The sequence below is a fragment of the Lygodium microphyllum genome, chromosome 18 (genome assembly GCF_053477565.2).
Source record: "Lygodium microphyllum isolate KBCC chromosome 18, Lygodium_microphyllum_v1.1.10, whole genome shotgun sequence".
NCBI lineage: Eukaryota > Viridiplantae > Streptophyta > Polypodiopsida > Schizaeales > Lygodiaceae > Lygodium > Lygodium microphyllum.
The window spans coordinates 67,755,874-67,900,052 of record NC_141152.1 but is presented as its reverse complement, the minus strand read 5'-3'; the positions used below and the strand labels follow the sequence as shown (position 1 = coordinate 67,900,052).

Genomic DNA, 144,179 nt, shown 5'->3' with positions numbered 1-144,179 from the left:
GTTTCTTGCAACTTTTCCAAGTTTTTATTTGATGTTGAGCAGTTTCAAACTGGTCAAGCTTTAGTGTGAAGTCACTTTTTTACTCAGCTTTTTGCTCAATCGAGTCATGCAATGCTAGTGATTTCACTGTTTCAATGGACTCTTGTCATGGATAAAGCACCTACTTCAACTAAAACACCATCCCCTCTTGATGTTGAGCCCATGCCTGGTGGCTCATTGCTTGCAAAGGAACGAGAATGCTGGAAACTAAAAGAATGCTAGGTAACATTACACGATGGCTTTATGATATAGCTTTAGAATGCTCATTGTGTGAGTCCTTTGTTTCTCATTTACTACCAACAAAAAATTTTGATCAAGGGTTTCATATCAACTAGGAAATGACTACTGAGAAGCAAAGTGTGGACCTTGGAAGCATTACAACAAATGCCCTCTCCTTGGTGGGCCACTGCTGGGTCTATTAATAGCACAAGACTGAAAAAAGGCTATTGCAACTAAAAATCAAAAAAGCAATGAAGGTATGGGTGCTAGTATTATCAAATATGGCACTGTCTTTTTCCTTGGAATCATAATGCCAAATGTGGTGGAAGCTTTTCAACTAGCTAACTTACCTATATCCATCATAGTGGCTCTAATGACAATTGTCAATTTCTTTCAGCAAGGCCCTTGATTCAAAAAATAAATTTTCCCATTTTACTTGCCATGTGAGCTATATTTGCATGCTTGGAAAGGGTTTGGAGCTATAGCTAGCGAGCAGATTATTGGTAGCTACCTGTGGAGAGAGCTTACTGTAACAGTCAAGTTTTTTGAGATCTACTAGAAGAAGGGACTACTATTGTAAAAACAAGGGGAGTCAATTGTATAATCTTAATAGCTTCTATAGGAGACATGCTGGTTGGATTGTTGATTAAAATGAAGACCTCAATAGGGGGTAAAAGTACGTACTCTACTAGTAGGAAGCACCCTTTGATGATCGTTTATAAAAAAAATCAGAAAGGCTTCCCAAAAGAGAGTAGCACTTCAGATGAACATTGAATGTTGTGTGAGTAAGGGCCTTGGGCTTTCAATGCAAGGAATTCAAGTTTTGTATCTAGCACTGGATGCATGGATGCCTTGTGGAACCCCCTTTAGCGACATTGTTGGGGTTTCTACAGGCCTATTATCAGTGACCAATTTTAGGTCACATAAAGAGCTCCAAGATGCATCTTAGTTGAGGAGAATGTCTAAGGGTGTGATGAATTCTATAGGAGGTCAAATAAACTCCTTAGTTGGAAACCCATCTTTGTCTTAGGCATTTATAGGAGTTTTCCAATCTCCTAGGCTAGGCATTTGTAGCACGGATGGTACTGCCTCCTCTTTGCACAACCAATATACCTCCATCTTTATTTACATGTGTTTCTTATCACTATCAGCTTGACATTTATAACAATCTTTTGTTTAAACCTTGTGCCAACAAGGCCATATGGCTTTCAATAACAAGCATAGGGGTAGCCTAGTCATATGTGGTCACATGCATTTGTTGATTAGGGAGAAACTGTAGATCTTAGTGAGCTCAAGCATGACCACAACCAGCTACCTCTGATCACCACGATGATCACTCATTCAATCATTTGTAGGACTTTTGGAAGATGACATTTAGAAAATGGTGAAGGATGTTGAATTGTATGATGTTACTTTCTAGGGTAGGAGATCCCTCAACTGTGGCAACAACATGGTCATAGTTGAGAGGTCAAAAGGAGGACTTGGATTAACAAAAGAAAAAGAGGAATCATATTCCTTTGTCTTTCAACTGCTTAAGAGGTTGGATGCACAACAACTATTCTTCTTTCTCACGACTCTTCTTTCTCAATCCCCCCTTCTCTCTTTGCACCATCATGAAAGCCAAAAATTTATGACTCTTCTTTCTCAATCCTCAAGGCCATGGTGTGAAACTATCAAGACATGGACACTATCTACTTTGCATGGTGACAGCTGCTGCAGGAGCAAGTTTCGGTGATGATGCCCAACCGAGCCAGTCGAGATGCTTCCTTGATTGGTGGGTAAACCTCTACCTTTGCATACAGTCGAGAATTGAGGGGAAGCGGTGGAATGAAAATACTTGTGTGCAATGGAGTGCTTGAGATGACAGGCCTCACTATTTATCTATGAATCGATGTTGGATTGTTACTCCCAAGAAATTAGAATTTCCATTCAGGATGAATTTGTACCTACAAATTTTAACGTAATCAAACAAATATGGCATTGTTACTCGCAAGAAATTAGAATTTCCATTTAGGATGAATTTGTACCTGCAAATTTGAACGTAATCAAACAAATATGGCATTATGAAAGACCAAGCAGAAAAGTACATATACAATATGCGCATGATTGTGGAAAGATACATAGCAGAGCCTAAAGAGAGTGAAACATACCTATATGAGAGTTGCTTTTGTATGAATGTGAGTATAAATTTTATTGGTTTCCTCTGTGTTGGAGTACATAAGAGATCATACTATTTTTCTCTTTTCATTTTGATTGAATCAAAAGAAGAGGACCATTAGTGAGAGGATAGATTAAGAAACGTACTCCTTAACTTATTACACTGGAAGCGATCTCTTACAGGTGTTGATGCCTATTTGTATGAATAGTAGTGGAGTGTAAGAGAAAGAGACTTGATCAATCACAAACAAAAAAAGATTTTCTTTATTGTAGACTAGAATAATTTGAAGATCTTCCCCTTTTAAGTGATATCAACTCTATTTTCATTCATGATTCCTATAATATGTGGATTGCAGAATCTATCATGGGCTTCGGCCAAAGATTGAAGCATTACCAAGAGATTTTTGGATAGTTGTTAGTAGGGGTCCTATCTTCTTACCTACCCATCAAGCTCTAAACTTGTAAAGAGGTTGATTCATTGTATTGATCGAAGTAATTGTATTATTTGTAGTGTGAGTTACTATAATTTTATTGATGCCTCATGTTTATCACATTTAGTTTTATTCGTGCTATATGATGTTAGTTGAATTTCACTAATCATTGATCTCAATGCTATCTCATGTTAAGCATGGAGAAGAAGGGACATGGACTGGGCCCATATATGCATGTAGGTACCAGATTACAGTTTGGTTTTGCCAACATTTTTATGCACCAAATATTGGAAACAACTAGCATGTGCTTGGCAAATCTAGTGGCACTTTTCAATTGAGATGATCATGTGCATATTCCCAGAGTGAAGTAGGGTACGTCCTTCATGAAAAATCACAGTCTATTAGTTGACTATAAAAAAATGCATTGCCATCATCATGATTGCATTTAACCATGCATAATACTTGTCATCAAGGGCAATGAGTGTGCATGGTGAAAATTTTATCCCTGAGATTATTATTGCACCATGTCACAAGCTGCAAAACATGTACCCTTGAGGCTTGAGTAGTATCCAAAATGCCTTCTTAAAACTATAGTATCTATGTTTTCATATCAGCATGAAATGTTTTTCCCATGACATTGGTTACTGGTTTTTTTGTACTGGGTGGAAATTTATGTACCTTTTTTTGGAAGGTTATTGCGGTGTTGAACAATATTGTTTGTGTAGGTTGTTCATATGAAGTTGCAAATGATGTTGAGGTATTTCTACATTGTTCTGAGCAAACAAGTCAAGCTGGCAAAGAAGACATTGTGATCCTCGTGTGTAGTCACATGCCAAAAGCTGCACTTGACCTACTTGAGCGTGAACTAGGATTCAAGTTTGAGAATATAGAACCTCCTGCTATGGAGAATGTAATAAAATGCTCAGTCGAGCAGGTAGTTTTTCAGATACTTGCATATCACATTTGAGCCTCAAGGCAAAGTATAAGCTTGATACCTACTCATGTGAGATTAAAGACCATGAAGTGGGGATCTGATTACAACCATACATTTGACCCAAAGCTACAGCTAGCACTCCTAGCCCTTATTTTGACAACAATTTCTCAACAACATCAAAAAGAAAAATGTCCTTCAACTTTGAAGCTACGTTTTTTTTTTAGATTCTGATGCTATTCCCTGTAGTTTTATACCTAACGCATAATTATTTTTTGTTAGGGATGGATGACACTAAAGATCAATTTTCGAGGACAGACTAATGTTATAATGGGGGCAAGTTTATCCTGCTTCCGCACTTAATGTTCAGAGAATTTCCCTGTTATGACAGATAGTGAGGTAAGGACCACATTGGCTTGAGGGTACTTTACTAGCTAGATGATTGCTTGTCCAATGCCCTTATTCTTTGATGTTCTTTGTTTGATATGATCTCCTAATGGACAAGTGCGAGGTGCACTTTTTGACCTGCTAGAGAGGGTTGCTAATGAACTGCTAGAGAGGGTTGCTGATGAACTTCTATCAAGAATATTAGATTCAATAGAAGCTATAAAGAAGGTTATTTACTTTTCCTTTTTCGGGTTTAATGTGCCATGATTTTCAAAGAACATTCTTTCCTGTTGCAGATAGCACATGCATGCAAATACATGAATGCCTTCTTGTCACCTGTGAATCTCATGTGTGCATAGTAATTATCTTACCCTATTTGTAAAGTTTATATTTGCACATATCTCAGTTGAAACTTTGCTACTTTTTTGGTTGGATATATCGTGGCATTTAATATGGGTATCTAAAATAACATGCTGTCTGAGAAAAAGATGGCTCACCTGAATTTGCAAGATTGACTAACTTGTACAGTTTTGTATTGTACTCTTTTATGGAGTACCTATAAATTCCTATTCATTGTCCTTCTTACCTAAACTCTGGGTATAAGACCCATCTTGTCTCGTAGCTGCGAAGACCATTCATGACACTTTGATTGAAACTTTTTCTCTGTATCACAACATTTTTTTTGGGTATATTTTGACCTTTGTGGTTCATGTTCTTAACATGGATCTTATTTTCAATGCAACTATCTAAGATAGTAAAAAATACTTTTGGTGCCAATAGTTTTGGTGGTATTTTCTTATCAAGGGGCTGATGGATTTAATTCTAGTGGTTTCTCTGGAGATGGTGCGTTTGGTATAAATATAAGTCAAACTACAGATAGTAGTTGGTCCAGCAGGTCCCAAACTGGTTACGGTGCTAGCACTAGGTTTAGTAGACCTCCTACCTATGGCAGTAACAATGATTTCACAAGTAGGTAGCCTTCAAATTATGGCAGCTCACTTTCAGTTGCTTTTGGTAGCAGCAATTCTCCACTAGCTTTGGGTCTGGCAGGCCCTCTAGTTTGGGAGAACTTCACCTGCTTTTGGTATCTCAAGTGGCTATGGAAGAAATAATTGGTCAAGCAAGCCTTCAACTAGTTACGGAAACAGTTCTAATGTACCAACTGGCGGTAATGCACCTAGTTCAGCTGGCTTTGGGAGCAATAATTGGTCAAGCAATTCTGCAACCACAACTTCAATTGGTTTTGATAGTGTTCCAACTAGTTCTGGGATTGCAAGTTTGATTGGTTTTGGCACAGGTTGATATATACTAGATTGGTAGATGTATTATTGTAGGATTACATGGAAGCATTGCCCTTCATTGTGTTACTATTGCTGGCTGGAAAAAAATCTCTAGTGCTTTTGACATAGCCAAATGCTATTAGGTCTAGAGCTCATAACAATGTAGAACAACACTATATCTTCCGTGTTATCTCCTTGCACTTAGTAGACTAGCGTGATCCACCCTCAGATCCCCTTCGATCCCTCCATGGCTTTCCATGTCAACATGACTATGGCTCCCCAGAACTGGGGCGGAGGGGAGTACACATAGGAGCTATGGCAAGCCTGCGCAGGGCCACTTATGTTTGTTCAAAAGAGAGGCCAATGCATGTGGTACTTCCCACGGCCATCTGGAGTAGGTTGCAGCGTCCACCTAGGCGACATAGCATTGATCAATAAATGCCTCAGTATTACAAGCTGTGATCTTAGATCCTGTGCACAATTGTGAATGTGATTCTGAGTGCCAAGCCTGAGATGATCGACAAAGTGTGTGCTCAGCTCTCTCTCCTTCCTAAGGTCAATCAAACTTCTGACCTTGCCCAAGAGAAGGAAGAACCTCCCCCTCCACCTAAGGCTCCTATCCGGATGTTCACCAAGATCCTCACTACCTCTGATACCAGCACCCATGGTGACTTCTATGTGCCAAGGAAGCATGCCCCAAAGAATGCCTCCTCCCCCCCCTTGGACATGGTTATATGATGATAGCTGTGATTGATTCAAGCAAAGAGATCAATAGGGGAAACATTTTCTTTGAAGTAGAATAGAAGCAAAAGTTAGAAAGTTGAAGTTTTTAATCTCTATTTAATGCTAACAATTAAGAAGGGAGAGAAGGGAATGCTAAGTTTGTTTTAGTATAGGAGAAGTAAAAGAATTTTTTAAATGGGAAGAACAACAATCATGCGAGTTATCGACTTCTAACATTTTTAGCAATCTTCATGATAAAGGGTCTAGAGTTGGTGATAGTGTAGAATAACATCACACCTCCCATGTTATGCCCTTGTAGTTAACAGATTGTCCTAGCAATTAGTTTTACATTGAGACTAGAAGTGAGTTAGGCCAAATGTTGTCCTGCCTAGTAGGATCATGAAGAAGGTAGAAAATTAATCTCATATACAGATACAAATTTGGTTTTGTGCTACTTTAGGTTCTAGTGTGGCACTAGAGTGGAGCTTTGGAAATCCAATGGCTATTGAATTTGTTGTATGTGGATAAAAGGTGCATTGTTTGGTTTGTCCTTCAGGGTTCCATTTAATATGATCAATTTTAGCACCTTCATGGTATTTTCATGTCACTAGTGTCCCTTTGGTAGTTAGAGATTTACCTTCATTAAAGAAAAACACATGCAACACTTCCACTGATTTAGAGTGAGTAGATGGAGGAAAAGAGACCATCATGTTGTATAGTATCAGAACTTCTAGTAAAATGAGAATATGGTAATGTGGCCCTTCTTGATTAAAATCTCATATGTACATATGTAGAGGTGGTGATTTGACACCCAAAAGGAATAGCAAATGATAGGGATGACTGCTAGTTTTGATGATGGTGCGTACAAATGAATTAAGGGGGCACCTATATCTTACAAGTGCATTCAATAGCAAGCATGTGCTAAGGGGAACCTTAGAAAATGGGAAAGAAAGTTGAGCTAAAGCTAAATAGGCTATGGACAAGGATAAAGCATGTCATTGAAGCTAAAGGGGATACAATCTTAGAAAATGGGGAAGCAAGTAAACATGCCACTTTGAAAATGGAAAAGCAGGTGGATGTTGAGTAGGCCATGGACAGGGATAAAGCATTTCATGGAAGCTAACGGGGGTACACTCCCTTCAGTTTACTAGGTGGGCTAATTGATTTGATCCCTCCTAAATTGGCACTTATCTCATCTCTTTGATGTTTGCCTCGATCAATGGTATGGCCCTCCAATTAGTAAGCTCCAGTTATAAAGCCTACTATTCATGTGCAAATGTGAGTGAATAACATGCAATTTTGGTCACCTTCCATCTTGAGACTTGCTCTATAGTCTAAGAAACAAACCCAATCTAGGGTAGAGATTTATTTACAAGTGGTGATTTGTTATGGTTTGCAAGTGTAGAATCACACATATGTGAGGGCCATAAGGGTTAGGGCTGGAACCACTTTAGAATGGAAAGACATGTGTTGGTTCAATATGACTCGGAAACTTTACCTCTGATCTTCCTTAGTTTCAACTTGGTGCCTATTGGGATAGTCCCTTGCCATGTGTCCCTCTCGTTCACATGTAAAGCATGCATTTGCAGCCATTAACTCCTTGCATTGTGAAAGTGTTTTCCATGTTTTTCTATGCTAGGTCATATTTTTAGATTTTCTCCTCTTTTAAGCATTTGATCCTTTCCCCTTTTAGAACACTAAAAACCCTATTTTATTATAGATACATAGAAGTATTGCAGCTAGGGATGGCAGCTTCTTGAAGACCACACAAGCTATGGAAGGAAACTTGGACACGTCTAGAGGCAAGGGGACAAAAATGGTAGCTCATTTTCAACCCCTACTCAAAATTTAGAGGTAAACTTGCGAAGGACTCTTGAGAGTTACTGACAACCTAAAAATCTATTACTTTTTGAAAGGAAGTCTTTTCTCTTTGTTCTTGCCAAGATTTTTCTCAAGATTTTTCTCAGAGAGCCATGGAGGACAGTCTTCCAACTTCTTTATTGCTCTTTGTGCTCAAGATTTGCCTATGCAACCTTGGGGCAAGTATCCCCTAGACCTTACTAAGCACATAGACTACCATATCTACCATTTTCAAATAGAGATTTGGGCCACGAGATCAATTTGTTTTGCTTTACAAGGTTAACCTAAGAGTTTCACACTAGGCTTCAAGCTCAAGCAAATGGGGCACTGAATAGGATGAGAAGTAAAGCTAGACTGGCAACAAGATCTATGGTCCAACTATTGGGGATTAAGATGCCCAAGAGCTGTCGAACGTTAATAGGGTTGATGTCTAATTTGGGTGTGAGCTCAACAAGATAGGGCTAAGACGTTGAACTTCCAACTTGTGAAGTCACTAGAACTACTAAGAGATTTTTATGAACCCTTGGGAGTTTCTTTATGGTCAATTCTATATTGTAGTATCTTGTATCTATTACATAGGGATCTATTAAATTATTTACTTAATAAAATAAACTTATAGTAAGGAATTTATAAATATTGCTAAAAAGTCACATAAGGGTAAAGAAAATTTTACAAAATAGGTTACATAGGGATATATAAAACATGCCTTGAACGCACGTGATGCCTAGGGTTTATACATAGCAACTTACCCGAGCACAATGTAAGAAGTTGAGTGCAGACTGAACGGGTTCACGCCATCCATAGCAAGACCGAACCAAAGATTCCTTGTCTCTCGAGCAAAGCCTAGAAAGGTAGAGTCAATGTGGCTCCATGCGCACAAATCCACTGATATTCATTGGACTCCATTTATGGATCTATTTTGCACATGCCAAATTGTCAAGCTTGCTATGCCAGATGTACGAAACATGTGATGTATATGAGGGATAAGCAGAAAGTGTCTAAGAAAATTTTTAGGGATGGTTTGTCCTTGCAAGTCCTATCAATATCTATGAGCACCACACTTTGGACATGTCTCCACAGTCTCGTATTCTCCTCGAAACAGTACGCAATAGTTGACACATGCATGGATGCTGTTGTAGTCCATGCCAAGCTTTCGTAAAACATGTCGCACATCATCACAAGACTCATGCATGGTATTTGCAAGTGGTAATATATGATACTTTAGTAACCTGAAAGAAAATCATAAAACACCTAAGCACAATTGTTTTTTATGATGGTGCCAAAAAGAAATCAATGAAGCGTGCATACAATATACTTGAACAACTCTATCACACTCGCATCACTCCACCCGTATTTTGCTTGCACACTTAGGAGTGCAAGCAATGCCTTCAGGTGAGATACTCAACACCATCATATAATGGTATGGATGCTTCCTATCTCAGTGGATTAGATATCTCAACATCCATGGGCATCAATGCATCAATCATTGCCTCCATCTCAGGCTCCAAGATTGTAGGAAATTCTGAAAGGCTACCTATCTCTTCTAGTATTGACGGTATAGATTGGGTAGTATCTTCCAAGTGGTGGATTGGCTCAGGCACTCCATCCATCACACGCCCACAAACTCTTCTAACTGGCCCCAAAGGGTGCGCTCGTCCTTGGGATGAGACGTCACCTCCCTGTAATAAATTTTATGCCCACATCCAATGTTTTTATATATGATATTCAATTAGCTTGCGAATAGAATGCATGATTAATATACACTTTTCTTACCATTTTCTCAAATTCTGATATCGCCTGATCAATGATCTCTGATTGAAACTCACCAAAGCATCGTATGTGTTCCATAGACAATCGACGTTTTCGTCTAATTTCCAACTTACATTGAGAGCAAGGACATGGGACATACTGATTAAGATACGCCTCATGATCTTGAAATTAGAGCCTTCATCGTTTTCCATTTGGTCTACATTACGATAAATAATTTTTTCTTGTTATCGTTCTTTTTTTCTTTCTTAAATTGTTTGAGAAGGGATTTCTTCTCTTGTAACTTAACAAAATTAACGTATGTAAAGTCTCCAGCTACCTATGGACAGCCTACAGTATGTAAAGTCTAATATGCTATGCATGGGGATGAGGGAGTAGCTACCCTATGTCGGAGTGTTTCCCATCCCGTGGTATTGCACCAGACTACTACTACTACTAGTACTCGCCTTCTCAAGCACACCAATGGTGCACCTTTAATAAAACCTCTCTCTCTCTCTCTCTCTCTCTCTCTCTCTACTACAAAAAAAAAAGAAGAAGAAGAAGAAGAAGAAGAAATTAAAGAACTACCACTACCACTACAACAACAACAAAAAACAAGAAAAGAAGAAATTAAAGAACTACTACTACTACTACTACTACTACTATAAACAAGAAAAGAAGAAATTAAAGAACTATTACCACTACTACTGCTACTACTACTAAAAACAAGAAAAGAAGAAATTAAAGACCTCCTACTACTACTACAACAAACAAGAAAAGAAGAAATTAAAGAACAAGATCTTACCCTCTCTTTGTATTTTATCCAATCATTCTCCTCTCTCCCTCCCTCTATCTCTCTTTCTTTATTATGTTTCATGTTTATTCCCTCTTTCTCTGGTTCCTTCTTTCTTTTTCTCTCTTCCTCTCCCTCTCTCATTTCCTCTCCCTTGCTCATTTTCTCTCTTTCTCTATCAGTATACATCATTTTTAATAAAAACAAGAAAACGAAAAAGAGAAAAAACAAAAATAAACCAAGAGGGAGAAATGTACTCACCGCAAATGTCCGAGGTTGGATTCGGCGGCTCCTCTTTGTGATGGTGGCTCCTCTTCGCCCTTCCTCCTCTTCTTCCCAAAACGGTGGTGGCAGCGGTAAGAAGCTCTCCTTCTCCCTCTTTCTCTCTTTCTCTTTGTCTCCCTCTCAAACGCACCATGCAATTTGCTCTCTCTTTCGCTCTTTCGCACAAAATGCCGCACTCGAGTTTCCCCAAATTTTTTCGTCTGAGGACAGTCGCTATTTGTGTCCCTATTTGCATCGCAATTTGCAATGTAAATAGCGACACCACTAATTTGCATCGAAAATGGTTGTCGCTATTCTCCTATATCCTTGTAGTGTCTAATCTTCTTGAACTCTACATAAAACCATTCAACTCTCTTTGTCTACGTACTTAAGTATTTACCAAAATGCAACCCTTCACTTATATAGAGATCGTCTAAAAATACCTAAACTAAAGAGGCATGACATATGTGATGAATCATAGTGAAATCTTAGCCTATCCCCATCATTTGCAGTAAGTGTATCATCATTCTCAAATATGACTCTAGATAGCATACCGACAACCAAATTTTGTTTCTCTATATGCCTAAGTTCTAGATTCATGGACTTTATATATACTATCCATTAAAGCATAGCAATGTTAGCTGTAATGCAACTATTGATCATTCCCAATAAAGTCAAACAATGAATCTCAACCACAACAAAAGAATCATTAAAATATTCTTTATTGCACTTAAGAGAAGTAATGACTCCCCAAAGCTCTCTTTTAATCTTTGGGTACATTTTCTACTACTCCACATTCAAGACATTTGTTCCAGAGTATATAGCATATGTGTGACCCTCCTCATTCTTTGTAATAGCCCAACCAATACCAATAGGAATAGTATAAATTATTGTAATCACAATAGGACTCCAAGAAGTATAGTTCCCCTTTTTGAGAGTTGGACCAGACTATAATAACCTCTTCAGCTTCCTTCTAGCTTTAGTGCATTTCTCATCCCAAAATAACTTGTAGCTCTTTCAAAGAAATTGACACAACTTATTTACAATATGAGCAAAGTGTGGAATCCAAAATCATATAGAAGACACATGCCCAAGTAACCTCCTCATTTTTTATATTGAAGAGCAAGTCCCCACAACCTTCATTGTGGCATCTACCTTAGTAGGTGAAGGTTTCTTGCCATAGTAGCCACACATATGTCCAACAATTACTTTTTCCATCCTAAAAATTGATTTTAGCCCTAATAGCATCAAGTTCACCTCTTCTACCCTAGTCAAAATCTTATCATAATCCATAATATGATCTACCACAAACTTTCTGCAACCATGAACATCCAATGTCTCATTCTTCTCCTCTTCTAAACAACCCTTAATAGGGCGATCATCCAATAATCTCATTGTAAGCTAAAAATATAATCATGTAGGACCTTATTCATAACATTCATCATATACACTATAGAATTTGTTGTCCCCTCATAATAAAGTGCACATCCTAACAAGATCCAATAGAGTTCTCATAGTAATCAAATCTATATTCTCCAAGGCAAGTTGAAATTGATCATAACCTAAATAAATATTACCAAGGGAATGAATAGCTCATGCTACAAATGCTTTAGCAATCTCATCCACAACTAGCCTTGTAGTAACATTTTTGATAGCTACTATATTCACTGGTTACAGATCCTATATAAACTTTAGAGATCCATTCTTTGTAAGCACTACGAACCACCAATTTGAACAAGGTTCTAAAGATGGCTCAAGAATCCCCATCCTAATCTTCTCATTTAACAAGTCAATCAATTTTAACAGATGAGCTCTAGGCAAGCACTAGAATAGGATATAGATTCCAAGGTCTATGAGCAATAGTGAATACCACCATCAATATTATAATCTTTGGATGCACCCACCTAATCTCATGCAGACAAAATGCAAATGATCTACCATGTCTCTCCAACATCTCCATGAAACATTGTCTTTTAGCACAACAAGAAGTAACAACTCCCCATTCCCAATATTCAATTCTACCAATGTCTTTTATAAAAGCTTATGACCAACATTTGCATGATTTCTCAAGTGTGGCGGCTTTGTAGCTCTCTTGATCTACTTATTATTATCAAGAGCTAATGGTCCTACAAGAGGTTTCCCTGTTTTGTCCACAGTTTTGTACTTAGTTTACACCCTGCTTGCATTCTTTTTCGGTGTAGCATTAAATAGTTTTTTTTTAAAGCTTAGTTATTTGTGTAACTATTAGTTTTGTTGTTTTGTAGTAGCTGAACTTTTTGTGTTTGTCTAGAGTAGGAATTGTTTTTGACAGTATTCTAGATTTGTTGAGCTTGAAAACTTGATAGCCTTGGTCGAGATTGGTGTTTTTTTGGATAGATTAGAGCAGGAATTTGATCGTAGCTATTGAACATTCTATAATAGGTATAATTTCTTTCTGATATGTTTGCACATCATGGGGATTATGGGTTCACAGGCACTTCACATTACACACATTGAATGCACTAAGCTCGGGGATATTCTCATGATTTCTTCAACTAATTCATGCCATGGGTTGGATTGATGCACTCTTTGCACCATCATTATGCACTAGCATGATATGATTCATGATGCAGCTATATGTAGTAAATCCTAGGTGCACTTGAGAAAACACTTTTCATTGTGCATGCACAGTTCTTTGTATGCATGAGATTGGGATGTTTATCACTAAATTAGGAACCATTAGATGAGTGGGAAATGTATTTGGGTGAGTTTGAGGGTCGTGAAGGATGCCTATAGTTGTGAGATGGCTTTTCTATTCAGTCAACATCATAAGGACCATTATTTCCTCAAGAGCTTGTGAGATTTGGGTGAGTGGAGTGGAGTGAAAAAAATGTTCTTTCTGCAGTGAGTGATGAGAAGTAAAATTAAGGATTTTAATTTAACCAAGAAACTTTGTTTGCATATTTCATGACACACGGACACTTATAGATAGGCTAGGTACTAATCCTATTAGTGCATTCATTTTTTCTTGTGTATTGCATCAATCGTGTGATTGCATTGCATGGGTTCCAGATTTGCACTTCTTTTCAAATCATGTGTGACTAAGCAAGGAGTTAATTTTTAAAGCATATTTTTTGCTAGAACACATTGCATGGTATCAAAGAACGTACATCTGGAAAAAAATATTAATTTTTGAAGACTTAGGAGGTGTGTATACCACATTGGGATTTTTTGAAAAATGATTTTGGAGAATCGTGATGGAAGATGTGCCTATATACAAGAAAAAGGAAATAACTACAAGTTAAGAAAAAGATAAAGAGTGTAGATCTGGAAGAAGGTTTACATGATGATTGTTCTTTGATGGATTTGCTGTCATTCATCAATGGTAAAGAAGAAGACCACAAAAGTATGAATTTTGGCAAGTGCAAAAAAAGAAGAAAAATAGAAGGAAAAAGATGCATCTGAGAGTCAGATAAAAAATTAGATGGTCGTTTACAAGAGGCAACTAAAGGTGCACACCTATCATTTGATGTAGATTGACATCAATTGTGCCATCCATCTAGGGAGAAGGGCTCTTGTTTTGAAATGGGACAAGATGTAGGTGTTGAACTTAACCCCTCAATATTCGTCAATATGGTGTTAATGGGAGTATGTAGCATTTGTGCAAATTTAAAAGCTCAAAAAAAGAATGCAAGAGATGACAAGAAGCGTGTGATGGCAAAGGAAGCACTACAAATTCATCAGGAGGAACAATCAATAGAGATAAAAAAGGCCATGCACCATAGGTGTAAGTGTTTTTCTATACCAAGAAGATATATTGGACTTGTCATTGTTGGTATGGACTAGAAGAACTCATGCTGATGCCAGGAGGCATATTCCACGGTGGATTCCGTGCCACGGTGGATTCCGTGAGGTTTTACGGTGGATTCCGTAAACTTAGATGACTGGGGCACAAAGTGGATTCTTTGTGCGAGAAGTTGATGGGGACGCCTGTCCTTTTCGGGCGTTTCATTAATTTAGTGTGTACATGGGTGATTCCATAGCGGGTGATTTCGCAAAATACATATTAAATTAATAAACGTTTATGAGTTTAGAGTGCGCACTCGTAATAAATTAAGGTTAGGATTTATTTCTAACCAGTTGATTTATTTATGTAGGTGAAGACTGTTAGGTATTCACTTTTGTCGGTTTAATTGTATTATTTTACTAACGATTGTGAATGCTTCAGTTGATGTGTAGAGATAGCAACAGTGGCGGAGGAAAGCATTGGAGTCTAGCGAGTATTCGACCTATGGATTATATTTTGATAGGCGCCACACCTATATTTTGCCATGTCTATTGAGGCATCGATTATTTATTATTATTTTGTATGCGCCTACGCGCATGGATATGTTATTTCTATTTGGAACATTGTGTTGGGCGTGCCAGACTCCATGGGCACCGTCCATTAGCTTTATTTCCTATTTTTGTAAAAAGCAAAATCAAAAGCTAAAAGCTTGTCATATTTTTGTAAATTAGGCTATTATTGAGCATGAAGATGGAAATATACATAAAATACATGCTTTGTGAAGCGCTCACACAAGGCATGAGGGGAGATTGAACCCAATTGGTCTCTTGCTCTTGTCGTTCATGCTTTTTACATTGTTTTTTGTGCAAAAAGGTAGAGTTCATTGTTCTTGGGGACCTTCCGGGATTCACTACGTGAGCATACTGCGACCGATCTGCGCACCAGTGGTATCAGAGCGGAGCTGAGATTAAGAGCTTCCAATCGCTACCCATCTCGTGCGAAGGTGGATCTCCTAGAACGATCGGGCTCTACGGTCAATCTCGTCGTGAACCGTCGATACAGGCAGATTTCTGGCGATCAAGAACCCCTGTTTCTACTCTCAGATCGCGAAAGACCAGGCTATACACGCGGAGGACCACGCATTCATCTCCATCATCAAGTCATCAAAACAGAGAGATAAGCTTTCTTAATACCATAGTTAATTCCTTCAAAAAGCTTAAGACTAAGCTTAGAAGCTTTAAAGAAGCTTCAAAGCTTTGATTTTTCGTCGTGGTACAAGAAGATCTGTCCGCTTTTTTCGCCGCTAGTGAAAAACGCCCCCCCCAACGAAAATTCAACGATTAAACCCAAGGCTTAATCCACTAAAGTTAAGCTTACTTACCTAAGTCAGACAAGACAAATCTCCACTCTGCAAGTCAGCAACTCCAGGTCCTGCACTCCAGAAATCAAGTCCTGCAAGTCAACTGTGATCAAGTTCTGCAAGTTCACTAAGTCGGCTAAGTCTGCAACTCTGCAAGTCGGCTAATTCTACAACTCTGCAAGTCAGACTAGTCAACTGAAGTCAGAACTGACTAGTGCTCAAAACTCCTAGAAGGGTTGTTCCTGCGCAGAAACTCCGAACTGCAAAGTTGTTCGTGGCAAGGTATTCTACCCATACGCAGGTTTGCTGAAGTATTTTCAGTATACGAAGAAGGAAATATCGCAGATTTTTTGAAAATTGAGAAAGAAATACCCAAAAAACACATAGCCTTGCAACCCCGAATTTGAGCTACGCTCATCCCGCTAACCTGATTTTAAGTGAGAAAGGTCTTTTGAGTTTTACAGGATGACGACACCACATATGGATGATTCTATGGCTGAAGACAACCTACCTGAGCCTACCATGAAACAAAAGCTGGACCTAATCATGATGCAATTGGAAGAAGAACGAAGGGCTAGGCAAGCATTGCAAGCGCAATTAACAAAATTACAAAGAGCATCTACCGACAAAGAAGAACCTCAAGCTGAAGATTTGATTCGACGTACCATCGACGCCACTCTTGAAGCTCAAACCATTCGCAAGGAATCAAAGATAAGTAAACGAAGTTTCAAATTTCACACTTTCAATGGCATATGAGAAGGAAAGACTGTTTTATCATTCATTAGCCATTTTGATGACTATTTCCATGAGGAAACCTATCCAGAAAAAGATAAAATCAAGTGTGTTACTAATCATTTGGTAGACAGAGCATCACTTTGGTGGACTGTACTACGCAAGAGCATAGAATGTCCTGCTACTTGGGAAGATTTCAAGAAGAAGTTCATGCAGAATTTCCTTCCACCGCAATTTCATGAGAAGGCTATCAAGCAATGGGATCTACTTCAACAACGGGATCGTGAGCCGATTCCTCAATATACAGGGCGTTTTTGGAATGCACTCCTACAACTACGCATGCTTGAAGACATACCAGAGACGACACATAAGCGGAAGTATATATCTGGACTTCTTGGACATTACTACGCTGAAGTGAACATGTTCAAGCTTGCTACCCTTGAAGACGCCATCTCACTAGCTCACGACACTGAAGATAAGTTACGCGGTAGAGACAGACGACCACATCAATTCCAAGCCAATGGTAATTATGGATCTAAACAATTCAATTGCAATTTTAGAAGATTTAATCCAGGTCGTTTCTCTTCACCATCTTTCCGCAAGAATTGGGCTAAACCACATGCATTACCATCCAATGTCAATCCAAATCCTAAGCCTATTCCACAAGCAAATCCAAATGTACCTAGACTTCCAGCCCTTGCAAATAATGTAACCAAAGCCAAGCCAATAGTATGCTATAAATGTCACCAGCCTGGACATCTCGCAGCAAATTGTCATTCAAAGAAGCCACTAGCTCATATCAACTATCTTGGAGCCATGGACGAAGATGAGCATGAGGATATGCCTGATTTCACTAAAGATGATGATGACACTACTACTACTTCCGACACTTTACCAGGTATGCCTACTCCACATTCATTATTGACTATGAAATGTTTGGTGTATGGAAAGGAAAAGACTATTTTGCATGATGATGGTAGTACTCATGATTTTATTTCAGCAAAATTGGTAAAGGAATTGAAATTATAGACTGTACCTACGCATTATCGCATAAAAGCTGCATTTTTTGGCACTAGGTATAATGGTACACAATAAGTACAAGATTTAGAGATTCAAATTGGTTCATACACTGAAAGAAGAAATTTATTAGTTGTTCCATTACAATCGAGTGACATTATTTGAGGAATTCCTTGGTGACACCAGCATAACCCAGATATAGATTATTCCACACACACTATGAATATTAATTTTCAAGGAAGATCTATTACATTATATGGTTTGCATGCATCTAATATTTTTCCACTGCTTTCGCATACTCAAGCAAAATGTGCATTACGCAAGAGTAGTAAATCATATCTCATTTGGGTGAATGAATTGCAAGCAAAGGAAAATCATATGCACCCTAGGCATAAGGAATTTCTTGCATATTTTAAGGATTGTTTTGCAGAAGACCTACCACCAGGTTTACCTCCTTTACGTCCAGAAGACCATAAGATTGATTTGATCCCTGGCACACAACCACCTTACAAAGCACCATATAGGCACAATCAGATAGAGCAAAAAGAAATCCAGAGTCAAGTTTAAGAATTACTAAATAGAGGTTTGATTAGACCTAGCAGTTCTCCATTCGGTGCACCTGTACTCTTAGTCAAGAAAAAGAATAATACCTATCGTATGTGTATTGACTACCGAGCTTTAAATAAGGTCACTGTAAAGAATAGGTATCCTATACCTAGAGTTGAGGACCTTATGGACAAACTGCAAGGATCTTCTATATTTAGTAAAATTGACCTTAAGTCTGGTTATCATCAGGTGAGGCTAGATAAATCTGACATATTTAAGACTGCATTCAGAACACAGTTTGGCCATTATGAATTCTTAGTCATGCCATTCGGATTGACTAATGCACCTGCCACTTTCAGTAGAATGATGAACCATATCTTTCTGAAATATCAGTACTATGTGATTGTTTTCTTTGATGATATTTTGGTGTTTAGTCAAAATGAGAAAGAGCATTATGAGCATTTGTCATTAGTTTTTCAATTATTGAAAGAAAATCAATTGTTTGCAAATCCTGAAAAGAGTGAATTCTTTAAGACAGAAATTGAGTATTTAGGTCATATTGTATCATCTGAAGGAATTAAAGTTGATCCTAAGAAAATTGATGCAATATTGCATTGGCCTATTCCTAAAAACGTGCATGAGTTACGCTCATTCCTTGGTCTTGCTAGTTTCTATAGGAAGTTTGTACGTAATTTTTCATTACTTGCTTTACCATTAACAAAACTTCTCAAGAAAGGAATTGTTTATCAATGGACCAAAAATCAACAGAAATCCTTTGACTTACTGAAACATGCATTAACCAATGCCCCTGTTTTACAGTTGCCTGACTTTAATAGACCATTCTTTCTAGTTGTGACTTATGCTAGCGGATCAGGAATAGGAGCCGTACTAATGCAAGACAATCATCCTATAGCATATTCTAGTTCTAAGCTGAAACCCTCTGAGCTGAAATATTCCACCTATGACAAAGAACTATTAGCAGTTGTACAAGCATTAAGACAGTGGAAACACTACTTAATGGGTTCAGAATTCATGATAAAGACCGACCAGCAAAGCATTAGACATTTACTTAGCCAACCCCAAATCTCTGACCGTCATATCAAATGGGCTTCCTTCATTCAAAGTTTTCATCCTATCATTCAATACCAACCTGGCAAAGAAAATGTAGTAGCTGATGCATTGAGTAGAAGACCTGCAATTCATAATATTTCTATCATATCTTTTGATTCTTTGATTGCTATGAAAGATACATATCACCAGGATATTACTTTTCATGCTGATTGGAATAAATTAGTTCAAAATAATTTCATTCCTGTTGATTCATTGTCATATAATGATGGATTTATGTTTTATGAAAAGAGACTGTGTGTTACTATTCCATTCCGATCTTTTGTTTTGAATGAAATTCATTGTCCCCCATATCAAGGTCATAGAGGTATCATATCTACATTACGTATGTTAACTGAAGATTTTTATTGGCCGCATATGGATGCAGATGTATCTAATTTCGTTTCTGAATGTTTGATTTGTCAAAGAGTTAAGAGACATCATGGTAAACAGTATGGATTACTAATGCCTTTGTGTATTCCATCTAAACCTTGGGAACAAATTTCTATGGATTTCATTACTGGTTTACCAAATACTAAATCTAACCATGACATGATTTGGACAGTTGTAGATAGATTTAGTAAGCAAGCATACTTCATTCCATGTAAGAAAACTTTAACAGCATCACAAGCAGCACAGTTATTTTTGAAAACTGTTTTTACTAACCATGGATTGCCAAAAGTGATTATTTCAGATCGTGATTCTAGATTTTGTAACAATTTTTGGATTACTCTCTTTGCTAATCTAGGCACAAAGATTGATTTCTCATCTGCATTTCATCCAGAAACAAATGGACAAACAGAAGCCACAAATAGCACCATTCTAGATCTTTTACGTGCATATACTATCTCTAAACCTCAGACATGGGACACTCATTTTCATTTATTACAGTTTGCATATAACAATACACCGCACACATCTACAAAGAAAGTACATTTTGAAGTCATTTATGGATATAGATTATCTACACCTGTTGCATCTTTGTCTAATAGAATTCAAAGTGCTGATGATATTGCTAGTATGCATAACAATATTTTTGATGAGGTTAAGGATATGATTGCTAAAGCCCAGCAATCATATACCAAACAAGCCAACAAGAAAAGACAAGCCATGAATTTCAAAGTTGATGATTATGTTTGGCTGAGAATAGAAAAACGTAGACTGCAAAGTGTAGATAGACATCCAGTTGTCAAATTAGCTCCTAGATACTATGGACCATTTAGAATCATTCATAAAATTAATGATAATGCATTCAAGTTAAAATTACCATCTCATTGGAAAATACACAATACATTTCACATTAGCTTATTGAGACCATTTAGAGGCCAATTACCTGTCCACCCTGTTTATGAAAATCCACCTTTATTAGAGGAAGAGACTAAAATACTTGAACCAGAAGCTATCATAGACACTGACTTTATGACCACTAGAACTGGCCGAAGGTATTCTAGATATCTAGTAAAATTTAAGAACCATCCTGTAGAGGAAGCACAATGGATGCACGCTAGAGACTTAAATGCTTTCCCCACTCTGTTAGCTCCACATTGAGCTAATAGTAATTGAGGTCAATTGCTATCCCACCCCGGGGGTATGATGCCAGGAGGCATATTCCACGGTGGATTCCGTGCCACGGTGGATTCCCTGAGGTTTTATGGTGGATTCCATAAACTTAGATGACCGGGGCTCATACACAAAGTGGATTCTTTGTGCGAGAAGTTGATGGGGACGCCTGTCCTTTTCGGGCGTTTCATTAATTTAGTGTGTACATGGGTGATTCCATAGCGGGTGATTTCGCAAAATACATATTAAATTAATAAACGTTTATGAGTTTAGAGTGTGCACTCGTAATAAATTAAGGTTAGGATTTATTTCTAACCAGTTGATTTATTTATGTAGCTGAAGACTGCTAGGTATTCACTTTTGTCGGTTTAATTGTATTATTTTACTAACGATTGTGAATGCTTCAGTTGATGTGTAGAGATAGCAACAGTGGCGGAGGAAAGCATTGGAGTCTAGCGAGTATTCGACCTATGGATTATATTTTGATAGGCGCCACGCCTATATTTTGTCATGTCTATTGAGGCATCGATTATTTATTATTATTTTGTATGCGCCTATGCGTGTGAAGAACCATGAAAAGGGGTCAAAAATCTGGGAAGGGGATATTGTGAAAATCCTCCGCGAGTAGGGCTCGTTTTTACACGGGAAAAAGGGCTAAAGGGGGGGAGCCTTAGGAGGAATTTATAGAGAAAAAACTATAAGATAAAAGCTTTTTGAGGGGGTGGAAAAAGGGCCTAAGGGGCCCTTAGGAGGAATTCCAGGGGGTGGACTTAAGGCTATAAGAAAAAGGGCCTAAGGGGGGGAATTTAAAACACGGGAGGGGAATTAAGACCTTTAAGGTCAACTTTTATTAGGGGGAGAAAGAGGGCTTGTGAAGCCTAAGGGGGAATTTTAGGGGGGGTACTTTCAAAGCCCAGGGGAAGGGGGCTTAAGAGAGATTTAAACACGGTGGGGGGGGGGGTGTTGGTTCCAAAGCCCACACGAAGGGGGCTTAAGAGAGCTTTAAACATGGGGGGGGGGGGTTGGGTTCCAAAGCCCAAAGGAACCATGGGAAGGGCTAAGGGGGAAAAGGGGGCTTATGAGGCCCCTTAGAAGCTTCCCCCCAGGAAGCTTCTGAAGCTTCAATGCCACGTGGGAGGGGGAAAGCAAACAATGCCGGTCGATGGCGTTACGATGGCTGGGGGCGGGTTTGTGACGGCAGAGGGCGTCGAGGGCCTGGTATTCGGTGACAGTCAGCGCCTCACCTCTCCCTTCCTCACAGCGTCTATGGTGAATTCTCTCCTCGCAGATCAGCAGGCGGCAGCACCTCCCCTACCTCACAATGCCCAGCATTGATTTATATAAGGGGAGGGAGAGGTTCCTCCCTCTCCTACGTGGCAGCACACATGGCCTTGGCTCATTCATGAGCCCCAGCGTGCTGCTTATTCAGCATGACTTACCTCCCTCTCCTCCAACGCGACGTTGGCTGGGGGAGGAGGGGATAATTAATTTAAGAAAAGAAAAATTCCCCTTATCCGTTTGGCCATATTACATATAACTCCTTTACCCCCTATTTGCACTACAGAAGGAGAGCTACATTGTATGTGCGAAACCCATTAATAGAAATTTTCTTTTGTGCAACTCTCTTCCTTGTGTGTCGTGCACTTCTACTTAGGCATGAGAGGGGTTTTCTTGATGTTAAGTTCTAGATTTAAAGATTCAAAAATTTCAAAAGAGAAATATGCATTTTAATATCTTACAAAGTGAAGTTATCTTGTGAATTCCATAATCAATCATATGATGCAAATGTCAAATTTATAGTAATTTTAACAATGCAATGGATGTAAATTTTCTCTTTCTTCACATGTTTCAAAGTTGATAAAGCTTGCACCCTCCTATTCCATGGTGTCGTGATGCCATGCGCCCATCATTGTGAAGCCACTTTGGAGTGTCCCAATTCTATCAGTTTTCTTATGTGCTAAAAAGTTGTTGGTGTTACAAAGATTTAGAGACATGCCATCTTTTACTTGCTGAAACAATCAAACATGGTTCGGAAAGAGAGCTTTTTATGGCCAGCACACTTGTGGATATGTATGGCAAATGTGGTTCTATTGTAGAAGGAGGGGATGTGTTTGGCATGCTGCAAGCCCAAGGTGTTGTGCCTAGGACTGCAATGATTGAAGCATATTTGCGAGCCAAGAAGATTTTAATTGATTATGATGAGCCTCAGTAGATAGATAAAACCTATTCTTCCTATCTTGAGCTAGACCTTGGAGCAATAGTGCCTTCTATTTCTAGACCTAAACATCCTTACGATTGTGTTGCACTCAAAGAAGACATGAAAGTTGATTGGCGTAAATGTCTAGATAATAAGGTTGACTTCAAAGGGCTTTGCCATGAAAGCCCTAGATCGCAAACCCCGTAACATTCCGTAGGAGTGCTAGGCGGAGCTTTCTAGACATCCTTTCTGATGGACTACTAAGACATGTCCTGAAGATATAAGTGGACAAGTTACAGTTGGTATCAGAGCTGACCAACAACGGAATTATTTTTATGAAATATTAATAAGAAGAAGTAAAGAAAATGTTGATGTTCCAAACATTTCCTTACCTTCAATGCTGTCTTGCAGAATTACGAAGCGTGGAACAAGTTCTTGGTATTTCGAGTCATGTTTATGACTGCAATGCATTCTCCGCATTATCGACAAAGGGCTGAGATGATGAACATCCTAGAGCAAATCTATAGTCCATCAACTTTGTACATGGAACGAAGATGGACGGGTGCTTCAGGAATATGCTATATAGCTGCTCACCGGTTTGCTTATCTACAAACCAACCTAAAGAGGATCAAGTGGTTGGAAGACCTGCAAGTCATGAAGTTGTTTATTTTTGTGGAAGCTCACGTAAACTCAACTTTACATATTCGAGGTCGGATGGTTGAGATGAACTCATATGTATATGAGGAAGTAACCCGTGTAATCCCCACCAACAGGATTAAAGTGTTGGGCCACCATAAGAAGAATGGATTCCAACGGAATGGATACCCTAAACTTCCAATGACTTACCAATTCCTGAAGATCCATGACCCGAAACCATACTATTATACAGTTCCTGTAGATAAATGTAATACAACGTTGTTCTCGCCAAATTAAATGTAACAGTTGGCTTATCATCGCAAGAAATGTGGTATTCCGAAAGGGCTATGCCCATATAAATACAAATAAGACTTCTTTTTATCAATGTCTGACTATGCTTGAGAATTGATAAAAAGTTAAGTAGTTACATTGCTTACGTGATAGTAGAATTTAAGATGTAATATAATCAATAATGATTATCGTATAATAACGTTAAGAAACCTTTATCCAAGTACAACCCCGGGTACAAGTTCCTAGTTCGCCTCCTACATCAAGTACTGCTGTAATCCAGGAGAAGAAGTTTCTTCTCAAGCAGATCAAGCCGCCCGAGTTTGACGGGAGAGGCAGGTCCGTCCAAGCTGATGCTGAAATTTGGATTGAATCCATGGAAGATTACTTCGAAGCAGCCGGTACTGCACCCACCAATCAGGCTATGCTCACCAAGCTAAAGCTCACTGGCGAAGTCAGGCTTTGGTGGAAGCAATGGTGTAGGGATCAAGGGATCGCGGAGGGATCAGTTACCTGGGAAAAGCTAAAGAAAGCCGTGCAGGGAAGATACTTGCCACTTGCATATCGCATGCAGAAAATGAATGAGTTCTACGAGCTAAAATAGCTTGGGCTCACACTTGACGCATACTATTCTAAATTTGTCTCACTTCTTAAGTATGCACCACAGATGGACATGACACAGCAGGTATCCAAATTTTGTGCGGGTTTAAATCCACCAGTAAATACCCGTCTCAAATCTATGCGTCCATCAGATCTTCAGGACGCACTCACTCGAGCGGCACCTATAATTCAGGAGGTGCAGTCTAGACCAAGGGGTAACAAAGCTTGGTCTTATAATGACCCGAACAGAGGAGCATTCAGACCTCAAATGAAGAGAGTTCAAGGTCATAATCAGGGGCAAAGAAAGAAAGCAAGGACTAACAATGTCAACAACTTTGTTCCTAGTCAAAGTAATGGCCGAAATCTCCGTTGTTTCCACTGCAACGAGCCCGGTCATTTCAAGAGGCAATGTCCCAAACTTGGTGGAGGACATCACCAAGCACCTTTCCAAGGAACGAGTCGTGGTCAAGGAGCTGCTACCTGAGGCAGAGGAAGAACCGCTTGCATTGCCAATAGGCAAATGTGGGAAGAAGAAGATCTGACCATGGAAGCAGAGTTTGACAGGGCGACAGTCCATGCTGCTCTACACAAGAAAGGCCCGAATTGCCAATTCTCGGTGATTCAGACACCGTCGGACTATCAAGGTAAAAGTTTCAAGACCTTGATTGATTGTGACAGTACACATTCCTTTATCTTACTAGCATGTGCAAAAAGATTAGGAATAGCCACAGTAGAAGCACCTACCTTGCTTGTGGAATTGGCAAATGGTCGTGAGGTTACTTGTACTAGGCAAACTGCTAAGGTGGAATTCTTTATGGGAGGAAAGAAGACTTTGGTCAAATTCAGAGTCATGAATTTAGGTATCCATGAGTGTCTACTCTGAATGGATTGGCTTAAGCCTAATGACGCCCACATTCATTTTGGAAAGGGTCAAGTTTCCTTTCGAAACTCTGAAAAGGAATTAGTCACAATCCAAGGTGAGGCTCGAGTGCCAAGAATCCAATTGGCCAAAGTATCTCGGATCATAAAAGGAGTCAGGAAAGGATTACATGTCTACTTGATTAAACTCAACAAGTTAGATCAGAAGCAAGAGTCTAGTGAAGGACCTTCATGGCTAAAGGAATACATGGACATATTCCCTGAAGAGTTGACAGAACTCCCGCCTCAAAGAGAAGTGGATCATGAGATTAAGTTAGTACCAGGAGCTGCGCCAATCGCAAAGAGACCTTATAGAATGTCCATACTAGAAGCAATTGAGCTGAAGGAACAACTAAAGCAACTATTAGATCAGGGCTACATCTGGCCTAACAGTTCATCATGGGGAGCTCCAGTACTATTCCAGAAAAAGAAAGATGGGACACTTCGACTATGTATTGATTACTGAGGGTTGAATCAAGCAATGGTCAAGAATAAGTATCCTATTCCTAGAATAGATGAGCTTCTTGATCGTCTTCAGGGTGCAAAGATCATCTCCAAGATTGATCTTAAGTCCGGTTACTATCAAATAAGGATCAAGGAAGAAGATATCCCCAAGACGGCCTTCAATACAAGATATGGGCACTTTGAGTTCCTAGTTATGTCATTTGGACTTACGAATGCACCTGCCACCTTCAACACGTTAATGTAGGATATCTTTAGGCCATATCTTGATGATTTCGTGCTTGTCTTCTTCGACGACACTTTAGTCTATTCTAAACATGAAGAAGATCATGAACCCCAACTTTGGATTGTCCTTGAGACAATGAGGGCGCATAAGTTGTATGCTAAGATGAAGAACTGTGCATTCTTCAAGCGTCAGATTGAATATCTGGGATTCATAGTATCAGCAGAAGGAATCTCAGTGGACTTGGTCAAGGTCAGAGATGTGCTAGAATGGCCAATACCAACATCTGTCAAAGAGATACACAGCTTTCTTGAATTGACAGGATGGTATAGGGTCTTCATTAAAAACTATGCTTTGATTGTAGCACCTCTAACGGACTTACTGAAGAAGAGAACTTCCATTGCATGGTCAACTCCCAAACAAAATAGCTTCGACAGATTGAAGCAAAGTTTGGTATCAGCACCTATTCTAAATTTTCCAGACCTCAATAAAGAGTTCAAGTAGTAATTGATGCTAGCATACTTGCCTTGGGATGTGTGCTAATGCAAGAAGGTCATCCAATAGCATACTCTTTAAGGAAATTGAAGAGTCATGAAAAGAATTATGCTACGCATGATCTGGAATTGCTAGCTATCATCCATGCTCTAAAGCTTTGGAGACACTACCTGTTGGGTAACAAGTTTACGCTAGTAACTGACCATACGAGTCTCAAATGGATCTTTACCTAGAATGAGCTCAACATGAGGCAACATCGGTGGATTGAAGTGTTGGAGGAGTATGACTTTGAAATCAAGTACCGACCAGGGAAAGAAAATGTAGTTGCCGATGCACTTAGTCGCAAGGCATTCCTTAATTCCCTAATCTTGCAGAATCCATCAACAGCCAGATCTCTAGCTACAAAAGTATCTATGCCAAACAACCCAATACTTGAGTTAGCTAGAGAGGATGCATGCCATGATCCGGCCTACCAAACAATGCTAAGGGAGATCTCTATCAAAATTCAAAACCAAAATCTGCAGGCTAAGTATCATGAATTTTCTATTAATAGTGGACTTGTCTACTATAGAACAAGGCTGTGTATACTAGCAAGCCAGTCACTTAAGCAGAAGATATTGTGGGAAGCTCATGATTCCCCTTTGGCAGGACATCCTGGCTATACCAAAACTCCTAATGCGGTTAGGAAGAGCTACCATTGGGAGAGGCTTAAAGGTGACATTCTCAAATATGTCATCGAGTGTTTGTCTTGTCAACGTATCAAAGCCGAATATGTCAAGATGCCAGGAAAGCTGCAGCTGCTTGACATCCCCCAAATAAAATGGGAATTCATCAGTATGGATTTTGTTGTAGGCCTACCCCAAGTCCAGGGAGGATACAACTCCATCGTGGTTGTGGTTGACATGCTTACTAAGGTTGCACACCTTATTCCAGTAAAGACAAACTATAAAGCCTCAGACATTGCAAGATTGTTTATCAAGGAGATATTCAAGATACATGGGTTACCCAGAAGAATCATTAGTGATCATGATTCTCTCTTCACATCACACTTGTGGAGAGCTATCTTTGAAGCCATTGGGACTCAATGCTGCTTTAGCACCACTTACCATCCCCAAATGGATGGCCAAACAAAGTGAGTAAATCAAGTCATCGAGGATATGCTTAGGGCATACTGCTGTTGTGAGCCGAAGAGGTGGATTCAATACTTGCCTTTAGTTGAATTTGTCTACAATGCTTCTTATCAACAAAGCATTCAGATGACCCCTTTCCAAGCATTGTATGGTCATGACTGTCGAAGTCCCCTAAACTTCTCAGATCCAACCTTAAGGGTTGAAGCTTCAAGGCAGATGTTGGAAGAGATGGATGACCAAATAAAGTCAATAAGACAAGACATCCAAGCGGCCAAGGATAGACAGAAGGCATACGCAGATTTGAAACATCAAGATAGAGTCTTCGAAGAAGGAGACATGGTCTTCATTCGCGTACGCCCTAGAAAGATTTCCCTATCTTTAGGAGATTGCAAGAAGCTAAGTCCAAGGTATTGTGGACCCTACAAGATCCTCAAGTGCCTAGGACCTAATGCTTATAAATTGTAACTCCCTAAGAACCTAAAGGTTCATAATGTATTCCATATCAGCCTATTGAAAAAGTATGTACCTAATCCTAACCATGTACTTGATGACCAACAAGTTGTAATGCCTAGTTAAGGAGTCCTTGAACTAAGGCCTGATAGGATCTTAGATAATAGGGAGACCTCATCCGGTGGAAAGATTATCCCGAAGAGGATGCCACTTGGATAGATGAAGGCACACTCAACCATCAATATCCCCAGTTTATCTCGAGATGAGGACATCTTGATTCCTCCAAGGGGGAGAGAATGTAACAAATCTGAAATTCGAAAGGCCTATATGAAAGCCCTCATAGGGTTAACATTTTTAAAGCAATTTTTTAAAAAAATTAATTCCCCTCTCCTCCAGCCGACTATCGAGCTGGAGGAGGAAGGGAATAGCAAGAGAGGCAAGCTCCTTGCTGGAGCTTGCCAGGGCAATGATACATGCCCGTCGACACGTAAGGGGGGGAGGATCTTATCTTCTCCCCTATATAACTGAGGGGGGCCGCAGGTTGAAAAAAGGGGGAAGGAAGAGATCGTGAAGAAAAGATGCCGTGCGCCGTCACATTGCAGAGAGGGAGAGAGTGAGTCTCTTTGCTCGACTCATAAGGGTGCAAGCTGTTGGCCTGCCTGTCATTGCCAGAGCTTGGGGAAGGAGCACGAGGTGGAGCCGAGCGCTTGTGCTGCTTGAGGGAGAGAGGAGGGTTGCCTGAGCCGAGGAGGAGCTGCAGAGCCGCCAGTCATCGTTTGAGCTTCCCCCTCCCACGTGGCAGAAGCTTTAGAAGCTTCTTGGGGGGGAAGCTTCTAAAGGGCTTGATAAGCCCCCTTACACTCCCTGTGTTTTAACCCCCTATAAGCCCCCTTTTCCTTGGGCTTTAAAACCTTTCACCCCCCCCCCCCCCCCCCCCCCCGCCTGTGTTTAAACCCTCATAAGCCCTCTTTTCTCCTCTTAGCCCCTTTCCCATGGATGTTGGAAACCCCCCCCCCCCCCCCATGTTTTAAAATTTTCTTTTAGCTCCCTTCCCTTGTGCCATTTTGGAACCCCTCATGTTTTAACCCTTAAATCCCTTCACTTTGGGCTTGAAACCCCCCCTCGTGTTTAAATCTCATAAGCCCCCTTTTTCCCCTTAGCCCTTCCCATGCTTCCCGTAGCCTCTTGAAACCCTTTCATACAAATTTGCCTAAGGGTCCTTATACTCTTACCTATAACCTTTAAGGTTACTATTTCCCTTGGAGTTTCCCCCTTAGGGTTTTCCCCCCCCATAAAAGGTTACTCCAAATGACCTTTCCTTTTTCCCCGTGTGTTCTCTAGAAAAAAACCCCTTAGGCCCATAGCCTTTAAGGCCACTCTTTCCCCTTGAAGTTCTCCCTTAAGATTCTATAGGGCCCATTTTCCCCAAGAAAAATTTTACCTTAGCCCTTTCCTTGCCCATCCAAGAATACCCCTTGGAACTCTCCCGCACCTTGTTTCTTTTCCCACACATAAAAGAAAGAGGAATGTTGAGGGTCGTTTGACACCTCCCTTTCCCACTCAAAAACCCTCGTAAGGGATTCCACATTTTATTTATTCCCCATTTGTGCGAGTCATTATAAGGCCATTAAGCCCCTCCCATGGCTTTAATGGGTCTTATCCGCAAAAGATTTTGAAACACCCCTTCTTTTGAAATCCCTACTTCAAGGAGGGAGCCTTCTAAAACTACTTTCGACGGACGGTGCAAGGGAGCGACGATGGAATTCCAAAGAGGAGTTGTAAAGCTACTTCCACGTCCGAAAGACTACAATTGCGATGCCTCCTAAGAAAGTCCAAGGCGTAGCCGCAGGAGGGTCGTCTCCCAGCATCCACGTGGATATCTCACCCCAAGCCCAGGTTTTCCTTCCTAATTTTTATTTGATATTGTTGTAATTCAATCATGCAAGGTTAATTGTTAGAAATAGGATATATTTTTGTCCTAGATGCTCACAACAGAGGAACTTAGTCATCAATACTTTAAAATGAAACATGCAAATTAAAGAAAGCATAAACACATTTCTAGCAAATAGCTTTATGCATTGAAATGAATTATAAACTAGATTATTGTCCATTAAAATAGTATACTTCATTTAAGCCTAGATGTATAAACTACGTATCGTTCTATTAACCCATATTCTCTTCACAATGAATCATCATGGAAAGTGCAAGCATGAAATGATTCTTACGATGCATAAAATCTAGAAAAATATCGTTATCAAGTAAAAGGTTGCTTGTTTAGCATGAATTTTGTTCGCAAAGTATAGGAAGATTAGTTGGAATTAACCTAACCTATGCCTGACCTTAAATCGATAAGTTAAGGTTGAAAAATTAATTTACGCATACACAACGAGTCATGTGAAAATGATCATGTAATTATTTTCTAGAGTTAACCAAATTGGTATGAACCTAAAACACCTAAACCGCGGAGTACTCGTTTAGAAAGAGTTGAATTCCAAGAAATTCACTAGGAAATTAACACGTGACCTAATCGTTACGTATCGCTAAAACTGAAACTCCTATACCTTAAATACTTTCCCACATTCACTAAATGTAGGGGATAGTGAAATGAAATTGAAAAGTGAGCTAGGGTTTGTCCCTAAGAATCTTACAAGATGAAACTTGGAAACCCTAGGTCTAACAACGTCAGCCTAGTAACCTGAAACAGATTGTTTTGTGACTCCATTGTCTCATAGTTCGATGCAACACTTGCTCAACAAGTGCGGAGTCATATGATCTTGTGATTGGATCACAAGGGAATGGCCAAGTTCTCGCAGTGAAGTTGGCATGTCCTTACACAAGTTATCTTGCAAGAGGATGAATAATCATCCTAATTTAGTGGTCTTTCTTGAGTAAAGAAGATTGATTGGAAACTAAAGACCAGCCGATAAACTGAAGTAACCAATAAACTTAAGGTTTGACCAAGTGGGGTTAATAGGGTATGCCCTAACCCAGGACATAGGGATCTTGCCAAGTTGCAAGTCATCTCGGATCGAGTGCTAGATGCATTCGAAAGGAAGGATTCATTTCCTTAGCAGTTTGCAAACAAAAATGATCAATGGAAATGTTTGTGCTTGCTACAGATTTTAGAGCACAGTTTGGCTTTATTTGATCAATGAATTAAAAGACAAATGGATATCTATACTTCAGGGTTGAAGTCCTGAAGGAAGAGGTAGTTTCAGTTACCCTCGACTGCTTGGCTGACCCTAATCAAGGGGGTTGTTAACCACGCCGGGCATGTGGACCGAACCCGCTGCGAGAGGTCCCTCCGTTGAGCGCTACTTGGAGCAGGAGGACGCTTGGGTGCCAGAGGGGGATCTGGCCGTAAATCCCTCGCCTTCCGGGCCTTGCACAAGAGGCTAACGCGACTCAGGATTGGATCTCGAGGCCCGCATACTAGTCTGCGGGCGGAAACTTGGATTAGTGATCTCTGTGGATTTCAGGATAGCCTTCGGGCGGATTGTGGATAAGCCTACGGGCTGGACTTCTTTATATTTCAAAGATAAATATGATAACCTGTTAATAAGGAACTTGTCTGATATTGTTTTTCTATGTCAAGTGATAAAATTACGTGAAGGAACCAGTGCCTAACGGGTTAATTAAAGAAGCTGGTTGTTACATGTCCAACTAATCTGTTAGGTAATTAAATAACTAAAACAACCCGAGGAAAGTGCGAAGGATAGGCCATAGGTCCATCCTACAGATGGGTGGTCCCGGTTGGCTGGGAACTTTTCTCAAATCATGTTGGACAACAGGAAGATCATCTAAGAACACGAACAACAAAAGCGTTGACCTAGAGTTATGATTGAATCCGATTTACGTTGTTTTAGGGGAATGGAATGGGACTATGACTTATGGCAGAGAGGTTGAGCTTTGCATCCCTCTCGTTTCCCATTCTCCTTGAACCAAGTGCAGTGTGAATCCGCTTCGGACCTAGCGTTTCTGCGTGAAGTAGTTTTCTTGGGTCTAATGCTAGTTGCCGTTAGGAAATGACCAATAAGGAGAACCCTAATTCAGGTTGATCCTAAGTGGGAACGGCCGGAATACTTTTGCTACGTGGCATATGTGGAAAGCCCTAGATCGCAAACCCCGTAACATTCCGTGGGAGTGCCGGGCAGAGCTTTCTAGACATCCTTTCCGATGGACTGCTAAGATGTGTCCTGAAGATATAAATGGACACGTTACACAAATTGAAATTCATTGCTCTCTATAGGATCAGAGGCTCTCTCTTTACTCTTGGACTAGCTACATATTGCATTAGCATGACATTTAGACCTTCAATATTTAATGGATTAGATTTTCTAGGTAGTGCCTATTATTAGCCAATTGTCATCAGTGTCCTCAACCAAAACATGTGCCCTTGATACACCCAAAACTTTATCATCCTACATTATGGCTAATTGGTGACTTGAAAGTGTATACAAAAAGGTGATAATGAATGGATTAACCTTGTTAATTCTAAGTACTTTGGGTGCTCAGCAACCCACATAATGAATAGATTGGTGCCTTTCAATATTGTGGATCCCATTCTTGATCCATTCAACCTTGCTACTTTTTTTTTCTTCCTAAAGAACAAGTCATCCTCATCCAATGTAGCCTCGTATAACTCCCCCACAAAAGAAAGAGAGAGCTCTCTTCTAAAACAATGATCACCTCTACTAGTTGCCAAGGAAAAACTACCCAGTTCAGGTCTTTCTCCTACCCTTACTCTAGGAGCATCCTTGTTGTGCTCCAAACTTAGGTGGACCACATTTGTTGCTCAAAATCAGTCCCCTAACGAATCAAAAAATACATAGTGCCCTTGTGCTGATATTTCTTTGTTCCTCTCCTTTGAAATAGAGAGTACATAATATTCCTTGAATTATTGAGGTTCTTTAATACATGTAGAAAACCTGCACATCATATAATGCTACAAAATAAAGAAAAATTCTTGACATTACTTATATGCATGTGTTTCATAACATCCATGATAAAATAAGCTCACATATGGCCTTAACCTTGTACTTCAAGCTTTAACTACCTTGCTGTGCTCTTCATCGCTAATTGTTTTTTTTTTTAACTTTATTCTAGAAAATGCAAAAATCATAAATGAAAATTTTCTTTCATTTTTTAGAAATCAAATTATATTACTACGTACCTATTTAATGCACATCTAATATATATTTTCCTATAGAATTTAATGTTGATTTAATACATTGATTATTTTATAATATTATCTAAATAATTTTCTATAAATTATTATAAAATTTATATGTTTTTGTTTATCATTAGCAAAATTAAATAGAGATAGTAACTTTTAGGAAAAAAGCATAAAATATTCCCTTCCCTAACAACGCCTACCATTTTTTTGTTATTTTGATCACATGCGTCATTAATGATATAACAATAAATATCACAAAATAAATCATAATTAAAATATTTTCTTAATGAAAAGCATATAATCCTTTTCTGTAATATATTAAATATATAAAAACAAAAAAATTTACGCCTTCATGGCGGCGCATCGTGCTGGAGTATCGAGGGGGGGTAGAGGGGGGCCAGCAAGCTCCTCGTCGCTGGAGCTTGCTGAAGCCCCTCACCATGCAAGCTGATAGGCAAGGGGGGGAGGATTCCCTCCCTCCCCTATTTAAAGAGGGAGGGCCGCACGGTTGAAGGCAGAGGAAGAAGAGAAGAAGATACGCCACCGCCTTGCTCGATTGCTGCCACCTGATGCTGCCGCCGCTGCTGCCTATCACCTCCAGCTTCTCTCCCCACAGTGCCATCGTCAGCCACCGTCAGACTTCTCATCCCCCGCCAGATTGTCCCCCCCTCCTGCCACGTGGATAAAGGAAGCTTCCTTGTAGAAGCTTCCTAAGGGGGGGGCTAATCAAGCCCCCATTCACCCTCTCATATCCCTTCCACTCCATAAATTTTTTTCCCTACCCCGGGTTTTTTTAAAACCCTCAAGCCCCCTTCCCGTTCTTTTTCCCTTTCACCCCCCATATCCCTTTTTACACCAAAACCCCCTCCCCAGTTTTTCTTAGAACCCTTTTTACCCCCTCCCGGTTTTTACCCCTTAAAAGTCCTTTCACCCTGCCCAGTCTTAAATCCCTTAACCTTTTTCCATGGGCCATTAAACTTCCACATCCCTTGGCCTCGTAAAACCACAAATTTCCTTTTCCCCCCGTGCCTAAATCTATAAGTCCCCTCTTGTGAGCCCTTATTTCACCCTATATTCCTTTTAATACACCCCCTAAGCCCTTTCTAACCCCGTGTTCCCTTTTCCCTCTCCTCCCTACTATAAACCTTTCCCTCCCTGAAGAAGCTAAGAACCTAAAGGTTTTATTATCCCTTCTCGAGGTCAATCATTTAAACAGCTCCTTGAATCGAAAGAGAGATGGTGGAAATCCGAAAAGGAGAGGAAAAGATGCCTTCACATCCGAAGGGTTACAATTGCAATGCCACCTAAGAAAGTCCAAGGAGTAGCTGCGGGAGGGTTGTCTCCCGGTATCCATGTGGATATTTCACCCCAAAACCAGGTTTTTCCTTCTTGGTTTTTATCGATTTTAAGTCAATCATGCAAAGATGAATTGTTAGGGATAGGATATATTTTTTCGAGTTATTTACAATGAAGGAATTTAGTTTAATTGAACAAACGATAATGTATAGAACATAGTTTCCTTCGAATAGCATCATACATTATAGCAAATTACGAACCAGATTATCTACTTACTACAGTAGTATATTTCAGTTAAATACTAAAGGTATAAAAACTACATCTTGCACCATTAACCCTATTCTTTTTTACTGTAACGTGACCGCTAGTATCATCTAGGACACGTCTTAGCAGTCCATTGGAAAGGATGTCTAGAAAGCTCAGCCCGGCACTCCCATGGAATGATACGGGACTTGCAATCTAGGTCTTCCCGCGTCTGCCATGTAGCGGAAGTATCCCGGCCGTTCCCACTTAGGATCGATCGGAATTAGGGTTTTCTTGATTGGTCATTACCTAACAGCAACTAGCGTTGGACCCAAGCGAACTACTTTACGTAGAAATGCGAGGTCTGAAGCGGATTCACGCTGCACTTGGTTCAAGGAGAATGGGAAATGAGAGGGATGCAAAGCTCAACCTCTCTGCCATAAGGCATAGTCCCATTCCATTCCCCTAAAACAGCATAGATCGGGTAAGACATAACTCTAGGTCATCGCTTTCGTTATTCGTTTTGACGATCATCTCGCTGTTCTTCGAGATTTTTGAGAAAAGTTCTCAGCTAACCAGGATCACCCAACCGTAGGATGGACCCATGGCCCATCCTCCGCACTTTCCTCAGTTTGTTTTCAGTTATGTAATTATCTAACACATTAATTTGGACATGTAACAACCAGCTTCTTTAATTAAACCGTTAAGCACTAGTTCCTTCACGTAATCTTATCACGTGACATAGAAAAACAATATCAAATAAGTTCTTTATTACATAACATTATTTTTATCTTTGAAATACAAGGAGTTCCGCCCGTAGGCTTGTCCATAATCCACCCGAAGGCCATCCAGTAATCCACAGGGATCACTAATCCAAGCTTTTGCACGTAGACTAGTATGCGGGCCTCGAGATCCAATAGTTTGTCTTTACTGGAATCAGGTGTGCAACCTTGGTAAGCATGTCAACCATAACCATAATGGAATTATATCCTCCTTGGACTTGGGGTAAGCCTACAACAAAATCCATACTGATGAATTCCCATTTCGTTTGGGGAATGTCAAGTGGTTGCGGTTTCCCTGGCATCATGACATGTTCGGCTTTGATACGTTGGCAAGACAAACACTCAGTGATATATTTGAGAATGTCACCTTTAAGCCTCTCCCAATGCTAGCTCTTCCTAACTGCATTAAGAGCTTAGCATAGCCAAGATGTCCTGCGAAAGGGGAATCATGAGCTTCCCACATTATCTTCTGCTTAAGTGACTGGCTTGCTGGTATACACAGCCTGGTTCTATAGTAGACAAGTCCATTATCAATGGAAAATTCCTGATACTTAGCTTGCAACTTTTGATTCTACTCCTTGGTAGATATTTCCTTTAGCATTGTTTGGTAGGCCAAATCATGGCATGCTTCCTCTCTAGCTAATTCAAGTATAGGGTTGTTTGGCATAGATACTTTTGTAGCTAGAGATCTGGCCGTTGATGGATTCTGCAAGATTAGGGAATTTAGGATGCCTTGCGAATAAGTGCATCAACAACTACATTCTCTTTCCCTAGTCGATACTTGATTTCAAAATCATATTCCTCCAACACTTCAATCCACCAACATTGCCTCATGTTGAGCTCGTTCTGGGTAAAGATCCATTTGAGACTCTTGTGGTCGGTTACTAGAGTAAATTTGTTACCCAACAAGTAGTGTCTCCAAATCTTTAGAGCATGGATGACAGCTAGTAATTCCAGATCATGCGTGGCATAATTCTTTTCATGACTCTTCAATTTCCTTGAAGAGTATGCTACTGGATGACCTTCCTACATAAGTACACACCCCAAGGCAAGAATGCTAACATCAGTTATTACCTCGAACTCTTTATTGAGGTCATGAAGTTTTAAAATAGGTGTTGATACCAAACTTTGCTTCAATTTGTCGAAGCTATTTTGTTTGGGAGTTGACCATGTAATAGAAGTTTGCTTCTTCAGTAAATCCGTCAGAGGTGCTGTAATCAAAGCATAGTTTTTTATGAAGACCCTATACCATCCTATCAATCCAAGAAAGCTACGTATCTCTTTGACATATACTAGTATTGGCCATTCAAGCACATCTCTGACCTTGGCTAGTTCTACTGATATTCCTTCTGATGATACTATGAATCCCAGATATTCAATCTGACGCTTGAAGAATGCACACTTTTTCATTTTTGCATACAGTTTATGTGACCTCATTGTCTCAAGGACAATCCGAAGTTGAGGTTCATGATCTTCTTCCTGTTTAGAATAGACTAAAGTGTCATCAAAGAAGACAAGCACGAAATCATCAAGATATGGCCTAAAAATGTCCTGCATTAATCTATTGAAGGTAGCAGGTGCATTCGTAAGCCCGAATGACATAACCAGGAACTCAAAGTGCCCATATCTTGTATTGAATGCCGTCTTTGGGATATCTTCTTCCTTGATCCTTATCTGATAGTAACCTGGCCTGAGATCAATCTTGGAAAAGATCTTTGCACCTTGAAGACGATCAAGAAGCTCATCTATTCTAGGAATAGGATACTTGTTCTTGATTGTTGATTGATTCAACCCTCGGTAATCAATACATAGACGAAGTGTCCCATCTTTCTTTTTCTGAAATAGTACTGGAGCTCCCCACGGTGAATTGCTAGGCCGGATGTAGCCCTGATATTACAATTGTTTGAGTTGTTCCTTTAGCTCAATTGCTTCTGGTATGGACATTCTATAAGGTCTCTTTGCAATTGGTGCAACTCCAGGCACTAACCTAATCTCATGATCTACTCTTTGAGGTGGAAGTTCGGTCAATTCTTCAGGGAATACATCATTGTATTCCTTTAGCCAAGAAGGTCCTTAATGAGACTCTTGCTTTTGATCTAACTTGTTGAGTTTGATCAAGTAAACAAGTAATCCTTTTCTGACTCCTTTTATGATCTGAGATACTTTGGCCAATTGGATTCTTGGCACTCCTGCCTCACCTTGAGTTGTGACAATTTCCCTTTCAGTGTTTCGAAAGGAAACTTGACCCTTTCCACAGTGAATGTGGGCATCGTTGGGCTTAAGCCAATCCATTCCGAGTAAACACTCATGGATACCTAAATTCATAACTCTGAATTTAACTGAAGTCTTCTTTTCTCCCAGAAAGAATTTCACCTTGGCAGTTTGCCTGGTACAAGTTACCTCACGACCATTTGCCAATTCCACAAGGAGGGTAGGTGCTTCTACTGTGGCTATTCCTAATATTTTTGCACATGCTCGTGAGATAAAGGAATGTGTACTGCCACAATAAATCAAGGTTTTGAAACCTTTACCTTGATAGTCTGACAGTGTCTGAATCATCGAGAACTGGCAATTTGGCCCTTTCTTGTGTAAAGTGGCATGGACTGTCGCTCTTTCGAATTTTGCTTCCATGGTCGGATCTTTCTCTTCTTCTTCTTCGCATCTTTGCCTATTAGCTATGCAAGCGGTTCTTCCTCTTCCTCGGGTAGCGGCTCCTTGACCATGGCCTGCTCCTTGGAAAGGTGCTTGGCGATGTCCTCCGCTGAGCTTGGGACATTGCCCCTTGAAGTGACCGGGTTCGTTGCAGTGGAAACAACGAAGGTTTCAGCCATTACTTTGAGTAGGAACAAAGTTGTTGACGTTATTTGTCCTTGCTTTCTTTCTTTGTCCCTGATTATGACCTTGAACTCTCTTCATTTGAGGTTTGAATGCTCCTCTATTTGGGTCATTATAAGACCAAGTTTTGTTACCCCTTGGTCTAGCTTGCACCTCCTGAATTATAGGCGCCACTCGAATGAGTGCATCCTGAAGATCTGATGGACGCATAGATTCGAGAAGGGTATTTACTGGTGGATTTAAGCCCGCACAAAATTTGGACACCTGCTGTGTCATGTCCATCTGTGGCGCATACTTTAAAAGTGAAACGAATTTAGAGTAGTATACATCAAGAGTGGGTCCTAGCTGTTTTAGCTCGTAGAACTCGTTTATTTTCTGTGTGCGATATGCAGGTGGTAAGTATCTTCCCTGCACGGCTCTCTTCAGCTTCTCCCAGGTAACGGATCCCTTTGTGATCCCTTGATCCCTGCACCATTGCTTCCACCAAAGTCTAGCTTCGCCGATGAGCTTTAACTTGGCGAGCATAGCCTGATTGGTAGGTGCAGTACGGGTTGCTTTGAAGTAATCCTCCATGGATTTAATCCAAATTTCAGCATCAACCTAGACGAATCTACCTCTCCCATCAAACTCGGGTGGCTTTATCTTCTTGAGGAGGAACTTCTTCTCCTGGATCACAACAGTACTTGATGTAGGAGGCGAATTTGGAATCTGTACCTGGGGTTGTGTCTGAATAAAGGTTTTTTAAATGTTATTATATGATAATCGACGTTAGCTTATCTTTTATTTTTAGTTCAGCTATCTCGTAAACAATGTAGCTACTTAACTTTTTAACAACTCTTATGCACAGCCAGATATTGATAAAAAGAAGTCTTTATTTGTATTTACATGGGCATAGCCCTTTCGAATACAATGTTTCATATGATGATAAGCCAATCATTACATTCAGTTTGGGGAGAACAACGTTGTATTGCATTTGTCTACAAGAACTGTGTAATAGTAGGGTTTTGGGTCATGAATCTTCAGGAATTGATAAGTCATTGGAAGTTCAAGATATTCTTTCCGTTGGAATCCATACTTCTCATGGCGGCCCAACACTTTAATCCTGTCGACTGGGATTACACGGGTTACTTCCTCATGTACATATGAGTTCATCTCAACCCTCCGACCTTGGATATGTAAAGTCGAATTTACGTGAGCTTTCACAAAAATGAACAGCTTCACGACTTTCAAGTCTTCCAACCACTTGATCCTCTTTAGATTGGTCTGTAGATAAGCAAACCGGTGGGTGACTATATAGAAGATTCCTGAAGACCCCGTCCATCTTCGTTCTATGTATAAAGGTGATGGATTATAAATCTGCTCGAGGATGTTCATCATCCCAATTCTTTGTCTATAAAGCGGAGAATGCATTGCAGTCATAAACATGACCCGAAATACCAAAAACTTGTTCCACGCTTCGTAACTCTGCAAGACAGCATTAAAGGTAAGGAAATGTTTGGACATCAACAATTTCTTTACTTCATTTAATTGAGATTTTATAAAAACAATTCCGTTATTGGTCGGCTCTGATACCAACTGTAACGTGACCGCTACTATCATCCAGGACACGTCTTAGCAGTCCATCGGAAAGGATGTCTAGAAAGCTCAGCCCGGCACTCCCATGGAATGATATGGGACCTGCGATCTAGGTCTTCCCGCATCTACCACGTAGCGGAAGTATCCTGGCCATTCCCACTTAGGATCAACCGGAATTAGGGTTTTCTTGATTGGTCATTACCTAACAGCAACTAGCGTCGGACCCAAGCGAACTACTTTACGCAGAAACGCCAGGTTCGAAGCGGATTCACGCTGCACTTGGTTCAAGGAGAATGGAAAACGAGAGGGATGCAAAGCTCAACCTCTCTGCCATAAGGCATAGTCCCATTCCGTTCCCCTAAAACAACGTAGATTGGGTAAGACATAACTCTAGGTCATCGCTTTCGTTATTCATTTTAACGATCATCCCATTGTTCTTCGAGGGACCACCAAACCGTAGGACGGACCCATGGCCCATCCTCCACACTTTCCTCAGTTTTTTTTTAGTTATGTAATTATCTAACACATTAATTTGGACATGTAACAACCAGCTTCTTTAATTAAACCGTTAAGTACTAATTCCTTCACGTAATCTTATCACGTGACATAGAAAAACAATATCAAACAAGTTCTTTATTACATAATATTATTTTTATCTTTGAAATACAAGGAGTTCCGCCCGTAGGCTTGTCCATAATCCACCCAAAGGCCATCTAGTAATCCACAGGGATCACTAATCCAAGCTTCTGCCCGTAGACTAGTATGCGGGCCTCGAGATCCAGTCCCGAGTCACGTTAGCCTCTTGTGCAGGACCCGAAAGGCGAGGGGTTTACGGCCAGAGCCCCCCTTGGCACCCAAGCGTCCTCTTGCTCCAAGTAGAGCTCAACGAAGAGACCTCTCGCGGCGGGTTCGGCCCATGTTCCCGGCCCGGTCAACAACCCTCTTGGTTAGGGTCAGGCAGGCAGTCAGGGGTAACTGAAACTGCCTCTCCCTTCAGGCCCTCAACCTGAAGTATAGATATTCATTTAATTTGTAATTCATAAATCAAATAGTGCTCTAAAATCTCTAGCAATCACAAACATTTCCATTAATCGAGCTTGTTGTTTGGCAAACTGCTAAGGAATGATTCTTTCCTTTTGAAAGCATCAGCACTCGTTCCAAGGTGTCTTGCAACTTGGCAAGATCCCTTATATTCTGGGTTAGGGCGTACCTTTTTAACCCAACTTGGTCAACCCTAAAGTTCATTGGATACTTTAGTTTCCGGTTTTTAACTTTCCTTAATTAGAAGGATATCAAAGAATACATCCTTTTGCAAGATAACTTGCGTAAGGATCCACCATCCTTGTTGAGGGCATTTAACCTTTCTTCTTGTGAATCAATCACAAGACTATATGACTTCGTACTTGTTGCGCAAGTCCTGTGATGAAATAATCTGTTTTAGATTCTTTAAGCTGACGTATGTCGGACCTAGGGTCTCTTTTCAGAACCTCAAGGACAACCCTAGTTCTTTTACCTTACGAATTTATCGACCCTACAATCAGGAAAGGTAGTCAAGTGCTTAAGGTATAAACGTTTCTTTGGTCTTTAAATCATTCCCAAGGCATATTTTGCAACATGGTATTTCTAAGTTTAGATTGATTTGGCTATCTTTTGGAAGGTAATATTGAGATCACCTCGGCATGATTTGTTATCCTTGTGACAATTGATTTTTCAGTCCTAAACTTTATTGCTTTGAGGTAGGTAAATTCAATTTAATCTTGCTTTTTCCTTGCAAATGAAACTCATGCCAAATAACAAGTTTTTCCTTGCTAAGATATGCAATTTGCAAAGATAACTTCCTAGTAATTCGAGCAACGTAAAAAAAAAACCTTTCATGAATTTCATGATAATTCGTTGCAAAAAAAAAAAGAATAGGGTTAATGGTGCAAGATGCAGTTTTTATACCTTCAGTATTTAACTGAAATATACTACTATAGTAAGTAGATAATCTGGTTCGTAATTCGCTATAATGCATGATGCTATTCGAAGGAAACTATGTTCTATACATTATCATTTGTTCAATTAAACTAAACTCCTTCATTGTAAATAACTCGAAAAAATATATCCTATCCCTAACAATTCATCTTTGCATGATTGACTTAAAATCAATAAAAACCAAGAAGGAAAAACCTGGTTTTGGGGTGAAATATCCACATGGATACCGGGAGATGACCCTCCCACAGCTACTCCTTGGACTTTCTTAGGCGACATCGCAATTGTAACCCGTTAGATGTGAAGGTAGCTTTTACTCTCCTTTTTGGATTTCCATCGTCTCTCTTTCGAGGCAAGGAGCAGTTTAAATGATTGACCTTGAGAAGGGATAATAAAACCTTTAGGTTCTTAGCTTCTTCGGAGAGGAAAAGGCTTATAGTAGGGAGGAGAGGGAAAAGGGAACACGGGGTTAGAAAGGGCTTAGGGGGTGTATTACAAGGAATATAGGGTGAAATACGGGCTCACAAGAGGGGACTTATAGATTTAGGCACAGGGGGAAAAGGAAATTTGTGGTTTTACGAGGCCAAGGGATGTGGAAGTTTAATGGCCCATGGAAAAAGGTTAAGGGATTTAAGACAGGGCGGGGTGAAAGGACTTTTAAGGGGTAAAAACTGGGAGGGGATAAAAAGGGTTCTAAGAGAAACCGGGGAGGGGGTTTTGGTGTAAAAGGGGATATGGGGGGTGAAAGGGAAAAAGCACGGGAAGGGGGCTTGAGGGTTTTAAAAAAACCCGGGGTAGGGAAAAAAAATTATGGAGTGGAAGGGATATGAGAGGGTGAATGGGGGCTTGATTAGCCCCCCCCTTAGGAAGCTTCTACAAGGAAGATTCCTTTATCCACATGGCAGGAGGGGGGGGACAATCTGGCGGGGGATGAGAAGTCTAACGATGGCCGACGATGGCACTGTGGGGAGAGAAGCTGGAGGTGATAGGCGGCAGCGGCGGCTGGTGGCGGCAACATCAGGTGGCAGCATCGAGCAGGGCGGCGGCGTATCTTCTTCTCTTCTTCCTCTGCCTTCAACCATGCGGCCCTCCCTCTTTAAATAGGGGAGGGGAGGGAATCCTCCCCCCCTTGCCTGTCAGCTTGCGTGGCGAGGGGCCTGAGTAAGCTCCAGCAAGGAGCTTGCTGGCCCCCCTCTATCCCCCCTCGATGCTCCAGCACGATGCGCCGCCATGAAGGCGTAATTTTTTTTTTGTTTTTATATATTTAATATATTACATTTTCAAAGTGAAACAGTATTTTCACTGAATAGCTAATTATTATATTACTTAGGTTATTTTCCTAAGAGACAATTCATATGCATTTTCTTTAGAATGCATTTTCTTTAGTGATAAGCTTATATAACATTAATTTTTTCCAAACTGACAAGATGATACCTCTCAGGTTTGCTATAACATGGATTTCACCAATTCCTATCACACCATTATCTCCATTGACCATGTTTCTTGTTTCCCTTGCTTCAAATGGTCTTTTTGAATTTTTACGACCTTACAGAGCCAGCGGATGTGGGATAAAATTGACATGGTAGTTCAACGAGAGTTGATGATTTTCCAAAAAACATTTGCCAACTTTTCACTTAGCGGTATGGTCGTATAGGGTGAAGGCATGACAGGGGGTAGAGAAAATGAAAATGAGGTAGAAGTTTAGCAAGAGGGTATCAAAATGGCATCTACCCCTGATGTTTGAGAAGGCCTATCTCTCTCCCACAATCTCTTACTCTCCAATTTCCACAATATGATGGCCTATGATTTCTTCTATGTACGCTTTATTGATTTCTTTTTGGCACCATTATAAAAAATAGTTGTGCCTTTTCAAGGTGTTTTATTATTTCTTTTCAAGTTGCTAAAGTATTATAAATTGCCACTTGGAAATACCATGCCTAAGTCTCATGATGATGTGCAATATGTTTTACGAAAGCTTGGCATGGACTGCAATAGCATCCATGCATGTGTCAATGATTGCGTGCTGTTTCGAGGAGAGTACAAGACTATGCAGACATGTCCAAAGTGTTGTGCTCATAGGTATCAACAAGACTCGCAAGGGCGAACCATCCCTCAGAAAGTTCTTAGACACTTTCCACTTATCCCCCATATACGTCACATGTTTCGTACATCAGGCATGCCGAGCTTGACAACGTGGCATGTGCAGAATAGATCTATAGATGGAGTCCAATGAATATCAGTGGGTTCACACACATGGAGCTACATTAACTCTGCCTTTCCAGGCCTTGCACGAGAGCCAAGGAATCTTCAGCCTGGTCTTGCTATGGATAGCGTGAACCCGTTCAGTCTGTTGAGATATCGAGCTCCACTCGTGATATGCCAGGGTGACCATTGTGCATTTATGTCACCAACGTGTCAGTTTGCAGATGCGGTTGGTACACCGCCCATGAATAATAGCTAGATGACAGCTATCCTTATCTACTCTAGTTCGTGGCTCAGTTAGTATGCCACCTTAGTTATTTGAGTTTGGTTTGAGACCCATATATAGGGTTCTTCTATTTCTTTGTATGAGAGTTCTTTTGGCTGACACAAACTATGAAGAGGAAAACTGTTTTCAGCCTCCACCTCTGTGTGTATTCCCCCATTGTGCAAGCAAGAAAGCTACAAGTGAGACTCCTTCCTTCTCTCCCACAATCTTGACATGGTATCAAAGCCTTGTTCGTGGTAAGGAGCTCAAGAAAGCAAGCCAAGCTCGCGGTGTTCTGGTAAGAGGAGTAGTGTTGCTTTCATTTTCTGTCTTGGGAGCAGATCTCTGTAAGTAGCACAGCCGGAAATTGCAAGAGTGCATTGTCTCAGGTTGAGACGCCCTTCGCGGTGAAGCAATAGGGCAGTATATGCTACGGTAAGGGCTTTAGCCCTTGGCGACCCTGTTTTTTTTAATTTGAGGCCATTTCGGGGCCTGTTTTGGAGGCGAAAGTTTTCTGCACGCACTCAGGAAAAGGCCCAGTTTTATGCTGTGCAGCCACTATTCTACAGGTCAGTGAAAAGTTACTGTAGAAATTGCATCGTATGCCTGTGTGCAGAGACATTGGGAGTTACAGAAACATCCTTGTTGCCTGTTGATGAAAAATCGTCACTAGGAAGTGACTGTGTGGTCAAATACCACTTTCGTCAGTTTTGCAGATTAGCCCTTGTGAGGCTGAAGCTGCGTTCTTTGCAGTGAAGAACTTTTTGCAGTGTTCTGTAATGGCGTCTGATTCTCTCTCACAGATTGTCACTGAAAAGCTTGACAAGAACAACTTCCAAGCATGGAAGTTTAGAATGACGAATTTCCTTATGGGAAAAGGATATTGGGAATTTGTTGCAAGAAGTGAAGAAGAACCAGTTCTTCCTGATGTTCCCAATCAATAGCAAATGCAGGCATTTAAAGCATGGCATGAGAGAGCCAGGAAAGTTATGTACTGGCTGTCTATCAGTATTTCAGACTCTATGATTGTGCATATTCAGGATGCAAGTACGCCAAAGGAGGCATGGGATACTTTGTCAGAAATGTATAGCACAAATACGCAAGCCAGGAAAATGCAGCTCAAGCAAGAGTTGCATAATGTGCAAAGAGAAAATATGAGCATCAATGACTATCACATGAAGGTGAAGAAGATTGCAGATGCACTTGCTTCCATTGGGTCGCCAGTGGAAGATGATGATTTAGTTTCTGTGACCTTGAATGGTCTAGGAAAGGATTATGCACAGTTTCGGATATCCATTTCAGTTCGTGAAAGATTTCCTGATTTTGAGGAGTTGGTTGCTCTTCTAATTTCTGAGGAGCAGAGAAATGGTGGTGCATCTTCTTCAGGAGGAACCTCAAAAGAAGCTATCTTCTACTCAAATGTTGGAAGAGGTAGAGGCAGAGGTAGAGGAGGCCGATCTGGAGGCCGTGGTAGAAATCAGAATATGCAGCAAACTCAAGAAAACCAGTCCTATGGAGGAGGACGTGGTAACTCTAGAGGCAAGGGGAGCCAAAGAGGTCGTGGTGGATGGCAAAGAGGCCAAAATGCAAACAGTAATGTTGAATGCTACTACTGTGGTAAAATGGGTCATATGGCTAAAGACTGCTATAAAAAGCAGAATGACATCATGAATGGAAAACTGCAATAAGGGAATTATGCATCTTCTAGTAGACAGGGTGATGACAGAAATGAGCATTTGTTTATGGTGTAGCACATGAACATTTCTGTGACAAGTGCGGAAGAAAGCAATGATGTATGGTATGTTGACTCAGGTGCATCAAACCACATGATAGGTCATGCAGAATGGATGGAGGATGCAAGGAAAATGGAAAAACCAGGATTAGTGGAGACTGGTGATGATACTGCACATCCTATTGTGCAGATTGGAAAATTTCCTTTGTCTATGCAGGATGGGAAAAAGAAATACCTGTCCGATGTATTTCATGTCCCGAATATCACCAAGAATCTGGTTTCTGTTGGTCAAATGGTTGTGCAAGGCTTGCAGGTCAGATTTAATCCTCATGGATGCTTTGTTGAGGATATGAAAAATAAAGGTCACTTGATAGCAAAAGGAAAGAAGAAGGGCAGAATGTTTACGTTGAATGCAGACATGCTTGAATTGAGTGCAGCAATGTTTGCACATGGGACCGGTGTAGTTGCAGATATTGATATCTGGCATAAACGCATTGGTCATGTTAATGTACAACGACTTAAATCAATGCAGGCCCAAAATATTGTTGCAGGATTGCCTAAATTCAAGGTTGCAGAAATGCATAAGGTATGTGAAGCCTGTCAATTTGGAAAACAGGCAAGGAAACCATTTCCTAGACATGTTCAAGAGAGTAAGAAGCCATTGGAATTAATCCACTTTGATGTGTGGACTACTAAAGTTGCATCTCTTGGAGGCTATCATTATTTTGTTACTTTTATTGATGACTATAGCAGAAAAGTTTGGGTGTATTTTATGAAAAAGAAAAGTGAAGTTTTTGGGCATTTCAAAACTCTTAAAGCTATAGCTGAAAAAGAAACATGTATGCAAATAAAATGCCTAAGGTCAGATGGAGGGGGAGAGTACCTCTCAAATGAGTTTGCAAGGTTCCTGCAGGAGCATGGTATAAAGCAGCAATATTCATGCAGTCATACCCCACAGCAAAATGGAATTGCAGAAAGAAAAAACAGGCATATTGGAGAGGTATCTCGTGCCATGCTCAATGAAAAAGACCTGCCAGATTTTTATTGGGCTGAAGTAGTTGCTACAGCAGTCTACATAATGAACAGGACTCCCACTGCAGCAATACATGGAATGACTCTAGAGGAGAGGTATACTGGTAGGAAACCAGATATTTCTCATTTGAAAATCTTTGGTTGCATTGCCTATGTTCATATGCCAGATGAGTTGAGATCCAAGTTGGATCCAAAAGTTGAGAAGTGCATCTTTATTGGTTACTCTCTGCAGAGCAGAAAGGGTATAGATGCTATAACCCTTCTACTCGTAAGTTTACAGTGAGCAGAGATGTTGTTTTTGATGAGATGAGTAGCTGGTATAAACCAGTAAATGTGATTGATGATGTAGATGCACAAAATGGTAATGCTGCACAGAATTCACAGCATCAGTCACAAAATATTAGTGGACCTGGAGTGTTCTCTAGCAGTGGTTCACATTCTTCGCCATGGACATGCAGATTGAGATCAGGAGAATCTTCTCAAAGCAATGCAGATAGTGGTATGCAGGTTTCACGAAAAGGAAAAGAGAAGGTAGATTAGCCCATGTTTGATGTAAATGCAGGTCACTCTTATGTGGATAATGAATCTAGTGGCTCAGAACAAAGCATTGATGACGAGTTGGGTATCCCCTCTATTGTTACACCTGGAGTAAGGAAGACCAGGGATGTTTTGAGAGCACGTGGAAGTGAGCCTACTTTGCGTAGGTCTACCAGAGCCAGGTATCCTGTGGATAGGCTGAAATATGATGGATTTACAACCATCCACTATGCATATATGGTCAAAGTGATACAGGAACCAGAACCCACTTCTTTTGAGCAAGCCATGGGAAAAGAAAAATGGGAGAAAGCCATGGATGAAGAAATGGATGCCTTGGAAGCAAATGCTACATGGGAATTGGTACCTTTGCCTAAAGATAAGAATGCAATTGGCTGTAAGTGGGTTTATAAGGTGAAGCACAATGCAGATGGTTCTGTGAACAGATACAAGGCAAGATTAGTAGTCAAGGGGTATGCACAAACATATGGCATTGACTATGAAGAAACATTCAGTCCGGTTGCAAGGATGGCAATCGTAAGAGCAGCCATTGCTATGGCTGCATCAAAGGGATGGTCTTTACATCAGATGGATGTAAAGAATGCCTTCTTGCATGGTGATTTGCAAGAAGAGGTCTATATGGAGCAACCACCAGGTTATGTGCATGATGTTCATCCTGAGTTTGTTTGCAGGTTGAAGAAAGACTTGTATGGCTTGAAGCAAGCACCTAGAGCATGGTCTGACAAGATAGGATAGTATCTTGTCACTATTGGCTTTCAGATTTCCAAGGCAGATCTCTCACTTTATGTGAGAAAAACAGAGAAAGGTATTATGCTACTTGTCATTTATGTTGATGATTTGATTATGACAGGTGACAGTGATGAAGATATCCTTCATGTGAAAATGCTATTGAAGTAAAATTTTGAGATGAAGGATTTGGGAGAGCTGCGTTATTTCTTGGGCATTGAGGTGATTAGATCACCAAGTGGGATACAGCTCTTGCAGAGGCAGTATGGATTGGACATGCTGTCCAAATATGGGATGATAGGCTGTAAGCCTATTTCAGTTCCTTTGGAGCAGAATGTGAAGCTGAGCGCAGATGCAGGTGAGCTTCTGGAAGACCCTACTATGTACAGACGCATAGTAGGAAGTTTGATTTATATGACTATTACCAGGCCAGATTTGAGCTATGTTGTTGGATTGGTAAGTCAGTTTATGTAGGCTCCAAGGAAATCGCATTTGGATGCGGCTAGACGCATACTCAGGTATGTGAAGTCCACATTGCAGTATGGACTATTTTATGAGACTCGGGTTCAGATACAGTTGCATGGATACACTGATGCTGATTGGGCTGGTAGTATTTCTGATAGACGATCTACCAGTGGGTATGTGTTCTCTTTTGGGAGTGCTGCAGTCACTTGGAGCAACAAGAAACAGCCTACAGTTGCCTTGTCGAGCACAGAGGCGGAGTACAGGGATGCAGCAATGGCTGCATGTGAGGTAGCTTGGTTGCATAAGCTACTTTATGATATGCATCAGTCTATAGATGGGCCAGTTGTCATTTATTGTGACAACATGAGTAGTATACACTTGGCAAATAACCCAGTCTATCATCCTAGAACAAAGCACATTGAGGTGCATTATCACTATGTGCGGGAGAGGGTTTTACTAGGTCTTATTGATCTAGTTTATGTCAGCACAGGATCAGGTAGCTGACATATTTACAAAGGCATTGGGTGTAGAGAAGCTGCGCAAGTTCAGAGACCTGCTTGGTGTGCAGGAATTGGGATTGAGCTCGAGGGGGAGTGTTGAGATATCGAGCTCCACTCGTGATATGCCAGGGTGACCATTGTGCATTTATATCACCAACGTGTCAGTTGCAGATGCGGTTGGTACACCGCCCATGAATAATAGCTAGATGACAGCTATCCTTATCTACTCTAGTTCGTGGCTTAGTTAGTATGCCAGCTTAGTTATTTGAGTTTGGTTTGAGACCCATATATAGGGTTCTTCTATTTCTTTGTATGAGAGTTCTTTTGGCTTACACAAACTAAGAAGAGGAAAACTGTTTTCAGCCTCCACCTCTGTGTGTATTCCCCCATTGTGCAAGCAGGAAAGCTACAAGTGAGACTCCTTCCTTCTCTCCCACAATCTTGACACAGTCTCCGTTCAACTTCTTACAATGTGTGACTTGTAGTCCTTGTTGACTACAATATCGTGCCATGGATTTCTACAAAGAAAGTGTTGAGAATAGCAAATGATGCTTAACATGAAAGCCCATAAAGGTTGTATGTGTGCCCAAAAGAGGCTTGCCTATAAGTGGCTTTGTATGAGAGAGAGACAATGATGTATGCTCCAAGAAGAGATGTCTAGAATCCCATAAGCATAGAGAGGAAAAGTGGTACTATCCAAAAAGCTATAAAGGCATGTACTCGACACTCATTCAATGTAATTGTACTATCAATTGAGTCACTCAAGACAGTGTTGATGAGTCAAAGCTAATCTATCTTGGAACCTAATTCACTTGATTTACAATTCCTTATTTTGATAATGTATCATGTGTTTGACTTGCATCCACCATAGCCATTATAGGTCAGTGTTTCTCAACATGGTATCACAGCCATGGCTGAGCTAGATAGCTAGTGGATGCATCTTACTTCTTCCTTGCATACTTTAAATCCTTCCTATTTCAATTTTTCTCCTTGTACATGCCATCAAAATCCTATTTCCATCTCAATTTCCTTAAGCCATCCACACATCCATTGTCTTGTAAGAGCTGAAGGAGCTCAAGGAAGGAGGTGCTGCTCAAGAAACTTGGTTTGAGGAGGTTCTAAGTAAGGGGTTAGCTTATCAACCTACTTGTGAAAGAAGTTGGGAGATAGCTTAGTCCAGTAAGCAGAGGAAAAAGACAAGCAAGAGATGAAGGCCCTCTCAAAAGTCAGAGGAAAAGATTGATCAGATCGATCACTTCTCAAAGAGGACAGGCTGGAAAATGAGAACCATGGAGAGATAGTTGTTGCTTTGAGGTTTTCTAATCATAATGATCGCTCAAAGATTACAGACTCCAAGGTGCTAAGAAGGCTTACTCAGAACTGGGAAGTTGCTCGTAAAAATCATCTAAGAAGAAAACCTATGTCCAACAACTAGAATCAAGCCGAGTGAAGCTAGATCAGATTGAATAGCGGGCTAGACAACAGGGAGTTTATATTTATGGATATGCATCTAGATATGTGGATAGATCCATGAATTTAGGGCTGCTGCATTCAATATGGATTGTGCAAGGTGGATAGAGGAGCAGAACAGGCAACTCTTGGAGCTAAGATCTAGATTGAGGGCACATGTGAGTGACACCAACTTGCGCTTGCTCATTGATAATGGTATGAGTCACTATGATGACCTATTCTGCCTCAAGGGGCTCTCAAGGCAGATGTATTTCATATTATGTTTGGAATATGAAAGAATCCTGCAGAGAGATGCTTCATGTGGATGGGCGATTTTCACCCATCTTAGCTTTTGAAGAATTTGATTCCTCAACCAAAGCCACTCATTTAACAACAACTTCTGACTGTATGAAATTTGCAACAATCCTCTCAGTAGGTAGAGGATGCATGGTCTCAAGGCATGGAAGCGCTTCAACAAAATCTTGTAGATGCAATGTCAACAAGATCTTTTGGAACCCCTAATCTTGCAAAGTTGCATGGAATCCCCAAATCTATGTATCCCCTAGTTTATGTCATGTCAAGCTACATGAATGTACCTGTTTGTATCCATCTCAAACTCACTGAGAAAGAAGGCCAAAAGGACCTCACAAAGAAGACTAGAGCACAAGATAATGAAGAACAAGTCAAAGATGAAGAACAAAAGACCAAGAAGATTGAGTACATCATTAAAAGAAGCCAGAGGAAGATAAAGAAGATACTTTCCAGTGTTGACAACAAAGAATTTTTCCCATAATGGATCTTGTTTTCCATAGTGGATGTAAAAACCCTACCAAGATATAAATTTTCAAGCCTTAACTTGACTAGGCTAGTAAAGAGCTAGTCTCTTGGTCCATGATTGCATGCACGAGGGGCAAAAGTCAACAAGGGTAGGAACTCATCATTTGAGGGGGGTGTTGAGAATAGAAAATGATGCTTAGCATGAATGCCCATAGAGGTTGGATGTGTGCCCAAAAGAGTCTTGCCTATAAGTGGCTTTGTATGAGAAAGAGACAATGATATATGCTCTAGGAGAGGAGATGTCTAAAATCTCGTAAGCATAGAGAGGAAAAGTGGTACTATCCAAAAAGCTATAAAGGCATGTACTTGACACTCATTTGAATGTAATGGTACTATAAATTGAGTCACTCAAGATTGTGTTTATGAGTCCAATCTAATCTATCTTGGAACCTAACTCACTTGAGTTACAATCCCTTATTCTGATAATGTATCTTGTGTTTGACTTGCGTCCACCATAGCCAATCTAGTTATAGGTCTATGTTTCTCAACAAAAATTACACATGATCATTCGCTTGCTCGTTCCTAGCCGCTACAAAGTCAAGAATATGGATGTCTATCTCCGTCCATTAGTTGATGAGCTCCAGATTTTGTGGAAGGAGGGGGTTGCCGTGGAAGATATGAGCAAGCTTAATGGTCGATGGTCTGCCAATATACGAGCCATTCTCATGTGGACCATGCATGGCTTTCAGAGATTCTAGCAATGCTCAGGTAAGTAGACTTCCATTCTCATTGGTCATATCTATCATAGCTAGTTTAAGTTTGTGTTCACTAAATAGAGGTATTGGGATAGATCTAGTTACCTCAGGTTATCATGCATGTCCATTGTGTGGGCCACAGTTAGATTCCCAAAAGTCACGAATCATGAAGAAGATGGTATATCAAGGATGCACCTCTTTCTTACTGCAGTTTTTCTTGGACAACCTCTAGCAGGAATGAATGCCCAAAGCTTGTACGAGTTGAAATTGGTCCACACAGAGTCGCATCCACATGGAATGTGACAGTTCTCAATTTCTTACAAGCTGTCCTATTGGACCCACTTACAGATCAACCACTTGTTGGATTCTATGCATATTTTCAAGAATGTGGGCAACTTACTATGGGACCACATCATAGGAAAGAGAGACACTACAGGGGCATGAATGGATTTCAAGGATCTAGGCAAGATGGAAGTGCTTTGGCCATAGTCGAGTGTTGATGGTTGCTTGCAACTACCTTGCACTCCTTGGGTATTGTCCACTAAAGAAGATCACCTTGTGAAGTAAATTATCACGTCTATTCGCACTCCAACATGTATGATATGTTCTCTCAGATTTGATTTTTGCATAAAATATGTCAGGTCTATCCCATGATTGGCATAAGATATGTCAGGTTTGTATTACGAATGGATTGTAAGTGGCCTGCATATGTTGCTATTTGGATTCTAGTCAGTGTTCATAAGGCTTCTTCATTTGTGGCACTTTATACTACCGATCGTGATCGCAGGATACCTCACTCCAGAAATACACGAGCCAATTTACAAGTTATCAAATATAGTGCAATGGATATCACAGAAGGAGATCAAGACATCCTCTATTGAATCTACAAGGGGGGGAGTAGTGGAGATGGTTTGTCTCTTTGAGAAGTACCTACCCATTAGCATGCTCACAATACAAACCAACCTCGTGGTGCATCTTTGTAGATAAAGTTGAGGTTGAGGGACCTGTCCATATGCGATGGATGTTCTTCTTGGAGCGCTTCATGAAAACCTTGAAAGGCTTTGTTCGACAATGAGCTTGGCCAGAAGGTATCATGGCTAAAGGTTGGTTGGTTTCTGAGGTGTTAGTGCATATTTCACAGTGGCTAACAACGAAAGATTCAAAAAATAGTATGCTATGGTTGCTGAAGGACGATGATCGAATGACTAGAGATTTGGTGGTTGGAAATGGGATAGAAAAAATGATGGATGCAACAATGGAGGAGGAAGTAAATCATTTTTGTATGTTGCACTATGCATCCATGGAGATGTGGCTCATTAGGTATGAGCAAGACAGAAAAGATCAGGAACAAGTGCGATTAGAATTTCAACGTAGTATGCACCATTGACCGATTTGATATCTTGAGGGCATGAAGGAGATGTTGTGCTTTATATCTATATGCAATGGTTACATGGAGCTTTGATCACAGCCTCTGATGTAGGGCTGGAGATCTCTACTAAGGAGTGAAAATTCTCGAGGAGATATAGTCCAAAGGTGATGACATGTTTCATAAGATGTCGTATCTAGATTTTATATGTGACAACTAATCTAACTATTTCAATGTACAATACAAAATATACAGTGTGGTGCGGTTGTGTGGGCAATATTTCTGCGTCAAGCACATCGACAAAATGCATTGCAAAATAGATTGTGGTGTCATGGCAAAATTCAAGCAAGAGAGCCGACGATGAGCCACGAATCCAAACACCGTTATAGATGAGACGGAGTATTTTCGAAACTTGCAAAGTATTATCACGGTGGATTATTGTAGCTTCTCCATTATTATATTCGATGTGTAGTGGTTCAAAGTGGTACTGGAAGGAGTCGGGGAAACTGTTTGACGAGGTCCATCTAGATTTATTGAAATAGATTCCAAAAAAACATGGATGGATCTCTGCGACATGTTTGTCTTGTCGGTTGATTATGAAAATGTACATGAACTATTTTTCAAAATTTTATTATGACATGGTATATTGAATTTCGCTCGTATGCAAATATTGAATTTCTATTGTATGTAATTTTGAACATGTAATTTTCTATCCAAACCCCCAACAACCTCGAAGGTGGTATCTTGTATTTTCAACTCCCCCAAGTGCAAGAGTGTATAATGAAAGCAATGTTTCTAGGTATAGACGAGAACATTATATAGATGAAGGGTCAATATTGCAAGGGGTGGAGGTCGAAGATGGCTTGGAGCATGTAGAGGAGGCAGAATCAGGTAACGATGAAGAAAAGACAAAAGGCCAAGAATTATTTGAGAATGAGGTGGACTCATCCTTTTGTGGTGACTTGTCTATCGACCTTCCAGTCTATGTGGAGTTGTGCCAGGAGATTGACATGGGTGTAACATTTTCGATTTCTAAACCCGCATTCTTCACAAGAGCCTCCTCTTAATAGGAGGTCATGAGGATAATAATTTGAAATTATGGCAATTTTTTTTAAAAAAGTATCCCCTCCTTCCCCCAGCCAACTGTCATGCTGGAGGAGAGGGAGGGAAGGCGCTATGACCTAGCTCCTTGCTAGAGCTCGTTGGAGGAGTGAAGGCCATGCAAATGGCCGCATGGAGGGAGGGAGGTACCTCTCCCTCTGGCTATAAAAACGAGGGCTATGGAGAGGGGGAGCTAGAGGAGAGAGCCTTGACACTACTGATTGGGGATAGTCGTGACGCTGCTGTAGGGAGGAGATAGGACGAGATGTTGCCCAGGCCAAGGAAGAAAGAGATTGAAGAGGGCGTAACGCTAACTGATTGAGGGGAGAGAGAATGAAAGGAGGAGCCATAACGCCGCCAGAGGGAATAGAGCTAACGCAGCTCTGGTGCGCCGTGAAGGACGAAGAGCCACCGAAGCCGTCATTTCAGCCTACCCACCAATTGCCGCCATTTAACTATCTTCTCTCCCTCCACGTGTTGTAAGCACATTTGCAGAAGCTTCCAAGAAGCTTCTTGGAAGCTTCTAAGGGAAGGGATCTAAGCCCCCCTTCCTGTGGCTTTCTTAAGCCTTCCTCTTGAAGGTTTTTTAATCCCTTTTTCCACCCCCCTCGGGATTTAACCCCTCACAGGCAGTCCTTTACACCCTCTTTTTCCCCTTTGATATATAAGTCCTTGCCACCTTTAAACCCCTTTCCTATTGCCTCTTAGGTAGCTTTTTATAACCTCAAACCCCCCCCCCCCCCCCCCCCCCCCCCGCCCCCAAGATTAAAGCCTTTCCAAGCTTTTTCTTTTCCTTTTTTTTTTCCCCCACAAAATTCCTTAAAAGTCATTATAGCCCCCTTCCTATGAGGCTTTCATAAGGCCCTTTCCTTGTGTTTTTCTGTATATATAACCCCCCAAGAATTAAGCCCCTTTTCCCCCTTTTTCATTCCATTAGCCAGGTTTTAAACCCCCTTTCCGTGTACCCTTTTTCCTTTACCCCTACAAGCGGGTTTTACAAACCAAGGCCTGAAGCATCCCTTCACCTTGCATTCTCGAAAATTGAGAGGAAACCTATAAATCCTTCTAAAGTTGATTCCGAAAGATGGTGCAAACGGTCACAAAGGGAGTTTTGCGTTTGAAGGAGACGGGCCAAGATCATAAGTCCGCAACCAAGGCGAGAAGGTGGAAATCTCGATGGCTCCTAAGAAGGCACAAGGCGCAACCGCAGGAGGATTATCTCCTAACATCCATGTGGACATTTCACCACAAGTCCAGGTTTTTCTTCCTAATTTTGTTTAACGTCGTAATATTTCAATTGTGCATATATCATTTATGGAATTAGGATGCACTTTTTCGATTGAAATACTTTGGCTAAATTAAAGGAAAGAACTTCGATCAAAGAATCAGTCATTTGCATTAAACGAATGAAATAGAAGAGCATAAGATCTCTATGCATTCCTAGCAAGTGGTTTTTATGCATTGCAAAATAACGAACTTAGATTAACTAATGCCCATCTTTACAAGTCAAAATAATGATAGTACACTTCAACTATGCATGGAAGGAATAAATCGCATGTCGCATTATTGAACATCTTTCCTTCGAAATGATTCATTAAAAGAAGGTTGCTAATAATCTGTATGGAAATGGTTCTTGAGCTACATGAAGTAGATTAAACTCTAGTCGATTGGCTTAAATCTCAATCAAATACGTAAATAGTTATGAAAGCTTGTGTAATGGTCATTCAGCGTACGAAAATCTCATTCAAAAAAGAAGTTAGAAAAAGTTGCATGGTTCAATCATAAAACCCTAAAGTTTAGTAGCATGAATCTTGAGTGCATGTTATAAAAAGATCGATTGGAATTATGCTATAACTGAACATATGCTTTGATCTTAACCAAAAAAGTTAGGAGTTGTAAATCAACTTATACATAGGCAATGAATCATGTGGTTGCGAAAGTGGTAGCGTAATTATCTTCAAGAATAGACAAGTAAAATTGGTTTAACCTAAACACCTAAATCGCAAGGGACTCGTTTACGAATGGTTAAATCAATGCAACATATCTCAAGTGCTAACTAGGATTTTAGCACGTTGAGGACGTGACCTAGTCGCTCTTATTGCCAAAGCTGAAACTCTTACACCCTAAAGACTTGGCCACATTCATGGAATGTAGGGACAATAGGACATACTTGCGAGAAACGATCTAGGGTTTTTACCCTAAGGTTTACTCGGTAAAAGGTTGAAACTCAATTTGGAATTGGAACCCTAGGTCCGACAATATCGACCTAGTGCAATCACGAACGGATTGTTATGAAGATACCCTAACCCTATTTCCTATCTAATCATGATTTCGTGATTAGAAGACGCCATTCGATGGGTAAAATAATCCCATGGGTTTTGATGCGACACTTGTGCAACAGGTTGCAGAATCGCGTGATCTTGTGATTTGATCACAAGGGAATAGCCAATTGCTCGGAATGAGATTGGCAGATTCTTACGCAAGTTTATCTTGCAAGAGGATGAAAAATCGTCCTGATATAGTACCCTTCTTGGGTAAAGTAACCAAGATACGAGGGTTAGATATTTGCTTGGAAGCAAAGGACCAATCAATAAATTGGAGCAACAGACTTACTGTTAATAGAACTTAAGGTGGGTTAGCAAGGTACCACCCTAATCCAAGGATATAAGGGTTAACAAACTAACCCTTGGGGATCTTGCCAAGTCGCAATGGATCCCGAATAGAGTGCTGGATTCATTTCGGAAAGAAGGATTCACTCCTTAGCAGTTGGCCAAATAACGGCCACTAGAAATCATTGTGCTTGTAACAAGTGTATAGAGCACTATTTGCTTTGTTTGCTGAAGGAATTAAAGGATGAAAAGATATCTAATGCTTCAAGTTGAAGGCGTGAAGGAAGAGGCAGCTTCAGTTACCCCCAACTGCTTGCCTGACCCTAACGAAGGGGGTTGTTAACCGAACCGGGAAGGTGGACTAAACCCGCTGCGAGAGGTCTCTCTGTTGAGCGCTACTTGGAGCAGGAGGACGCTTGGGTGACAGGGGGGCTCTGGTCGTAAATCCCTCACCTTTCGGGCCCTGCACAAGAGGCCAATGTGACTCAGGATTGGATCTCGAGCCCCCCATACTAGTCTACGGGCGGAATCCTGGATTAGTAATCCCTGTGGATTGGTGGATAGCATTTGGGTGGATTATGGATAGGCCTAGGGGCTAGACTTTATAAATGTATTTCAAAGATAAATATGATAAGCTGTTGAAAAGGAACTTGTTTGATATATTTTTTTAAATGTGAAGTGCTATGATTACATGAAGGAACCAGTGCCTAACGGACTAATTAAGGAAGCTTTTTGACTCATGTCCAACTAAACGTGGTAGGTAATTAGAAAACTAAAACAACCTGAGGAAAGTGCGGTGGATGTGGCCATGGGTCCGTCCTACGGATGGGTAGTCCCGGTTGGTCGGGAACTTTTCTCAATCATGATGGACAGCAAGAAGATTGTTCAAAGGACACTAACAGCAAGGGCACTGACCTAGAGTCTAAGCTAAAAAAATCCCGATTTACATTATTTTAGGGGAATGGAATGGGACTATGCCTTATGGCAGAGAGGTCGAGCCTTGCATCCCTCTCGTTTCCCATTCTCCTTGAACCAAGTGTAGCGTGAATCCACGTAAAGTAGTTCTCTTGGGGTTCAACGCTAGTTGCCGTTTAGGAAATGACCATTAGGGAAAACCCTGATTTAGGTCGGTCCTAAGTGGGAACGGCTAGAATACTTCCGCTACATGGCAGGCACGGAAAGTCCTAAATTGCAAACCCCGTAACATTCCATAGGAGTGCCGGGTGGAGCTTTCTAGACATCATTTTTGATGGACTGCTAAGACGTGTCCTGAAGATAATAGGTGGGCACGTTACAATGGGACCATAGACTACGTCATACTTGCAGCAGCCACCTACACAATTCGTTGATGAATCACTTATAAGGGTACTCTAGAATATGTATATTAAGTAACATCATTTTTTTCAGAGTTATATTACCTTGCTTTTCTTGAATCTTTATAGACTATGCTAACATCACTTTTTGTCTATGCAAGTGATCTTTGACGTTATTTTGGAAGGCACCATGAGTCGAGGAACGAGCAACGAGGAGTTGCAAGAAATATTTACACATATGTCTTTAGATTAGATGGCTTGGTTTAGAGATATGGCGAATTTGAAGCTGTCTCTGTAATATTTCCGCCCAAAAATATTATAGGACTTGATCACTGCATGCCCGCGTAAAAACTGTGCAAAATCATCTCCCACATCGATTAATGACGGTGGCTAAGTGGTTACCCCGCGCACGCAATAAAAATTCCTATCTGCATTGTGCAATGGAGGCCAGGGTTCAAAACCGCAAAGCTGCATGAGAACACCCTTATTGGAAGAAGGGGAAAGGGACAATGATGAAAATTTAGGCAATTTTTTTAAACTAATTATCCCTTCCCCCAGCCAATGCATGGCTAGAGGAGAGGGAGTGTGAGAAGAGGTAAGTGAGGTGTATGGGGAGCTTGTAGAGGTGGAGTGCATGGGGAGAAGAGAGAAGCATGAGGGCTCCACGTGTGTGGAGTCTCTCCCCCCCTTGCATTATATAATCTCCCCCTTGGGCATTGGGGGGAGGCATGATCAGAGAGGGAGATCGAATGCTGCCGTGCTGAAGGACGCTGCCTGCCGTGAGAGCGCCGCCGAATCCGTCGCTAGGCTGCCATTGCAACCGCTGCCACGACCATCCTCGCCATCAACATCATACTTTTTGCCTTCTTTCATCGTCATAACTCTCCCAATAATCACTCCCCCTTTCTCCCATGTGGTTCTGGGAGACAGAAGCTCTTTAGAAGGTTCTTAGAAGCTTCTAAAGACAAGGGCCTTAAGCCTTGTGCATGCGGTCCTTACCTGGGTCTTAAAAACCCACACCTTGTAAAGGGTATTCTTGCGTAAGGAAGAAGTGGATAGTTTTTGAGGTTGTCTACCAAGATTGGAGGGAATTCGTAGACCGCGTAAGGGCGGAGGAAAACCCTGAGTCCAAACACACTACGTCTACGATGGCTCCCAAGAATATGCAAGGCACACCCGCAGGAGGTTCTTCCTCGAACATACACGTGGACATTCCCACGAGCCCTCAAGCCCAGGTTCCACGAGTTTTAATTCCACGTAAAAAAAATGCATTAAGCACGATAACTTTCATGGAAAGGAAGCACTTATGCATGTTTTTCACCTAGCCTAGTTAAAATGCATTTGGGAAAATTGCCTACCCAAGCGATTTACTAGAATTAATGAATGACATACAATTGGTTTATTTGCATTTCCAATGTTATGAATGTAAATTACATATCCATCTTACAAGCTTAGTAGCATGTTTCATTTCCATGCGTTTCAAAGTGACAAGCCTAAACGCATTGTTAAGTGCATTTTTGATTGGCCATGGAAAGAATAAAGTGTATGTTGCTTTTAGGCAATAACTTCCTTGTTGTGATTCGCATGAGGAGAAATCATTATCATCTATTAGTTATTATCCGAAAAATTGCATAGCATGGGATTGGAACCACGGACTTGCAAGTTTCATGCAAAAGATGCTTGGAAATGGATTAAGTCAACACTAGTCTTAGTCTTGCATGAACTTCATTAACGAGGTTGTATCTAAGGGTCGCATGTTACATATTCATCATGCGTGAATTTCATTTCATCGAGTTGCATTTAGAAAAGATTGCATGGCTTATCAAAGCATGAAATTCTAAAGCTTAGACAAAAGGTTGTAGGCATAATTCCTTGATGTAAATCCTAGTAGGTCCTATGTAAGTTATTCTCTAACTTATCATGCGTAATGACTTTAGCAAGAAAAGATAGGGTTATTGCAAACCTTAAGGTGTGTAGAGGTAATGAATCGCGTAAAATGTGATGTCTTGCAACTATTTTTCACGTTTAGAACAAGTTTATCATCTCTAGGAAAGGATCGTTCTTGTCGCAAGACAAGTAGACTAATTTGGCTAGAACACTTGTAATATTATAAACCGTTAGGGATTCGTATAAGCATATCTAGTGGTACAACAAACACCTCAAGTACTAGCTAGGGCTTGGCATGTTAGAAATGCAGCCTAGTATCGTACTTGGATGCCAAGTCAAAACCCTCAAATCCAAAGGTCCTACCCACATTCACGGAATGTTTGGGTCAATTGGACGCCCATGCAAACAACGATCTAGGGTTCTACCCTAAGGATTGACTAACCTAATGTCAAAACTCGGATTGAGTTTGGAAACCCTAGGACCGAACATTGTCGGCCTAGTACAACTAGGGTTGGGTTGACACCCTAAACCTTGCATCTTGTCTAAACAAAATTCCTTGAACATGAAATGTTGTTCAATGGGTGAAATGATCCCATGAGATAGATGTGACACTTGTGCAACAAGTTGCAACGTCGCATGGCCTTGTGGTTTATTCACAAGATAGATTTTCCATTCCTTGGAATGAGGTTGGCAAGTTCTAGCACAAGTCTAACTTGCAAGAGGATGAGCAGACATCCTGTTACATCACCTTTCTCTGATTTGCAAAGTTAAGGAAAGTTATGCATTGCTTAATAAGCAAAAGATCAATCAAGTTAGAGTGACATGGTCGCCAGGATTTACTGTCTTAACTTAAGAAGCCTAAGGTGTTGGTTAACTTGGGTTGATAGGGTATGATCCTAACCCAAGGATAAAAGGGGTAAACAAACAAACCCTTGGGGATCTTGCCAAGTTGCAATTGATCCCGGATCGAATTGTTGGATGCATTCGGAGAGAAGGATTCACTCCTTAGTAGTTGACCAATTAAACGACCACTGGTTTGATTGTGTTTGTAACAGTTTAGGAGCACTGTTTGCATTGTTTGCTCAAGGAACTAAAGATAAAAAGATAATTAATGCTTCAGGTTGAAGGCCTGAAGGGAGGAGGCAACATCAGTTACCCCCAACTGTCTGCCTGACCCTAACTAAGGGGGTTGTTAGCCGCACCGGGAACATGAACCGAACCCACCACGAGAGGTCTCTCCGTTGGGCACTACTTGGAGCAGGAGACGCTTGGGTGCCAAGGGGGGCTCTGGCCGTAAATCCCTTGCTTTCCGGGACCTGCACAAGAGGCCAACGTGACTCATGATTGGATCTCGAGGCCCGCATACTAGTCTACGGGTGGAATCTTGGATTAGTAATCCCTATGGATTGTTGGATAGCCTTCGGGCGGACTATGGATTGCCTTCGGGCGGATTATGGATTAGCCTACGGGCTGGATTATATGGACGTATTCCAAAGATAAATAAGATAACCTATTGAAAAGGAACTATTTTGACACTATTTTTCTATGTCAAGTGCTAAGATTATGTGAAGGAATCAGTGGCTAAAAGGCTAATTAAGGAAGTTTTGTTATACGTGTCCAACTAAATATGGTAGGTAATTAGACAACTAAAGCAACCCTGAGGAAACTGCGGTGGATGTGGCCATGGGTCCGTCCTATGGATGGGTGGTCCTGGTTGGCCGGGAACTTTTCTCAAGCGAAATGGATAGCAGGGAACTTTTCTCGAAGGAAATGAATAGCAGGCAACGCTGACCTAGAGTCTAGGATACTGAACCCCGATTTATGTTGTTTTAGGGGAATGAAATGGGACTATGCCTTATGGGCAGAGAGGTCGAGCTTTGATTCCCTCTCGTTTCCCATTCTCCTTGAACCAAGTGCAGCATGAATCCGCTTTGACCCTGACGTTTCTACGTAAAGTAACTTGCCTGGGGTTCAACGCTAGCTGCCGTTTTAGAAATTTGATCATTAGGGAAACCCTGATTCAGGTCAGTCCTAAGTGGTAACAGTCGGAATACTTCCGCTACGTGGCAGACTCGGGAAGACCTAGTTTGTAAACCTTGTAACATTCCATGGGAGTGCCAGGCAGAGCTTTCTAGACTCTCTTCCCGATGGGTTGCTAAGACGAGTCCTGCGAATGAACACGCAGACATATTACAGTCTTAGATACCATCAAGCCGTTCCATTAGATCTACATCAGCATGCTCTAATGCTTCAATTTCCAATAGACCAGGTTGACACTTTAGGGAACGAGGGAGTCGTTCTAAGGGATGCTATGGAGACATGAATGTGGTGAACCTGTGGTTGGCTCGAGATGTAGGTACTACTCCTCGCTCTCATTCAGGCTCGAGAGAGGGTGGATCAAGTGGTTTTCTTTGCAGCACTCCATTACAAACCGTGATCCCAGTGGTCTAGCGACTTGATATGTAGAGAGACATAGTCTTATTGCATTGATCGATAGATTGTATGCACGTAGCACCCAGCGGCCCTATAAGTCACTCATCTTTCTTGTCCATAGTTACTATTTTTATTAAAATGCATTATGTATGGTGGATTGATGTGTACTTTTTTTTTCAGAGTCGGTTTGATGCTCCTTTGCATTGGGACAAGCTTTCGAATTGTGAGGATCTATAGCTCACAATTGGATTCATGGAGAGCACACATTCTCTTCCTTTCTCGTCCTGTGATTTATATAGGTAGTTCTTTGTAACCATGATTATTTTTATCTCAAATTTATTGCACGTGATGCTATTGTCGTCGCAATGTGCATTGCAAACCATCATTATTTGCACCATCGATGCAAATAACAACGCAGATAGCGACACCAATAGCGACAACAATAGTGTAATGAATCTAAATCTTATTACATGTGAATAGGGCTTTTGGTTTTTTTTTAATAGAATTAAGGCATTTTTTTTTTACTCCCTCCTTCCCCCAGCTGACTGTCGAGCTGGGGGAGAGGGAGGGAAGTATGGGACACCAAGCTCCTTGCTGGAGCTTGGATCAAGGAAGCATCCATGCGAATTGACACATAGCAGGGGGGAGGATTCCCTCCCCTCCCCTATATAAATGTGGGAGTATTGTGAGGGGAACGGGGACAGTGCTGGGGTATCATGAGAGGACGGGTAAGACGCTGCTGCCGCCTGACATCCGTCTAGCTACCGTGACGAGGAGGATGCCGCCTGATTGCTGTCGAGCTGCCGCTGCCACTTGCCGTCTCCATCCTCTCGTGCACCATCATCACCACCTGCAAATTATCCCCCCCCAGTTGTCGCGTCAAGTTTCCCCCCCACGTGGCTCCTAACCCCCCCACAGAAGCTTCAAGAAGCTTCTAAGGGGGGGCTCCTTAAGCCCCCCTTCCTATACTTTCATAAATCCATTCACCCCCCTCCCAGTTTTACCCTTAGAAATCCTTTCACCCCACCCCGGTCTTAAGGCCTTAACCCCTTCCCGTGGGCCGTTAAACCCCCACACCCCTTGGCCTCATAACCCACAAATCCCTTCCCCGTGCCTAAATTTGTAAAGTCCCTTCTTGTGTTTCTTTGAAACCGTGTTACACCCCCTCATATTCTTTTTTTTTTTTACACTTCCCCCCTAAACCCCTTAGCTCGTGTTCCCTTTTCCTTACATACCCTTTTCCTCCCGCGTACTATAAGCCTTCACCCTTCACCTTTCCCTTTCACCCCGGTTTTAATCCCTAAAGCCTTTGCTACTCCGTGTCCTAAAACCTCTCTAAAAATCCCCCTTCCTATACTATTTACCCCAAGCCCAAAGTTCTCCTGAGGTTCATATGGTTGTGAAGCCACACTCGCCCATAACCTTTTTGTCATGTATATACCCTATAGGGCCTTCTGAGGCTTTATAAACCTTTCCCTCTCTGAAGAAGCTAGGACCTTAAAGGTCTTATTACCCTTCTCGTGGTCAATCCTTTAAACAGCTCCTTGCCTCGAAAGTGAGACGGTGGAAATCCAAAAGGGAGGGTAAAAGCTGCCTTCATGTTCGAAGGATTACAACTACGATGCCGCCTAAGAAAGTCCAAGGAGTAGCTGCGGGAGGGTCATATCTCGGTATCCATGTGGATATCTCACCTCGAAACTAGGTTTTTCCTTGGTTTTTTTATACCGGTTCTAATTCAATCATGCAAGAGGAATTGTTAGGATAAGATATAGTTGTCCTAGTTATTTACGATGAAGGAATTTAGTTTAATTAAACATGCAAAATGGATAATGTATAAAACATAGTTTTCCTTCAAATAGCATTATGCATTGAAACGAATTATGAGCAAGATTATTTACCACTAAAGTAGTATATTTCGGCTAAATCTTGAAGGTATAAAAACTGCACCTTGCACCATTAACCCCTATTCTTGTTTACAACGAATCATCATAGAAGGTGAAATTCATGAAAGGTTTCTTACGTTGCTTGAACTCTAGGAAGTTATCATTGCTAACTGCATATCTTAGCAAGGAAAAGATTGTTATTTTGCATGAGTTTCGTTCGCAAGGAAAAAGGAAGTTTAATTGAAAAAGTTTAGGACTGAAAAATCAATTGTCACAAGGATAACAAATCATGCCGAGGTGATCTCAATATTACCTTCTAAAAGTTAACCGAATTAATGTAAACCTAGAAATACCTATGCTGTGAAATATGTCTTGGGGAATGATTTAAAAACCAAGAAACGTTTATACCTTAAACACTTGACTACCTTCCCTAATTGTAGGGTCAATAAATCATAAATAAATAAAGAACTAGGGTTTGTCCCTAAGGTTCTTAAAAAGAGATCATAGGTCTGACAAACATTAGCTTAAAGAAACTAAAACGGATTGTTTCGTCGTATATTACGATGCAGGACTTGCACAGCAAGTACGAAGTCATATGGTCTTGTGATTGATTCACAAGAAGAAAGGCTAAATTCCCACAACAAGGATGGCGGATCCTTACGCAAGTTATCTTGCAAGAGGATATATACTTTAATATCCTTCTAAGGAAGGTTAAAAACCGGAACTGAAGTATCCAATGAACTTTAGGGTTTGACCAAGTTGGGTTAATAGGGTATGCCCAAACCTAGAATATAAGGGATCTTGCCAAGTTGCAAGACACCCTGGAACGAGTGATGATGCATTCAAAAGGAAAGGATCATTCCTTAGTAGTTTGCCAACAACAAGATCAGTTAATGGAAATGTTTGTACTTGCTAGAGATTTTAGAGCACTGTTTGATTTATGAATTACAAGTTAAATGAATATCTATACTTCAAGTTGAAGGCCTGAAGGGAGAGGCAGCTTCAGTTACCCCTGACTACCTGCCTGACCCTAACCAAGGGGGTTGTTGACCGTGCCGGGAACGTGGACCAAACCCGCCGCGAGAGGTCTCTCCGTTGAGCTCTACTTGGAGTAGGAGGACGCTTGGGTGCCAGGGGGGATCTGGCCATAAATCCCTCACCTTCCAGGTCCTGCACAAGAGACTAATGTAACTCGGGATTGGATCTCAAGGCCCGCATACTAGTCTATGGGTGGAAGCTTGGAATAGTGATCCATGTGGATTGCTGGATAGCCTTTGGGTGGATTATGGACAAGCCTATAGGCGGAAATCTGTAATATTTCCGTTGTAAATATTTCCAACCCGTATGATACTCATGCAAGGGAATGACGGCATTGAATATTTGGACAGTGAAATTGTACAATCTCCATTGGCATGAACAAGACCAAAGTCAAGGAAACCCGCTTATGCTTGTGTGAACCCCCTCTTGGAAAGAAATCAAGATGAAATTTTTGATTTATGGTTATAAAAACAAATCCAGCCAACGATCGTGCTAGAGGAGAGAGAGGGGAGCTGCTATGAATCAGCATCTAACTGGAGCTCATAAGGGAATGTAGGCATGCATGATGCCGCGTGGGGGAGGGAGGACCCTCCCCCTCACTTATTTAAGTAGTATGGGAAGGAGGGGCTGTGAGGAGGCGACCGTGATGGAGGGGCCGTGAGGAGGCGACCGTGATGGAGGGGCCGTGAGGAGGCTGCCGGTGAAGGAGGGGCCGTGAGGAAGCTTCCGGGAAGGAGGAGAGCGTGAGGAAAGAATATTGTGCCATACTATGCTTGAGTGGAGGAAGGGAATAGAATGACCTGCTGTGCTGTGTACGGGAGGAGCCACCGCCTGAAAATTGAGGCCGCCGCTGCCTGAAAATTGAGGCCGCCGTTGCCATCGCCAGAAGCCGCTACAATCCGTGGAGCCGCCAGCTGACAGAATCGCTGCCACCTGGCTCATTTGGCCGCCGCCCTGTAGGTCTCCACGTCGTCACACCACGTGCTGAAGCTTCTTAGAAGCTTCTCTAGGAAGCTTCTAAGGGGGCTTCCATAAGCCCTTCCCCACGTTGGATCCTTCACAAGCAGTTTTTACCACCCCCCCGAGATTTAAAGCCCTTTTCCCTTGCATTCCCTGGGAATTAAGCCCTTTTCCCATTGAATCTCCTTTAAAGTCCACTCTACCCTCCGAATTTAAAGCCCTCCTTCCCATTGTAACTCCCACAAGCCATTTTACCCCGGGTTGTTCTTAAGCCCGCTTTCCGTGAAGGCCATTTTATTCCCAGAATTTAAAGCCTTCATATTGATCTCCGTAAGTTCATTCCAATCCCAAAATTTTCAAGTCCCCTTTCCATAGCATCCACCACAAGCAAATCTTTACCCCCAATTTTAAAGCCCTTTCCATTAGTTTCTCAATAAGCCCATCCCTCCCGGCTTTGAAGCAAAGGAAGCTACTAAAGCCCTAGCCCGATTCTTGTAAGAAGAAGAGGGGTTTCTCTAAACCCTTCCCACTCGATTTCCCCCATAAACCCATCTCTAAATTTTCCCCCCACACTCCCTCTCCACAAAGATCTTTATCCCCGGAACTTCTATGAAAGGAAGGAGAAGTTCATAAGTCCCCATTCCCACAAAGCACATAAAACCATTCCTAGCCGGAATTTCAAGGAGAAGAATCTCTCAAGCCTCTGTTTCCGCAAGGCTTTCGCAAGAACCCTCTCACGAATCCCTCTTTTCCGAAAGAAAGAAGGCCCAAGCTCCGAACCATAAGACCTTCCAAATCCAAATTCCACAAGTCAAGGAGCCATACCTCAAAGGGACTTGCGCGTACAAGGGAGAAGGCCAAAAATCATAAGATTGCGAGCCAAGGCAAGAAGTTCGAATTCCCGAAGGCAAAACCAGAGGTCGAGTTCACGATGGCCCCTAAAAAGGTACAAGGTGCATTCGCAGGAGGATCATCTCCGAATATTCATGTGGATATTTTTACCGAACCCACAAGTCCAGGTTTTCTTCCTATGTTTGATTCACGTCAAAGTATTGCAATTATGCATGGTTAATTTATGGAACTAGGATGCACTTTTGCGATTGAAATACTTTGGCTATTTTAAAGGAAGTAACACATGATCGAAGATCGGTCATTTGTATGTTTCAATGGAATGAATGAAAGATGTCTATAGCAAGTTGCTTCAGTGCATTGCAAAGTAACGAATCTAGAACAACTAATGACTATCATTACAAAGTCGAGATTGCGTAATGCTCAATCAGTGCGTTCGAATATTTCATTAAAAAAAAAATGAATGAAGTTAGGGAAAGGCTGCATGGTTTGTTTAACATAAAAACTTAAAAGCTTAGTAGCATGAGTCGTGAACACATGCCCTAGTAGGACCAATGGAAGTTATGCGAATTTTATCATGTGCTTGGTCTTAACAAGAAAAATTAGGGATTGCAAATCTAGAGAAAATGAATCGCGTGCATACGTGAGTTATGACGTAATGCAACTAGTTTTTCCCCTCTTAGATCAAGACAATATCTTTATGAATGGCTCGTCCTTGTCGTAAGACAAGTAAATTGATTTACCCAAAACACCTAAACCGCAAAGGACTCATTTAGATGGTTAAATCGATACAATATGCTCCAAGTGCTAGCTAGGGTTTAGCACATTAAGGATTTGACCTAGTTTCACGCACTTGTTACCAAGACGAACCCTTAAACCAAAGGTCCTACCCACATTCACAGAATGTAGGGACAATTGGACGCTCATGCATAAAACGATCTAAGGTTCTACCCTAAGGATCACTCGTTCAAATGATGAAACTCGGATTGAGTTGGAATTCCTAGGACCAAACGTTGTCGGCCTAGTGTAATTAGGAATAGGTTGGGTAAGAAGACACCCTAAACCCTGCTTCTCGTCTGGAGATAATTCCGTGACCAGAAAACGCCATTCAATGGGTGAAACGATCCCATGGAATAGATGCGACACTTGTGCAAAAAGTTGCAACGTCGCATAGACTTGTGATTTGTTCACAAGAGAGTTTTGCCATTTCTTGAAATGGGGTTGGCAAGCTCTTGTGCAAGTTTAACTTGCAAGAGAATGAGTAATCATCCTGTTACATCACCTTTCTTGGGGAAAATTTGCCAAGTAAAGGAAAGTTAGGTATTTGCTTGGAAGCAAAAGATCAATCAATAAATTGGAGCGACATGGTCGCCAGGATTTACTATTAATAAAACTTAAGGTATTGGTTAAGTTGGGTTAACAGGGTATGTCCCTAACCCAAGGACAAAAGGGTGAATAAACAAACCCTTGGGGATCTTGCCAAGTCAAATTGATCCCAAATCGAATGCTGGATGCATTCGGAGAGAAGGATTCACTCCTTAACAATGGGCAAATTAAACGACCACTGGAATTGATTGTGCTTGTAACAGTTTAGGAAGCACTGTTTGCATTGTTTGCTCAAAGAACTAAAGGATGAAAAGATATCTAAATGCTTCAGGTTGAAGGCCTGAAGGGAGGGGCAGCTTCAGTTACCCCCGACTGCCTGCCTGACCCTAACTAAGGGGGTTGTTGACCGCGCCGGGAACGTGGACCGAACCCGCCGCGAGAGGTCTTTCCGTTGAGCTCTACTTGGAGCAGGAGGACGCTTGGGTGCCAGGGGGGCTCTGGCTGTAAATCCCTCGCCTTCCGGGTCCTGCACAAGAGGCTAACGTGACTCGGGATTGGATCTCGAGGCCCGCATACTAGTCTACAGGCAGAAGCTTGGAATAGTGATCCCTGGCGGATTACTGGATAGCCTTCGGGCGGATTATGGACAAGCCTACGGGCGGAACTCCTTGTATTTCAAAGATAAAATGATGAAATGATAATAAAGAATTTGGTTGATATTGTTTTTCTATGTCACGTGATAAGATTACGTGAAGGAACCAGTGCTTAACAGGAGTAATTAAAGAAGCTGATTGTTATATGTCAAATTAATGTGTTAGATAATTACATAACTAAAACAAACTGAGGAAAGTGCGGAGGATGGGCCATGGGTCCGTCCTACGGTTGGGTGGTCCCGGTTAGCCGGGAACTTTTCTCAAAAGTCTCAAAGAACAGCAGGATGATCATCATTATCAAAGCAAATAATGAGAGCGATAACCTAGAGTTACTCGATTTACGCTGTTTTAGGGGAACGGAATGGGACTATGCCTTATGGCAGAGAGGTTGAACCTTGCATCCCTCTCGTTTCCCATTCTCCTTGAACCAAGTGCAGCGTGAATCCGCTCCGGACCGGGCGTTTCTGCGTAAAGTAGTTCACTTGGGTCTGACGCTAGTTGCTGTTAGTTAATGACCAAACAGGAAAACCCAGATTCCGGTCGATTCTAAGTGGGAAACGGCCAGGATACTTCCGCTACGTGGCAGACACGGGAAGACCTAGATTGCAAAACCCGTAACATTCCATGGGAGTGCCGGGCGGAGTTTTCTAGACATCCTTTCCGATGGACTGCTAAGACGTGTCCTGGATGATTCTAGTGGACACGTTACAAAATCCTTGTATTTCAAAGACAAGTATGATAATATGTTAATAAAGAACTTGTTTGATATTGTTTTTCTATGTCACGTGATAAGATTACGTGAAGGAACTAGTGCCTAACGGTTTAATTAAAGAAGCTGGTTGTTACATGTCCAAATTAATGTGTTAGATAATTACATAACTAAAACAAACCGAGGAAAGTGCGGAGGATGGGCCATGGGTCCGTCCTACGGTTGGGTGGTCCCAGTTGGCCGAGAACTTTTCTCAAATCTCGAAGAACAGCGGAATGATTGTCAAAGGACACGAACAACGAAAGCGATGACCTAGAGTTATGTCTTAGCCGATTTACACTATTTTAGGGGACCGGAATGGGACTATGCCTTATGGCAGAGAGGTTGAGCTTTGCATCCCTCTCCTTTCCCATTCTTCTTGAACCAAGTGCAGCATGAATCCACTTCGGACCTGGCGTTTCTGCGTAAAGTAGTTCGCTTGGGTCCGACGCTAGTTGCTGTTAGGTAATGACCAATCAGGAAAACCCTAATTCTGGTCAATCCTAAGTGGGAACGGCGAGGATACTTCCGCTACGTGGCAGACGTGGGGAGACCTAGATTGCAAATCCCGTAACATTCCATGGGAGTGCCGGCAGAGCTTTCTAGATATCCTTCCCGATGGACTGCTAAGACGTGTCCTGGATGATACTAGTGGACACGTTACAAATAATGATGGTTCTATGGAGATTGTAATACCGATGTGTCTAATGATGATAGTGGCAAATTTTTTTGTGAACATTTTCATCGCTTTGAACGTCCGTATGAGGCCTGTATCTTCTAGTGATTGTCATGTGATATATTTACCCCATCTGATTTTATGTAAAGACTATATGGTATTTATAAATCTAGTGAGTCATATGCTTGGGAAAAAGAGGGTAAAAGAAAGGTATTTAAGAAGCATGTTAGTTAGAACTCTCTATTAAATACATTCTTGAAAATACTAAGCTCTTTGCTCTAGGTGGTTGAAGACTGAGATAGATCTAAAAATAAGGAATGTAAGGAGTTGTTCACTCGTACTCGTTGCCATATTGTAATAGTTGGTGAGGTAAGTTGGGGCAAAGAGTACATATAGCACTAGGTCTTAGAGCTAAGTGAAAATTACAATAGAATAGTTTCAATAAGCAAAATACCAAATGTATGTTGTTACCTTAATAAATGCAATGTACAAATTGACATGACTGAAGGAAAATGTAAAAAAGGGCCACCCTAAGGCCTTGCAAGAAGAGGGAGAGAAATTTGAAAGCCTAAATCAAAGAAGATGTTCTTTGACTTCACATTAATGCATTTTGACTATATAGTTTTGAGTGAGGAGTATAACATTCTAAGAGTGTTGAGGGTATCTCTGTAGAATCACCTAAAGGATTTCTAAGTGTAGATGAAAGGGTCATGGAATGTTTGCATGGTCTTTTTGTTTTTTGGAAGGAATATGCCTTAGGGCTATGACTCAAGAAGCTCTCATCTTAAAAGTGGATACTCAATCATTCTAAGAGGTAGAAATATCAAAGTAGAAGGTAAAAAGAAGTTTATCAAGGGAAGTTTTTGCTAGGCTAGGGTTCTTAACGTAGAGTGCTTAACAAAGAGAGTTAGTTATTAGTGGCTTAGTCATCTTATAGCCCTTTGATCCCTAGTATATCTTCCCTCAATAGCTTGCTTGATGTTTTGATCTTGTTAGAGAAAGTCCACCTCAATTTTTGGTGCCCCCGTTGAGGATCATTTTTAGTTTTGGGGTTGAATGCTCACTCCAAACTAAGCTTAAGACGGCTTTGTTTGAATGTGTAGAGTTTCGTAGACTTGAGGGAGATTGAATGTGTAGAGTTTCGTAGACTTTGTTTGATCCCTAGTAAATTCCTTAGGAAAGTAAAGGTTATAAACCATCTCAATGATAGGGACATTGATGTGGATAGATTGATGATGAGGGGATTGATTATGGTTGGTCAAGATAGAGATTAGTGCACTCTTCAGAGTTTAGTTTTCCATCCTTCTCAAAAATTGCACTGTAGTCTATTGGTTATTGCACTATTTCTAATGATGAATACTTTTAAGAAGTTGATCCATTGCCCTAATTGGCCACGCAAAGTTGCTATTTTGATAAGCTAATATGCCACCTTCTCCTAGTAATTATAATGGTAATTCGGTTACGTGCACCATGTTCAAGATTCCCCATGTTAAACAAAGCTCTCGACCCATCTTGAAATTGTACTTGTCTTCCACAGTAGCCACCTTGTTCGAGGACCTCTATCTACAATTAGTACTAGCTCTATGAAGAAACAAATATTTCGCATAAAGGGATAAAGATTGTCTAGTTTGGTGATGTTAATCTTTCAAATTTCATAGAAAGGATGTAGCTATGAGGCATCAACTTCATGCAATCAACTCTCCCTCTTTATTAGTTTTACCACCGAGATCTCTTCTCTCCTCTTCTTCTATGATCTAGCAAAACAACATCCCAATCACTATTGTATTCTCCTATTAAGACTTCATGATTACAAAAACAAAGATACTCACTCTCCAATTGCCATCATGTTTTATACATGGAATATGTAGGTCAGTATTCAAACCACACTCACACAAAAGCCTCTCCCCTAGAATTATCATCTTTTTTACAAAAAAGCAGAAGCTTTCCTTTATGATTTCCCTCCAATCACATGCTTATCCACCCTCCTTATCCTCTTCTCCCAACAAACCAAAAGCACTGCCCTCATTCTTCTATTATCTTCTCTTCATCCCCAAAATTTTTATTCCATCTCTTTCTCTCCCCCTACCTCCTCATTCCCCCCAACACACATAAGATGATTAACCTTGCTGCATCCATTATTAATTACATCACATAAGATATTTGTTTATCTCTCTTAATGCAAGTGTGTTTTCATCATTCCACATTGTCATTCAAGTAGAAATAGCAATGTAGCATCTTCTTCATAACTCAAGTCTTCCGTCCATTCATCTCAATATATATGTCTTGCAAGGTGATTGCCAAACCCTAATATCATAGTCGTATAAGTTACTCATGAATATATGCATGCATCATGTGGGTTCAAAATAAGGTATTTTTAAAATGCTATTTTTATACATTTTTTACATACAAAATGGTGTGATATAAAGGGGTTATTTACAGATTGAATAGAAAAGGGTTCAGTAAAAATTCATAGATAATGATATTTAGAAAAAGGCCTTGAACACACATGATGTAGAGGATATATATATAGTAACTTCCTTGAGATATCACGTGGTTATCTTGAACATGAACACCAATCATTGAGAACTTTCCTAGATAATATACACCCTTCTTGACAACTTGCCCCCCACCCCTTTTGCCTTCATCCTTAGGAGAAGGATCTTGAAAACATTGCCGACAAGCACATGTAGCCACACTTAATGTCCTCTTCACTCATCTAGTACTAGCTATATCACCAGCAAGAGTATTGAATCTTTCATATAAATTTTAGAATCCTTGCCATAGCATTGAACAATCCCCATCTCTTACCATTATTCACCTAACATAGGGGAAATAAAATAGGTGAAGATAATACGTACAAGCTACAATACTCAACAATCCAAAACATTTGGTAGTACCATTGACTTTCATAACTCTAATGATGGCCATCCTCCAAGCCTTTTCATGATTAGATGCATAGCATTAAGACACCTAACTAGTATAATAGTGTGTCCTCTGAGAGAGTTGTGTCTCTATATGGTACCCGCCTACACTTTATATACTAGTTTTGGGGAGGGATTGATCTTAACATTTACAACTTACATCATTGATAAAAACACTATTTGATTTGAGAGTTTTTCAAGAGATTTTATTTAAACTTGAAAGTATTTATGTTTTTATAAATTTAGGAGTCCAAAAGATTTGAAAATCTGCCATTTCATCCTTTCATGTAGCTTGCGTATAAAGTTTCATGCACACTAGACAAAATTTAAAATGGTCACATCACTAAAGTAAATGTCCAAAGTCTAGATACATCCAATAGAGCTCAAATTGAAAATAAATAAGAGGGGATAAGGTGAAGCACCCAAGAGCACACACAAAAAAAAATGGAGACTTGAGAACAGAGAGAGATAGAGATGAAATCTTCTTCTTCTTCTTTCACATGAAATAACTAATCCTAGAACATGATAGAAGACTAATATGAAAGTATTATAACATATTTACATGCAATCACTAAGTGTGATACTATTAGGAAAAAAGAAGTGGCACAATGAATGTGCCATTACCAAGGATGGACTATGGGGTGTAGTCCAGCTGGTTGTAGAATCACTAGCGTATCCTCATGTCAGTCACCTAACATGCTATAGGAGGGGTTTTTGTCAAAAGGTCAAATCCACCGAGAATCAGAAGTAGAAGGAAGTAGAGATAGGAGATGGAAGAGAAGATAGAGAATACCCAAGTGGTAAACACGACAAAAACAAGTCACAATGAATTGATTCAATATGTATTGAAAGAACTTGGAATCTTTGCACTATTCAGACGCAATCTTCAGGCATCAGTTCTCCTAGAGCTCCTTTGTAGACCAAAAACGTGGATCAGAAAAATCGGCTCTTTCTGTGCTGTCCGAAACCCAAATCTGATGGCTCCTTGCCTCCTAAAGGGGGGTAAAACCCAAGGACACCTGGTTACAGATCTCCCAGATCACTCATTCTTCTTCTTTCAGTTTAATCTGTAGTTTTCAACCTGTTTACAGTAATCGTGACATGCATGATTTCGCCAATCTATCTTTTTTATGAAAAATCTCCTAATTGGCTGAAAAAGCAACTAGCGTTTTGAATGCCATCCTAATCTAGAAGCTTTTTCTAACTTTTTCATATTTTTACCATAAATAATATAAAAAATAGACTAAAATTATCCAAAAATCTAGTATTTTCGGATAATCCATGCAACTCACACTAGTACTAATGGCTCAGATCACATTGACTCTCTAGATCAATAGAGAAGTCGGATGATGATGCATTCCATACTTTTTCACACTGTATCCTCATAACATCACGACATCCACCCCCTCTGAACCTGCACATCCTCCGATATGTGCCAAAATCCTATTTGTCATCGGATTTTGAGTCCTCCTCATCCTCTGCAACTTTATCCTTTACTTCTTCATCTTCCATATCTTCCTGACTAGCCCCTATATCATGGCCACTATTTTCTTCCAATTCTGGCAACTCATAGGCAGTAGATTTCCACCTTTTAAATAATTTGATTCTTTTCCCTGCTACTGGAAGTTTTATGGCTGTCCCATCCAGCTCATTCAATGCATAAGTAGCATTATCAAACACTTGTCTTACCACATAGGGTCCAAACTATTTTTTGGAAACTTTACGCATGGCACTATGCTTGCTATCTAAACTGCTATCATAAACCAATACCTAATCCCCATCTTGTATGGTTCTTGGTCTCAGTCTATGTCTTTTGTCAAACTGTTTCTTGTTCTATATCCTTGCTTCCCTTAACTTTGCAGTTGTTGCCTCTATGTCTTCTGACTTTCTTTCCAACTGTCTAATGCGTAAGGCCAACAACTCCTCTCGATTCAACTCCTCCTCCCAAGGTAACACATTCCATGTGAGAGTCATCTCTTCTATCAGCATGATAGGTTTTTGACCATACATCAATTCTGCAGGCATATATCCTATAACAACACTATGAGTTATTTTGTCAGCCCACAAAGCATAAGGGAGCAATTGCGGCCACTCCTTTACCTTCTCTCCCATGCTTTTGCCCATGCCTTCACAATAGGTGGATGACCTCTTTCACTTTTTCCATTTCCTTCAGGGTTATAGGCTGAAGTTAAAGCAAGCTTTATCCCCAACCGTGCAAAGAAATCATGAGCTTCATCTACATCCAACTCACCCCTATCTACTGAAATTTTTCCCACATAGCCATATCAACAAAAGATCTCTTCTAAGAGAAAAGTACATACATCATTTGTTGTCTTAGTACGTAGAGCTCTCCCTTCCACTTGATTAGTCAAGTCTTCACGAGCAAGCAAAAGATACTTCATTTGCCAAAGACCTGTAGGCATTGTGACCAAATCCACCACCCACTAAAAATGAAGAGACAATGGATATGTGGGTTGCAATCCATCCCGATGTCTCACAGTTGAATACATTTGACATGTCATACATGTTTCCACAAAGTAAGCAACATCCTTATACATTCCCTGCCACTAATATCTTAATTTGATTTTTGTAAAAGTACCCCAAACACCTCTATGACTAGCCCATAAGCTTCCATGAAATTCTTGCATTACTTTCACTTGTGAAGCTCTGTCACCCAAAACTCGCAATGGCATACCCTGTTTCTTTTTAGCATTTTTCCATAAGTATCCATCTTTTAAGAAAAATCCATAGGCTTTCCTCGTCGTGGTCGTGGTCGTAGTCGTAGTGGTATTCGTAGTCATGGTCATGGTGGTCGTGGTCATGGTCATGGTCGTGGTCGTGGTCGTGGTCGTGGTCGTGGTCGTGGTCGTGGTCGTGGTCATGGTCATAGTTGTGGTCGTAGTCGTGGTCATGGTCGTGGTCATGGTCATAGTTGTGGTCGTAGTCGTGGTCATGGTCATTGTAGTCGTGGTCGTGGTCGTGGGTCATGGTTGTGGTCATCGTACTCGTAGTCGTGGGTCGTGGTTGTGGTCGTTGTAGTCGTAGTCATGGTCGTGGTCATGGTTGTGGCCATGGTCCTAGTCGTAGTTGTAATCGTGGTCGTAGTCGTAGTCGTAGTCGTAGTTGTAGTCGTGGTCGTGGTCGTGGTGGTCGTGGTCATGGTCGTGGTCATAGTCGTAGCCGTGGTCGTAGTCATGGTGGTCGTGGTCGTGGTCATAGTCGTAGTCGTAGTCGTCATCGTGGTCATGGTAGTTGTGGTCATGGTCATGGTCGTAGTCGTGGTCGTGGTCGTCGTTGTAGTCGTGATCGTGGTCGTGGTCATGGTCGACGTCGTAACGTAGAAAAATAGAGAGAGATGGAAGGAGAGGATAACAATTTAAGAAAGAAAAAAAAAGAGAGAGATGGAAGGAGAGGATAACAATTTAAGAAAAAAAAGAATGATAACAAAAACAAATTGTTTGTTGTAACGTAGACAAAATGGAAAACGATGAAGGCTCTAATGTTCAAGATCGCGAGGCGTATCTTAATCAGCATGTCCCATGTCCTTGCTCTCAATGCAAGCTGGCAATTAGACGAAAACGTCAACTGTCTATAGAACACGTACGATGATTTGGCGAGTTTCAATCTGAGATCATTGATCAGGCGATTGTGGATTTTCAGCAAATGGTAAGAAAAGTTAATATCAATCATGCATTGTACTCATAAGCTAATTGAATACCATATACAATAAGATTGGGTCTGGCTGGCAAATTTTCTATCCAGGGAGGTGATGTCTCGTCCCAAGGAGTAGTGCACCCTTTGCGGCCAATTATAAGAGTTCATGGGCGTGCAATGGATGGAGTGCATGAGCCAATCCACCACTTGCAAGGCCAATGTATACCGTCAATGCTAGAGGAGACAGGCAACCTTCCAGACCTATCTACAATCTTGGAGCTAGAGATGGAGGCAATGATCAATGCATTGATTCCCATGGATGTCGAGACTTCTGATCCTCTTAGAGAGGAAGCATCCATACCATTATATGATGGGTGTCGAGTATCTCACCTGAAGACACTGATTTCACTCTTAAGTGTGCAAGCAAAATACGGATGGAGCGATGCGAGTGTGACCGATTTGTTCATGTACCTTGTACATACGCTTCATTGATTTTTTTTTCAGCACTATTATTTAAAAAAATTGTGTTTTTTCAAGGTGTTTATGATTTTTTTCAGGTTATTGAAATATCATTTATTACCATCTGCAAATACCATGCCTGAGTCTCGTGATAATGCACGACATGTTTTACGAAAGCTTGGCATGGACTACAACAACATCCATGCATGTATCAACGATTACATACTGTTTTGAGAAGAATACAAGACTATGGAGACATGTCCAAAGTGTGGTACTCATAGGTATCGACAGGACTTGCAAGGGCAAACCATCCCTCAAAAAGTTCTCAGACACTTTCCACTTATCCCCCGCATAAACCACATGTTTCATACATCCGGCATGGCGAGCTTGACAACGTGACATCCACAAAATAGGTCCATGGATGGATTTCAACGAATATCAACAGATTCACGCACATGGAACCACATTGAATCTACCTTCCCAGGCTTTGCCCGCGAGCCAAGGAATCTTTGGCTCGATCTTGCAATGGATGGCGTGAACCCATTTGGTCTGCGCTTAACTTCTTAAAGTGTGTGGCCTATAGTCCTTGTCAACTACAATATCCCTCCATGGCTTTCAATGAGAAAAGGACATCTCATCCTTAGCTTACTCGTCCCCGACCACTACAAAGTCAAAAATATGGACATGTATCTTCATCCATTAGTCGATGAGCTTAAGATTTTGTGGGAGGAGGGGGCCATCGTGCAAGATATGAGCAAGTGCGATGGTTGGCAGTCTGCCAATATTCGAGCCATTCTCATGTGGATGATGCATGACTTTTCGGGATTCAAAGAGTGCTCAAGCCTCCGTTCTTGTTGGTAATATCTATATCTTATCTCGTTCAAGCTTGTATTCACTGGGTCATGGTGTTGGAACATGTGTGGTTACCTCAGTTTATCATGCACGTCCATTGTGCAGGCCACAGTTAGACTCCCGAAGGTCACGAACCATGAAGAAGATGGTATATCAAGGACATGCCACTTTCTTGCCAGAGAATCATGAACTTAGAGAAGGTTTTCTTGGAGGACCTCCAACACGTATGAACGTCGCAAGCTAGTACGAGCTGAAAATGGGTCACATCCAAACAGAATGCGGCGGTTCTCAGTTTTCTACGAGTTGCCATATTGGACCCACTTAGAGGTCAACCACTTGTTGGATCCCATGCATATTTTCAAGAATGTGGGTAGCTTGCTATGGAACCACATCACAGAAAAGAGAGACACTATAGGGGTACAAATGGATTTGAAGGAGGTAGGTAAGATGGAGGTACTTTGGCCACAGTCGAGTGCTGATGGTTGCGTCTAGCTACCTTGTGCTCCTTGGGTTTTGTCCACTAAAGAAGAGCACATTATGAAGCAAGTAGTCAAGTCTATCCGCACTCCGACAGGTATGATGCATTCTCTCAGGTCTGTATTTTCTAAAGACGACCAATTATCAGGGCTAAAATCTCATGACTGGCATAAGATATGTCAGGTTTGTACTACGAATGGATTGTAATTGGCGTGCACATTTTAGTATTTAGAGTGTAGCCATTATTCATAATGCTTTCTCATTTGTGGCAGTTTGTACTACCAATCGCGATCACGAGATGTCTTACTCCAGAAATACGCAAGGCCATTTACAGGTTGTCGACTTTGGTGCAATGGATCTCACAGAAGGAGATTAAGACGTCCTCTATTGAATCTACGAGGCGGGGAGCAGTGGAGACAGTTTGTCTCTTTGAGAAATACCACCAGCATTCTCACGATACAAATCCACCTTCTAGTGCATCTTGTAGATGAAGTGGAGATTACTAGACATGTCCATACGCGATGGATGTTCTTCTTGGAGCGCTTCATGAAAACCCTAAAAGGCTTTGTGTGACAATGAGCTCGGCTAGAAGGTAGCATGGCCGAAGGTTGGTTGGTGTCTGAGGCGCTAGTGTATATTTCACAATGGCTACCAGCGGTGAATCTAGACAACAAAATGCTATGTTCGCTGCAGGATGATGATAGACTAACTGGAGATGTGGTGGTTGGAAATGGGGTAGAAAAAATAATGGATGCCTCAATTGAGGAGAAGGTGAATTGCTTTTGTATGTTGCACCATGCCTCTATGGAGATGTGGCTCGCCAATTACCAGATCGCTAGGCAAGATTGAGAGGAAGTGTAATCTGAATTCCAACATAGTATGCACCATTGACTAATTCAATATCTCGAGGGCATGGAGGAGATGCCGCGGTTCATGTCAACGCGATGGTTGCATGGAGCTTTGATCGCAGCGTCTTGCGAAGGGGCAGAGATCTCAATGGAGGAGTGGGAATTCTCGAGGGGATGTAGTCCAAAGGTAATGAGGTGTTTAGGATTTTTCATATCTATATTTTATATGCGACATATAACTTGAGTGTTTCAATGTACAGGACAAAATATATAGTGCAGCGTGGTCACACGAACAGCATTTTCGCGTGAAGCCTATTGACAAAATGCGCTCCACAATGGACTGTGGTATCATGGCAAGGTTTGAGAAAGAGAGCCAGCGACGAGCAATGGATCCAAACATGGTTATAGATGAGATGGAGTATTTTGGAAACTTACAAAGTATTGTTACAATGGATTACCGTAGCTTCTCCATGATAGTATTCGTTGTGTACTGGTTCAAAGTGGTACTTGGAGGAGCTGGAGCAACAGTTTGACGAGGTCCATCTGGATTTCTCAAAATAGATTCCGAAAAAAAATGGACGGATTTGCACGACACCTTTGTGTTGCCGGCCCATTGTGAATAAGTGCATGGACTCATTTGTTTGTTAATTGTATTACGACATGGTACATGTCACAATAGTTTAAACTCTCTTATACGTGTTTGTGAACAGGTAATATTGTAACCCAAACCCCTGACAACCTCAATGGTGATATGTTATACCTTCACCTCCCCGAAGTGCGAGAGTATATGATCAAAGCGATGTTCCGAGCATAGATGAAGACAATATGCAAATAGAGGGGTTGATATTGCAAGGGATGGAGGCCACCGAAAGCTTGGAGCCAGCATCAGCTAACAATGATGGAAATACAAGAGTCCAAGAATTCTTTGAGAATGAGGTGGACTCATCCTTTTGTGGTGACATCTCTATCAACCTTCTAGTGTATGCAGAGTTCTGTCAGGAGATTGACATGGGACCATAGGATACTTCATAGTTAGAGTATCCACTTACTCAATTCATTGACCAATCGCTTATAAGGGTACATAAGATATGAATTTTAAGTGAGATTTTTTTAAAGGATTTATATTACTGTGCTTTGTATGATTTTAACATTAATTTTTGTCTGTGTAGATAATATTTTCAGGATGTGTCGAGGGATGAGCGATGAGGAGTTACAGGATATCTTCATGCACATGTCTCCAGACCAGATTGTGAGATTCAGAGACATAGCAGACCAGGAGCTATCTCGGTCTTCGTCAGGCCACTCTGCTAGATCTACTTTAGCGCGATTGGATGCTTCAACTTCGAATAGATGAGCTCGACGCTCCAGACTTGGGCTAGAGGGAGGGAGTGCTTCAGGGTCAGGGGGATGCTGCAGAGATACGGAGGCAGTGAGCCCGTGGTCACAGGGATACTGGTGCGACTCCTCGCTCTCATGGCGGTTCCTGGGAGTGTGGCTTAGGCTCGGGTGGATACTATGGAGACACGGATGCGGTGTCTCCGTCTCATCGTTCAGCTGGAGTTGCGTCACCTCCAAGATTTTTCACACCTGTGGGGATGTCTACTCCAGTTACTCAGGCTTTTACTCAATCGTCTGCAGGTGGCACCCTTATGGGTGCTACTTCGATAGATATTACCCTGGTCGGTACACCAGATGCACAGGGGTCTCCTAGATATACCCAGGAATGTAGACGCAGATGGGAGAGGACCCATCTTAGGCATACCCCAGGGGGATATGCATATCTAGTCGATGATAGGTCAGGAGCCATCATCATGAATGATGAGGGGAGGAGAGTGATGGCTCGCATGAGAGAGTTATGCCAACAAGTTTTTTGGCACAACATCTTGATCATTGGAAGAATATATCGGAGGGGAGCAAGGACTACATAGTAGCATCCTTGCATGAGGAGTTTCCGATTCCAACCTCAGTATATAGATTTTCTACGGGCTGGATGATGGATTGCATCCGTGCATATATGTCACACAGATGATCTGACGCACGCAAGGCAATCAAGAGTGGAGCTGCAAAGCCCGAGTAGTTAGACGCGGATGACTGGCACCGACTGAGGGAGGAGGCTACAGATTCTCTAGGATGTTGAAGTTAGCAGCGTGAGGTGGCGAGCGAACGACTCGAGGCTAGAGCGGTCCATCATCTTGGGAGTAGCGGCCACAGGACATATTTGGAGGACTTTGTAAGTTTTTCTTTTGTTTTGCTTGTTTATTTTTTTGCAATATCCTTTGTACTGACAATCATATTTCTAACAGTTAGCATTTTGTTTTCCTTGCAGTACTCCATTACAAATTGCGATCCAACCGGCCTTGAGACTCGATATGCAGAGAGGCACGGTCTCACTTCATTGATTGACCGATTGTATAGACGCGACAGTCCTGTAAGCTACTCATATTTCTTGTCCATAGTTACCATGTTTAATTAGAATGCATTATTGTATGGTGGACTGATGTGTTATTGTTTCTGTTTTTGTAGAGTCCATTCGATGCTCCTTTGCGGCGGGACGAGCTTTTGGATGGCGAGGATATGTAGCTCGCCCTTGGATCCCTGGAGCTCACACACCTTTATTTTTTGGTCACCTGATCTGTGTAGACATTTTCGATGTATTAGTGATATCTTGTCATGATTGTACCAATCGCTTATTATGAGATCATGTATTTATTTCATGTATCAATGTTATGATTTCAGTATACTTTTTTTTTGTTTGTATGAGCATTGTACAGCTGCCCTGCCACCAAATTTTTTTTCCCTATTAGCGTCGCAAATTTACTACTCGTGTCGTTATTGGCGTTGTTATATTCGCCACAAACCGTTGGTATCAGCATCGCAAATGCGACGCTAATGCCGATGCCAATACCGACGCTGATACCGACTATTCTATGGCGTTGCCAATAACGACACTTTTTGCAATGACGGGGGCAAATTTTGTTATTTACATTTTCGTCACTTTTAACGTCGGTATAAGGCCTATATCGTGTAATGTTGTGAATCGACACTCCACTGTGTCAGGACTGTGAGTTATTTTTTATATCCAAGTTTTGCCTAGAATCCTTGTTACATAATCCTCTGATGTATTTTTTATGACGTACGTGCTTTTGGTACGTCTCAAATCCTTACATTCCTTGAACATGTGTGCAAAAATTGCAATTGATATGAACCAGCTTAGATGTACATTCTTTGGGCCAGTGCTTGGCTTCATAGAATTCAATGTTTGTTGAAATTTTTGTGCTAGACATGTGCAAAATGTCCCTAATACACAATGGCCATTCTATGCTATTGAGATTCGATATGTGCATAGACTCAAGGGTTCCATATTCTCGACTCCCCTTGGGCAATATGTACTTGGAGTCATAGAAAAAAATAAGGTCCTCTGCGAGCTACTTAGCTATACACCCCTCAAAGAGCAATCTACCAATTTAGAGGTGGTAACACTTAAAAGAACCACTGAAACTCTCAACATTTTGCCACTCATAGCAATCCGAAGGGTATACTTCTGTAAATATGAGACAAGTTGTTACGTAGGTATCATGAAATTTCTCATTCTCAATGAGTTACAAATACTTACTGTTTGCAATGTTTCATTGAAATGGCACAGTGGGCGAAATATGTATTTGTTTTTGCATGAATACATCTTGTACAAACGCCTCTATTACAAGGTGTGAATCAACATTCCTTTGTCTGAGAGCTAAAATTTTACCCTTCTAGTGCTTTGATACATTTGCAATTACAGATGCTTTCACCGTGAAAGCTCCCTTCATACTTAAGCAATGATACGTATCAGTGATCCAATTCCCTTCTTCATCTTTTTTGTTACGTATTTCTATCGAGAGAATGCTTGTTCTTCTCTCAGGCATTATAACCTACGCATTAGATGTAAAGAGATATGTATTAACCCCTAAATAATAAGCATTTTAAGTCTATCCAGTAATCACCAATATGCCATATAAATCAACATGGCATTAAGAGATGCTCACACTTTTGTAAACAGACATAGACATCGATATCGAAACACATGTCGATATATACATTAACACAAAGTATAGATTTAATTTCAAGGCATCACTTTAATCATACCATTTACATGAAATATAATGAAAATAATAACACAAGAATACTCAGATAATTTCGCCAAATTAAATTTTATTATAATGAAAAGGAGTCTGATTCGACTCAATACATTGTATGAAATGTGGGTATTATAGAGTAGTTGTTACAAGGATAGCAGTCACATGGCATGCAAATCTTAATAGGCACATTGGATTGACACCTGAGATATTCTAAGACTCAACACATTGTGTGTTAATGATATGATACAAGAATTTCATGGATCATTATCAATTGGCATGGAGATCCAAATAGACACATATGACCAATAAAGTAGAGGATTTTGTAACCATCAACTTCCAGCAGATCCATATCATCCAACACAAAGGAATCACCTACCACATCAAAATAGTTGATTGAGAATTATATGCTTCACCTAAACCTTGTACAATACCTGCATATACAAAAAAACGCCTGCATGAATCCCTTTTAACAAAAATACTTGCATGAGTCACTTTTAGCAAAAAATATCTAGATAACTGCATGAATAGAAGCAATACAAAATAGGGTAAATTTACATATAAGCTGATTTGCTGAAGATAAGATTGAATCATTGCTAATCAAAACCCATTGCAAATGATGGACATAAGAAAATATAAATCCCATCAAACATAAAAGTCACTAATTAAATGAATAAATTTTGGTACCACAAAATATGGTAGATTTACCTGTAAATCGAGCTACAGAATCTTTGCTCTACCTTGTGTTAAGTGCTGCAACAAAAATTGATCCTTAAGTTAGAACTAGCATCAAACCCTATTGTAAAGATAGTAGAAAAGGGATAATGCAGAGAGGAAGAAAGAGAGAGTGTGTGAGTGCGTGGGAGAGAGAAAGAAATGAGCACCTATCCAAGCTTACCCAAATTGATCCCTACAAAATACAATTTTACAAGAGTTCGTATTTAGATTAAGGTATACTGAAAAAACAGTAGAAAAGAGAAAACATAGAGAGAGAAAGAGAGAGGGAGAGAGAGATAAGAACTTATGCAATGTCTTCCAAAATTATCTTTGCAATAAAGCAACAATAAGGATTAGAACTAACATTATGTTGTATTGAAAAGATATCAACAAAAAAAAGAAAACAGAGAGAGAGATTAACACCTTTGCCTCTTGCTCCAAATAAACTCTACACGAAAACAACAATTAGAACTAGCATCAAGTTCTATTGAAAACACAACATAAAAGAGCAACAACACATACAGAGAGGGGGGAAAGAAAGGAGAGAGAGATGAGCACCTCTGTCTCCTACCCCAAACAACCTCTACAATAAAACAACAATAACAATAAGAAACAACATCAAACCCTATTGAAAAAATAACAAACAAGAGAAAATGCAAAGAGAAATGGGCACTTGTGTTTTTCCCAAAATCTGGAGCTGCGTGGAGAAGAAAATGTAGAGGTAAACAAAACGCTCAAAACCCTAATTACTCTCAGCATGGAGCTTCAATGAAGACGAAAATTCACAAGTATAGAGAAGAGAGGGAAAGTGGTATGTTGCTCAACTTTTGGGTCAAACTGATTTCATGACAGGGGAAAAAACCAAAATTGAAAATTCTCCAAAAAAAGGGGAGAAATATGAGGCGAGAGAAGACCTAAGATTTGGAGAGAGAAGATTCACCCTTTTTTTAATCCCCCACTACCCCTTTTTGTAATAGAAAGCCCAAGATTTGGAGAGAGAAGATTCACCCTCCATGGATGTCAACATCTAGCCTTCCTATTGGACAATCCAAAAGGCCTACATCTTAAACTATATTATTTTAAAGGGCCCATTTGTGAGTTCATTTCTTTCCTAATGCTATGACATTGCAAACCACTCCCTTCCACTGTGTCCATGTTCCAATAGTAAGAGTTGAAAAGAGACTCTAGCTTCTTCCAACATGTCTATATACAAAGGGAAAGGTAGTGGCATTGAATATCATTAGGGGGGTAAGAAACATCTTGGAGTCTATGATTTGACTAGTAAGACCAAGCTCCGCTCCTCTTCCTAATCTTTACATGTCTTATGTATTAGCCACCACTCAAATCTTTTTGAGACATCCTGACTCTCAACCTAATGAGAACACCCAACTGTCGAAAGATTTGACAAGTAAGACCAAGCTTGAGACTGGTCCTCTTCCTAATTTGTGGAGTGATGAATTATGATTTGGTTTACATAACTATAGTGATATAAATTTTATTTCCTTTTTGAAGTGATGTTTTTTTGAATTATGATTTGGTTTACATAACTATACTGGTATAAATTGTACTTTTGTTATTATATTTAAGAAAAACATTATAACAATCCCAAGCTTTTAACAATGAAGAAAATGAGGGTTTGGATCATGATGCATGTGGCACAATAAAGGTTTGTCAATAAAACTATGATGCACATCATTGATCATTAATTTTTACAATGTTTATGGTTTTTATTTGATTAGTGAGTTTTCTGTCAAACAAGATGGAGATAGAGGATGTTTATCATCCAGAACTACCTTCAAACACATAGGCTGATTCCAATCAAATAGAAAATGATGAGAATTTTGATATTGTGAGCATAATATTCATAATTATTTTTTATAAAAACTTTGGATAATTTTATTGACATGTTTCATTTTCTTTTGAGGATGACATGCTCAAGAAGTATAAATCATTTACCAACCTTCTTGTACATGCTACACATGTTAATTATCTTGAATGCTTTGTAAAAATTAAATATTAATACATATCACATTGTAATTTAATACTATTATTATTATTTTAAATATAGACTGATGAGAACACTATGTTGGAAAATAATGTTATAGTTCTAAGTCGGAAAAGCAAACGAGTCCTGATGGTACTAAGATATTTCATATTCTTTTTGTCTCTATAGTTTATAGTAAATATTATCTTTGTTTAATTTATTTATTTTTATCTTATAGTGGAGTGAAAAGATGAAAGATAACATGAAGGAAAAGAGAAAAAAAGATTCAAGGGAAAAAGAGAATCATAATAAATCCAAGTTATTTTGAGTGTCTCTTAAGATAAATATGGATGTCTTTATTTTGGTAACTTAGCCCTTTTATGATACTTAACAAAGGACTGAAAACTCCAATGTGTGGCTAGCTAGGAGCCATGCTAAGACACTTGATAAATGCAAATCCTCTCAAGTTATATATGTTGTGTTTATTTAGTGTATGTGTGTTGCTAAATATGTAAATATAAATTGTTTTTACTAAAATTATTTTTTTGGAATTGCAGAGTATGTTGAGTGAGGTGGATAAAGAAATGATCTTATTACAATATTTGGATATTGCTATGGTGGATGAGCTATATACGTCATTAAAATCCACTTTTAAAATCATAAAGAGAGATCCCATTTTCACCACAAATCATATAGAGAATAATGTGGATGCCATGACAAAGGCTATAGTATAGTGGCTCATGGTGCAAAAACGAGTTATAATTAAAGATACATTTATTGGAATTTTAAGCCTAGATGATGTTAATGTAGTAGAATAGGGACAATTTGGATTTCACATTATAGTATGCTACTTTTGTATTGTGGACATTGGCAAAAATTCTATTATTCACTTTTACTTTATTAAAATCAATTTTTAAATCTATAATTATTTATATTAGAGATATAAAAATTTCATTCTATGAGATTTCACTATGTCATTATATGCCTCCTATATGTTAAGTGGTATAATAAAGTTACTACATAGATGTTATATGTTATAATTTCTTATATGGTAACTTTTTAGATCAAGTTACTATATAGATAATGTCTATTTATGAAGTTACTATATAGTAACTTTTTTTTATAAAGTTACTATATAGATAGTTATGATAATAAACTTCCTATATAGTAAGCTAACCAAAAAAATCTTTCTATATAGTAAGTTAACTAGAAAACCCTTTCTCTATTGGAAACTATCTTTCTAGATTGGCAATCTAGTAAAATTTGATTTTTCCTATATTAGAATCTTTCTATATATGTGGAAATCTAACTAGAAAATTCTATTTTTTTTCCTATATAGTACATGGTTTAGAGTTTCTTGTAAATAGCAGTAAATGTTGTCTTGATCATGTAGAAGACATAGCCACCTCCTCTAATATGAGCCAGTTCCTGGAACTATTTTGCAGGTTGTTTCACAATCTTAGCTGCTCTCTCCCCCTGTTGTTACTCTTTAGCATGATGAAGCTCCCAATCGGCATAGTCTTAGCTCTCTCACAACGATTCCACTTGCATCATGATTTGATTTACCTCCCTCAAATAATAGCTCTCCTGCTCGATGTGGTGTCATTCAGTCATTACTGCCCTTCTCATTTTCTTGCAAATCTATGAAGAAACCCAGAGATAAAATAGTCTTTATCGGCTTCTTTTGCATGTATACATGTGTATAGTAGTTGGCTACCCTCATAACCCGTGCACATGACTGTAGTTGATGTATGATCATATGCACATGAATTGTGGTCGCTAAAGATCTCACATGGCATGGATATTCCTAGGCATCTCCATTCACCATGCCTTTTCCTAATTAGCATTCTGATCGTCACATGTTGAAGCCCCATGTAAAGTTGGTAAAACCAATTTTGATCATTCCTACACTTCTCTTTCCACCACTTCATCTTTATTGAGATGGGAGAGTTCATGGCACATCTCCACTTTGATGAAAAGAGCATCCCCATTGATGCATGGAGAGGTGGATTTCTACAACACCTAACCTCAAGCAAGCATTGTTGATTGAGCTCATTCTTCCTACGAGGCTTAAGCCGATCTATACTATTTCCTACAGTACTTCACGTGATCCTCATCAAGCTAGTGCTTGCTTGGTGCTCATCTTCATTTGAGCATTTCCTACTTTCATCATTATTGGTTGCTCACCCCTCAAGAATAGGTATGTGCTCTCTCTCTCTCTCTCTCTCTCTCTCTCTCTCTCTCTCTCTCTCTCTCTCTCTCTAGGCCTCTCTCTACTCAGTCCTTTCCTTCTAAGCATGATGTTGGGATTGCTGCGTGTCGTTGAAATTGTGTTGCACATCTATGAATTTGCAAGTAAGCTAAGAGATCATTGTCATCATCTGTTCATCATCTACAAATGTGCATACAATCATTGGGTATAATTTCTCTTTCTCTCTCTCACATGTAGCAAAAACAAGTATGTTTGATCATCATCATTGTCTTTCTTGCAAGACTTTGCATTTGTTGTGAAGAGAAATTCTTGTGATTAGCGTTGTTGCATTTGCAAAAAAAAAGGCCTAATTGTCCTCATTGTCATGCGAATTTGTGCCCTCCATGTGAAAGCTGGAGATGCTTTTGGTGTTGGGTCAACTTCGAGATGATGTGACAAGGACAATCAAGGAGTGGTTCCAAATAACACTTTTATCAATGTTGAGTAGTATATGTAAATAAAACCTTGCATTATGAAAGAGTAAGAGAGAAGATCAAGGATGACATATATGCATGACGACTCTTTGGCAACGTGCATGCTAATCACATTAGGCTCCAAGTCACTCTGTAGCAAAGGATGTTAGAGACCTTGGAGGATGTGTACTCTCCAATGTGAAAGCTATATTCGCAAGAGGAAATAGGAGATCAAGGTAAGGCTTTATGGCTAAGAGCAAAAAAAGTAGCTAAAAGTAGTCTAATTGTTCGAGTTATTGTAGGTAGCTTTTTGGAAAAGCTACAAAAAATAAGTGTGTTGGATTGTGTGTAAAAATCACTTAGAGTTTAGGGCCACTTGCCAGCATGGTAGGGGGCTTTCCCATTCTCTCTATCTCCTACAACATACTCTCTCTTAGAACCTAAGACTGATGGAAACAAAGGTGCTAATGTTGCAATGCAATGAGCACAAAAGTATGTGTAATAGAGCATGAGAATTTACAAGACAATTGAAATTCAATAAGGCAGGGGCATTGTTAACATCAAAGAGAGAGTAGTAATCACTCAAGAATAAGAGCATGGAAGAAGGTCGACTTGAGGAGACTAAATGAAGTAACCTTGAAGGAGATTGGCATGCCATTGGAAGTAGAAGATTAATGGAGATAATATGGAGGGAGGACCATGGGAAGATTGTGCATCATTATCCAATATGAAGTGGGCCAACTCATTGTCTTACTTTGCTTTGTTTGAAGCTTATTGCAGGTGCAGTGGAGAAGGAAATACCAATGCCTTGTGGTACTATGGAAGAAGGGTGTGGTGCTCATTACCTTGTAGGGAATGCTCGAACTACATTACATGAAGATTAAGAAAGGACATAGAGAGTTATGGAGGTTTGGGGTCACAACCTTTTCCATATTACATGTATGTTTGACACATTGACATGTTGATGCCGTTGGTGAGAGGCTGACTCAAGCAATGTCAGCGAAGACTATAGTCTTGGGGAAGAGGAAGACGGCCATGCCGAGTTTGCGGGGCAGTTCAAATAATTGCTGAGGGTAATCTTGCTAAAATTGCCTATGGAGCAGACAATCATCCAACACTTAAAAGTTACCATCAACTCCTCAAGATTGATTCATAATTTCATGATTGTGTATGCTAGCCTTATTCAATCTACTACAAAGTTTAAACTCAGCCTCATTTCCCTTATCCTTTGTGCATAGACTTATACTTGTTTTATCTCTTTGTTCAACAAAAATAAATAAGAAGCTCACTTGGAAGTCCTTGAAGTTATGCAAGAGGTGTATATTCATGTGATGATAGTCCTATAAACCTGCAAACCTGTGAGACATTAATAAGAAGTTGAACATCATTTGTGGGTATTAGAAAGAGAGTTAAAGTTATTGTTTATGACATGATAGCTTTAGTCTCATGCTAACAAGTTGTATCTAGAGCTCTATGTGATGATTTTGTTTGCTTGGCCAATGCAAAGGGAGTTATTGATTCCTTGACATCAAATCTAAAAGATATTGGATCTAGAAGTTCTAAGTGCTAGAAGCTAGACATCTCATTGAAAAGTATTCCTTTGCCAAGTTCTATGGAAGCTAAATTGATGTGTGTTTTTCCAGATTCAAAGTTCTTCTAAATAAGAAATGATGGGAGAGCAGTTGAATGACAAGACAATTGCCTAGAGTATTTGTAATGTGTATTTGAGTTGCTCTTTGTAGGATCTGATAGGGCATCTACTCTACTTTTTCTTGTCTTATACTTCACACGTACCTGCTCCTACCTTTCCATGTCTACTTTATGAGATCACGTGTCTTTCAGATGTCAAGTGCACATCGCCATGATATCTTTGGTGAACCCAATATGAAGGCCATAATGAAGAGTCAAATATGGATGCAAATGCACATATGTTTTTTGGGCAAGATTTGCACCACGTTATTGACTACATTATAGAACTGCTTGATCTTACATATATAGAGGAAGTAGTTGGGTATCAAGTTGTAAATGTCTCTTAGAAGCTTATTGCAGCGTGTAAGTACTCAGTTGAGAGAGGGAATTTCTATGGATAATAATATGCTCTCTACATAGCAAGCAGTGGATTCTAGTATACAGATGCTTGAGCTTGTGTTTGTAGATTGCAAATTTGGGAGAAAACCTTTGAATGTAAGCATGAGGCTTGCTGCAATGTATAAATATCACCAATGGGGGAAAAAGAAAGAGGAAGAACAAAGGAGGTGGGAAGAGAAAGAAGTAAGAAGATTGATAGAAGAGACATATCAGATGTGGAAAGAGGACTTAAGAATGCAGATGCAACCAGAGGAGGATGAATTACTTAGAGAGGAGGTAGACAAATTTGCCCAGGTTTCCTTGCTTCCTCCAAGACTAATAATAGCCATGCTCTGGATGCGTCTCATGAGTCTATTGAGTTTTTGAGTACTTCTCTAACGGAAGCATATGAACAAACTATTAGAGTTTTGAGTCAACATTTAGATGATATTTTTGTAGATACTATTGATGCTTCGAGTCACCATACAAATGGTGTCTATATATATACCCTTGATGCTTTGTGTTACCAAGATACTTTGAGATTTCACATGCTTCAATGTTTTAGGTGATGGTCTAAGTGTGTTGGATGCACTGATTATGTTGGATCTAGATTGACAAAGACATCAAAAGAAACTTCCCATGTATAGGATTTAGAAGAGTAGACGTGTTGCTATGTATTTGTTGATGGGTGCATTTTGAGTATGTATATGGAGGTTCAAAATCTTCCAGTGTATAAGAGCTACCCACGGGCTTATGATCCTAGAGGGGGTGCTTGGTGTGGTGCTAGAGTTGTACACATGCTGGTTATTTTAATCTATTATCTAGGTGGATGGATGCTTCTATGCATGATTAGCAAAGAATCAACTATTTGGGTGTTTGACTTGGGTGGATGCATAGGAGTCATGCGGATTTGCATCCTCCATGTAAAAGCTCATAATGCTTCTAATGTTGGGTCAACTTCTAGATGATGTGACAAGGACAATCAAGGAATGGTTCCAAACAACACTTTTATCAACATTGAGTAGCATATGTGAATAAAACCTTGTCTTGTGAAAGAATAAGAGAGAAGAGCAAGGATGATATATGTGCATGATGAATCTTTGATAGCATGCATGATAATCAAGTTAGGGTTCAAGTGCGTGTGTGATAAAGGATCTTAGAGTCCTAGAAAGATGTGAGTGATAAAGGATCTTAGAGTCCTAGAAAGATGTGTACTCTGAATTGTGAAAGCTATATTTGAAGGAGAAAATAGGAGATGAAGGTAAGGCTCTAAGGCTAAGGGATACAAAAAAAAGTACCTAAAAGCAATGAAAAAGAATTATACTACTTGCTATGTAGAAGATGCTTAGGATATGGGGCAAGTTGCCAGCATGGGAGGGGGCTTTCACGTTCTCTCTATCTCCTATAGCAAACTCTCTCTTAGAGCTTGACACTATTGAAGACGTAGCTAAAAGAGTAGAAGGGATGCTATCATTATAAATAGCATATATAGAAGAGAATAGGAAGGAACAAGTGTTGGTGCTACAATGCAATGAGCACAAAATTATGTGCAATAGAGCATGAGAATATACGAGACAAAATTGGAATTCAACAAGCCAAGAGCATTGCTAGCATCAAAGAGGGAGGGGTAATCACTCTAGAATAAGAGCATGGAAGAAGGTAAACTTGAGGAGACTAAACAAAGTAGCCGGGAAAGAGATTTGTATATAATCAAAAGACAAATAATATGTTTGAAGGGCCACTGTAAGAAGATGAGATATCATTATCCCACATGAAGTCGAAAAACTCATAGGCTAACTTTGCTTTGTCTAAAGCTAATTGCAGGTGCACTAGAGAAAGAAATACTAATGGCTTGTGCCACACAGTTGAGGAACGATCTCGGGTAAATTACTCATGAATATATGTGTGCATCGTGTGGGTTCAAAATAAGGTATTTTTAAAATACATTTTTTACATAAAAAAGGATGTAATATAAAGGGATTATTTACATTTTTTACATACAAAAAGATGTAATATAAAGGGGTTATTTACAAATTAAATAGAATAGGGTTATGTTTTATTTAGGAAAATTTCACAAATAAGGATAGTTATAAATAGGCCTTGAACGCTCTTGATGGTGAGGATATACATATACTAACTTCCCCAAGGGAATAATGGCATGGTGCTTGTTACCTATAGGGAATGCTCAAACTAAATGATGTGAAGATTAAAGAAAGAAATAAAGAGTTTTGGAGATCTCGCTATTGCTTTGGAGTCACGATCTTTTCTTGATTATGTATATGTCTGACATCCTGAGATGTTGATGCCATGAGATCCGGGATATATCTCAAGAACTCAAGTCCCCTTAAAGGCAACCACTCCTTATTGAAAAAGAATTGCTTTCCATATAGTTGTGCTCTATTACCTTCCTTTTTCCTCTTTATTGGAAATGCATGTTGGAAGCTAAGGTCATTTAACATATGCAAAGATTTTTCCTTTTCTTTCTTTGAGCCAGATGCAAAAAGCTTGAAGTCATATGTTTCTCTTAGCTACATGACAAGTGCTTTTTGTCTATAAGCATCTTGTATGATACACATCATCTCATCCATGCTAAAAGCAATGTATCGAGATAATCACGTAGCAAATGTACTGAACATTTGATCAATATGATCATGTGTATGACCCACTATCAAAAAACTCACTTTTACTTTTTGAAATACCCCCATGTATACAAGAATGTTGAGGTAGCCCAAAAACTGTTTGATTTTTATTCCCTCTTGTTATGTTATCCAATTGCAAATAAAGAAGAGGTGGTAAAGCACCCTCCTAGCTAGAAAATACAATGTTCAAAATTATGATCATAAGGTAAGGATCATTATGAACATTTGAATAAGTAAACAATACTCTAGAATGAACTCTTCCATGGTACACAAGGTATCCCACTAAATGCATTTCTACAAGAGTTTCTTCAGTGACATCCTTTGGAAGATGAGAAAATTGAGGTAAGCATGACTTCTTCTAGTCCATACCAACAATGACAGGTGCAATATATCTTCCTGGTGTAGCAAAACACTTACACCTATGGTTCATGGCCTTTTTTCTCTCTGTTGATTACTCTTCCCGATGAATTTGTAGTGCTTGCTTTGCCATCACAACCTCCTTGTCATCTCTTGCATTCTTTTTTTGAGCTTTTAAATTTGCACAAATGCTACATACTCCCACTAACACCATATTGGGGAATATTTAGGGGTTAATTTCAACACCTACATCTTGTCCCATTTCAAAAAAGGAGACCTTTCTCCCTAGATGGATGGCACAATTGATGTAAATCTACATCAAATGATAGGTGTGCACCTTTAGTTACCTCTTGTAAACGACCATCTAATTGTTTATTTGACTCTCAGATGCATCTTTTTCCTTCTACTATGCTTATTTTTTTTCACTTGCCAAAATTTATACTTTTGCGGTCTTCTTCTTTACCATTGATGAATGACAACAAATCCATCAAAGAACAATCATCATGTAAACCTTCTTCTGGATCTACACTCTTTATCTTTTTCTTAACTTGTAGTTATTTCCTTTTTCTTGTATATAGGCACATCTTCCTTCATGATTATCCACAATCATTTTTAATAAAATCCCAATGTGGTGTACACACCTCCTGAGTCTTCAAAAATTAATATTTTTTTCAGATGTACGTTCTTTGATACCATGCAATGTGTTCTAGTAAAAAATATGCTTTAAAAATGAACTCCCTGCTTAGTCACACATGATTTGAAAAGAAGTGCAAATCTGGAACCCATGCCATGCAATCACATGATTGATGCAATACACAAAAAAAATGAATGCACTAATAGGATTAGTACCTGGCCTATCTACAAGTGTTTGTGCATCATGAACTATGCAAACAAAGTTGCTTCATTAAATTAAAATGCTTAATTTTACCTCTCATCACTCATAGTAGAAAGAACATTTTTTTCACTCCACTCCACTCACCCAAATCTCACAAGCTCTTGAGGAAATTATGGTCCTTATGATGTTGACTGAATAGAAAAGCCATCTCACAACTATAGGCATCCTTCATGACCCTCAAACTCACCCAAATACATTTACCACTCATCCAATGGTTCCTAATTTAGTGATAAACATCCCAATCTCATGAATACAAAGAACTATGCATGCACAATGAAAAACGTTTTCTGAAGTGCACCTAGGATTTACTACATATAGCTACATTGAGAATCATATCATGCTAGTGCATAATGATGGTGCAAAGAGTGCATCAATCCAACCCATGGCATGGATTAGTTGAACAAATCATGAGAAGAACCTCAAGTTTAGTGCATTCAATAAGTGTAATGTGAAGTGCTTGTGAACCCATAATCCCCATGATGTGCAAACATATTAGCAATAAATTATACCTATTATAGAATGTTCAATAGCTACCATCAAGTTCCTGCTCTAATCTATCCAGAAAAACACCAATCTCGACCAAGGCTATTAAGTTTTCAAGCTCAACAAATCTAGAATAATGTCACAAACAATTCCTACTCTAGACAAACACAAAAAGTCTAGCTACTACAAAACAACAAAACTAATAGTTACACAAATAACTAAGCTTAAGAAAAAAACAATTTTAAAATGCTTCACCGAAAAAGAATGCAATTAGGGTGCAAACTAAGTACAAAACTATGGACAAAAGGGAAACTTCTTGTAGAACCATTATCTCTTGATAATAATAAGTAGATGAAGAGAGTTGCAAAGCAGCCACACTTAAGAAATCATGCAAATATTGGTCATAAGCTTTTAGCAAAGACATTGGCTAAAATCAAATTTTAGGATGCAAAAAGTAATTGTTGGACATATGTGTGGCTACTATGGCAAGAAACCTTCACCTACTAAGGTAGATGCCACAATGAAGGTTGTGGAGACTTGCTCTTTAATATAAAAAATGAGGAGGTTACTTGGGCATGTGTCTGCTATATGATTTTGGATTCCGCAGTTTGCTCATCAGGGCTAAAATCAATTTTTAGGATGCAAAACGTAATTGTTGGACATATATGTGGCTACTATGGCTAGAAAATTTCACCTACTAAGGTAGATGCCACAATGAAGGTTGTGGGGACTTGCTCTTTAATATAAAAAATGAGGAGGTTAGTTGGGCATGTGTATTCTATATGATTTTGGATTCCACACTTTGCTCATATTGTAAATAAGTTGTGTCAATTTCTTTGAAAGAGCTACAAGTTATTTTGGGATGAGAAACACACTAAAGCTACAAGGAAGCTGAAGAGGTTATTATAGTCTGGTCTAACTCTCAAAAAGGGGAACTATACTTCTTGGATTCCTATTCTAATTACGACAATTGATACTAGTCCTATTGGTATTGGTTGGACTATTACAAAGAATGAGGAGGGTCACACATATGCTATATACTCTAGAACAAATGTCTTGAATGTGGAGTAGTAGAAAATGTACCCAAAGATTAAAAGAAAGCTTTGGGGAGTCATTACTTCTCTTAAGTGCAATAAAGAATATTTTAATGATTCTTTTGTTGTGGCGACATTGATTGTTTGACTTCATTGGGGATGATCAATAGTTGCGTTACACCTAACATTGCTATGCTTTAATGGATAGTATATATAAAGTCCATGAATCCAGAACTTAGGCATATAGGGAAAAAAAATTTGGTTGTTCATATGGTATCTAGAGCCATATTTGAGAATGATGATACACTTATTTCAAATGATGGGGATAGGCTAAGATTTCAACTATGATTGATTATGTATGTCATGCCTCTTTAGTTCAAGCATTTTTAGACGATCTCTATACAAATGAAGGGTTGCACTTTGGTTAATACTTAAGTACATAGACAAAGAGAGTTGAATGGTTGTATTTAGAGTTCAAGAAGATTAGACACTACAAGGATATAGGAGAATAGGGACCTCCATTTTCGATGCAAATTAGCGGCATCACTATTTGCATCTCAAATAGTGATTGTCCTCAGATGAAAAAAGCAGGCCAAAACCCGAGCGCGGCATTTTGTGCGAAAGAGAGAAAGAGAGAGCAAACTACATGGTGTGTTTGAGAGGGAGAGGGAGAGAAAGAGAGAAAGAGGGAGAAGGAGAGCTTCTCACCTCTGTTGCCACCATTTTACGAAGAAGAGGAGGAAGTGCAGGGAAGGGCGAAGAAGAGTCGACGAATCCATCCTTGGACCTTTGCGGTGAGTACATTGCTCTCTCTTGGTTTGTTTTTGTTTTTGTCTTTTTCTTTTTCTTTTTTTTGTTAAAAATGATGTATATTGAGAGAGAAAGAGAGAAAATGAGCAAGGGAGAGGAAACAAGAGAGGGAGAGGAAGAGAGAAAAAGAAAGAAGGAACGAGAGAGAGGGGGAATAAACATGAAACATAATAAAGAAAGAGAGAAAGAGAGAGAGAGGGGGAGGGAGAGAGGAGAATGATTGTATAAAAAACAAAGAGAGGATAAGATCTTGTTCTTTAATTTCTTCTTTTCTTGTTTGTAGTGGTAGTAGTAGTAGTGGTGGTAATAGCAGCTACTCCCTCGTCCCCATGCATAGCATATTAGACTTTACATACTGTAGGCCCAAGTGGAGACTTTACATACATTAATTTTATTGAGTTACAAGAGAAGAAATCCCTTCTCAAAAAATTTAAGAAAGAAAAAAAGAATGATAACAAAAGCAAATTGTTTGTCATAACGTAGACCAAATGGAAAATGATGAAGGCCGTGATATTCAAGATCGCAAGACGTATCTTAAATAGCCTGTCCCACGTCCTTACTCTCAATATAAGTTGGAAATTAGACGAAAACATCGATTGTCTATGGAACACGTACGATGCTTCGGCGAGTTTCAATCAGAGATAATTGATCAGACGATCTCAGATTTTAAGAAAATGGTAAGAAAAGTGTATATCAATCATGCATTGTATTCACAAACTAATCGAATATCATATACAAAAACATTGGATGTGGCCATAAAATTTATTATATGGAGGTGACATCTCATCCCAAGGAGGAGTGCACCCTTTGGGGCCACTTAGAAGAGTTTGTGGGCGTGCGATGAATGGAGTGCCTGAGCCAATCCACCACTTGGAAGGTACTATGCAATCTATACCATCAATACTAGAAGAGATAGGCAGCCTTCCAGAATTTTCTACAATCTTGGACCTTAGATGGAGGCTATGATCGATGCATTGATGCCCATGGATGTCGAGACATTTGATCCGCTTAGAGAGGAAGCATCCATACCATTATATGATGGGTGCCAAGTATCTCACCTGAAGACACTGCTTGCACTCGTAAGTGTGCAATAAAAATACTGGTAGAGTGATGCGAGTGTGACCAAGTTGTTTAGGTACCTTCTATGTACGCTTTGTTGATTTCTTTTTGGCACCATCATAAAAAACAATTGTGCTTTTTAAAGGCGTTTTATGATTTTGTTTCAGGTTACTAAAGTATTATATATTACCACTTGCAAATACCATGCTTGAGTCTTGTAATGATGCCTGATATGTTTTACAAAAGCTTGGCATGGACTACAACAACATTCATGCATGTGTCAACTATTGCATACTGTTTTGAGGAGAATACGAGACTATGGAGATATGTCCAAAGTGCGGTGCTCATAGGAATCGATAGGACTTGCAAGGGCAGACCATCCCTAAAAAATTTCTTAGACGCTTTTCGCTTATCCCCCATATACATCACATGTTTTGTACGTCTAGCATGGCGAGCTTGACAATGTGGCATGCACAGAATAGATCCACAAATGGAGTCCAATGAATATCAGCGGATTCACGTGCATGGAGCCACATTGAGTCTACCTTTCGATGCTTTGCTCAAGAGCCAAGGAATCTTTGGCTCAGTCTTGCTATGGATGGCATGAACCCATTCGGTGCGCTCAATTTCTTACAGTGTGCTCAAGTAAGTTGCTATGTATAAACCCTAGGCATCACATGTGTTCAAGGCATGTTTTATATATCCCAATGTAACCTATTCTATAAAACTTTCTTGACCCTTATGTGACTTTTTAGCAATATTTATAAATCCCTTACTATAATTTTATTTTGTTAAGTAAAGAATTGAATAGCTCCCTATGTAATAGATACAAGATACTACATTATAGAATTGACCATAAAGAAACTCCCAAGGGTTCATAAAAATCTTTTAGTAGTTCTAGTGACTTCACAAGTTGAAAGTTCAACATCTCAGCCCTTTGTTGTTGGGCTAACACCCAAATCATACATCAACCCTGTTAACATTCGACATCTCTTGGGCATCCAAATCCCCAATGATTGGACCATAGATCTTGTTGCTAGTCTAGCTTTACTTCTCATCCTATTGAGTGCCCCATTTGCTTGAGCTTGAAGCCTTGTGTGAAGCTCTTAAGTAAACCTTGTAAAGCAAAAAAATTTGATCTCATTGCCCAAATCTCTATTTGAAAATGGCAGATATGGTAGTCTATGTGCTTAAAGAGGTCTAGGGGATACTTGCCCCAAGGTTGTGTAGGCAAATATTAAGTACAAAGAGCAAGAAAGAAGTTGGAAGGTTGTCCTCCATGGCTGTTTGAGAAAAAGCTTGGCAAGAACAGAGAGAAAAGACCTCCTTTCAAAAAGTAACAAATTTTTAGGTTCTCACTAACTCCTAGGAGTCCTTGTTGGCAATTTTACCTCTAAAATTTGACTGGGGGTTGAAAATGAGCAACCATTTTTGTCCCCTTGCCTCTAGATGTGTCCAAGCTTCCTGATATAGCTTGTGTGGTCTTCAAGAAGTTGCAATCCCTAGCTGCAATACTTCTGTGTATCTGTAATAAAATAGCATTTTTAGTGTTCTGAAAGGGGAAAGGATCAAAGGCTAAAAAGAGGAGCAAATCTGAAAATAAGATCTAGCATAGAAAAACTTGGAAAACACTTGCAAAATGCAAGGAGTGAATGGCTAAAAATGCATGCTTTACATGCAAACAAGAGGGACACATGGCAAGGTACTATCCCAATAGCACTAAGTTGAAAGTAAGGAAGACTAGAGGTAAATTTTCCAAGTCATATTGAACCAACACAGGTCTCTCCATTCTAAAGTGATTCCTGCCCTAACCCTTATGGCCCTCACATATGTGTGCTTCTACACTTGCAAACCATAACAAATCACCACTTGCAAATCAATCTCTACCCTAGATTGGGTTTGTTTCTTGGACTATAGAGCAAGTCTCAAGATGGAAGGTGACAAAAATTGCATGTTATCCACTCACATTTGCACACTAAAAAAAATGGCTTAGAGCTGGAGTTTACTAATTGGAGGGCCATACCATTGATCGAGGCAAACATCAAAGAAATGAGATAAGTGCAAATTTAGGAGGGATCAAATCAATTAGCCCACCTAGTAAACTGAAGGGAGTGCATCCTCTTTAGCTTCCATGAAATGCTTTATCCTTCTCAATGGCATATTCAACATCGACCTACTTTCCCATTTTCAAAGTGGTATGTTTACCTGCTTCCCCATTTTCTAAGGTTTTATCCCCTTTAGCTTTGATGACATGCTTTATCCTTGTCCACAGCCTATTCGACATTAGCTCAACTTGCTTTCCCATTTTCTAAGGTTCCCCTTAGCACACGCTTGTTATTGAATGCACTTGCAAGATATAGGTGTCCCCCTTAATTCCTTTGTACACACCATCATCAAAACTATTAGTCATCCCTATCATATTCTATTCCTTTAGGGTCTCGAATCACCACCTCTACATATGTACATCTGAGCTTTTAAGCACGAAGATCCATATTACCATATTCTCATTTTACTAGAAGTGTTAATACTATACAACATGATGGTCTCTTTTCCTCCATCTATTCACTCTAAATGAGTGCATGTGTTGCATGTGTTTTTCTTTAATGAAGGTAAATCCCTAACTACCAAAGGGACACTAGTGACATGAAAATACCATGAAGGTGTTAAAATTGATAATAGTAAATGGAACCCTCAAGGACAAACCAAACAATGCCCCTTTTATCCACATCCAATAAACTCAATAGCCATTGGATTTTTGAAGCTCCACTCTAGTGCCACACTAGAACCTAAAGTAGCACAAAACCAAATTTGTATTTGTATATGAGATTAATTTTCTGCCTTCTTCATGATCCTTCTAGCCACAAAAGCATTTGGCCTAGCTCACTTCTAGTCTCAATGTCAAACTGATTGCTAGGACAATACTACAAGGGCATAACATGGGAGATGTGATGTTATTCTACATTATCACCAACTCTGAACCCTGTACTATGAAGATTGCTACAAATGGTAGAAGTCGATAACTCACATGATTGTTGCTCTTCCCATTAAAAATATTCTTTTCCTTCTCCTATACTAGAACAAATTTAGCATTCCCTTCTCTCCCTTCTTAATTGTTAGCATTAAATAGAGATTAAAAACTTCAACTTTCTAACTTTTGCTTCTATTCTACTTCAAAGAAAAAATCACAGCTATCATCATATAACTATTCACATAGTGTAGCATACTAGCAATCAAGAATGACTACATGCCAATAAAAAGACTTTTCTAAAAAAGTTATGGCTATTGCTTACCATCACAACAGATGGGTCTTAGTAGTACCATTGCTTATTAGTTTAGCAATAACCTTCCCTAACTGCTACAGTATGTATCTCTTTGCCCTTCTCTAGTGCCCAAAAACTGTGATCATGATTGTCTCCATTTGTCAATGCCTTATGGCAATAGAAAACACTAAATCCAGCATAGGGAACACAGTTATGGATGAGGTGAAAGCAATAGTAAATCCATGTCTGAACTATGAAGCAATTGTGAGGTAGGATTACACTACTTTTTTTTTTATGAAACTTGACACAATTGGTACTGAATGAAATAGTAAACACTAAATGCAATAGTGAATATGAAGTGGATGTAGTGGATGTTATTGTGATTCCAACACTACATAGTGAAGGCACTTGCATTATTATATTGAGTGAAGGAATTTTTTTGTGGAAGATTACCAGGCTTACAACTTTGACAATTGCAAACATTGCAGCAAGGTGTCATGCAATATCTAAGGGGTGGATTTTTGCAAAGTTTCTCTCTGAGGCATCCTCAATTTCAAACTTAATCTTGAACCTCTAACCCATTGACAGGTTTTTGGACCTACTGTTGCAAGCTTTTCCACCACCAGAACAATAAATGATGATGGGCTTACTCTCAGTTTATAGTACACAACAAACATAGTCCTTGTTGCCATAGCATAAGAAGTAATGGTGGCAACCACACCATGGTGTGGCTTGTATGGACATTGGAAGACTTAGATGCATATTGCCACTTGGTCCATCGAATTCCCACTCTTAGCTCTCCATTCTCACCCCATAGAAAGGTCATGGCATCCGTTGCCACAAGCCTTTAATGAAGTAGCTCCACCTAGTGTTGTAAGCAGATGCCTCCTGGGATGGCCTCTGTAAGTATGTTAGAACTTCCACTCCTAGCCATGAAGGTCTATTGTCACTAGCTCTTGGATGGATGTTTCTTGAGCTATGTCCAAGGGGGAGGGGGGGAGGCATTGTTTGGTGTGCCTCCTCAGCACAGAGAAGCCACCATGGGTGTTGGCATCAGAGGTAGTGAGGATCTTGGTGAACATCCAGATAGGAGCCTTAGGTGGAGGGGGAGGTTTTTCCTTCTCTTGGGCAAGGTCAAAAGTTTGATTGACCTCAGGAAGGAGAGAGAGTTGAGCACACACTTTGTCGATCATCTCCGACTTGGCACTTAGAATCACATTTACAACTCTGCACAAGATCTGAGATGACAGCTTGTAATACTGAGGCATTTGTTGATTAGTGCTGTCGGCCTAGGTGGACGCTGCAACCTACTCCAGATGGCCCTTCAGGAAGTACCACACACATTGGCCTCTCTTTGGAACATACACGAGTGGCCCTGTGCATGCTTTCCATAGCTTCTCTGTGTACTCCCCTCCACCCTAGTTCTGGGGAGCCATAGTCATGTTGACACGGAGGGGGCCCATGAAAGCCATGCAGGGATTGGAGGGGATCAAGCCAGTCTACTAAGTGCAAGGAGATAACATGGAAGATGTAGTGCTATTCTACACTATTATGAGCTCCAGATCTAATAGCATTTGGCTATGTCAAAAGCACTGGAGAGTTTTTTCCAGCCATGAACCTAGCAATAGCAACACAATGAAGGAAAATGCTTCCATATAATCCTTCAATAATACATCTATCGATCTAGTATGTATCAACTTGTGCCAAAACCAATCAAACAATGCTCCCAGAACTAGTTGAAACACTACCAAAACCAGTTGAAGTTGTGGTTGCAGAACTGCTTTACCAATTATTACTCCCAAATCTAGCTGTAGTAGGTGCAATACCGCCAGCTGGTACATTAGAATTGTTTCCGTAACCAGGTTAAGGCTTGCTTGAACAATTATTTCTTCCATAGCCACTTGAGCTACCAAAAGTAGGTGAAGCTATGCTCCCAAAACTAGAGGGCTTGCATGACCCAAAGCTAGTGGAGTTGCTGCTATCAAAAGCAACTGAAGGTGAGCTCCCATAATTTGAAGGTTGCCTACTTGTGAAATCATTGTTACTGCCATAGAGATAGGAGGTCTGCTAAACCCAAGTCTAGCACCATAACCTGTTTGGGACCTGCTCGGCCAACTACTGTCTCTGCATTTTGACTCATATTTTGATCAAAGGTACCACCTCTAGAGAAACCACTAGAATTAAATCCACTAGCCCCTTGATAAGAACATACTACCAAAACTATTGGCACCAAAAGTATTTTCTACTATCTTACATAGCTGCATTGAAAATAAGATCCATGTTAAGAACATTGATGGGACCTCAAATGGGCCGGCACTGGCTATGGCACTAGCCGGGGACCTCATGCTCATGACAGACAAACACACCCTCACGGCCTTGCGGACCAGGAGCGTCTACCTACTCCTAAAGGACAAACTGCCCTAAAGACTAATCTATGCGTTTATAGTTTCATCGTGTTGTAGTCCAACGTTTCCCTTTCTCATAAACTCCTCCAAGGGAGAACCCATACACCTTGGCAATGCCACGATCACATACATGGAGACAACCTCTTGGTAGAAACACCGCGGCCCCACTGCAGCTCTCCTACATGGCAGGGATTAGCCCCTTGATGTGCTGCTCAACATATAAAACATTCGAACACAAACTCCTCTCTTTATTTTGGAATCCAGGAGATATACCATGTTTCCTCACTTAACAGTCCCTTAGAAAACCGACCCTCTATCCTACGGCAAAGGATAACCTTACGCTCTCAATCGTGGGTCAAAGTCCTAAGAAAACAATTGCTATGCAGTCCAGGAGCTTTTCCAATGATACCGTCAACCATGCATAGTGCATAATTTGAATGGTTTAGTGCACAAACAAAAGAAAATCAGCATTGTGTATCATGTGAAACCAATCTTTCCATGATTTCCATCCTAGCGTTTATGTAGTGAGGAGAGACACTGAGCCTTACGCTCATGCTGCCTTTCCCTTTATTTTAAAACAACATTCTATAGGCATGATGCAACACATAAACCAGATTTTAATTTGTATTTTGACACTCAACCTCCCCTCTCACCCTACCGTTTAATGTTTTGCATTCATTGATAGGTGAAAGGGTCGTTTTATGTGTATTTCCTTACAAAGAAAGCGGTAAACATGAACGGAAACATAGAAACAAGGGTAAACTAAGGCCAACCTTGTGCTTTACCTTCATTATACATTGCACAAACACACATGTAATTTTCTAGAATTTTCCTTTTATCGTTTCCTAATTTTCTCCCATTTAAAACCAAATTTTCACCTTTTTTCGTATTTTTCCTCTATTTTCTTCAATTAAAAATGACTAAAAATAAAGATTGATTGTGGCCTGTGGCCCTTAGGTTCCTTGACAACAAAATTTCAGGTTTTTGTAGGCATTATGTCTCATATTTTCCATTTATTTTGCAAAAAAATCCCATTTTACCCCTTAAACGCATGTTTTCCGGGTTTTATAACACTAATCTCAGCCATATCACTTATGATTTTTTGATTTTCAGATTATAAAATGTTGAAACTCATAGAAACCAACATCATAATGCATAATCATCCCATGGGAACAATGTTTCATCAATCAAATAGCATAAAAACTCATTTTTTCTTCATAAAAATTGCATTACCGCTTAGGCTCCATGTCTCGGGATCTCGGTTTTGGTGCGGGACTCCAGGTCAGCCCACATTCAATGTCTAGTATCTTCACAATCAGCAATCTTCTACACACCTTTATATATATTTATTGTCTTTCAGATATTCAGGGTTTTTCTCATCATTATTATTCTATGGCAGGCTTCTCTAACTGCCTCACAACAACAAGAACTCCTAGAATGGATGCCTAGCAGGCTAGCAGAACAGGGTCACTAGAACTCCCTTCTAAAACATGTCTTTTGATGCTTGGCAATGTCTTTACAGGAGGCAACAACTGCTCAAACCTCCCTCAAACATACCTAACCGAAACCTCGGGACTTCATGCGTTGGACTCCGGTCCCCAATAAGATAAGAAAATCCCCTACAAGCACACATACACATATAGCATAAAAACATGGCACTCATAAATGAGAGATATCACCTGGATAGGGCCACGAGAAGCTTGCGCGCAACAAAGGCTCCTTCCAAGCTCTTCTTTAAACCTGTCTAGCACAAGACTAAAACAAGAAACCATTAACTGCACCTGTACTAAACAGACAACTGGCCCTCTTGGCCTAATGAAATCTGGATGCAATATCCCAAGTAGCTAGCCTTCCTAGCTTAAAACTAGATAGGTCATTTTAGTCCACATAATAGTGATGTCCTTGGCATATACATCACACCCTATCAGACTACCCAAGGTGTCGAGGATAGCACATCATAGGTTGACTGACCCCATGCTACTCGTACAAGTTAGCTAAAAGCTTGATCTTGTATTTTTTGATCTTAGGGTTTTTGTAGAGCTACAAGTCAAAGCCTTTCCAAAAATAACTCATCAATAAGACTGATCCCTTCTTGGGCACTATGAGCTGAATGAACGGCCTCAATAGGCTCGCATGTCCCACATTTATTGTCATCCGAATAAACTAGTCGTTCAAGTGGCTGAGTGGCTCCTTTGGTAGAAATAATCATAGCTTTGTACTCATTTGAACCTCCCCTATTTGGGTTTTCACATAAATCAGTGCTGCGACCCAAACCAGGTAGAGCTTCAAACCTAGGCACATCACATGGGTGTATCCCAAGACAGTGTATATTGTCAGATATATATATGCGGTCTTATCCTCTTGGGGGTTCGACAAAATATATCCAAATGGGATCCTTAGCCTTGCATCTGACACTCCTGCCATACTTTTGGAGATTTTGGGTCTCTAAACCCATCTCACATTTCCCTTAATATTCTTGCATTCCCTCAATTTGCTGCACTGGTCTAACGAACTCAATGCAAACTTATCCCTATGGCCAAATGGCCTCACATCCTTATGACCTTTGTGAAGAACAGGTGGACTTTTAACATTTTGCATCCTCTTTACAAAAGATGTCTTTACTTGTTTACTTCCACACTACAAATTGTTTTCCATAAGAACCATGCTTTCACTAAAGGGAACAACATCCACCCAGAAGCATGATTCCGACACCAAAGGTCTCTCAAGAGCCTTACTAGCAACAAAATTAGAACCACACACAGAATGCTTATCAGCACTCATAGGCCCATTGGTTCTATCCATGTTTCCATCACAACTACCTCTCGTGGAAGTGTCGCAAGCCCTAATGGGACTTACATAGCTTGGGACCTTTTCACTGATAGGCATGTCATTACTACTCATAGGATGGCCATTTTCTGCTTTGAGATTTTGGCCACCAAGGTTCCCCTCATAGGCTGCCTTGGTATCAACAAGCGAGCTGTCTTCTTGTAGAAATGGGTGGAAGCTAGAATGCACTTGTATTGAGCAGGGAAAACTCCAAAAGTTTTCCCAACATCTATGAATATGACCCTCATAATCAATGGCATGCATTTTTGCTTCCCTTAACGACTTAGGATTCCGCAGTTCCACTTAGATTTGCGTATTAATCTCTAAGCCATTCAGAAAGAGCTCACATAGCACATCATCTGGTAATGCATTGGCTCTTCTTGGCCAAAGCCTAAGAGTACTATCAAAGGCTCTAGCATACTCTTTAACAGAAAGATAAGACTCCTGTCAAAACTGCATAAGCTGCCCTAATACCTGAATCATAGGGAGCTTCTTTTCATACTCATCTAGAAATCTATCACAAGACTCCGCAAATGATTTGATCGACCCTCTTGCGAGGCTCCAGTACCATTTCCTTGCCTCTCCCTTTAGGGTACTTGGGAATACGAGCATCTGATGTATATCGTCGAACCCACTTGCAATGCAAGTTAGGCCATATTCTCTTAAATGAATCATCGGATCCTCATTTGGCAACCCATGAAACACTAGGAGATCCCTATAAAGAGGACTTTTCGGTGTAGGGAGATTAATACCCTCATTGACATCCCTTTCTGCTAACTCACTGAGTGGTCTAGGGAGCCCTATAAGTTTCAACATGTCATTTTGATCCCCTCTTAGAGGAGCTTCCATACCTTTCCCTTTAAAAGAAAAGTCCAAAACGGGTTTTTATAAGAGCTTTTGGTCCTTATCTAAAGTAGATTTATCATTACCACTTCTTAAAACTTGGGAACCGTGCCTTTTAAGCAACGGTTTTCCCTTGACAGCTAGGGCTGCTAACATCCTTATAATGCCTACTATGTCATCACGGTGGCCCATTACACAGGATGTTTCAACCACAAGCATATTCCATCGTATATCAGCACTTTCCCATGGCATTATGGCTTTAGCATGATGACTTTTTGATGCCATAACTACCATAGTTTCCAACGTGCTTGTTCAATGCCCTCTAGGTTGATGGATGGTTAAACATGATTTCTCTTGGGTAGAGACCACACCAAGGCGAACCTCGGCCCATGCCATCGTATTGGAGGATGGGGTAACCATTAATTGGCTACTCTTTTCATCACATACATTATCTTCTGCAGAGGACTCATTCTCTACATAGCTAACTAAGTCCATTAGTAAGTTTTGTATGGGGAAAGCCAAGTTTTTCCATCCTTGAACAAACCCCATTTTATGGATACTTTAGGGTCCCTTGAAACCCTAGATTTGAAAACTGCCACTTATAGGCAGCTCTTAGCAGACGCACCACTGATGGGACCTGAAATGGGCCGGCACTGGCTATGGCATAAGTAAGGCTACGAGTTTCATCTATAGATAGAGTATTAGCACCATGGCAGCTCTGTCTTCAAGCTCAACCAGACAAACAATGCAGAGATCATCAATGCTTTTAAGAAACTGTGTCTACGACTTGTATTAAACAAGGATGCTTACATAGAACCTTTTGTTGGAATAGTACCACCTATACCACCTATGTAGGAGTCGATCCTACCAGGCATGTAGTAATGTGTCGGGTTCGAGCTCCACCTCCCCAAGTTGTAGCTCCAGCATTGCCTATGGCAACTCTGTATGCCCGTGATTATGCTCCTACATATGTTAGGGAAGATCTTCGTAGTGGTTATGTGGCTGCCCCACTTGTTCCAAATTTAGAACTGAAGCTTCTGGAAGCCAAAGCTATTAGGCGGCAATTACAAGAGGCTACAACTTGGAGCCATTCTTCTCGGCACAGCAGTAGGGGGCTTTGGCCTTAGGGTGGCCTTCTTCTTGGGGGTAGCAACCCTTCTGCAGCTCCCCTTCTGGTTCAATGCAATTACAAGAGGCCACAACTTGGAGCCATTCTTCTCGGCACAGCAGTAGGGGGCTTTGGCCTTAGGGTGGCCTTCTTCTTGGGGGTAGCAACCCTTCTGCAGCTCCCCTTCTGGTTCAATGCAAGCTGATCTGAGAACTGCAGGCATAGATAAAATGATAAAATGATGGCCTGTGAGCCATAAGAGTACTCTATAAAAAGCTTAGAGCATGGAGACTTAAGCTCTCAGGTCCCTGGGAGGCTCTGGTAGAAGCCTTTTGATCAATGGAGATGGGAGGGAAAAGATCCTAACTGGTTTTTCTCCATGGAAGCTTGGCTAAAGCTTGAGAATGAAGAGAGAGAAGACTCTTCTTGAAAAGTGAACAGGACTTTACCATCTTCTACTCCATTTACCGCTGTCTTTTAGGAAAATACCCTCAAAATTGGCCAAAAATGACCCACGACCTGCTAAATGTGGTGTTCCAGCCTCCAAACTTGGTCCAAGACTCCATTAATGCTCTAGACCTGCAGTCCTTTTGGTCTCAAATTTCTTGATAACTACACTGCTGCTCCATGTCATGTCTATACTTGTGTACATGTGGCTCTTAAATCTGTGTGACTGAAAAGGAGGAACTAAATGAAATATGACTAACTGGATTAAGAGCCTGAGAAGCTCTGATACCACTTGTCATGAAGAGGACAAGAGAAAGAGAAGAAGAGGAGAGAGAGAGGGTGCAGAAGAGAGAGAAATACTGCAGGAAGAGAGAGAAAGAGAGTGATGAGGAGAGAGAAATACTAGAAAAGGAGAGAGAAAGACAGAAAGAGAGAGAAAGAAGCCATGAGAGCTTGGAGAAGGAGATGAAGATGAAAGGAGACTTGTATTATAATCTGATGATGAAAAATCAAGTCCCTAACACCTTATATACCAGCTAGTGTAGCTAGTATTTTCCCATTATTAAATCCCCCTCTCTTACAAATAAACAATAATTATGATATTTTCTTCATGATAGGCATATAATCCTTTTTCAAGTAAAAGAGTCTTTTCACTGAATGGTTTACTATTATATTACTTAGGCCATTTTTCTGAGCGGTAGTTCATATGCATTTTCTTTAAAATGCATTTATAATCATTTAAAGCCAAATATAGCGATAAGCTTATAAAACATTATTTTTTTCCAAACCGACGAGATGTTACCTCTATCAGGTTTGTAGTAACGTGGGTTTCGCCAATTCCTACTGTGTCATTTTCTCCATCAACCACGTATATTCTTGACTTTGTAGCGGCCAGAAACAAGCAAGCTAAGGATGAGGTGTCCTTTCTTCATAGAAAGCCATGGAGGGATATTGTAGTTAACAAGGACTACATGCCACACACTATCTCGAGTAAGTTACTATGTATAAAAATGTGCATCATGTGAGTTCAAAATAAGGGAATATTAAAAAAGATAGTCTTATAGATATACATTCATAGAAGGAAAAATTTTAAAATGCATAAATTTATTGATAAAAGAAGTATCTATATTCCATGTGTGTATTTTTTACATAGTGGTATTATTAATTCATAAAAGTAGCCAAGAATTTGATACCAAAAAGGGGTCTTGAATAATGCCTTCCAGTTACATACACAAGGGACTTTTTATCAATCCTCTCTATATAGGAAAACTTGTGAAATGTAGGAAATGTTATAATATTTCCTATGTGTGAATGCATGTATTCCCTGTGTACAACTAGGGAATCGAATTCCCCACATCCAATAGTAAGAAATTAAATCTTAATATACACTATTTCCTACCTTCTTAAAAAATTTCCTATATAAGAGTATACATGAACATAATTTCCTCCTACTTGTAGGGAATCACGTCACTATGAAGATTCCTTATGTTCTCTTAAATTCCCTATATAATAGAATTATGTAATAACACCATTCTCCAATTGTAATGAAATTAATGAAATTGAAGTAACCATATGGATGTGAACCTAGATTTTCTAACCCCCCATACACATATGAACATGTTGCATGCACATACATGTGCACACATACAGATATGAGCATGTGTGTACATGTGTACACACACACATGCACCCTCTTCACTTTTAGTCATCAAAAGGCAATATTTAAATATAGTTATGGGCTTGTTTATCCTAGCACTAAATGTTGAAAATGACCACCATGTTAGAGGAGGCCTCACACAAAGTAGCCACATACCTATTTTGTGCAACATTACTCTCTTTTCTCTAACTTTTCCGGTGATGTAACTGTTTAATGCATTTCATGCAGACATAGAATACTGTATAATGGCACACATGGCAATGTTTGGATTAAAAACCTTATAGGTTCTCATCCACGCCTTGCATGATAGGTAAGGATGATTAGAAAACTCTACATAGTACCACACTAAGAGAAATGGAAGGGACGCATGCATCTAGACTGTATCCTGAAGGCTTAGATGATGAATCTTGTGTTGCCAAGTGTGTTAACTGAACTTGGTTAGAACTGGAAGAACAAAAGACCCTTCGTTGGGTTGCGAATAAGCCATGCCCATTGCCTTGGTTGACCAGTTAATGCTTTGGGTTAGGGTAAAGATACCATAAGGTAAAACCCAAGGGAAAGAGCAAGTCAAAATAAGTTAATTTACCAAGAACATTTGCTTGCATGATCTTGTTTGAGATTATCGGGATCTCACCAAGTCGCGAACGGTCCAAGATCGGATGCTAGGAGCATCCGGGAAAAAGGTCCAGGATCGGATGCTGGGAGAATTGGTCTAGAACTCATGGTTAATTTAAGAACAATAGTAAAATACTCACCCTTGTAAGCTTAGGCATACCAATGTAAACATAATCTTAGTCTAGCACCCTATGATCCTTGGGTGAGATACCATCAAGCTTTTGAATGGTTGTAGTGTTTGGACTAATGACCTAGATTGTTGAAATGATCCAATCTTTTTTAGATATCCTGTTACTCTTGTTAGAAGAAAATGTTGGTATTTGTATAACTTCTTTAAATGAGCAAGATGGTGCTAGCCTTTGACTACCATAGTGATAGCAAGTGTCCAACGAGCCACAATCATCCTCTAGTAGTTTTTAAAATAGCAAGACACATATGTTGTATACTCTAAATAACTTCAAAACCTTGGGATCTCCTAGTAAGGCCCATTATGAGAGGTTCCTACACAAGGATCTTTTGAAGATTTCATGCATTGGAAAACCTTTGAAATGTAGGAAATTCTCTAATATTTCCTAGGTACATCTAAATGCATTCCCTACATATAACTAGGGAATCACATTCCCCACATCTCATAGTAGGAAATCTTAGGTATGCTTACATTAATTCCCTACATACAATTAGGGAATTCCATTCCCCACATCTTATACTACAAAATTGTAGGTTATATAGCCAGGGAATTCTATTCCCCACATATCAAGGTAGGAAATTATAAACCACACAACTAGGGAATTCCATTCCCCACATCTTATACTAGAGAGCTATGAAACGGGATTCACTAGTAGTAATAAGGAGACGTCACCTGCATGCAAGAAATATATGAAAATACCCCTTATCTACCCCCTATTTATGGGACCTTACCTTATAAAATGTACCTTCCTTCCCTTAAATAACCCCCCTCCCTTACACTCAGCTGGTATCATACAGTAAACCCTAGTGGACCCCCTCGGGGGAACTGTATATCACCATATCCAGATAGTACATTTTGCTTGCTTTTTTTTCTAGCACTATCCATGGGGAATGGCTGCCATAAAAATTAGGCTTTAAAGTAAGTAGTAACTTATTCATATGCTGATTGCATGGACCTCTTTAATTCATTTCATGCGCACTTAATATAACATTACGCCTTCAATTTTTTTACGATCTTTTGTAAAAAATTTCTTCGTAAATTATATTGATTGATGATCTAACATTTACCATCATTTGACCTAGCTAGACACCTATATACAATAAAAACCAATTCAAATTCTCTGTTTCAACCTTACATAATGTACAATAATATAAAAGATACATACACTTACTAAGTTTATGTCTATGGGAAACTTCAACACAACTAGCCTCCAAAGAAATATGTTAAATGTATGAAAATGTATGGCATTCCATGTTGCAAAAATTAGACTTTGGCATTAATCAATCACATCCATAAGCTCTTATGCTTACCTCAAAACACACATGCCTTGAGAAACTAGTGTATCTACTTTAGGGCTTTGATTTTTCTCACACTTTCTAAAGGGATACCTTGATATCTCAAATAACTTAGTATGAATAAAACTTGATTGTAGGTGAAGTGGGAAATATGTCCTTAGACATTGACATGGTTTGGGTTAATCAATCTATTTCCTATGACATCAAGGAGTATTAGCATATAATTAGATGCAAAGGCACCCCATTAGTTCATTGTGTTGTCACGTGAGCTCTTCTAACATTTGATTCCCTTTTAAGAGATATGATATGATAATTTAGGGTTTCTGTTTTAAAAAATGTATGCTCCTTAAAGGGGTCCAAATCATTGAGCCAAATAGACAATCAATGTGACAAATCATTCCTTGCCTAGCCATCTATCCAATGTTTACTATGTCAAGATATGGCCGTTTAAGGAGGATCTTTCACAAATTGTGAAATACACTTTTTTTTGCAAGGGCTTTGTTCATGATTGGTTGGGTCTAGAGGGGATTGGTCTACTATCGTCCTCGGTTAGCAAGCTTCTCCCCTAAAGCAAGAGAGAGCATGGCCTTACACTGTCATAAGGCTATGCGCTTATTAAGAAGGCAATGCAAAACATAAATAAGCTTAATGAGGAAAAATAAACATAACAAAATAATGATGGAGATCACATAAGAATTACCCCAAAACGAGCTACCAAGAACACTTATATATAGGCTACAACAGGGATGAGTCTTGAGAGGAAAAGTCCTAAACCCTACAAGAGAGACCCTAATAAAAATTTATAAAGTAACATACAAACTTTTAACACCTCCTCTTGATGCTCAATAAATGTTATGAGTAAATAGATGTTACAATGTTTAAAAGACTTCAACAAAATGCTAGATTCATGGTTGTCCTAGTCCTATGCACAGACTAGATGTGCATGAGGGATAGCACAAAAAAGACTCCTCAAGTCAAAGCATGGGATGAAGAAACAACTCCCCACATATGGTTGCTTACCAATGTCTAGGGTAGTTCAAGTAAGAGTTGCTCAAAGTCCATGAAGCCCATCCTATTCTCATCAATCATACATAACATTTGAAAGAGCACTCAATGTAGAAGAAAAAGCCAATCCCATGCTACTAATCACATTGATGACTAGACTCACAAATCACCTCCCAGAATGTAGCAATGGATTCATTGAGGAAAGTGAAACAAAAGTACACCCAATAAGTACCATAGTCCTCAAGGTGAATGGTCTAATATTTCTAGGAAGGCACTAGTTCCTCCTCTTGAAATACCACTTGATGATGTAATCCTCCCATTGATCAAATAAACTAGGAAGGTGTCACCATGAGGTTAGAGAAGAAGCTCTTAGGTGGGGATGTCCACATTGGGCCAGTACCTCATCTTCGATCAAAGGATTTGTATTGGTAGCTATATCTGAATCTCTTACATGTTGGGTTTTCTTCTATGAACAATATTTAGCCAAATTCCTTCTTGCCATGAACCCAATAGTGGTTCTTATTCTTGTTTCTTTGCTTCACTGGGAAGGCATTAGTGGTTGGTATCCCTTAGAGCTTCCCTTGCACTTGCATTGATGAAGTTTTAAAGCACGAACTTTTGGAAATGATAATCAATCTTAAATACATAGATCACTTTTACTAAGGCACTAAGGCTAATGAGGTTTGGACCATTTAATCACTTGTGTAGAGGAGGTTGTTAAGTTGAGTTTGAAGAGTAACAACACAAAACGATGAACTCCATTCATGAAGCTATTGTAATTCTTCCCAAATCTCACCAGATATTTGAAAGATTGGGAAACAGGGGTTTACCTTTGGTACAAGGCTTATGAAAAATGGAGGTTTCCTTTGAAGTAAGGCTCATTAGCAAGGTACTAAAAGCCTTGATGTCTCTCTTCTCCTACTCTTGAAGCGACTCTGAAAATTCATCTTCTTGGCTCTTTCTCATCTATTTGTGGTGCTCTAACTTAGGTTATTGACATGAAACAATACTTCCACAATTTCTTTAACTAAATCAATGACTTTTAGTATTGACAATCGCATATTTTGGATGTTGATACAAAAAAGGAGTCACAATGGAGATGCAATAACCAATCACTTAAAATAAATTTAACATTCAACCTCACAAAATAATGGCCCCAACCTCATAAGAAAAGAAAACTCAAAACTCAATGCAATGCACAAACAATCTCAAATCACTAACATTTAATTTCCACTATGCATTTAATCTAATATAACAAATCTTAGACTTCAAGAAATGTATTAAATAATTACTATTCAAAAGATATTGTAGGCCTCTGCTTGCCCATTTTTTCATTGGGACTCGTGTTAATGAGGATGGGGGGTGTAGGAGCAGAGATACATTTCCTTTATTGGGAGGAGATCTCTTGATGACTATAAGGGAATGAATCTAATTAATGAACTATGTGTACATTTTGCATGTGCATTAACACTATAGTGTAGGCTAGGCACTTAATCTTCCAATGCATACATACATCTTACTTCTATGAGCATTGCATGTCCAATATACACATCATGATTTCAAGTCACATTATCATCAAAGTATTGGTTGCTTTGGCACTAAGTTCATCAATTGCATGAGCATACAAATGCACAAGTGCCTATATGCATGGGGGTGCATACATTCTTAAGTACATATGTTGCTGCCTATATATGTGATTATGCATGTCTTTTATGCGTGTGTATCGTTGCTTGAAGCATCATGCATGGAAACATGTGGTGATGGGCTCTTATCTTGAAAAACCAAAAATAGGTCTTATGGCAGCTTGTGAAGAACAATGTGGCCGTGCTATTAGAGGGTCGAAGGAAACTTTTGAGGTCAGGTACACAAAGACCTAGATGGGGGCCATACAATTTGATCAGTATCCCTTTTACACACTGAGAGCACCCACTTTTAATAATAAAAGTTGATTGGACCACCCGTTTGTGGCCTTCAAATTCATGTAAGGGCTTTCGTTCATTAAGTATCAACTTAGATGTTCATTATCTAGCAGCTGGTGATCAAAATGGCAATATTCATGTATATGATCTACAGTCCCTTCAGATTGTAAACTTCAAGGTAAACAATGGTTGATCAAATGTGTCTATTTTTTCAATAAGCATCATAGTTAGACGTAAAGGTGCTAGGAAGACACTACTCAACAACATTATTTGACAGGTGTGGTAGGAAGCGCATGATGTAGAAATTCTTACTCTGAGCTTTGGAGCTGTGGCCCTCGCGATGTTGGCATTAATGCCATTCAAATTCCCTTTTTGGCATCCAATGGTAGGGACCATCTTCTACATATATATGATGTTTGTAGGTATTGTGACTTGTACATTCATAGTCTTGTCAACATGGTGGTCATTTAGTTCACTTCCAGAGTTCATGTTTTGGAGGCAGTTATTTTTTCTCTCTTATGCTATTGAAGAGTTTGTCTTATAGAGTACTTCTTTAAGCATTCTTGATTTTTGAATTCAGAAACTTTGATGTCATCGAGAAATTAGATTATCATTCAGCTTCAATCACTACAGCAAAATTTGCTTGTGGTGGTTTCAAATTGCTGGGCACTAGTGCAGACAAGTATGGCTTCCTCCTAAGGTCATGGTTTCTACTTTGGATTTTAAGATTAATAGGTCTGTTTTGTCTTGGACCAACTATTAAAACCACTTGCCTGCAAATCAGTGGTGTTTCGCAACATAGAGGCAACGAAAATGGGCATTAAGAGTACACATTATCATCAAGAAATGGCTTCTCGTGGCACAATTTATGTATGGACATTGATCCATACAACAAGTTAGCAGTAACTATTGGATATGTTGGATGTTATTTTCATGGAAGGTTTATAAGTCTTACATTGAAACATGATTGGCTAGTATGTTAAGTTATTTGTCTTGTATGGTTTCAGAATAAGAAGCTAAACATGCTCAATCTTGCTAATGGGAAGTCTATAAGATGCTTCAAACCAGAAGGAGAAGTTGGTGAGCCCATAAAAGTATGGCAGGCTACATGAGTTCACATTCTTGATATTTAGCAAGATTTTGTCGAGTTATGTTGATTAAGGGGTTGATATTTCCCCCACTCTAGCTCTTGTTTGAGTCGAATAAAAGTTGTACAAATTAATGTTCCTTGCAACTTACCCAAGTTTCTATTTGATGTTGAGTTTCAAATTGGTCAAGATTTAGTGCGAAGTCACTTTTCTGCTTGTTTTTTTGCTCAATCGAGTCATGCAATGCCAGTGACTTCACTGTTTCAAGGGACCCTTGTCATGGAAAACACACCTGCTTCAACTAAAACACCATCCCCTCTTGATGTTGAGCCCATGCCTGGTGGCTCACTACTTGCAAAGGAATGAGAATGCTTGAAACTAAAAGAATGCCAGGTAACATTACACGATGGTTTTATGATATAGCTTTAGAATGCTCATTGTGTGAGTCCTTTGTTTCTCATTTACTACCAATTTAAAAGTCTAATCAAGGGTTTCATATCAACTAGGAAATGAATAATGAGAAGCAAAGTGTGGACCTTAGAAGCATTGCAATAGATGCTCTCTGCTTGGTGGGCCACTGTCGGGTTTATTAATAGCACAAGACTGAAAAAGGCTACTGAAACTAAAAATGAAAAAAGCAATGAAGGTATGGGTGCTATTGTTATCAAGTATGGTAGTGTCTTGTTCCTTGGAATCATAATGCCAAATGTGGCGGAAGCTTTTCAACTAGCTAGCTTACCTATATCCATCATAGTGGCTCTATTGACAATTGTCAAAATTTTTTAGCAAGGCCCTTGATTTAGAAAATAATTTTTCCTATTTTACTTGCAAGGTGAGCTATATTTGCATGCTTGGAAAAGGTTTGGAGCTGTAGCTAGTGAGCAGATTATTGGTAGCTACCTGTGGAGAGAGCTTGCTATAATAGTCAGGTTTTTTGTGAGCTACTAGAAGAAGGGACTACTGTTGCAAAAACAAGAGGAGTCAATTGTATAGTCTTAGGGGCTTCTATAGGAGACATGCTGGTTGGATTATTGATTAAAATGAAGACCTCAATAGGGGGTAAAAGTACGTACTCTATGTAACAAATCTAAATCTTATTACGCATGAATAGGGCTTTGGGGAAAATTTCTTTTTTTTAGAATTAAGGCAAAATTTTTTTACTCCCTCCTTCCCCCAACCGACTGTCGAGCTCGGAGAGAGGGAGGGGAGCATGGGACACCAAGCTCCTTGCTGGAGCTTGAATCAAGGAAGGATCCATGCGAATGGACACGTTGAGGGGAAGGATTCCCTCCCCTCCCCTATTTAACCAAAAGGGGGGCCTGCGGCTGGAGGTACGAGGAGGAAGGAGAGTCGCCACATTACTTCACTGCAGTCGACGAGAGGGAGTGTGAAGGACCCGAGGGAGAACGACCGAGGAGGCTGCCGTATCGTGAAGCTACGCCGATTGTACCCTGTGTAGGAGGGTGAGGAAACACCGCCACTGCTGAGGAGGAGCCGCCCTGCCGCCAACCACCAGCTCTGCTGCCGCTGCCGCCATCATACATCCGCTGTCTTGAAGTGATTTCACCACCCTCTCCCCACGTGGGCCTTGAGTGTAACAAATCTAAATCTTATTACGCATGAATAGGGCTTTGGGGAAAAATTCTTTTGTCACAAGGATAAGAAATCGTGCCGAGGTGATCTCAATATTACCTTCTAAAAGTTAACCAAATTAATGTAAACATAGTAATACCTATGTTGCAAAATATGCCTTGGGAATGATTTAAAATCCAAGAAACGTCTATATCTTAAATACTTGCCTACCTTCCCTGATTGTAGGGTCAATAAATTGTAAATGTAAAAGAACTAGGGTTTGTCCCTGAGGTTCTTAAAAAGAGACTCTAGGTCTCGCTTAAAGAAACTGAAACGGATTCTTTCATCATATAGTACCATGCAGGACTTGCACAGCAAGTACGAAGTCATATGGTCTTGTGATTGATTCACAAGAAGAAATGTTAAATACCCTCAACAAGGATGGTGGATCCTTACGCAAGTTATCTTGCAAAAGGAGGTATTCTTTGATATCCTTCTAAGTAGGGAAGGTTAAAAAAACCGAAAACTAAAGTATCCAATGAACTTTAGGGTTGACCAAGTTGGGTTAATAGGATATGCCCTAACCCCGAATATAAGGGATCTTGCCAAGTCGCAAGACACCCTGGAACGAGTGCTGATGCATTCAAAAAGAAAGAATCATTCCTTAGCAGTTTGCCAACAACAAGATCGATTGATGGAAATGTTTGTGCTTGCTAGAGATTTCAGAGCACTGTTTGATTTATGAATTACGAATTAAATGAATATCTATACTTCAGGTTGAAGGCTTGAAGAGAGAGGGAGCTTCAGTTACCCCCGACTGCCTGCGTGACCCTAACCAAGGGGGTTGTTGACTACGCTGGGAACGTGGACCGAACCCGCCGCGAGAGGTCTCTCCGTTGAGCTCTACTTGGAGCAGAAGGACGCTTGGGTGCCAGAGGGGGCTTTGGCTGTAAATCCCTCGCCTTCCGGGTCCTGCACAAGAGGCTAATGTGACTCGGGATTGGATCTCGAGGCCCGCATACTAGTCTACAGGCGGAAGCTTGGAATAGTGATCCCTGTGGGTTACTGGATAGCCTTCGGCGGATTATGGACAAGCCTAAGGGCGGAACTCCTTGTATTTCAAAGATAAATATGATGATATGTTAATAAAGAACTCGTTTGATATTGTTTTTCTATGTCACGTGATAAGATTACGTGAAGGAACCAGTGCTTAACGGATTAATTAAAGAAGCTGATTGTTACATGTCCAAATTAATGTGTTAGATAATTACATAATTAAAAAAAACTGAGGAAAGTACGGAGGATGGGCCATGGGTCCGTCCTACGGTTGGGTGGTCCCGGTTGGCCGGGAACTTTTCTCAAATCTCGAAGAACAGCGGGATGATCGTCAAAGGACACGAATAGCGAAAGCAATGACCTAGAGTTATATCTTACCCGATTTACGTTGTTTTAGGGGAACGGAATGGGACTATGCCTTATGGCAGAGAGGTTGAGCTTTGCATCCCTCTTGTTTTCCATTCTCCTTGAACCAAGTGCAGCATGAATTTGCTTCGGAACTTACGTTTGTGCGTAAAGTATTTCACTTGGGTCTAACACTAGTTGCTGTTAGGTAATGACCAATCAGGAAAACCCTAATTCCGGTCGATCCTAAGTGGAAACGGCCAGAATACTTCCACTACGTAGCAGACGCGGAAAGCCCTAGATCGCTAAACCTGTAACATTTCATGGGAGTGCCAGGCAGAACTTTCTAGACATCCTTCCCGATGGACTGCTAAGATGTGTCCTGGATAATACTAGTGGGCATGTTACAGTTGGTATCAGAGCCGACCAACAACGGTATTATTTTTATGAGATCTCAATAAAATGAAGTAAAGAAATTGTTGTTGTCCAAACATTTCCTTACCTTTAGTTCGCTTGGGTCCGACACTAGTTGCTGTTAGGTAATGACCAATCAGGAAAACCCTAATTCCAGTCGATCCTAAGTGGAAACGGCCAGAATACTTCTGCTACGTAGCAGACGTGGGAAGCCCTAGATCGCTAAACCCATAACATTCCATGGGAGTGCCGGGCAGAACTTTCTAGACATCCTTTCCGATGGACTGCTAAGACGTGTCCTGGATAATACTAGTGGACATGTTACAGTTGGTATTAGAGCCGACCAACAACGAAATTGTTTTTATGAAATCTCAATAAAATGAAGTAAAGAAATTGTTGCTGTCCAAACACTTCCTTGCCTTCAATGCTATCTTGTAGAATTAGGAAGCGTTGAATAAGTTTCTAGTATTTCGAGTCATGTTTATGACTGCAATGCATTCTCTGCTTTATAGACAAAGAATTGGGATGATGAACATCCTGGAGCAGATTTATAATCCATCACATTTATACATGGAACGAAGATGGACAGGTGCTTCATGAATCTACTATATAGCCGCCCACCAGTTTGCTTATCTACAGACCAACCTAAAGAGGATCAAGTGGTTGGAAGACTTGAAAGTCGTGAAGCTATTCGTTTTTGTGAAAGCTCACATAAATTCAACTTTACATATTCGAAGTCGGAGGGTTGAGATGAACTCATATGTATATGAGGAAGTAACTCATGTAATCCCCATCAATACGATTAAAGTGTTGGGCCGCCATGAGAAGTATGGATTCCAACAGAAAGGATATCTTGAACTTCCAATGACTTACCGATTCGTGAAGATCCATGACCCAAAACCTTACTATTACACAGTTTTTGTAGATAAATGCAATACAACGTTGTTCTCCCCAAACTAAATGTAACAATTGGCTTATAATCACATGAAACGTTGTATTCAAAAGGGCTATGCCCATGTAAATACAAATAAAGACTTCTTTTTATCAATGTCTGGCTGTGCATAAGAGTTGATAAAAAGTTAAGTAGCTACATTGTTTACGAGATAGCTGAATTAAAGATGTAATATAAGCTAACATCGATTATAGTATAATAACGTTAAGAAAATCTTCATTCAGGCACAACCCCAGGTACAGGTTTCTAATTTGCCTCCTATATCAAGTACTACTGTGATCTAGGAGAAGAAGTTCCTTCTCAAACAGATTAAGCCACCCGAGTTTGACGGGAGAGGCAGATTCGTCCAGGCTAATGCTGAAATTTGGATTGAATCCATGGAGGATTACTTTGAAGCAGCCGATACTGCACTCGCCAATCAGGCTATGCTCGCCAAATTAAAGCTCACCGACGAAGCCAGAATTTGGTGGAAGCAATGGTGTAGGGATCAAGGGATCCCAGAGGGATCTGTTACCTGGGGGAAGCTGAAGAAAGCCGTGCAAGGAAGATACTTACCACCTGCATATCGCACGCAGAAAATGAACGAGTTCTACGAGCTTAAACAACTAGGACATGACACAGCAGGTGTCCAAGTTTTGTGCGGGCGTAAATCCACCAGTAAATACCCGTCTTGAATCTATGCGTCCATCAGATCTTCAAGATGCACTCATTCGAGTGGCGCCTATAATTCAGGAGGTACAAGCTAGACCAAGGGGTAACAAAACTTGGTCCTATAATGACCCGAACAGAGGAGCATTCAGACCTCAAATGAAGAGAGTTCAAGGTCATAATCAGGGACAAAGAAAGAAAGCAGCAACGAATAACGTCAACAACTTTGTTCCTACTCAAAGTAGTGGCCGAAACCTCCATTGTTTCCACTGCAACGAACCCGATCACTTCAAGAGGCAATGTCCCAAGCTTAGTGGAGGACATCGCCAAGCGCGTTTCCAAGGAATAGGCCGTGGTCAAGGAGCCGCTACCTGAGGAAGAGGAAGAACCACCTACATTGCCAATAGGCAAAGAGGTGAAGAAGAAGAAGAAGAAGATCCAACCGTGGAAGCAGAATTCGAAAGAGCGACAGTCCATGCCGCTTTACACAAGAAAGGGCCGAATTACTAGTTCTCGGTGATTCAGACACCGTCGGACTATCAAGGTAAAGGTTTCAAAACCTTGATTGATTGTGGTAGTACACATTCCTTTATCTCACCAGCATATGCAAAAAGATTAGGAATAGCCATAATAGAAGCACCTACCCTGCTTGTGAAATTGGCAAATGGTCGTGAGGTAACTTATAGAATCATATGGACAATAGGTGACGAAAGGGTCAGGGAAGTTCAGGACAAGTTCCAAGATGTCATGCCTGACAAGCTGCCTACTAAGTTTTCGCCTCGCAGGAGTGTTGATCATCGAATCCAGCTCTTACCAGGAGTGCAACCGCCAGCCAGGCCAGCTTACAGGATGACACGAATCGAGCTAGTGGAATTGAAGAAACAACTAGGAGAAATGGAGGCGTCAGGCCACATTCAGCCTAGTAGATCACCCTACGGAGCTCCAGTCCTATTTGTCAAGAAAAAGGATGGGTCTCTTCGTCTGTGTATAGACTATAGAGCTCTCAATAAAGCTATAGTGAGGAACAGGTACCCTGTGCCAGTGGTAGATGAACTACTGGATCGGCTGCAAGGAGCATGCTACTTCAGTAGAATCGACTTGAGGTCAGGGTATCACCAAATTAGAATAGCAGAAGGGGACGAGGTGAAGACAGCTTTCAGAAGCCGATACGGGAGCTATGAATGGTTGGCCATGCCAGAAGGGCTCACTAACGCACCAGCTACCTTTTGTGAGCTCATGGACAAGATCTTCATCGACTATCTTGATGATTTTGTGATCATCTATATTGATGATCTGCTCATTTACAGCAGAACCCTGGAAGATCATGTACAGCACCTGGAGAAGGTCTTTACCCGACTCTGGGAGAATCAATTGTTCGTGAAGCCAGAAAAGTGTGAGTTTGTTGTACAAGAGATAGAATTTTTGGGCTATTTAGTCAAAGAAAATGGTATTGCTATAGACCCGAAGAAGGTCCAGGCAGTGAAGAATTGGGAGGCTCCCCGCAAGGTAAGTTAGGTGCGGGAATTTTTGGGATTTACAGTCTTCTGTCGAAGATTCATTCAAGGATATAGTAAGATTACTGCCCCGCTGACAGATCTGACCTCTAACACAACTACTTTTCAGTGGACGGATCGGGAGCAGCAAGCCTTTGAGCAGCTAAAGAGCATGATGATCCAGGCCCCAGTTTTAAAGATGGCAGATTTCTCACGCCCTTTTGAGGTCCATACTGATGCGTCAATGGCAGATTTCTCACCTATTGTCCAGAACTTCCCTGACCCTTTCGGGCTAATGGTCGTGAGGTAACTTATAGAATCATATGGACAATAGGTGACGAAAGGGTCAGGGAACTTGTCCAGAACTTCCCTGACCCTTTCGTCACCTATTGTGAAATTGGCAAATGGTCGTGAGGTACCTTATAGAATGTCCATACCAGAAGCAATTGAGTTGAAGGAACAACTCAAGCAATTGTTAGATCAGGGCTACATCCAGCCTAGCAATTCACCGTGGGAAGCTCCAGTACTATTCCAGAAAAAGAAAGATGGGACACTTCGACTATGTATTGATTACCGAGGGTTGAATCAATCAACAGTCAAGAACAAGTATCCTATTCCTAGAATAGATGAGCTTCTTGATTGTATTCAGGGTGCAAAGATCTTTTCCAAGATTGATCTTAGGTCAGGTTACTATCAGATAAGGATCAAGGAAGAAGATATCCCAAAGACAGCCTTCAATACAAGATATGGGCACTTTGAGTTCCTGGTTATGTCATTCGGGCTTACGAATGCACCTGCCACCTTCAATAGATTAATGCAGGACATCTTTAGGCCATATCTTGATGATTTTGTGCTTGTCTTTTTCGATGATACTTTAGTCTATTCTAAACAGGAAGAAGATCATGAACCTCAACTTCAGATTGTCCTCGAGACAATGAGGTCATATAAGCTATATGCAAAAATGAAGAAGTGTGCATTCTTCAAGCACCAGATTGAATATTTGGGATTCATAGTATCATCAGAAGGAATATTAGTAGACCCAGCCAAGGTTAGAGATGTGATTGAGTGGCCAATACCAGTATCCATCAAAGAGATACGTAGCTTTCTCAGATTGACAGGATGGTATAGGGTCTTCATAAAAAACTATGCTTTGATTGTAGCACCTCTGACGGACTTACTGAAGAAGCTGACTTCCATTACATGGTCAACTCTCGAACAAAATAGCTTCGATAGATTGAAGCAAAGTTTGGTATCAGCACCTATCCTAAAACTTCCAGACCTCAATAAGGAATTCGAGGTAGTAACTGATGCTAGCATTCTTGCCTTGGGGTGTGTACTTATGCAGGAAGGTCATCCAATAGCATACTCTTCAAGGAAAATAATGAACCATGAAAAGAATTATGCTACGCATGATCTGGAGTTACTAGATGTCATCCATGCTCTAAAGCTTTGGAGACACTACCTGTTGGGTAACAAGTTTACTCTAGTAACCGAACATAAGAGCCTCAAATGGATCTTTACCCAGAACGAGCTCAACATGAGGCAAGGTTAGTGGATTGAAGTGTTGGAGGAATATGACTTTGAAATCAAGTACCGACCAGGGAAAGAGAATGTAGTTGCCGATGCACTTAGTCGCAAGGCATTCCTAAATTCCCTAATCTTGCAAAATCCATCAACGGCCAGATCTCTAGCTACAAAAGTATCTATACCAAACAACCCTATACTTGAGTTAGCTAGAGAGGAAGCATGCCATGATTTGGCCTACCAAACAATGCTAAAGGAGATCTCTACCAAGGAGCAAAATCAAAAGTTGCAAGCTAAGTATCAGGAATTTTCCATTGATAATGGACTTGTCTACTACAGAACAAGGCTGTGTATACCAGCAAGCCAGTCACTTAAGAAGAAAATAATGTGGGAAGCTCATGATTCCCCTTTCCTAGGACATCCTGGCTATGCTAAGACTCTTAATGCAGTTAGGAAGAGCTACCATTGGGAGAGGCTAAAAGGTGACGTTCTCAAATATGTCACTGAGTGTTTGTCTTGCCAACGTATCAAAGCTGAACATGTCATGATACCAGGGAAACTGCAACCGCTTGACATTCCCCAAATGAAGTGGGAATTCATTAGTATGGATTTTGTTGTAGGCTTACCCCAAGTCCAGCGAGGATACAACTCCATCATGGTTGTGGTTGACATGCTTACTAAGGTTGCACACCTTATTCCAGTAAAGACAAACTATAAAGCCTCCGACATTGCAAGATTGTTTATCAAAGAGATATTCAAACTACATGGTTTACCCAGAAGAATCATTAGTGATCGAGATTCTCTCTTCACATCACACTTCTGGAGAGCTATCTTTGAAGCTATTGGGACTCAACTTTGTTTTAGCACCGCCTACCATCCCCAAACGGATGGCCAAACAGAGCGAGTAAATCAAGTTATCGAGGATATGCTTAGGGCATATTGCTCTCGAGAACCAAAGAGGTGGATTCAATACTTACCATTGGTTGAATTTGCCTATAATGCTTCTTACCAGCAAAGCATTCAGATGACCCCTTTCCAAGCATTGTATGGTCATGATTGCAGAAGTCCCCTAAACTTCTCAGATCCAACCTTAAGGGTTGAAGCTTCAAGACAAATGTTGGAAGACATGGATGATCAAATAAAATCAATACGACAAGACATACAATCGGCCAAGGATAGACAGAAGGCATACGCGGATTTGAAGCGTCAAGAAAGAGTCTTCAAAGAAGGATACATGGTGTTCATTCGCGTACGCCCTAAAAAGAGTTCTCTATCCCTAGGAGATTGCAAGAAGCTAAGTCCAAGGTATTGTGGACCGTACAAAATCCTCAAATGCCTAGGACCCAATGCTTATAGATTGCAACTCCCTGAGAACCTAAAGGTTCACAATGTATTCCATATTAGCCTATTAAAAAAATATATACCCAACCCTAACCATGTACTTGATGTCCAACAAATTGTAATGATTGTTGAGATATCGAGCTCCACTCGTGATATGCCAGGGTGACCGTTGTGCATTTATGTCACCAACTTGTCAGTTGTTTGCAGATGTGGTTGGTACACCGCCCATGAATAATAGCTAGATGACAGCTATCCTTATCTACTCTAGTTCGTGGCTCAGTTAGTATGCCACCTTAGTTAGTTGAGTTTGGTTTGAGACCCATATATAGGGTTCTTCTATTTCTTTATACTAGAGTTCTTTTGGCTTACGCAACTAAGAAGAGAAAAACTGTTTTTAGCCTCCACCTTTGTGTGTATTCCCCCATTGTGCAAGCAGGAAAGCTACAAGTGAGACTCCTTCCTTCTCTCCCAAAATCTTGACATGGTATCAGAGCCTTGTTCGTTGTAAGGAGCTCAAGAAAGCAAGCCAAGTTCGCGGTGTTCTGGTAAGAGGACCAGAGTTGCTTTCATTTTTCTGTTTTAGGAGCAAGTCTCTACAGGTAGCACATCCGGAAAGTACAAGAGTGCATTGTCTCAGATTGAGACGCCCTTCGCGGTGTAGCAAGAGGGCAGTATATGTTGCGGGAGTGGGCTTTAGTCCTTGGTTGCTTTGTTTTTTTGATTTGAGGCCATTTCGGGGTCTGTTTTGGAGGTGAAAGTTTTCTGCACGCACTCAAGAAAAGGCCCTGTTTTATGTTGTGCGACCACTGTTCTACAGGTCGGTGAAAATTTACTGTAGAAATTGCATCGTATGCCTATGCGCAGAGACATTGGGAGTTACAGAATCATCCTTGTTGCCTGTTGATGCAAAATCGTCACTAGGAAGTGATTGTGTGGTCAAATACCACTTTCGTCAGTTTTGCAAATTTACCCTTGTGAGGCTGAAGCTGTGTTCTTTGCAGTGACAGAATTTTTTGCAGTGTTTTGTAATGGCGTCTGATTCTCTTTCAGAGATTGTCACTGAAAAGCTTGACAAGAACAACTTCCAAGCATGGAAGTTCAGAATGACGAATTTCCTTATGGAAAAAGGATATTGGAAATTCGTTGCAAGAAATGAAGAAGAACCAGTTCTTCCTGATGTCCCCAATTAACAGTAAATGCAAGCATTTAAAGCATGGCATGAGAGAGCCAGGGAAGTTATGTACTGGCTATCTATCAGCATTTCAGACTCTATGATTGTGCATATTCAAGATGCAAGTACGCCAAAGGAGGCATGGGATACTTTGTCAAAACTGTATAGCACAAATATGCAAGCCAGGAAAATGCAGCTCAAGCAAGAGTTGCACAATGTGCAAAGAGAAAGTATGAGCATCAATGACTACCACATGAAGGTGAAGAAGATTGCAGATGCACTTGCTTCCATTGGGTCGCCAGTGGAAGATGATGATTTAGTTTCTATGACCTTGAATGGTCTAGGAAAGAATTATGCACAGTTCCGAGCATCCATTTCTGTCCGTGAAAGATTTCCTGATTTTGAGGAGTTGATTGCTCTTCTAATTTCTGAGGAGCAAAGAAATGGCGGTGCATCTTCTTTAGGAGGAACTTCAAAAGAAGTTGTCTTCTACTCAAATGCTGGAAGAGGTAGAGGCAAAGGTAGAGGAGGCCGATCTGGAGGCCGTGGTAGAAATCAGAATATGCAGCAAACTCAAGAAAACCAGTCCTATGGAGGAGGACGTGGTAACTCTAGAGGCAGGGGGAGCCAAAGAGGTCGTGGTGGATGGCAAAGAGGCCAAAATGCAAACAGCAATGTTGAATGATACTACTGTGGTAAAATGGGTCATATGGCTAAAGACTGCTATAAAATGCAGAATGACATCATGATTGGAAAATTGCAACAAGGGAATTATGCATCTTCTAGTGGACAGGGTGATGACAGAAATGAGCATTTGTTTATGGTGCAGCACATGACCAATTCTGTGACAAGTGCAGAAGAAAGCAACAATGTGTGGTATGTTGACTCAGATGCATCAAACCACATGACAGGTCATGCAGAATGGATGCAGGATGCAAGAAAAATGGAAAACCAAGATTTGTGGAGACTGGTGATGATACTGCACATCCTATTGTGCAGATTGGAAAAATTCCTTTGTCTATGCAGGATGGGAAAAAGAAATACCTATCCGATGTATTTCATGTCCCAAATATCACCAAGAACCTAGTTTCTGTTGGTCAAATGGTTGAGCAGGGCTTGCAGGTCAAATTTAAATCTCATGGATGCTTTATTGAGGATATGAAAAATAAAGGTCGCTTGATAGCAAAAGGAAAGAAGAAGGGCAGAATGTTTACGTTGGATGTAGACATGCCTGAATTGAGTGCAGCAATGTTTGCACATGGGACTGGTGTAGTTGCAGATATTGATATTTGGCATAAACACATTGGTCATGTTAATGTACATCGACTTAAATCAATGCAAGCCCAAAATATTGTTGTAGGATTGCTTAAATTCAAGGTTGCAGAAATGCATAAGGTATGTGAAGCTTGTCAGTTTGGAAAATAGGAAAGGAAACCATTTCCTAGACATGTTCAAGAGAGTAAGAAGCCATTGGAATTAATCTACTCTGATGTGTGGACTATTAAAGCTGCATCTCTTGGAGGCTATCATTATTTTGTCACTTTTATTGATGACTATAGCAGAAAAGTTTGGGTGTATTTTATGAAAAAGAAAAGTGAAGTTTTTGGGTATTTCAAAACTCTTAAAGCTATGGTTGAAAAAGAAGCAGGCCTGCAAATAAAATGCCTAAGGTCAGATGGAGGGGGAGAGTACCTCTCAAATGAGTTTGCGAGGTTCCTGCAGGAGCATGGCATAAAGCAGCAATATTCATGCAGTCATACCCCACAACAAAATGGAATTGCAAAAAGGAAAAACAGGCATATTGGAGAGGTATCTCGTGCCATGCTCAACGAAAAAGACTTACCAGATTTTTACTGGGCTGAAGTAGTTACTACAACAGTCTACATAATGAACAGGACTCCCACAGCAGCAATACATGGCATGACTCCAGAGGAGAGGTATATTGATAGGATACCAGATATTTCTCATTTGAAAATTTTTGGTTTCATTTCCTATGTTCATGTGCCAGATGATTTGAGATCCAAGTTGGATCCAAAAGCTGAGAAGTGCATCTTTATTGGTTACTCTCTGTAGAGCAAAAAGGGTATAGATGCTATAACCCTTCTACTCATAAGTTTACAGCGAGTAGAGATGTTGTTTTTGATGAGATGAGTAGCTGGTATAAACCAATAAATGTGATTGATAATGTAGATGCAAAAAATGGTAATGCTGCACAGAATTCACAACAGCAGTCACAAGATATTAGTAGACCTACAACGTCCTCTAGTAGTGGTTCACATTCTTCGCCATGGACAGGCAGATTGAGATCAGGAGAATCTTCTCAAAGCAATGCAGATAGTGGTATGCAGGTATCACGAAAAGGAAAAGAGAAGGTAGATCAGCCCATGTTTGATGTGAATGCAGGTCACTCTTATGTGGATGGTGAATCCAGTGGCTCAGAATAGAGCATTGATGATGAGTTGGGTATTCCTTCTATTGTTACACTTGGAGTAAGGAATACCAGGGATCTTTTGAGAGCACCTGGGAGTGAACTTACTTTGCGCAGGTCTACCAGAGCTAGGTATCCTATGGATAGGCTGAAATATGATGGATTTACAACCATTCACTATGCATATATGGTCAAAATGATACAGGAACTAGAACCCACTTCTTTTGAGCAAGCCATGGGAAAAGAAAAATGGGAGAAAGCCATGGATGAAGAAATGGATGCCTTGGAAGCAAATGCTACATGGGAGTTAGTACCTTTGCCTAAAGGTAAGAATGCAATTGGCTGTAAGTGGGTTTATAAGGTGAAACACAATGCAGATGGTTCTGTGAATAGATACAAGGCAAGATTAGTAGTCAAGGGGTATACACAAACATATGGCATTGATTATGAAGAAACATTCAGTCCGGTTGCAAGGATGGCAACCGTAGGAGCAGTCATTGCTATGGCTGCATCAAAGGGATGGTCTTTACATCAGATGAATGTAAAGAATGCCTTCTTGCATGGTGATTTGCAAGAAGAGGTCTATATGGAGCAGCCACCAGGTTATGTACATGTTGTTCATCCTGAGTTTGTTTGCAGGTTGAAGAAAGCCTTGTATGGCTTGAAGCAAGCACCTAGAGCATGGTCTGATAAGATAGGACAGTATCTTGTCACTATTGGCTTTCAGATTTCCAAGGCAGATTTCTCACTTTATGTGAGAAAAACAGAGAAAGGTATTATGCTACTTGTCATTTATGTTGATGATTTGATTATGACAGGTGACAGTGATGAAGATATCCTTCATGTGAAAATGCTATTGAAGCAGAAGTTTGAGATGAAGGATTTGGGAGAGCTGCGTTATTTCTTGGGCATTGAGGTGATTAGATCACCAAGTGGGATATGGCTCTTGCAGAGGCAGTATGGATTGGACATACTGTCCAAATATGGGATGAGAGGCTGTAAGCCTATTTAAGTTCCTTTGGAGCAAAATGTGAAGCTGAGCGCAGATGCAGGTGAGCTTTTGGAAGACCCTACTATGTACAGACGCATAGTAGGAAGTTTGATTTATATGACTATTACTAGGCCAGATTTGAGCTATGTTGTTGGATTGGTAAGTCAATTTATGCAGGCTCCAAGGAAACCGCATTTGGATGCGGCTAGACGCATACTCAGGTATGTGAAGTCCACATTGCAGTGTGGACTATTGTATGAGACTGGGGTTCAGATACAGTTGCATGGATACACTGATGCTAATTGGGCTGGTAGTATTTCTGATAGACGATCTACCAGTGGATATGTGTTATCTTTTGGGAGTGCTGTAGTCACTTCGAGCAGCAAGAAATAGCCTACAATTGCCTTGTCGAGCATAGAGGCTGAGTACAAGGGCGCAGCAATGGCTGCATGTGATATGCATCAGCCTACAGATGGGCCAGTTGTCATTTATTGTGACAACATGAGTAGTATATACTTGGCAAATAACCCAGTCTATCATGCTAGAACAAAGCACATTGAGGTGCATTATCACTATGTGCGGGAGAGGGTTTTACTAGGTCTTATTGATCTAGTTTATGTCAGCACAGAGGATCAGGTAGCTGACATATTTACAAAGGCATTGGGCGTAGAGAAGCTGCGCAAGTTCAGAGACCTGCTTGGTGTGCATGAATTGGGATTGAGCTCGAGGGGGAGTGTTGAGATATCGAGCTCCACTCGTGATATGCCAGGGTGACAGTTGTGCATTTATGTCACCGACTTGTCAGTTGCAGATGCGGTTGGTACACCGCCCATGAATAATAGCTAGATGACAGCTATCCTTATCTACTCTAGTTCGTGGCTCAATTAGTATGCCACCTTAGTTAGTTGAGTTTTGTTTGAGACCCATATATAAGGTTGTAATAGAGTTCTTTTGGCTTACACAACTAAGAAGAGAAAAACTATTTTCAGCCTCCATCTTTGTGTGTATTCCCCCATTGTGCAAGCAGGAAAGCTACAAGTGAGACTCCTTCCTTCTCTCCCACAATCTTTACAATGCCTAGTCAAGGAGTCCTTGAACTAAGGCCTGATAGGATCTTAGATGTTAGGGAGAGACAGTTAAGATCCAGAACCTTGAGCAAATGCCTCGTCCAGTGGAAAGATTATCCCAAACAGGATGCCACTTGGATAGAAGAAGGTACTCTCAACCATCAATATCCCCAGTTTATCTCGAGATGAGGACATCTCGATTCCTCTAAGGAGGAGGGAGTGTAACAAATCTAAATCTTATTACACATGAATAGGGATTTGGAAAAAATTCTTTTTTTAAGAATTAAGGCAAATTGTTTTACTCCCTCCTTCCCCCAGCCGACTTGTCGAGCTGGGGAAGAGGGAGGGAAGCATGGGACACCAAGCTCCTTGTTGGAGCTTGGATCAAGGAAGGATCCATGTGAATGGACACATTGAGGGGAAGGATTCCCTCCCCTCTCCTATTTAACCAGAAGGGGGTGCCTACGGCTAGAGGTACGAGGAGGAAGGAGAGTCGCCACATTACTTCGCTGCAGTCCACGAGAGGGAGTGTGAAGGACCAGAGAGAGAATGACCGAGGAGGCTGCCGTATCGTGAAGCTGCGCCGACTGTACCCTGTGTAGAAGAAGGAGGGTGAGAAAACACCGCCACTGCTGAGGAGGAGCTGCCCTGCCACCAATCGCTAGCTCTGCTGTCGCTGCCGCCATCATACATCCGCCGTCTCGAAGTGATTTCACCCCCCCTCTCCCCACGTGGGCCTTCAAACCCTCAGAAGCTACCATATTGTTTGTGTAGGTTGTTCATTATGAATTTGCAAATGATGTTGAGCTATTTCTACATTGTTCTGAGCAAATAGGTCAAGCTGGCAAAAAAGGCATTGTGATTCTCATGTGTACTCACATGCAAAAAGTTACACTTGACCTACTTGAGCATGAACTAGGGTTCAATTTTGAGAATATAGAACCTCATGCTGTGGAGAAAGTAATAAAATGCTCAATTGAGCATGTAGTTTTTAAGATATAGAATGTAGCTTCAAAGTTGAAGAACATTTTTGTTCTTATTGTTGCTGAAAAATTGTTGTCTAAACAAAGGGCTAGGAATGCTAGTTGTAGCTTTGGCTCAAATGTGTGGTTGTAATCAGATCACCACTTCATGGTCTTTAATTTCACATGAGTAGGTATCAATATTATACTTTGACTTGAGGCTCAAATGTGATATGCAAGTAGTCTAGATTCTGATGCTATTCCCTGTACTTTTATACCTAACGCATAATTGCTTTTGGTTAGGGATGGATGACACTGAAGATCACTTTTCTAGGATAGATTGATGTTATAATGGATACGGTGACCCATTACTTGGGGCAAGTTTATCTTGCCTCCGTACTTAATGTTTGGAGAATTTCCTTGCTGTGACAGACAGCGAGGTAAGGACCACATTGGCTTTAGGGTACTTTACTAGATAGATGATTGCTTGTCCAATGCCCTTGTTCTCTGATGTTCTTTGTTTGATATGATCTCCTGATGAACAAGTGTGAGGTACTGTTTTTGACGTGCTAGAGAGGGTTGCTAATGAGCTTCTATCAAGAAGATTAGATTCAATAGAAGCTATAAAGAAGGTTATTTACTTTTCCTTTTTCGGGTTTAATGTGCCATGATTTTCAAAGAGCATTCTTTCCTGCCAGATAGCACATGCATGCTAATACATGAATGCCTTCTTGTCACTTGTGAATCTCGTGTGTGCATAGTAATTGTCTTACCCTATTTGTAAAGTTTATATTTGCACATATCTCACTTGAAACTTTGCTGATTTTTTGCTTGGATATATCGTGGCGTTTAATATGGGTATCTAAAATAACATGCTGTTTGAGAAAAAGATGGCTCACCTAAATTCGCAAGATTGACTAACTTGTACAATTTTCTATTGTACTCTTTTATGGAGTACCTATAAATTCCTATCCATTATCTTGCTTACTTGATCTTTAGGTATAAGACCCATCTTGTCTCATAGCTGCAAAGATCATTCATGACAGTTTGATTGAACTTTTTCTCTATATCACAACATTTTTTTTGGGTATATTTTCACCTTTGTGGTTCATGTTTGAGAGTGGAGTTTTGAGCTCAAGATGTGCCTAAAATTTGCCAAAAAATCTAGAATTTAGGGGAAAAATATTCAACATCGAAGGCGGCGGCTCCAGCTCGGATGATTTTAAGCACCAAGTGAAAGACGACTTTTAAAAGGCGCCCGAGCAACACTTGTGGATTTTTCATAATTTTTCAGACTGTCGTGCGGGTTGTCATGAGTTGCCAGTCAATGCGGGATGTCAAGCCGGATGCGTAGAAATTTATAGCACTCGAATCGGATGTCGGACGAGGAAGGAGCCAAGAAACGAGCAAGATTTGAAAAGGTGGACCAAAGTTTGGCCAAAATGGAATGTGCCTTTTGGAGTTTGACCCCCCCAAAAAATTTTATGATCAAGATAAAGCAAAAAATGTGGAGAGAGAAGGAGAAGCATGGCGTGAAGAATGCGCCCAAAATCTACGCCATGGATCATGGAGATGGTGATTGTAGGTTATAAACAACCCATCCAATTGATGATACCCCTGATCTTCTCCTTCCTTGCCAATCATATCTCCATCCTTCACCCATCCAATGGTGGCCTGAATGAAGAGAGCCAATTCTAGTCTTTCTCTCTCCTCTCTCTCTCTCCCCTGAGGGGCTCTTCTTGTGTGCAAGAGGAAAATGAAGAATGGTGAAGGAAAGCTTGTTAGGTTGGAACCGGATTGCTCCTGGATTAATGTAGACATGAAGATTGCTGATTGTGAAGATGCTGGACATTGAATGTGGGTTGACCCGCAATCCCACACCAAAACTAAGATCCCGAGACATGGAGCCTAAGCAGTAATGCAATTTTTATGAAGAAAAAATGAGTTTTTATGCTATTTGATTGATGAAACATTGTTCCCATGGGCTGATTATGCATTATGATATTGGTTTCTATGAGTCTCAACAGTTTATAATCTGAAAATCATAAGTGATATGGCTGAAATTAGTGTTATAAAACCCGAAAAACATGCATTTAAGGGGTAAAATGGGATTTTTTTGCAAAATAAATGGGAAATATGAGACATAATGCCTATAAAAACCTAAAATTTTGCTATCAAGGAACCTAAGGGCCACAGTCCACAATCCATCTTAATTTTTAGTCATTTTTAATTGAAGAAAATAGAGAAAAAATACCACAAAATGGTGAAAAATGGGTTTTAAATGGGAGAAAATTAGGAAACGATAAAAGGAAAATTCCAAAAAATTACATGTGTGTTTGTGCAATGTATAATGAAGGTAAAGCACAAGGTTAGCCTCAGTTTACCCTAGTTTCTATGTTTCGTTCACGTTTACCGCTTTCTTTGTAAGGAAATACACATAAAACGACCCTTCACCTATCAACAAATGCAAAACATTAAACGGTAGGGTGAGAGGGGAGGTTGAGCATCAAAATATAAATTAAAATTTGGTTTATGTGTTGCATCATGCCTATAGGAGGTTGTTTTAAAATAAAGGGAAAAGCAGCATGAGCGTAAGGTTTAGTGTCTCTCCTCACTACATAAATGCTAGGATGGAAATCATGGAAAGATTGGTTTTGCACGATGCACAATGCTGATTTTTTTTTGTTTGTGCACTAAACCATTCACATTATGCACTATGCATGGTTCATGGTATCATTGGAAAAGCTCCTGGACTGCATAGCAATTGTTTTCTTAGGACTTTGACCCATGATTGAGAGCGTAAGGTTATCCTTTGTCGTAGGATAGAGGGTTGGTTTCCTAAGGGACTGTTAAGTGAGGAAACATGGTATATCTCCTGGATTCAAAATAAAGAGAGGAGTTAGTGTTCGAATGTTTTATATGTTGAGCAGTGCATCAAGGGGCTAATCCTTGGGATGTAGGAGAGCTAGAGTGGAGCCGCGATGTTTCTACCGAGAGGTTGCCTCCATGTATGTGATCGTGGCATTGCCAAGGTGTATGGGTTCTCCCTTGGAGGAGTTTATGAGAAAGGGAAACGTTGGACTACAATATGATGAAACTATAAACGCATAGATTAGGCTTTAGGGAAATTTGTCCTTTAGTAGCCGATAGACGCTCCTGGTCCGCGATGCCGTGAGGGTGTGTTTGTCTGTCATGAGCATGAGTATCTTCGTCCATCAGTCGTGATCAGCTTAAGATTTTTTGGGAGGAGAGGGTCACCTTGGAAGATATGAGCAAGCGCAATGGTCAACAGTCCGCCAATATTCGAGCCATTATCGTGTAGACCATGCATGACTTTCTAAGATTTTGGGAGTGCTCAGGTAAGTAGGCTTCCGTTCTCGTTGGTAATATCTATAATAGCTCGTTCAAGTTTGTATTCACTAGATAGAGAAGTTGGAACAGCTTTTGTTACCTCAAGTTATCATTCATGTCCATTGTTTGGGCCTCGCGAAGGTCACGAACTATGAAGAAAATGTTATATCAAGGATACATCGTTTTCTTGCCGAAGGGTCATGAACTAAGGGAAGGTTTTCTTGGAGAACCTCCAGTACGAATGAATGCCCAAAACTCGTACAAGAAAAAAATGGTCCACACAGAGTCACATCCAAATGGAATGCAACGGTTCTCAGTTTTCTATGAATTTCCATATTGGACCCACTTACAGATCAACCACTTATTGGATCCCATGAATATTTTCAAAAATGTGGGTAGCTTACTATGGGACCACATCACTGGAAAGAGAGACACTACAGGGGGCACGAATGGATTTAAAGGTAGGCAAGATGGAGACACTTTGGTCCTGTAGTTGAGTGCTCATAGTAGCTTACAACTACCTCATGCTAATTGGGTTTTGTCCACTAAAGAAGAGCTCATTGTGAAGGAAATTCTCAAGTCTATCTACACTCTGAGGGGTAAGATACATTCTCTTAGGTCTGCATTTTCTAAAGACGACTAATTATCAGAGCTAAAATTGCATGATTGACATAAGATATGTCAGGTTTCTACTATGAATGGATTGTAAGTGGCCTACGTATTTTGCTATTTGAAGTGTAGTCATTGTTCGTAATGCTTCTTCATTTGTGGCAGTTTGTACTACCGATGACGATCGTAGATGCCTTACAATAGAAATACGGGGGATGATTTACAGGTTATTAAATTTAGTTCAATGGATCTCATAGAAGGAGATCAAGACATCCTCTATTTAATCCGCAAGGCGGAGAGTAGTGGAGATAGTCTGTCTCTTTGAGAAGTACATGCCCACTAGCATGCTCACAATACAAACCCACCTTCTAGTGCATCTTGTAGATGAAGTGGAGATTGTTGGATGTATCCATACGCGATGGATGTTCTTCTTGGAGAAATTTATGAAAACCTTGAAAGGATTTGTGCAACAATGAGATTAGCTAGAAGGTAGCATGGCTGAGGGTTGGTTGGTATCTAAGGTGTTAGTGCATATTTCACAGTGGCTACCAATGGTGGATTCAAACAATAGTATGCTATGGTCCTTGAAGGATGATGATAGATTGACTAGAGATGTGGTGGTTGGAAATGGGGTCGAAAAAAGAGTGGATGCTACAATAGAAGAGAAAGTGAATCGTTTTTTGTATGTTGTACCATGCCTCCATGGAGATGTGGCTCACTAGGTACGAGAAAGTGAGGAAACATCGAGAAGAAGTGAGATCTAAATTTTGACGTAGTATGAGCCAGTGGCCGATTCGATATCCTGAGGGCATGGAGGAGATGACGTGGTTTATGTTAACATGATGGTTGCATGAAGCTTTGATCACATCATCTCGCGAAGGACGAAGGTCTCAATTGAGGAGTGGAAATTCTCGAGGGGATATAGTCCAAAGGTGATGATGTGTTTAGGGTTTGTTATATCTAGATTTTATATGCAACAACTAATTGACTGTTTCAATGTACATTACAAAATATACAGTGCGGCGTGGTCACGTGAACGACATTTTTGCTTGGAGTGTATCGACAAAATGTGTTTTAAGTAAGATCATTTTTAAAAGATTTATATTACAGTGCTTTGCTTGATTTATCTTGATTATGCTAACATCAAATTTTGTCTGTGCAGGTAATCTTTGTGGATATTTGGATCCGCACGATGAGCTATGTAGGTGATCTTTGTGGATATTTGGATCTACACGATGAGCTTTGCAGGTGATCTTTGTGGATATTTGGATCCACATGATGAGTCAAGGCATGAGTGATGAGAAGCTACATGAGATCTTTACACGTATGTCTCTATATCAGATGGCTGGATTTAGAGATATGGTAGACCAAGAGCTGTCTCGGACACCATCACGCGGTTTTGTTAGATCTACTTTGGTACGCTCCGATGCTTCAATTTCCAGTAGAGGAGGTCGATGCTTCAGACTTGAGATGGACGGAGGGAGTGGTTCTGGGTGTAATATTTCCAAAGGCCAAAAGGATAATGTGCAATAAGGACAATTTTTTTTAAAAAAATTATCCCCTCCCTCCCCCAGCCGACGGTCGTGCTGGAGGAGACTGAGGGGAAGCATGATGACCAAGCACCGTGCTGGAGCTCGTGGCAGGGAATGGCCATGCACTCGGGCCGCGTGGGGGTAGGGAGGTCCCCTCCCTTCACCTATAAAAGATCCTACAGGAGGGGAGTAATGGGGGGGGGGGGGGAAGAAAGGACTGGCCATAATGCTGCACGTGAGAGGAGTGTAGAAAGGGATAATCGTGAGGGAGGGTCCTGAGTCTGACTGACTGCACCAGGCCGTGGAGGAAAGGAGCTGAGGGTCGGATGTGCCGCCTGAAGCTATGAACGTCGCCAGCGCTGCCGCCAAATTGGTGTCGTCTATGACATCATGGCCGCCAACAAGCTTCCTATTCCCTTTTCCCTCCCTGCCACGTGTAGATATTAGAAGCCTTAGAAGCTTCTTGAAAGCTTCTAAGGACTCTTTCAAGCACCCATTCCCCTTCTCGTGGTTAATCCCTTAACGATTCCTTGCCTCGAAAAAGAGAAGAAGAGTATTGAAGTGACGGTGGAATTCCGAAAAGAAGTGTAAAGCTGCTTACACGTTCGAAGGACTACAACTACGATGCCGCCTAAGAAAGTCCAAGGAGTAGCTACGGGAGGGTCATCTCCCAGTATCCATGTGGATATCTCACCCCAAAACCAGGTTTTTCCTTCTTAATTTTATATCGATTTTAATTCAATCATGCAAGATGAATTGTTAGGGATAGGATATATTTTGTCCTAGTTATTTACGACGAAGGAATTTAGTTTAATTAAACATGCAAAATAAGTAAAGTATAAACATAGTTTTCCTTCAAATAGCATTATGCATTGAAACGAATTATGAGCAAGAATTATTTACCCACTAAAGTAGTGTACTTTAGTTAAGCCTAGAAGGTATAAAACTACATCTTACACTCTTTTCACAACGAATCATCATGGAAGGTGCAATTCATGAAAGGTTTCTTACGATGCTTAAACTCTAGAAAGTTATCATTGCTAACTGCATAACTTAGCAAAAAAAAGATTTCTTATTTGGCATGAGTTTTTGTTCGCAAGAAAAAAAAGAAGATTAATTGAATTTACCCAACCACAAATCGATAAAGTTTAGGATTGAAAAATCAATTGACACATAGATAACAAATCATGCGGAAGTGATCTCGATATTACCTTCTAAAAAGTTAACCGAATTAATATAACTTAGAAATACCTATGTTGCGAAATATTCATTGGGAATGATTTAAAATCCAAGAAACGTTTATACCTTAAATACTTGCCCACCTTCCCTGATTGTAGGGTCAGTAAATCGTAAACGTAAAAGAACTAGGGTTTGTCCCTGAGTTTCTTAAAGGAAATAATAAAAGCTAGGAAACCCTAGGTCTGACAAACGTCAACTTAAAGAAACCGAAACGGATTGTTTCATCGCATAGTACGATGCAAGACTTGCGCGGTAAGTACAAAGTCATATGGTCTTGTGATTGATTCACGAGAAAAAAGGTTAAATACCCTCAACAAGGATGGCGGATCCTTACACAAGTTATCTTGCAAAAGGATGTATTCTTTGATATCCTTCTAAGTAAGGAAGGTTAAAAATCGGAAACTAAAGTATCCAATGAACTTTAGGGTTAACCAAGTTGGGTTAATAGGGTACGCCCTAACCCAGAATATAAAGGATCTTGCCAAGTTACAAGGCACCCTGGATCGAGTGCTAGATGCATTCAAAAGGAAAGATTCCTTCCTTAGCAGTTTGCCAAACAACAAGATCGATCAAAGGAAATGTTTGTGCTTGCTAGAGATTTTAGAGCACTGTTTGATTTATTAATTACAAATTAAATGAATATCTATACTTCAGGTTGAAGACCTGAAGGGAGAGGCAGCTTCAATTACCCCCGACTGTCTGCCTGACCCTAACCAAGGGGATTGTTGACCGTGCCAGGAACGTGGACCGAACTCGCCGCGAGAGGTCTCTTCGTTGAGTGCTACTTGGAGCAGGAGGACGCTTGGGTGCCAGGCGGGCTCTGGCCGTAAATCCCTCGCCTTCCGGGTCCTGCACAAGAGGCTAACGTGACTCAGGATTGGATCTCAAGGCCTGTATACTAGTCTACGGGCAGAAACTTGGAATAGTGATCCCTGTGGATTGTTGGATAGCCTTCGAGGGGATTGTGGACAAGCCTATGGGCGGAACTCCTTGTATTTCAAAGATAAATATGATGATATGTTAATAAAGAACTTGTCTGATATTGTATTTTTCTATGTCACGTGATAAGATTATGTGAAGGAACCAATGCTTAATGGATTAATTAAAGAAGCTGATTGTTACATGTCCCATTAATGTGTTAGATTATTACATAACTAACACAAACCAAGGAAAGTGCGGAGGATGGGCCATGGGTCCCTCCTACGGTTGGGTGGTCTCGGTTGGCTGGGAACTTTTCTCAAATCTCGAAGAATAGCGGGATGATCGTCAAAGGACATAAACAACGAAAACATTGACCTAGAGTTATATCTTACCCGATTTACGTTGTTTTAGGGGAACGGAATGGGACTATGCCTTATGGCAGAGAGGTTGAGCTTTGCATCCCTCTCGTTTCCGATTCTCCTTGAACCAAGTGCAACATGAATCCGCTTCGAACCTGGCGTTTCTCCGTAAAGTAGTTCGCTTGGGTCCGACACTAGTTGCTGTTAGGAAAGGACCAATCAGAAAAACCCTAATTTCGGTCGATCCTAAGTGGGAATGGCCAGAATACTTCCGCTACATGGCAGACGCAGGAAGCCCTAGATCGCAAATCCCGTAACATTCCATGGGAGTGCCGGGCGGAGCTTTCTAGATATCCTTTCCAATGGACTGCTAAGACGTGTCCTGGATGATACTAGTGGACACGTTACAGTTGGTATCAGAGCCGACCAACAATGGAATTGTCTTTATGAAATCTCAAAGAAATGAAGTAAAGCAATTTTTGCTGTTCAAACATTTGCTTACCTTCAATGCTGTCTTGCAGAATTACGAATCATGGAATAAGTTTTTGGTATTTCGGATCATGTTTATGACTGCAATGCATTCTCCGCTTTATAGACAAAGAATTGGGATGATGAACATCCTAGAGCAGATCTATAATCCATCACCTTTGTAAATGGAACGAAGATGGACTAGTGTTTCAAGAATCTACTATATAGCCACCCACCGGTTTGCTTATCTACAGACCAACCTAAAGAGGATCAAGTGGTTGGAAGACCTGAAAGTGGTGAAGCTGTTCGTTTTTGTGGAAGCTCACGTAAATTCGACTTTACATATTCGAGGTCGGAGGGTTGAGATGAACTCATATGTATATGAGGAAGTAACCCATGTAATCCCCGCTGACAAGATTAAAGTCTTGGGCTGCCATGAGAAGTATGGATTCCAACGGAAAGGATATCCTAAACTTCCAAGGACTTATCGATTCCTGAAGATCCATGACCCAAAATCCTACTATTATACAGTTCCTATAGATAAATGCAATACAACATTGTTCTCCCCAAACTAAATGTAAAAATAGGTTTATCATCGCATGAAACGTTGTATTTGAAAGGGCTATGCCCATATAAATACAAATAAAGACTTCTTTTATCAATGTCTGGATGTGCATAAGAGTTGATAAAAAGTTAAGTAGCTACATTGTTTACGAGATAGCTGAATTAAAAATGTAATATAAGCTAACTTCGATTATCGTATAATAACGTTAAGAAAACCTTTATTTAGGCACAACCCTAGGTACAGGTTCCTAATTCACCTCCTACATCAAGTATTGCTGTGATCCAGGAGAAGAAGTTCCTTCTCAAGTAGATTAACCCACCCGAGTTTGACGGGAGAGGCAGATTCATCCAGGCTGATGCTGAAATTTGGATTGAATCCATGGAGGATTACTTTGAAGCAGCCGGTACTGCACCCGCCAATCAGGCTATGCTCGCCAAGTTAAAGCTCACCGGCAAAGCTAGACTTTGGTGGAAGCAATGGTGCAGGGATCAAGGGATTGCAGAGGGATCCGTTACCTGGGAGAAGTTGAAGAAATCCGTGCAGGGAAGATACTTACCACCTGCATATCGCACGCAGAAAATGAATGAGTTCTACAAGCTAAAACAGCTAGGACTCACTCTTGACGCATACTACTCTAAATTTGTCTCACTTTTAAAGTATGCGCCACAGATTGACATGACACAAGATGTGTTCAAATTTTGTGCGGGCTTAAATCCACCAGTAAATACTCGTCTCCAGTCTATACGTCTATCAGATGTTCAGGATGCACCCATTCAAGTGGCGCCTATAATTCAAGAGGTACAAGCTAGACCAAGGGGTAACAAAACTTGGTCCTATAATGACCCGAAGAGAGGAGCATTCAGACCTTAAATGAAGAGAGTTCAAGGTGTTGAGATATGGAGCTCCACTCGTGATATGCCAGGGTGACCATTGTGCATTTATGTCACCGACTTGTCAGTTGCAAATGCGGTTGGTACACCGCCCATGAA

General features: G+C 40.4%; 1 pseudogene; it reads left to right on the top strand.

Moving 5' to 3' along the window:
* The first annotated feature begins 43,140 nt into the window (after positions 1–43,140).
* LOC148020989 (transcription factor TGA2.1 pseudogene) lies at positions 43,141–118,206 on the top strand (annotated as a pseudogene).
* Positions 118,207–144,179: the final 25,973 nt, after the last annotated feature.